Source organism: Pyrus communis, chromosome 3 (assembly GCF_041283825.1).
Source record: "Pyrus communis isolate YQ-2024b chromosome 3, ASM4128382v1, whole genome shotgun sequence".
Taxonomy (NCBI): domain Eukaryota; kingdom Viridiplantae; phylum Streptophyta; class Magnoliopsida; order Rosales; family Rosaceae; genus Pyrus; species Pyrus communis.
In genome coordinates, this window is record NC_142567.1 from 3,200,320 (window position 1) to 3,344,498 (window position 144,179).

Sequence of the window (144,179 nt, forward strand, 5' to 3'; positions counted from 1 at the left end):
CAGAAAATAATTTACACTTCTATATTAACCCAACTTATGATTTTTGCATATGCATTGGTGCATCCATTGGTTGCATATACATTGCTACTGCTAACTCAACCACTATGTATAAGCATTGTAGTACACTCATGCTACCTCAGAATTAAAACTAATGCTACATCAGAATTAAAACATAGATCAAGAGTTCGTTTCTTTTTAATATTCAGGCTTAGGGTTCGACCTACGTTTCTAAATAATAAAGGAGCAGATAAGTATGGTGGTTGACTAGAGAACAACTTTGAAGAGAGAACCCTAACTACCAATAAAACAGAACCCTAACTACCAATAAAAATTGTTTAGGGTTCTGTTTTTCCCAAGCTTTGTTTCTAAAAAAACGTCAGCTGCAATGTCGCAAATGCAAGGGGCTTGACCACAATAAGAAGACATGTAAAGATTCTAGCATTGTTTTAGGAACTTTGTTAAATTAGGGTGCTTGAGCTTTCAAGCTCTGTATATTTTTGACAACTTTTGTTCACTACTAGAATTATGCTCATTACACACCATTTTTTGCCCACCCTTTGCAATTGGTGGCCATAGATATAAAGTTGCTACTCTTACTATTTTTTGGTGGCTTTACAGTGGGATGCCACTAATATCAGTGGCCTAAAAAAATCAGCCACCAATATTGATGTCTATTAACTAACTTTATTTCTTAAAAATACTTTTTTTGTGCATTTGTGATTAACTGGGCACCAATACAATTTATTGAACACCAATAAAACAAATAAAAAAACCATTAAAACTTCTCTCCCCTTCACAAAAGTCCAACTCCTCCCCTTCATTCCCTCCGCTCGCTTCACCTTTCATTCTCCCTCTCCTCCCTCCCGTATACTCTTCTCTTTCATGCAGCAGAGGCTCCGTCCTCCGGTCACCAACAAGCGTCAAACTATACCTTCAGAATCTTCTTCCCTTCCTCTTTCCAACCCTCAATTTAGTTTCTCCAAATTTGTAGCCGAATTTTCTCAATTTCAGATCTAAGAAACGGTGACCATGGGTATTCTGGCCAATTTCCGACGAAGTCTCCCTGAATTGGACCTCAACCAAGAGGTAAAAATGATCCTCTCCTCATGGATGTTCCCTAGTGTAAGTGATTTCTCAAAATAAAAACTTTCAGTTTTTGGATCGATTCTAGATTTCAAATTTTAATTCCATTTTCTGTATGCATGTCGAAGATTGGGGACAAGGAAGGTGAATCAAGGTTGTTTCCAACCTGGGCCGAGAAGAATGGAAGCCTTGGAAGATTGTGGGTGAAACGAAGGTGAAGAGGGTTCTTCTAAAAAAAATTAAGGTGAACAAGGTGATTTTCTCCTTAACCACAACTATCACATTTTATTTCTTGCTTGGAATTTTTTTTTTAAATTCCCAGGATCTGCAGTTGCAATACTTTTGATGGACAAATTAAAAAAGAAGCAACTGCTTTTATAAAGCTTTTGTAGTCTCAAGCACGGTAAATATATTAGCACTAGAAAGTGAGGAAATCCACTTTCTTTGGTCAAGTTGGATTCTCTGCTATGACTACCATTTTTATCTCTAAACAAAATTTTAATGGTATGTATGATATAAAAGGGTAAATTTAACTATTTTGGTTTCTTTTTTCTCACACTTTGGTGCCTCGAGTTTTAATTTTTCATAGCTGTGTTGAGTCTTTTTCCAGTTACAATTCGGGAGCCATTGGCAACTTCTAGGGGGCCAAAATTGTTTTCAAGTCAAAATACAGGAACCAAATCGTAACTAGACTAGGAAGATTACATTACCAAAGTAGGAAAGTTCTGTCTTGATTCATAGTTTGGCAACATAATATGTATGTAGGATGTTGTTTTAGAACCACTTGGTAAGTGTTAAATACATCCTATAACATGACTGACTAACAAGCATGGTCGTTCAGATATACATGCAATTGAGATCACTGACTAAATCAGATTTCTTTTATTTGAAGCAAATCTTGCCTATTGGGTGTTTGTGAAAATTCCCCAGAAAGTTAGAAACAAGGATATGATGCAAATCTAAATGTAGGCTGTTTTGGTATGTGTGTGTACGTATAAGGGTGTTATATTGATATGACATGTTGCCTAATTTATCTATTTTTGGATTGCTAGATCAAAGAAGGAAGTTCAATTTATCAAGGATCAAGGTTTGGACTGCTAGACAGCACGTTGCCTTCGGTTTAAGGTATGGAAATCTCGTGCTTACAATATGGCCGCTTACGTGTTTAAATTTCTGGTTTATCAATATGCTCAAGATTTGGTTAGTAGGTAGTTATGCTAACAAACTAAAGTATTGTTAAGCATATGGTTGGTAGTCTTGGTGCCCTCCAGATTTGTGTAAAAATCTAGAGTCATCTGCATGGTCCTATGCTAATGAGCTGCAAGTAAAACTTCAGTAACAATGTGTTTTTGTATTTCTTTCTAGCGATCAGCTCTTTGTGCTCGAAATTTGGCGATCAGGAGAGTTTTGCATCGATTTGTTCATCTTCTTCCAGATTTCTGTTCCTTTTTTTTTTTATATTGTTTTGGGATATGTGAACGTAATTTTTTGGGTATTTCTTTGCTTCAATTCTCTCTAATTTTTTGCTATTTAATTTGAACTCCCATCGCAGCATCAACATCTACTCTTATTGCTGTTGCCTTTGACAGGTACTTCCCTATTTGTTGCCCAAACAACAGTCCTCTCAGGTACTACTTGCTCTCAGATACTACTTGCTTGGAGTACCATATACCTATATAGTAATTTGAAAGCTGACCTGGTTTGAAGAAACCTAACTCAAACATCCCACCTGGAGAGACAATGGTTTGATCGCCAAAGAAAGATTGGCATGACATGATTAAGCTCTTTGGAAACAGAGTGTTCAAACACTTTTCAAAGTTTGAGTCCCAACATTTGTTCAAAATTGTATTAAAGATCAGTTATGCAAATTTGTAGTATATTCTTATATCAAAGATCTTACAATTTGTTTCCTCACCAAAACAAAAAACAAAAAAAAAAAAAAAAAAAAAGGAATATTCCAATTCAAATCTGGGTGCCCACTCAGGCCATCCTTTTTTTTTAATATTATTTTGCAACTTTGCCACCGATGTGAATAAGGGTGGCACTACAGGAAAGGCACCAATGCAATATTGGTAGCCATTGTTACAATAGAGTCCTCTACATAGGCCACACTCTCTAGTTTAGTGGGTGCTTGGTGGCCATAGAGGTTTGCCACCAATGTGAGTGGCAACACTTGACAATAGCACCAAATGACAAGGGTGGCTTACAACCAAATTTCTATTAGTGGTTGGTAGTTTAGGGTTCTGTTTTTCCCAAGTTTTGATTATTTTTGCTTTGTCAAAATCAAACATGCAATGCCGTTGATAGTTGATCACATATATTCATATCTAAATCCCCACAATTCATTGTATATTTATTCTTGAAAATTTAAATTGGATTGATGCATCACTGCTCCCTGCTTCTCATAATTTCTATATATGTTGGATCAAACCAAAAACAGAAACGGCACCCAATTCCTAAACTAATTGCAGACCAAGCTAACCCTTAATGGAGAATTGACATACAAATATTTTGTTATAGAACACAGCATTGAAATACAAAGTCCAGCATAAACTCAGTAATTAATTACAAAAATCAAAGCAAATTAGAACCCTAATTCCTCAAATGACTAATTTCCAAAAGTTTCTAGAACCCTAATTCCTAAAATGAAAAATTCCTAAAATTTTTAAGAACCCTAATTCCTAACTTTACTAGAGTTAAGTAAATTGTGCATATACCTCAAAGAGACGGGTGTCGGAGGTGGAAGAGAGAGTGCGAGGGGGTGAAAGGCCGAGAGGGTGAGAGGGTGACAGAGATTTAGTGAGAGAGAGGGCTGTCAAAGGGAGAGAGGAGAGAGCATTCCCGTGAGAGAGAGAGAGTTTACAGAAAGGAAAAGCTGAGATGAAAGTATGCGATTTTAGTTAAATCCGAGGTTCTTGCGCGATGAATAGAAAGCTATTCATCGTGCAAAAAATTCAAATTTTCACGAAATTATTTTCGTGCCATCCCAAAATGTCAAATTTTCAGCTCCTATCGCAATGAAAAGGAATGTAGTCGTCGCGCAATGATCTGAAAATTTGACTTATCTGGTCAATTTTTTTTTAATTTATATTTATTCAAATAAAAAAAAAATATTTATAATATAAGATAAATAAATTACAAAAAAATATCATTTAATATGTTTTACAGAGCAAGTCACAAATAAATTGCATTATTCATCATCTGAATTATAATAACTTTCACTATCGTCGGTATCATCATTTTTAGTCTCCCATTCCTCTATCTCGATTGGTACGCCACCGTTGTCGTTCAGGCTCACTGCAACATCATATCGCAAAAGATTACTGAGGTCAATTGTAATTGACTGAATCAGTATTTCGATTGAAGCCACTCTTTATATCTGAAATGATTCTTGGATACGATTTGTATCTCGAAGTGTTTCCGCATCATTTTCTATTGAAGATTCTAAATGTTGGTCAGCGACGTTATCGACATCGTTATCAGTAGGGGTCTTGTTCTGGTATAGCATACACATTCCTCTTATCCATCTTCTGAATAACTTTCCAACCTCTCCTGGTTTTAGGGTCATCTAGATACATAATCTATTTTGCCATGTTTGCCAAAATGTAAGGATTGTCATCATACCAAGTTATGTCAGTGTTCACAGATAGTAAGCCATGGTCGATTTTAACACTTCCCTGCCTATTTGGGTTTGTATCAAACCATCCACACTTAAACATGATCACTTGACATCAGTCTTTGTAAAGCAAGTGCACGACACTTGTTAGTTTGCCATAGAAATCAATGTATGTACTTTCGCCTCCACCTAGGACATGGACACCGTTGTTTTGCGTACATAACTTGTCATCTCGTGTAGCCCCCAAAGACTGGACGCCGTTAACATGGCAACCCGAGAACAATTTAGCACGAATCGGTCCGAACGCCAAGTTATATAACCCTTCACTGTAAGTGGGGGAATTTGATGCTTTCAATTGATTCACTAACATTATACAAAAACCTAGACCTGTTAGTTTGAGAAAATTACATAGTACAATATATATGTCAAATACAAAACACTTATAACTTACATGTTCAAGAAACCAATATGGAAACAATTCACGGTGTTTCTTGGCATGCAAATGCGATGGATGTTCTCGCTTCATCATCTCTTCGTGCTCATCTAGGTATGCCATTGTCTAGTCACAATTGTTCAGTATGAACAAATGCGCTACCTCCATGTTATTTTTGGAAAACGACTCAACTCGTACAGGATCTCCAAAGGGTCATGCGCTTTGGGCAAAAACAAAAAGTTTATCCTTTCTCACACCCCTGTCATTATTGTGCTAAGGACAATTGAAAGTGATCTCCACATCTTTTAAATACATTCTACAAAATGTAAGCAACTCATATTGAACCCAAGCCTCTATAATTGATCATTCGGGCTTCGTCCTGTTGTGCACACTTTTATTTCAACCCCTCGAGAAGCCTGCCAAAATAAAACGATATGATACAAATTAGTAAGCGTTAGTTAATGATGAATAAACAAATTAGTAATCATTCGAGCTTCGTCCGGCAAGTGAACTATCACGTGTATCATATTGTGAAGAAAGTTGGAGGAAATATCATCTCCAACTTGCATAGGACTTGGACAATGTCATGGCGTAGCTGATTAACGTCCGTCTTTCGCAATGTTCTTGACATCAGCTAGGAAAAAAAAATATGGACAACAACATGATTGGCTTCACTACATCTTCTGGCATTATTCATCGCATAAGTCTACATTTTTATTTTATTTTTTTGTTTGCTTTATAATTTATTAATGTAAACAAGTTGCATGACGAATACTATTTTGGTCGCGCAACATGCATATTTAAAAAAAAAAAATTCAGTTTTTTCCGTTTTCTTTTTAACTAATGTACATTTTTATTTTAATCTAAATAAAAAACTCAAACCTAATTAAACATTACCGAAATAATTAATAAAACTAATTTATTATCCCAAATACATATTATAACAAATGTAAATTAATATTAATAGTCATCAATCTAACATAAATTTATTAATTAAAGTCAAATATAACATCCTAAAAATCTTATTTCATAAAAAGACTGATGGATAAGAGAATTGACTAAGCTGGCCTAAAAAGCGCTTGGGCATTAATAAAAACAAATAAACTTCAATCCTCCTCTTCAAGGGCATCAGCACCTCGCTCCGCATCCCGCAACACTTCTAACTTCCACTGCTACAAATACATCTTGAAAAGGTCATCCAGATACTTCCATTGCTTCTCATCAGTTTCATCAACATCCCAATGAACCTATATTAATGCCAATAACAATAAATTAGTAATTTAAAAAATACTACTTTTTAACAAAAAAAATTATACATTCTTTAATACAAACTTACCGATAACTCTCCGACTTCTTCAACTCCTCAGACACCATTTTCCAAGATTCCAACTCGGTAGAATTAACATTGGCTCCACACCAAACCCCCAATATCAAACCTAAGTTCGGCGTACGCATCAGCCATATTTTTGTCTTCATAGTAGGGCACTTGCTTACAATGGTACCTCTCTATTTGCAACACACTTTTCCTCATATCTTTTTCTACCACAAAATTTTATAAGTAATAAATAATTTCAACCATATCGAACATTAAAACAACTAATTAATTCAACAATAAATTTCTTTTTTACCCTTCCCTTCAAGCGAGCCTTCTCCCACACAACTTTTTGTTGAATTAGGAACCAAATCGGCCATTGCTTTTGAAACAAAACCTTTTGAAAACTAGGGTTCTGAAATTCTGTTTATATATAACCCGTAACACTTTCCTTCGTGGCACAAAATGCCTTATAAATACACACTAAATGGAAGCGGTTGAAGGGTATTTAACCGTTTCAATGAAACTTTGAGTGATGAATATGTGGAAATTTTCGTCGCGCAAACATTTGGCGGCAAAATTTTTTGTCCCGCTTTTTCTTGCACAACAACTACACGTGTTCATCGCCCAAGGTTTTATAACACGACGAATATTTTCGTTGCATAAAGTTTTTTTTTCTATCCTGCCATTTTTGCGCAACCAATCTAATTTTTCGTAGCGCAAGTGCCACTTAGGCGACAAAATTTGTTTCGTCGCACAAGCTATTTTTTCTACTAGTGATTTTTACTATGATTCATTGCTACCTCTTAAACATCTCAACCGTTGATAACAGCCATAAAAATGCCATGTTCTCTCGTTCAAGAGAAATTTGGAACAACATAATAACGTTCAAAAGCATTTACCCAAGCACCTTTGTAAACTTCAACTTTTAAATGCCTCCGGAAATCATATATCAAAAAATCCTCTATGTGGCTGCTTACGGATTAATTGGATAGACATTTAATTTTTTTAATTTTTGTGGTCAACGGCATTTAATTTGTTTAAGTTTTTTTTCTTTGTTTGGAAATTCCTAAATTTAAATTCTTATTATTCATGTGTGTGTATATAGCTAATTGTTATAAGTATTCCAAAGATTTTGTCCACCTTAAATCTACTATATTAAAAAAAAAAAAAAAGACTCCTATAAAGACTGCACAATTAAAACCGCAAAAGAAATTAAAAATTACTACAAATACTAGCAGATTATGCACATCCTATTTGGGTGTTGGATAATTACATGCATACTTGAAGGCTGTCATACTAAAAGAGATTTTACAACTCCAACTATATTGGGAACATACAGAAAAACAATCACACTGACAAATACACAGCTCATATAAATATATTATCTGGTAACACAGTCGATTTGTTTCATAAATTTGAATGACAAAACGATTTTTTATTGTACCACTTCGGTGATTATTCAAGGGATAAAAACAAATCAAATTCTTGCTAATTGCGTCCAAATCGATGTATCAGTCAATAGGTCATGATTTATTCGTTTTGAGAAACCTCCTAATTTCATTGTTCTTCGTTGGTTTCACTTAAAAAGTGGAGGCTTGTAGCCTTGTAAGTAGCAATTGATTTTTAAGAGTACGAATCTATCCTTCCTCTTTTTCTCTCTCTTCTTTTTTTTTTTTTTTTTTTTTTTTTAATTAAACTATCCTTCCTTCTTGCTTCTCTTGTAGCCAAAACAATATTTATTCACCAAAAAGGGCTAGAGCTCGATCTTCAGGAAAAGGATTCTCGCCGAATCCTTTTTCTGGGAATCTTGGAAATCTCGTGATCGTGACCGTTCATTGTATATTGTGCGGTCAATTTTCATTAGGTACTATTTATATTTAATTTTAAATTTTAAATGATTTCTGATCGCACGACACGATGTACAATGAACGATTAATATCATGAGATCTCCGGAATCCCAGGAAAGGGATCTGGCGAGGATCCTTTTCCTAATCTTCAAAGGCCCGCTCAAGTCATTTAAAGCTCAAAATATGATTTTTGATGTCTCAATTTTTTTATTACAAGCGAAAATGTGTAGTCTAAACTTTATTTTCAAAAAAAAAAAAAAAAAAAAAAAAAAAAATTGAACTCAAACTCAATAAATTTAAAAATAGTTCCCTAATTACCAGTAAAATTTACCACTTGCTTCCGTATTGCAATTCTAACTTTGAAAAATATAGCAAAACCTCTAAATGTGATCGACACTTGTACAATAAGTTGTAAAAATTTGAATATCGTTTATAATCGTATTATTTCTTTCTGAGAACTTGTCCAATCTCCATTCTTTCGGCACTCCACAAGAGTAAAAGAATTTGGGGCTCGTTTTGTAAGCTAAATGAGATTGGCCCTTAGAGATAAGATTGGTAACAATTGGTTAAGCTTTGAATCCTAATCCATTGTTTCGAGAAACACTAAGCTGGATGAGACTTAATTGGACTTAAATCCAATCCATTGTTGGTAGATGACTGGATTGGACATAAAAAATTCATTTATATTTTTCTATTTTAATTTATTAAATGACACATATAATTAATCCAAACAAATAGAAGAACCACATATTGATAATAAAAAAGTCTTGCTACTTAATTTGGTGCGTGACGCTCTTTTTTCTCTTCGACCATGTTGAAATCTAGGCAAGATTTTTATCGAGACCCATTGTTAGCACCCTATCCCCTTTCCTTGTATCTGTTCTACTTGATTAATGAATATCGTACTTATTCTCAAAAGAAACTCACCTATCTTAGATAGGGGTAGGCAAACAGGTCTAGGACCCGCGAGGCAGACCGGCTACAGTCGGTTCGGGATGGGTATGGGGCGGGTCCGATTTTAGTAGAGAATGAACGGGGCGGGGTGGGGCGGGTCATGGATATTTACGAGGAGGGGTGGTTTCAAAACTCTAGTTTCATTGGTCCCCGGACTACTCATTTATAGCATACCAGAACAACACACAGCCTCCACCATTTCTCTCAATTTTTTGAAAGTCTTTCTGTCCTTCAAACATTCTCACATGCCACAGAATCTCACACTCATTGCCCTCAAATTTCTCTTGGACCCGACACCCCAAAGGTAAATTTTAGTCTCATCCTTCTTCGATTTCATTTCCAATGTTTAGATTAAGGAAAAATTGAAGAACAATGTCTCATGCAAGTTGTTATCTGTGTAAGGATCTTGCAATCGAAGGGTATAAATCCAGATCCCTTTATTGATTTTGAAAATGAACTGGAGACAGAGGGTAACTCGACCAGTGACAAGCGGAACTACACTACTACAATATTAGTTTTAGGTTATATCCGACACAAAGTCCTGACGGATATTTAGAAAAATCATATCGGTTATATCCGACACAAAGTCCTGACGGATATTTAGTGGCGGATTCTGGCTTAATTGTGGCGGTTATAACCGACAAAAATTGACTATTTTATTATTTTACTTTCTGGCGGTTATTATTTTAGTATTCTAGCGGTAATAACCGACAGAAATTGACTATTTTATTATTTTACTTTTTGGCGGTTATAACCGACAGAAATGAAAATTTTATTATTTTAAAATGTTATATTGATTAAAAATAAATAAATAAACACATATTTTAATTTTTTTTTTTTTTTTTTTTACTCATGACCCTAAAGTCTAATGAACCCAATTCCCACGAGCTATAAATTTTCTGAGAGAATAATAACAACAAACTACAATATGAAGCTCTATCATTTTTGTAATAAGGATTATGCTCCCTCATAGGCAAGCAACAAGATACAAAGAAATTCAAACAATTTTTTTCAATGCGTCACAAAGCACATTGTCTGACACATAAACACACATGAACATCTAGTGTACTCTATCATGTCTAATTTTATTATGTTAAAATGTTATATTGATTAAAAATAAATAAATACACACATGTTTTTAATATTTTTTTTTTTTCACTTATGGCTCGGTTGGATATAACCGACATGCACAAAGCAAAATTTTGGACGGCCGCCAGAATAATCTTTGAAAGTTTTTTTTTTTTTTTTTTTTTTTTTTTTTTTGCGATTTTTTACACATGCTATCTCGGAGTATATACAAACATATTTAACGGTTGGATCGTTGAAACTAGTTTCGTAGAATGCATATCCTATCAAATTGATAGATTTAAGAGTTAATGTTATACTTCCATTAAGTATAAAATAAGATTTATCCACTAGTGTAAATATTTTAAATTGAAGATCGAATTCATTCATTGCATTCTTATAGGATCGAGGAGTGTAGCTTCAAAAAAATCATCAAAATTGGAGCTATGTTTATAACCATCGAAAACTTTTGTTCCGTTACCTAATCTCTGAATGTTTGCTTCTTGCGATTTTTTACGTATGCAATCTTGGAGTGTGTACAAACAAGTTTGACAGTTGGATCGTTGAAATTTTTTTCATAGAATGCGTATCGCATCAAAACAATAGATTAAACCAACACTTAGAGTTAATGTTATACTTCCCCATCACGTTTAAAATAAGATTTTGTGGTATCCACTAGTCTAAATATTTTAAATTGAAGATCGAATTCATTCAGTGCATTCTTATAGGGTCGAGGAGTGTAGCTGTAAAAAATCATCAAAATCGGAGCTAAAATAACCGTTAAATTGTGATTTTTCGTTTATAACCGTCGAAAACTTTTGTTCCGTTACATAATCTGTGGATGTTTTTTTTTTTACGATTTTTTAAGTATGCAATATTGGAGTGTGTACAAATAAGTTTGACGGTTGGATCGTTGAAAAAAGTTTCATAGAATGCATATTACATCAAAATGGTAGATTAAATAAACACTTAAGAGTTCATATTACACTTTTATTAAGTATAAAATAAGATTTTGTGATATCTACTAGTGTAAATATTTTAAATTAAAGATCAAATTTAAACATTCTTATAAGGTTGAGGAGTGTCGCTGTAAAAAAATTATCAAAATTGGAGCTAAAATAACCGTTAAATTGAGATTTTTCATTTATAACCGTTGAAAACTTTTGTTCCATTACATAATCTTTGAATGTTTGTTTTTTACGATTTTTTAAGTATGCAATCTCGGAGTGTGTACAAATAAGTTTGACGGTTGGATCGTTGAAAAATGTTTCGTAGAATGCATATTGCATCAAAACGGTATATTAAACAAACACTTGAGTTAATATTATACTTCTATTAAGTATAAAATAAGATTTTGTGAATTTTAAATTAAAGATCAAATTTATTCATTACATTCTTATAAGGTCAAGGAGTGTAGCTGTAAAAAAATCATCAAAATCGGAGCTAAAATAATCGTTAAATTGTGATTTTTAGTTTATAACTGTCAAAAACTTTTTTTCCGTTATGTAATCTCTGAATGTTTGTTTTTATTATTTTTTACGTATGCAATCTTGGAGTGTGTACAAATAAGTTTGACGGTTGGATCGTTGAAAAAAGTTTCATAGAATGCATATTGCGTCAAAACGGCAGATTAAACAAACACTTAATTTTAATATTATACTTCTATTAAGTATTGGTTAGACATTATTTAGTTTGTGTGATGACATTTTCATTGTACAATTATCTTTTTGTTTCTTTATCGCATATTTTACATGGGTTATTATCTATTAAATCAAACAATTATTTATTTACTTTTTAAAAACGTATTCTATTTAAATACATATTATTTATTTATTTATTAAACCAAACAATTATTATTTATTTTTTAAAATCGTAACAAAATTTTTTTTGGGAGGGGGGGAAATTTAAAAATTTAATTAGGAGGGAATTTAGAATTTTGGGAGGGAATTTTGGTGGTATTTTTTAGGCTATTTTTTTTTCTGTCGATTATAACCGACAACAATGAAAATTTTCTATTGTTTTTTATTTTAACCGACAAGAATGAAAATTTTCTAAAATAAAACCTATGAAGTAGCAAAAAAAAGAAATGGAAGCTGAGCTATCCAGAAGAAGACCGAGAGCCCCAAACCGTCTTTCTAATTGCACCAACACTATTTCCTCCACCACCGCCCTAGCCACTGCCGCCTCTTCACAGTCCTCGTCCTCCTACACCGTCAAGCTCAAACGCCAGAATCCTAAGTTTGCCTCCGTCACCAATAACCTCCTCTCCACTTTAGACCCTAAGCCATCAGTAGTTCCACCTCCGATACCCTCCACTCATCCTCACCCTCATCCCGTCTCATCCTCATTTCTGGTAATTTCTTTGCTCCGTTTCTCACCTTGGGTTCGGGGTGATTTCTGCTTTGTTCTGCTTTTAATTTCAATTTGAGAATCTAGGGTTTCTGGATTTTTCTAAAAGAACATGAAGTCGCTTGGAATTTGTCCGTTTCAATCCTGAATCATACCTTAAATCTATTGATATTACTTGAAATGTGTTGCTCTGTGTTTACATTTGAGTGCATATTTTGAATGCTTTGTTTGAATACTTGAATTGAACTTGATGTTATGCTTCAATAGTGGGAACTTTAACGAAGTACTGTTCTATTTCATCAGATGGTTAGTTCATGGTGGTCGTGGAACCTGCAGATTTTGTGCATATATATATATATATATATATATATATATATATATATATATATATAGCACAAAGGTAGATTACAAAGTGCGGCGAGAGATTGATTTCTTTGGGGAGATATCCGGTGTATCAATGAGTCCCGATGACAAGTTTCTGTATATAGGAATCTGGGACCGAACCATCTGGAGAGAAAAACCTGCAAGATGAGGAAGTAATCTTAACTCTTGGTTTCGCCTATTTTAGGGTTGATTTTCGTTTCTGTTTTCCTTTGTTTTTGTCCATTGTATGAAAGGTTTTGTTTTCTAGTGGATGGATTGTTGTGTTTTGTGTTTGGGAAGAAGGTTGGTGGAGTTGGGTTTTGGATCTTTTGAATTCGAGCTTCAAATTCCATCGTGCATGGGGGTTCAAGCATGTTTTTCTGGTTGTATATTAGCTGCAGATTTTGATTTTGAGCAGAATGGGAGAAGAATACTCAACGAGAAGAAGGGAGAATGCTCTCTTATCCTTTTTATTTTTTTTATTATTAATATATTTGATGTCGGATTTATCCGACAGAGAATGCTTTACTTATTCATTATTAATATTTCTTGTCGGTTATAGCCGACACAATTTCTGTCAGTTATATGTATTTTTTGTCGGTTTTATCCGACAGAAAATGCTCTTATTTATTCATTATTAGTATATTTTCTGTCGGTTATATCCGACACAAGTTCTGTGGGTTTTAGAGTATTTTCTGTCGGAAAATTTATTTCCTGACGCTAGCATATTTGTCATTTATTATATCTGCCACTGCATCCATTTTCTATCGAATTTTGCATAATATTCGACAGTAATATATGTTTCTTGTTGGTTTTTGGACCGCCAGTAATAGAAAATTTTGTAGTAGTGCTATGCGGCAGTACCCGTTGATTTTGAGTCTAAAATTGGAAAGGTATAAACCCAAATCCATTTGTTGATTTTGAATCATTGATGCCATGATGTTGAATCAATGATGCCATGATTTATGTGTATGAATAATTTTGGTCTCTAGAAATTTGTTGTCTATGGAAGCCTATAATAAACATTATGTGTATTGAAAACATTGGCAGAGGCAGGTTGAGTTTTGGAAGTCAGAACTTGCCTAAGAATTATGGTTAGCACCATCACTCTTTAGCTGTTGTCTTACCATTTTGGCCCACAACTTGCATTTGTTTGCAGTCTCGCCGTTTAATTCTTATCAAACTTGTTACTAAACCATTCGGTTCATCGAATAAGAAAACTAGTCCATAACTCTCTATATATATTGATATGCCTCACAGGAACGATGAGTTCGTCGTGGTAGTGGAGAGAGGGAGGTCGAGAAAGTTTTGAGTTTTGCCTTCTTTTTGTGTTTCCAAATAATTTGTTAAAAAAAAGAAAAAAAAAAGTAATTGGACTCGTGGACCCACCCCAAACCGGCCCGTTTGAAACGGGCCAGGTTAGGTCTAGTTCCAAAACTCAAAATCTTTGTACCCGCCTTGGCTCGTCCCTTTGCAATTTAAATGGGTTAGGTCCGGTTCCTCCAAATTTGGACTTGGCCCGGCCCGTGCCCACCCTTAATCTTAGCTAACTCACCAAACTGGCCATTGTGTACAAGAATCTAATTGATTTATAACTCGTTTGGATGTGCTTTTAAGGAATTATGTTGACATAACTCTGATTGGGTTTTGATGTGATAAGATTTCTATCCTAGTTTAGCCTTCTTGTATTGCTATATATTCTATAAGCCAACCACAACATACCGAAGTCCTAAAGTTTACCCTATTTTTCTGTGCGCACCAGAAAAGAAAAGATGAAGAATAATTCGTACTCTCCTTCAACAAAAGCACTGAGATTTCTCATTCAAATTGTTTGTCTAGTTGTCTTTCTTCCAACTAGCCACTAAAACAGGCTGACGGTCTTCTTTCCAATGGATGCCAATCTGATTGCACAAACATGCAACCAAACACCATATCCCGATCTTTGCATCCCTACACTTCAATCAGACCCTCGAAGCGCCAAAGCAGATGTCAAAGGCTTGGGCATCATAATGGTTGATGCAGTTAAGGCTAAGGCCCGCGAAGCTAATCTCCGAATCCAGGAGCTGGTCGATAAAGAGCCGGGAAATTTACCCGCACAAGACTGCAGAGTTAACTACTACGATATTTTCCGACTTGATATTCCTCAAGCCGTTGAAGCTTTCCCTAAAGGTGACTATAAGTCAGCAGAGCTAGGCATGACTAATGTCGTCGCAAACGCAGATTCATGCGCAAGACGTTTTTCCGGCGGCATTCCTTTCAAAAACGAAAGCCAAGCTCTCCATGATGTTGCTTATGTGGCTGCAGCCATTGCCAAAGTTTTGCGCTCTTGATGTATTCTTCTCTTGTCATAAGAGAATAATAAATTTGATATAACAATCAAGGATTGCATTTATTGTTAACTACTTCTAATTTGATGGCGTCAATATTTGATCTATGTCGTCATTTCAATAATTGAAAATTTTAAAATCCCTTTACAATTTGGAATATAATGCCGTATAGGATAAAAAGATATCAATAAATTTAGGTTGTCTACAAAATCACACCACCAAGTCCCTGACATACCTGTTGCCTATTATTTGGGTAGACATTTAATTTGTTTATTTTCTTTGCTAATTGGCATTTAATTTGTTTAAGTAGTTTTTTTAGGAGCCTTACATATGGAGACAAAAATATATAAATATTTCAACTCTCCTAGTTTTTAAACATTTCTAAGAGGGACAAAAACAATAACCTAAAATATGGAAACAATTTTTTAAAATATCAATCATACCCTAAACAATTATGTTTATTATTGTAGCTCAGCCCATACAACTTTAAAGAAATTAGTGTGTGTCATCAACTCAAATCCTCATCGACCATTTTTGTAGGATCACTTTCGAAATTATATATAAAATAAGTTTGTATCCTTTATTTCTAGAATCCATCCAACCTGTCATCGATCATTTTTCACATAATTAGTTTCAAATACACGCATAATCAATTTTGTATACTTTTCAATCAAATTGGTTTTTCATATTTTTAACAAAACTACATACATTTTTATGACAAAAGAATTTCTGATTATACCCCCTTGGCGATTATTCAAGGGATAACACAAATCAAAATCTTGCTAATTGCCTCCGAAATCGATATCAGTCAATAAATTATGATTTATTCGTTTGGAGAAACCTCCTAATTTCGTTGTTCTTTGTTGATTTCATTTAGAGTGGAGGCTTGTACCCTTGTACGTGGCTATTGATTTTTAAAATGGTAATGCTAGAGAGACTAAATTTACAAACTAAATGATGTGTCACCAATAGGAATGAGCACATTTATCAATGTTTAAGTAATAAATCAATCATCAACTTCCATGTCCTTTAGTTTCTAAAATTTAGTCTATAAATTTAGCCTTCCTAACATTACCCTTTTAATTAGTACAAATGTTCCCTTCCTTTTAGCTTCATGATAGGATTTTTAGTACCTACAAAAAGAAGGTTAAAATCACACAAAATACTTACAAGAGTACAAGGATACTGTAGTATAGATGTTTATGCAAGGTCGTTCTCCACAAGGACCATTTAAATAATTTATGTAAAAATAATTCCTAATTAACTACTTAAAATTAAAAATTGAGAAAGGAGATTTTGAATTTGGGTAATATTAAAAACGAATTTTAAGTAAAAACAAATAGTAAATTTGCCCAAAATTAATACGATAAAAGAAAAGGGTTTTAAATACCAATTTGTAAAAGCACTAAGGTTCCGCCATCACCTAGCAATCCTATGTATTTTTACCAATTACTTATGATCTACACATGCCACTTTGAAGGTTAGGTTTTCCTAATATATATTCTACTTGGAACCTCCAAAATAGAACGTATATCTAACATGCAATCCGTCCAGACGTTCGGATCAAATATGAACATGAGACATTCATTATGTTTTGTGAAACCCTTTGAAAAACCATGCAACCCTTTGATAGGATTAAAAGTACACCACAAAGTAGCACACAAATGTCCTATTGATTTTCCTTAATAACACTAAGATTTGTCAATTGTAGCATATGAAAATAAGGGTCTTTCCCGCAGAATATTGTTTTATCTAACTACTTAAAATGTCACAAAAACTGGGCTGTTGTCCCTACTGATCAGTCACTGCAAAATAATTATTAGACTGACTTACACTTATCCAAAGTCTACGAAATTTTATATACAGATACTAGACATACAGAGCTACACTCATACAAATTTTTGAGATTTTTGAAGTTGATTTGGTATTTAAATTAAATCGAACAAAAACAGGACAGAAACAGATTTTAAGTAGTTCACAAATTAAGAAAAACGAGTTAGGGGAATTGCTATCCACCACCAAATAATCAAGAAAACATATTATGTTTCTTTCAAATTCCTTCTATTTCTGGATGAAGATGCTCAAGTTGGCTCAATGTTAGAACTCAACTTATTACTCTTTCTTATGTAGTATGTTAAGAGAATGGCGTTTTCAACTTAATTTAGTCCCTAACATGCAATCTAGAATGGCGAGTTCATAGATTTAACAAGTAGGAATCATTAAGAACGAAAAGAGTTTGAGTCATCACAAGGCATCGTAAGTACTGGCGTTGTCTTACTTATCCTAGAAATTGGTTCACATGTTAATCGCAATTAACAAGTACTACTCTAGAACATATGTAGGTCCTCATTCAACAAGGGCAGCACACACATATTCATAGCATTAGAATCCTAGATATGCTTACTAAGTATGCATCCGTAGAAAACACATAAAGAATTCATCAATGAGACGAGTAGTGAACCAATTTTCATCCATTCATAAAAGTAATTCAAACGAAATGTCATAACAAACTTGCAGTCATATTCGAGGCTTCAAAACAGCCCCTAACTACTAAAAATTTAGTTACACATAATCCTTAAATAAAACCAAAAGAAAGACATGAGTTTGAGAAGATAAAACCAAAAGAAGAGAATGCCAAGATTTCCTCCTTCCTTTTCTTCCTTCCCCGACGCAGCATCCTTGCTTTTTTTCCTTCCTTTCCTTCCTTTTTTTCTTTCTTTTTTTTCTCCTTTTTCTTCCCTCTTTGCCGCTGCAACCTATAGCCTTTTTCTTCTTGCTTGCTGCCCCAATTTTTTTTTTCCATAACTCACCCCACTAACAGCCATTTAGTGATGACAATAAGTGAGAGGAAATGGTAAAACAATTGTAACTCTTTAGGTAGCCTTTATGCCCATTACTCCCACTTAATTTTCCATTTCCTCTTATATTTGAATAGGTGTCAGCTGGCTTGTTCTTGGCTGCATCAGTTTTGGCTGCTAGAGTTATTGGATTTATTGCTTTCAATGCTTTCTTGTCAGTTGCAAACTGATCAGCCTCTTGGGAACATTTTAATGTTAAAACGACCATAACTTCTTCTAGAAAAATGATATTAACAATCTGCGAAATACTCCAGAAAATAGACATCCGTAGCTTTCCAAGAATATAAGGGTCATTCTCTAATTCATTCTGAGCTGTCCGAAACTTGCTTCCAAAGTCAGCTGATCTGCACAGGCAGTTTTGACAAATTTGTTACTTAAAATCCCACTTGTGCTACTTTTCTTTTCTTTGATTGACAAATCCTACAAAACACAAAAACAAAGTAAATAGCTCAAAAATATAAGGAACTAACCAAGAAAAGACAAGTGAATTTGATATAAAATATATATAGATATTAGCTTATCACCCTTAAGATGTGGTATTCATCTGAAGTGAAATTACAATTATCAACCACAAGAAGCTAGCATCAATTTTAGGGAAACTTTCGACCAAAATTGCATCAAATTACTTTTCTAATTAAAGATCCTCATGGTGATCCAGCATTAAGACAATTAGATAGTTTAAGCACAGTGATCAATAATTTAAAGCATGTATGCAATCAATCGTAAGCAATCAAATAAAAATTACATATTCATGCTAAGGCTCAAGGTTTTGCCCTAAGAAAACGGATTAGTTACACACATTCATAATTAAAATCATAGAAAATATTATTATGAAGAAAAAGAATGAAAACACCTTAAAATAAAAGTCTTAAATTCTTCAAGAATCCTAGCCAATTTCATATCTCCAAAGTCCAATAAAAGAGAAGGTAGAAAAGCTAGGGCCGGCCAAAGCCTTATATCCTCTACATAAGCTATCGCATAATCCCTAAATAAAAGTCTTTTGTTCCAACTAGGAAACCAAATAATAATAAAAATATACTAGAAAATAATGTCCTAATTTAGCTAGGCGAATCTGCAAGGGAACTGTTCAGCCACGTTTTAGCCTTAAATATCCTCCAAATCTGGCCCATTATAGCTTGTTTTAAATATTGGAACGTTCTAAACACACCTCTAGAAGGGGCCAAAACCAAAATAGGCCATCTTGGGCTCCAAAACTCGCAATTAAGCCCAAAACGTCATTTTTTCAGCACAACGCAATGTTCATTTATTCTATTGCTAGAAAATAACCGCTTCGTGGAAAAAATTGATATTTTGAAATGATCAAGCTAAGTTACTCACAAACGTCCTCGAACTGAAATGACTCCAAAATCCATCCATATGGTCACGTTTTGCTCCAGAGGAAATCGAAAGTCCTATATTGAAAATACAATTCAAAGTATCAAAATTCTTCCAAAATAATAGCCAAAATATACTAGGAATATGATTAAATATATAATATAAAATCTACTCATCACTTTGCTTGTAGCCAAAACAATATTTTATTCACCACAAACGGGTATAGCTCGACCTTCAAAGGATCCATTTGGGTCATTTAAGCATAAAATATGATTTTTCATATTTTAATTTTTTTTATTACAAGTGAACCTAAAAGGGTAAGGTTTTTACCTATCCTACTACTATAAATAAAGACACAATGGGGTGATACAACACACACCTCAACAATTAAATCACTCTCTTTTCTCTCATTACCGCCGGCCCCCCTCTCTATTCCCTTAGAATAGTTCCATCACCTACAACACGTTATCAGCATGCTCTTACCAGAAGCTAAGGAGCTGAAGGATTGTAGGAGGAGGCTATCTTCTACAAAAATTCAAAGGCTTTTATTTGTTTTCTGCTAATCATATACGCTTAAAATAAAGGAAGATATTTGAAACGTCCACGAAGCATGAAAACATTCTCCATGATGCATGAACCCCTCTATATTTATATTTTCCTTCTAATATATATATATATATATATATATATATATAGATATATATAGTATATGTTTTATATATTTGTCAATATATATATATATGTTTCATGCATTACGCAATTATTTTGCTAAGTCAAAGCATATAAATAAATTCGAAGCAATCCTAGGGTTTTTCAAACCCTAATTCTGTCAAAAAAAATAAAAAAATTGGGCACGGTGCAGCATAGCTGTTGCACCATCACCGTGGCACCACCATGACAGCAGCCCTATGGGCCTTGCTGCAACCACATGGACAGCCCTAGACCTTCGGCCTGGTTGACCTGCATAGGCCCGAAGCCCAGCCTGCTCCCAAAGGAAGCCCGCAGCCTTCATGGACTTGTCCTTGTGAACCCGATCCACATTGCCAGCAGCATTAAGCTGCTGGGCCTTGCCCTGTGCCCCGGGCCGTTTCTCGCATCTTAGTCTATTGGGCTTAGCTCACCCCAACCCAGACCAAGCCTCGGCTGGGCTTTCCACGCCACCCTAAGGCTAGCATTCCACTGGGCATGACCCGGGCCCCCATCCTCATTCGACCCAAAGGCCGATAGCTGCTGTTGCTAGGCTCACCTGTCTCAGCCCATGGCTTGTAGCCACTTATGGGCTGCTATTGCAACCACACCCAAGCCCAAACCCTTTTTGGGCTATGCTTTTTAGACCCAATGCCATTATTTAGCATTCTAAATAATTTTAACCTGAATGTTATTATTATTTTTGCTTCCACGATCATCCTCGTCTGGTCCCGATCTATTGAATTAATTAAAAGTGACCTGCAATCCATTAATCTGATAATGAATCCAGAATTATTGACATGAAGATCACTTTTGGTAATCAACGATTCAATAATTTATTTTGATTCTTTAAACCATTGACATTCTTTCGTAGTCCCGAAGCACTCACACTTGAGTTCCCGAAGAAACTCTTAATAAGTAATCAACTCCTAATAGGAATATAAGAGATATTCCTAGATCTATTAGGATTTACACAATCACATTCCTATTCTAAATATGACTGCAACAGGGATTTTGTTTTATGTTATTTTATTAAAATTTAGGTTTCTTCGTTTTAACTTTTAAGGAAATATGTTGACATATCTGATTGGGTTTTGATGTGATAAGATTTGTATCCTAGTTTAGCCTTCTTGTTTTGCTATATATATGTGCACCATACTATAAGCCAACCACAAAATATCGAAACCCTGAATTAGTTTACCCCGTGCAATCTATGGGGATGAATAATGAATGATTCGAACTCTCCACCAACAGAAGCACTAATATATTGTTAGTCTAGTTGTCTTTCTTCCAACGAGCCAATGCAGCAGGCCGGTGGTCTTCTACCCAATGGATGCCAATCTGATCCAACAAACATGCAACAAAACACCATATCACAACTTTAATCTCTACTCTTCAATCAGACCCTCGAAGCGCCACAACAGATGTCAAAGGCTTAGGCATCATAATGGTTGATGTAGATAGAGCTAAGGTACACGAAATTATGGACCGAATCGACCTGCTGATCGACGACGAACCGGAAAATATCCCCGCAGTAGATTGCAGAAATAACTACTTCCATGTTATCCAAATTGGTATTCTTCAAGCTAGGGAAGCTTTCCCTAAAGGTGACTATAAGATGCGAAAGAGGTATTTCCGTTGGCAGTCCATTCAAAGATGAAAGCAAGGCTGTCCATGATCTTGCTTATGCAACTGCAGCAATTGTCAAAGTATTGCGCTCTTGATGTATTCTTCTTTTGTCATAATAAAATAGTAAATTTAATATAATAATCCAGAATTGCAATTCTAAATTTTAATTTATGCACAAAATCATACCGCCAAATCTCCTATACAGCTGATTACGGATGTTTTGGGTGAACATTTTTTTTTTTTTTTTTTTTATGTTGATCAATGGCATTTAATTTGGTTAAGTAATTTTTCTTTGTTTGAAAATTACTAAATTCAAATCCTAATTATTTATGTGTCTGTATATATAGGTAATTGTTATTGGCACTCTAAAAGGGAATTTTTTTAAAATGTCATATGAACTTGTACCCATTTTTCAATTTGTTATATAAACTAAAATTTTAAGCAATTTGTCATACCAACTTTCTGAATTCATCAATTTGTCATCTCACCCAAACTCCGTTAAATTTTCCATCCAAAATAAATCATGTGCCTCGCACATGACTTGTGTTCAGGAATATTTCTGTGCCTTTTAACACCCCACTTCCTTTTATTAAGTTGCATTCAATCAAAATAATTCTAGGGTGTTCAGTTTAGCATGTCATGAAATCAAATTTAATATGGGCTTTGTAATTTGAGAAACAAGTTGAGGTTTGGTGCTAGAAATGGACTTGTAGATGCATTTACGCTGCTCGAACACAACGATTCGCATGAATACCCTCGAACACAAAATTTAAGGGTTTAACTAAAGAAATGTAAAGAACTTGTAAAAAGTCTTAGATGACATAAATAACCTTGAACACAAGTCATTTACCTCACACATGACTTATTTTGGATGGAAAACTTAGCAGAGTTAGGATGAGATAACAAATTGATGATTTCGGAAAATTTGTATGACAAATTGCTTAAAATTTTAGTTTATATGACAAATTGGAAAAGGTGTACAAGTTCATATGATATTTCAAAAATTATCCCCACTCTAAAAATTTAATTGTCTATTTTATATTTAAAAGAAAACATACAGAAAAACAACTAGACTGATAAAATTTTGGTGCAAGTAATAATCAGTGTTAAAAATAGTATAGTCTCTTCAACCCACTACTTTCATACCCATCCCATGATCCCATCCCCTTAGTCCTGCTTAGTGCAATATTGTCGCTTGTTTTAAAACTATAGTACTAATTTTATTTGTTTTAAATCTCGGTAAATTTATAATTGGTCTGTGATGGCTTCTACATCCACCATCTGTGAGAGAAAATTTGTGTAGGGGTTGTCTTACCACTGGACTTTGCTAAGTGATATTACAATATACTCAAAACTCACCATGTGATAAGTCTTAAATATAATTTTTTATCATTATTCTATTTTATAATTTTTATAATTATCTTTTCTACTAATTAATATACACCATCAAATCTATCTAACAGTTTGTAATTTTTTTTTCCTTCTTTCTCATTCCTCTCCTTTTTCTTCCCTCCCTGCTATTGCAGTCTTCTTCTCACTGTTTCTTCTTTTCTTCATAAGAATATTAATTGTAAACAAAAAGCATCTACATTTATAATAGTTTATAAATCTATATATATAAGGGAAGCACCCAACATACCACACATTGCCCTTAAAAAACTCCAAAATTTACAATTAAATGAAATTAAAATTCTAATTCAAGACATTTTAATTTAAATAAATTTAAAAATTAAAAATTTAGAAACAAATATATAAGATCCCACATCGTCCAGGGAAGTGGATCATGTAAGCCTTACATCTCTAACTAGCACGAGGCCTTTTGGGAGCTCACTGGTTTCGGGTTCCGTAGGAACCCCGAAGTTAAGCGAGTAGTGAGTGAGAGCAATCCCAGGATGGGTGACCCACTGGGAAGTTCCTAGAAACAAAACCGTGAAGGCGTGGTCGGGGCCCAAAGCGGACAATATCGTGCTACGATGGAGCCAAGCCCAGGTTGTGGTAGGGGCCCTGGCCGGGATGTGACAATCTGGTATCAGAGCCAATCCTTAGACGGATGTGCGCCGACGAGGACGTCGGGCCCCTAAGTGGATTGTAAGATCTCACATCGCCCAGAGAAGTGGATCATGTAAGCCTTATATGTATATTGTCATCTCTACCTAGCACGAGGTCTTTTGGGAGCTCACTGGCTTTGAGTTCCGTAGGAACTCCGAAGTTAAGCAAGTAGCGCACGAGAGCAATCCCAAGATGGGTGATCCATTGGGAAGTTCTTGTGTGAGTTCCCAGAAACAAAACCATGAGGGCGTGGTCAGGGCCCAAAGCAGACAATATCGTGCTATAGTGGAGTCGAGTTCAGGATGTGGTGGGGGCCCGGGCCGGGATGTGACAAATATATATATATATATATATATATATATATATATAAAGTGAGAAGGTGAAAGGTGAAACATTCAAAATGCCAAGAAATGCCCCTCCCTAATTAAAATTTTTAAAACAATAGGATTTAATTAACAAGGGTAAAATGATAAAAACCATATAATTTTGAAAATTTTCAAACAAAGTACCCACTACGTGGGTAACTACTTGATAAAATTAATATTAATCTCTACTAATTAATAAAACACTAATTGTTAATCAAAATCCTATGAAATTACCAGTTTAACCCCCTAATTAAAATAGAACATGAATAAGAATTATAGGGCAGAAATGTAATTTCACACAACCAAATTTTGTTGTTTTTATTTATTAAAAAAAATTCTATCACTCTCTTCCTCTCTCCTTCTATTTCCAAAAAAAATAATAATAATCTCACACACTTTGTGTGTGCCCATATGCTAGTATATTTTAAAAAAAAATACTAATACATAAACATAATAAATAAAAAAGCTAATTAGCACACGCGTAGCTAAGGAGCTAGTATATATAAAAGAAGCACCAAAATGTTGAACATTCAAAATACCACAAATTGCCCTTATAACTCCAAAAACTTACAATTAAATGAAATTAAAATAGTAATTCAAGACATTTTAATTTAAATAATTTAAAAATTAAAAATTTAGAAACAAAATAACAAAAACAAAACTCTCACATTAGTGGGTGGTTTTGGTTGACTTCTAAAAAAAAAAATTTAAATCATAAAAATAAAAAATAAAAACTCAATCAAACATACAAAGGTCAATTGTCACACACGTAAGCATGTGGCAAGAGGTTAGTAAATATGAATTGTAGCATTCTACCTTGAATATCATAAAAATATATTAAATAATCTGTAAGTTTTGTTTTCCTTTTTCCTTCTATTTTGACGAGTAGTAGCCTAGAATTTAGATCGTGGTGAAATTTATCAATCAAGACACGGTCGAGGATTGGGAATTTTAACTATGGTTCTGAAACTGGATTTTTTTTCCTTTTCTTTTCATGATAGTTGAAGAAGATTGCAAGTCTACAACGGCAGAGAAGGAAGGAAAAGGAGATGGAGGATGGAGAGGCAAAAATATGAACTGTTTGATGAATTTCATGGTGTATATTAATTGGTAGAAAAGATAATTATCAAAGTTTTAAAATAGGGGAATGATAGACAATGATAAAATATTCTATTTAAAATTTATTGGGACGACTCATTCCTAATTTTCCAGGTAGTTTCCTTCTCGAGTGTGTAAAATGACAAATATGCCCTTTTTGGCAAAGTGGAATCCAACGTGGACGTTTATTGCTCAACATTTAATTTGTTTTTCCTATTATCATAATTAATTGGTACTGATTTTTACGAATGTGTGAGCGCGAAATAGACCCGAATCAAATTTGCAACGAATAAATTATGCTCATTTAATGTTTGTTAACAACTAGTAAAAGTGTACACATGTATGTGTTATCTAGTGTCGATGGACACTATATTAGATAAGGTAAGGTAGATTTTTGTACTTCTAGAATTGTCCAATTTTGAACACTTTCCCTTTATGAATCTGGTTACTTTATGGCAACCATAGTTACCAACCAATAAATCTCATTCCCTCTCTCTCTCTCTCTCTCTCTCTCTCTCTCTCTCTCTCTCTCATCCAATCAGATTCACACTCTCGCTCTTCTTCTCTCCCTCACTCTGCATCTCTCTTTTCTCTGCAACCTTCATCAACACCACAAAAAGTTGTAGATCGACACCCAAACCACCATCATCGTACTTCTCTCACCACCCCGAGTTCATCCATATGCTCCAATTAAAAAACAACCAAGTTTTGAGTTCCCAACTCGAAGCTCCGACTCGGGTCGAGTTTCTCCGGCAAATTTCCGTCAGAGTTGTGGCGTTTTGGAAGAGTTTGAAACCACTACACAACTCCCCAAGGTCCCTAGCCTAAGTTTGAAGCCAAGCCAATGTGAAAACACGTGGTTTTGAGACGGCGTAAAAATGGCCGAGCCTTTCGAGCCATTTTCAGTCCATCTCCATCCATTTTTTGGACTCCCAAAAAAGTATAACTTTATTCTCCTCCTTCCAAGCTTCATTTAAATGAAGAAGTTTTAAAGTTTTTTAAAAAATCTGGCTTATTTTTCCAGTCTTCGGTGAACCAGACTACGGCGGCGAACGACACGATGGCGACCGGAAAATTGAGGAAGTAGGAGAATATTCCATTATAATTGAAAAAATATTCTCACGCCATTAAGCTATATTTTGAATCTTCCATTATAGATAACAGAATATTTCGTTAGTTTGACGAAATGTAATAACACGTCCTAGAATTTACGGAACAAAAGGGCATTTTTATAATTTCATTAAGATTAGGATATTTATTTTGAAATTATATTTTTGGTCTTAGTTTGTGTGCCCAAGGGGGGGCCCACCCTTTGTGTGCCCAAGGGGGGCCCACCCTCTGGTTTTGTCCCCGGCCCAATCCCATTTTCCCACTCTCTCTCCCCCTTATGCTTCCTCACTTTCTCTCTTTCTCTCAACTCCCCCGAGTTCTTTCTTAGCTTTTACCCCTCTCGGTGCACCGTTGCACCACCACCACTACCCATCTCACTGGCAAGCCACACCACCATCACACCAGTTCATCATGCCTCTTTCCTCAAGACCTGAACTAGAACTAACCTTCGGACGTTTCTCGCACGCTCTCTCTGTGTCGAGCCGATTTCCGGCTAGCTCCAGCCACTACTAAGGAAACCAAACGTATAATATTAATCTACACTTGGTTGTCTTCAATTTGGTGGGTAGATCGTACATTAGGGTTAAGATTGGAGGTTGATCAAAGCTTGGGAAGCGCCGATTTCTTTTTTTTGTGAGAACCGGTTTGAAAACCAGGTCGACCCGACCTGGTAGCCCTAAGCTAAGTTCCACAACCCTAGTCCGGCCTAAAGATTTGGGCCATGAAACACGGCCCATTTGGCCAACCCAAACCCAATAACCCTGAAACCCAACCCCATAACCCAGTAACAAACCCGGCCCAAAACCCTTGGGTCATACAACCCAAGCCCAACTTTGTAGCCCAAAACCTTCAGCCCAAACCCAGTCGGATCCTAGAACCCAAGCCGCGAGTGGGTCCGCACGTCAGCCTGCGTGTGGGCACCTGTGAGCGTAGGTCTTAGCCGGCGCGTGGACAACACGCTCCTCTACCAGAGGTACTATACTCCATCACCGTCCACAGCGGCAGCACCGATGATTTTTCCGGCCAACTTTTTGGCGACCCAAATCGGTGCGTGCGGCGGCGTGTGGCTGTCTAGGCCGCTGCCCTATTGTGGCACGTGCAACGGCGCATAAAGGTACCCAAGGTCCCCCTTTATGTTTTTCGACATCCTAAATCCGTTTATGATGTCCGTTTCCCGAAATTCAATCGTTGTAGTATAATTTTATTAATTGGACCCTTTATGTGCTTAGGTGCTTTTGTTAGTGGCGTCTCCGTCCACCCTTGTTTGCACGGTTATTCGCCAATGGTGTAAGGTGAGTGGACCCCTTCTAAAATGCATATTTTACTATTAGAAATGCATATATGAAAAGCATGATTTTTATGACTATGTTTATGAGTAAATTGGATGTACACTTTATGATATATTATGCTTTATCGACTTTACGTTCCTTGTGCTATATATGATTGATAACTATATACATACTTGTGAACGTGGTTTTACGATATGACGTTTTAGCTACTGAGCTCCATTTGAGATAGATAGATAGATAGATAGATAGATAGATAGATAGATAGATAGATAGATATATATATATATATATATATATATATATGTATGTATATATTAGAAATATTATGTTAATATTTTTATGTACTTACTTATTGGTTATTCATATGAACTACCTACAAGCGAATGATACTGCCTACTGGCGAATGGTCCTACCTACGAGCGAATGATACCTATATATGGCTTTAGCCGAGCATTTGGTTGATGGCTTCGGCCAAAAGATCCTTATATTGGCTTCGACCTGGCGTTTGGTTGGTGGCTTCAGCCGAGAGATATTTATATATGGCTTCGGTCAAGCGTGTGTAGGTGGCTTTGATCGGAAGAGTTCTATATGCCTTCAGGCAGGAAAGGATACCACTACTAAGCACACTATATATGTTATATGTTTAATGAAAGTTTTATGGCATGCTAGGGTTTTCCAAAAAACCTATTACATATTATGCTATACGAGTTTTCTAAACCGGGGGGGTTAGTACGTTAAAGATTAACTGTTTTAGTATTACTTATTTATCAACTTGGTCCACTCATGTTTTGTTTTGCACCCCCTCAGGACTTAGATTCAAGGCGTACAATCTCGGCGTCAAGGCACTCCCGCATTGGCATCTTCGAGTCATCTCGATGTAGGACCCATCCTTTTGTTCATTCAATTTTATATTATTCCTTTTTAGTGTCTCGGATTAGTTGCATGCTCTGAACATGTTCCACAATTGCATATTCATTATAATTAAATTTACAAGTTTTATTTATGTCGGTTAATTGTTCTTAGTTTTCATGCATTCTAATATGGCTTCGTCACCTTCGGGTGTCGGCCAGCACGTGCCTACCTTGGTTTTTGGTGAATATCAGGGTCTGGCGTGTCACAAAATATTCCCTAGTTCTCTGCCAGCGCGAGTCCTGTGTGTGTGGCCACATGCAGAAGGCGCGTGAAGGCGAGTGTGGACTCCTACCACATCATGGCGGCGCGTGGCCGACATGTGAGGATCTGTGACATCACGTATAATATTTTCGTATATTTAACCCTCCATTTGAGCAAACTAAACAGGAAATTTCTATCCTTTTTCGTGTATGCTTTAATTAAATAATTATTATAAATGTTTCGCATATAAGGGAAAATTATCCCGAGGAGCTTCGAGGTCAAGCAAGGCTAGGAGGTTACAATCCGACTACGTATCAGTGAGTGGGCATTTGTTTTTAATTATATTATATATATAGTTTTATGGTTTCCACAAATGCATTTGGATTTAATATTATGCCTATCATGCCATGTTTTTATTTCATTTTAAAAGTGCTATCATATTGTTGTGATTTATAAATTGTCATGGCATGTTCATACATACATACATACATATATATATATATATATATATATATATATATTATCTGCTCATCATGCATGCTTGCACCGATGTACTACTCGTCCGGGCCAAAACCAAGCTTCACATGTATGTTCATATCGCACCAACATGCTCACTTTGGATCCATTATAGGTGCCAATCCTGTCCTAGGTTACATTAGGCAACTAGGACTCGTATGTGATGCGCTTACCGCCAGCCTTCACGTGATTATAGTACTAGAGCATATATTATGATTACACCTAGTCCTGTTCATGTCAGAATTTGTCTGCATGAACTCGTGTGTTAACATATATTGATGAGCACCTGCTTTTCATATGCCACGGTTGAGATATTGTGATTTGTTGTCTTTCTTGAATTATTGACAAATTACATTTGATTTCATACTCATACGTAGTATGATTTTCTGCAAACTATATTTGTTTTACGCTAAGGGGTTAGTATGTTATGAAAATAAATGTATTTCTCAAACCTTTGTTTTTGCCCACTCACCCTTTCTATTTTTTACCCCTCCAAGACTTAGTTAGCTAAATCTTCTGTGGCGAACGAGGGATTACTGGTGATTCTGACATTCACCCAAGTAAACGTAGGAGTTTATTCTTGTTGTGAAATAATTGTCTAGGTTGTTCTACTTATGTCGCACTATCATCTATGCTCTGATTACTTGTGTAATTTGGGTTCTTCCCACTACAGTGCACTCTCTTTATTAGCTTAAATAAATTCTAGCTTCGGTTTAAATTTATTCATATTTCTACGCCTGCGCATTTTCACGACGCCCAATCCCTCCTCTCTATCCCAATTTCCAAATCGTAAACTGTAATTAATGGTCATCCTCTTTCTTTTCGTCTTCAGTTGCTTCATTTGGGCATAGAGAAGACTCAAGTTTTAATTTCCCCTTCTCAATTTTTGCTTTCTCCTTTCAAATAACGGATTTTTTTTTTTTTTTTTTTTTACCTTGTCTCTAAAAGCTCGACAGCTTCCATTTAAAAGCTCCTAATTTCTTTTCACCGACTTGGGTTTTTTCCTATTCGAATTTGAACTGAAACCCCTAATCTCGAGCTCAAATTTTCTAGATTGGCATTTAATTTGTTTGAGGTCCATTTTGCAGTCGTCTATTGCCTTTTATACTACAGAGGTTGAATATATGGTAGTTGTTGAAGCTATAAAGGAGGCCATTTGAATACATGGACTTATTAGAGATTTGGGGGTTGATCAGAAGCAGATGGAGGTGCATTGTGATAGTCATACTGCTGTTAATTTGGCTAAATATCAAGTTGATCATAAGACGACTAAGCACATAGATGTGCGTGAAGTTGTCGGTGAATGGGAGATCATTCTCTAGAAAATTCCAAGCAAAGACAACCTCGCTAATATGTTAACTAAGATTTTTGGTGTAGTCAAATTTGTTCATTGCTTAAACTTGAATCACACTTCGCCTATATAAGGAAGGTGTTGAGCAATAGGACTTTTGGAGCATTTGGCTCTATCATGCCCCAATTCCGAGCTATGTCCAGGATCGACTCGTGACATCACAATGTACCTGTTCATCTATCATGCCTTGCCTTCAAGACATGACCAAAAGCAAAACAACAATTCAACAACATTTTTGTTAGACTGCCTGTATACCCTAAGTAGGGATCCAGCCATTCGTAGGTCAACCATTCTGATAAGCTTAGAAATCTCTCAAGGCATTCATTGGCAAGAAACGATAAGCTTCATAATCACTCAATGGAGCCCAATGAGCATGGATCACTAATTTCTGTATAATGAATGTCAACCAATTAACAACCAAGGTTTTCATTCATCTTTCATGTATATCGCAATGTTTTCTAACAACAATTACACAATCACAATAAGTAATCGAATCAATGAAACTAAGATGCATAATATTAGCATTTAATTTAGTTAACCAACATTAAAATCCTTGTTCACTTCGCTAAGCTTAATAAAGCTAACTTTTGTAAGGTTTGCCGTATTTCCTTACTTGAAATCCAAAGAAATAGCATTGTAACTTTGACTTACAACAACAACACAAACCTAAGCAACTTCTATGTTTCCTCATTCTAGACCAACTCAGTGGAATATGAACATAATACGGTTTCCGGACCACTCAACATAACTTCACTCAAGAATGTGTATGGTTCCCCGATGTGGGTTAACCAGGCAGAACCATAGGCATCCATCCGATAGCGTGGTCCCCCAATGCAGATTAACCAGGCAGGACCACCTATGGTTATCATGTGATAAAGTAGGCAATGCCACCCAATGCGGATTAATCAGGCCGAGTCATCCCTAGAATGTGGATTTGTGGTGATATGATTTGCATATTTCTTCTCAGGGTTTAGTAAAGGCCGTTGCGCCTTGCAATGAGACGATGTTGAGCCGCTTTTGAATGCCAGAGCCTTCAAAGAAGATCTTCTTTTGTTAGGCCTTAGTCCATCATGTATCCTGGTTCTTGCTCATAGGGAAGATCTGGCTCAAAAAAGGTGTACACATCTTCATCATCCTGTAGTGAAAATGAAACAAACGCTTGAATAACATGTTCTCCATTTTCCACTGTTTGAAGTAAAAGCATATAAGCACTTTTTCCCATACCAGAAAAATATCATAAATCGACCAAAAAAAAAAAAAAAAAAAGAAAGAAAAAGGGTTCGACCGTTCGAGTCTTGAAATGACTCAAATAATTGGGGTTCAGAGACGAGAAAATTCATGACGTGTGGAACAAGAAATTTACCTTCCCAAGAAAATGTCCAATACACAGCACATAATCAATGGGGGGATGTCATGGATTTACTGTGAACAATCTCTCCCAATATACGGTCAATTGCTGCACCCTGAACCGAAACAGATCATTTTCAGACACGAATAAAAAGACCAAAAAAATCATCTGTTGTATGAAAAATATATGCAGCAGGCAAAAAAGCATTCATATATGGACAAGGATTGTCTGCTGTTCCACTTTCGGTGCCCTCATGTGCCCTCCTACTTGTGTGGTCACGATTAAACCACGTCAACATTTTATATTATTTTTCTTATACAGATAATAATACAACAATGAATAGTAATATAAAATGCTGATGTGACTTAACCGTAACCACATAAACAGAAGAGCACAAGAGGGCACCGGGAGGGCAGACAATCCTTGTCCTTCATATATTCACCTTTGTCAGACCAACTGCTTGAACCTCAACAGACCGGCTACCTTCAACAACATCAACGGAGGCATTAGAAATCGGGCCAGTCCAGAGATGCTGCAGCATATCCCTGGCTTGAAGTCTTCCAAAATCAACATCTACAATATGATAAGGTGAAAAAGAAACAGAAAAAAGTAGGCATTAGATTGACAAAAATTTCAATTGTTTTTCCGGTTAGATGGTTGGAAAAGAAACTAGTACCTGCATATTTATAATTCCACACAAGGGAAGTTTCACGGTTCAAAATGTGATCGCGGGGTTTTTTCTGTGAAATACACAAAAACTTGCCGAAATAATAACATCCGTATTGTAAGTATGAAGGAACGATGAAACAACTAAAAGGAATATAACTTGAATTCAAGACTCAAATGCACCTTCACACTGCCGACCCATTCCATATTCAAATGTTCAGGCATTGTTGTCATCGATTCTCCCTTTCACCGACGGAGCCACACTAAGGGATACCCTGGGCTACAGCCCAGGGTAGCTTTCGGTAGAAAATAAAATTTTGCTTGTAGTTTTTACTGATTTTCGAATGTAGCCCACCATATATTTAGTTACTGATTCGAATTCTCTCGGTTTAATTATATAATAGAGTTTACAAACCAGTGACAATTTTCTTAAGCTAGCTGATACTGTGAAAACTTTTCGTTGTTTATAAAGATTTAAATCTTGAAGCTAGCCCACCCGGTAAAAATTTCTAGTTCCGCCATTGCTCCCTTTGTAAGGCGTAAAAACATCCTGTTTTCAGCTGCCAACCACATATCAAGCTCCCCAAAGTTCTGTAAAAACACCCTAATTAGAAAAGGAATAAAGTAAGGGTACTAAAGAATTTAGATCTGGAAATGGGTGAATTACATCATCTAAGACATATCTGTCACTCCCACTGAGGACGACAGTAGTTGTTGTTGGATCACTGTGGAGTGCTGATAAGGTTTCTTTCAAGTCAGGGTGCAGTTTAAGTTCCATTTCTTTTATTTGATCACCTCGTCTCTCAGGTTTGTCCACTGGTTCAGTTAATGCTGCATTGAATCCCTGAGTTCCAATCACCAGAAAGATCAGGATGAAAGAAAATGCCAACCAGATGGTAATTAAAACCATAAAATCTTTTAAATATAACGTGTACACAATCTGGAAAAGTTGTGCTGCTTAAGAAGAGAATTCAGCTCTTTATGGTCATCGAAGAATCGAAAAAAGAAGTATAATAATCAATGAGATAGCTGACAACTTCATGATTCATGTTATCAACATTGGTGAGAGTCTAGATAATGTCAAACACTTCCGCTAACTGACCGAAACCATTTATATGGGGAGTGAGATTTGATGTGTACGTATACATTTGATTACCAATAAGACTTTTCTGCGAAACTTAATCATTATGTGTATCAGGCTTCCAATAATTGACCAAGAATACATGAAAAATCCATCAAATTTTGAATACCATGCAGATACGATATTTAAAGAAAAATTCCATAGAGGTACATGAACATTACTTCTTAACTGCGACATGCCCATAACATACAAGTATGAGCAATCAATTATTTGCTTGCAAATAACTTTGAATTGTGTCCTTGTTTAGAAGTGGTGGTGGCGGCACCTGTCTGATCCGTGATTGCGCCTCTACAACAGTATCGTTTAGTTCACTTAAAAATAGTAATATGAATGTCAAGTTTCAGTACATATTCCATCCACTACCGTTTACAATACAAGCATTCCATTTAGGATTCTTGGAAGGGTCAACGTATCGAAAACTACAATATGTTTCCAACTTCCAACCCAAAAAACATATCCAAATCAATTAATATGATCCTGAAAATAAATGGTATAAATCAATATCGTTATTCTGTTACAATTTTGTTAGTGTGTTGACATGGCACATTGTGAACCTCACACTCTAATATATAACGTCATGTGGATTACAAAAAGTTTATTTTTAATTAAAAAAAGAAAAGAAATTTGTTTAAAAATAAATAAATAAACAACAAAAACAAAAAATAAACTAATCATCGTCGTCGTCTTCGTCTTCGCACTCTACAACCAAACAGATTGATGAATTCCCCAAACCCATATTCTGTCTCCTTGACTTCAGCCGGCAGTTTTTGGTCCCAATCAGTGATTTGCTGCTTTGCTTCATCACCTCCATAACCTTTTCAAAAACTAGATTGGCCGACCGCGGAGGGGATACGGCACAAACAATCAAATCAGGCAATAAAATTAGGGAAGTCGAGGGAAGAAGAAAAGAAGCAAAGCAGCGGCTCCGCCGCCCAAGAAGCCGGAGCTACGCAATTGCTGCGGCAAGTGATGCTTCCGGTGTGTGTGGAATGTGTATTCTGATAAGGAGGAAGTGCAGGAAATTAACATAAAGTAAAGGGAGGAAATTAACATAGAGGGAAAGGGGGGATTGCATGAAATTAAAGAGTAAGGGAAAGAGGCAACTACGTTCATTCATTCATTCACAGGGCTGCTGCTTACACGCCATATTCAACAAAGTAATGTTCGCGATTACTTAACGTGTGTCTGAATTTTACTTTACAAACTTGTTAACGAACGATAAAATGGCGAGTTAGTATCAAACAGCAGATTTTGACTCAAGGAACTATTTAATTGGTATTGTATGAGTTAAATTTCAGATTTTTTCCTGTGTACTTCTTGGTTGGTATTGGTCCTATTGGATGAAACTCTCATTCTTTCTAGAATCAGGAGTTTTTTCCTATATTTTCTTACACATGGATGCAGTGCAATTTTCACTTGACAGAAGATGTATTGACTATTGAGTAATGAACTTGGCTTGGAGACGGTTAGGAATGTCGGTACTACAAGATAGAGAATACACAAAGTAAAGTAGAAAATGGACATCAAAAATTTACGTAGTTCGGCGATTTATGCCTACGTCCACAAAACAATGATCAATCTTCATTATATGAAAAAGATGAGTACAACAAGAGTAGTCTTACCAAGCCAAAGACAAGGCTTGGTGGATACAAGAAAGTATAACACACAATTTCTATCACTTTAAACTTCACTCATAATTTGTAGTGGAGCACTCTCACTCTCACTTTTGGAGTGGAACTCTAGCTTTGGACTTGATCCTTTGCTACTCACACTTAGTTCTCGATTGGTTACACCACTACAACATCACATCCATATTTATAGGTGAGGGCTTGACATTCTACTGGTTTCTAGTTCCTTCTACAAACTAGAACTAGTTTCTAGTTTCTAGTATATTCTACAAACCTCTAGCTTAGATAATTCTAAACTAGCCACATAATTGTAGCTTCTAGATGTTTCCATTTGCAACCAAGGAAGCTAGTACTTTCTAGCTTCTTCCACTGACTTAATAACTTGCTAGAATTGTCTAGCATGCACCAGCCACCTCACTTGCTTACGAAAATAATCTAGATCATTCATCATGGGCTGAACCATATACCAACAGGGACAACTAAGTCAATGTCTAAAATTATGTCGAGAATAATTCTCCATGCATCACCGCTTTGCTTGACAACAGAATTCTCCAGAACAACATCCAAGGTCCATTCACCCTTTTGATCTTTATTTGGGCTTCTCATCCAACTTACTGTATCTGAAGAAATCCAAAATTATATTTGCTAAGGAAATCCGATGATCACCTGTCCATTTTAGAGACATTAAGACTTTACTAGTAGAAAAGTTAGAAGAGTTATAAAAATAGTTTCCAGAATTGCTTATGAAATTTCTCGACTAATTCCTCCTGACTTTGGATGGAGTTGGGCAGGATGTTGATGTACTATGCGAACGCTGAGCCAGTTAACAAGAAATTGAACAGTCTTAGTTTATGAAAATCAGTGTTAACATCTCCACATTGAGCAGTGAATCGAGCCATGTGTTCTAACGAGGACAATGATGATTCTCCAGTGAAAAGGCTAAAGTCTGGAATCTTGAATCCCTTAGGATATTCAAACCTTTCTACAAAGGCTGGATATGGGTGAATGAATTTTGAGAACTTTAGCCCATTTTTCAAGGCCGAATCAATCATTCTCTGGACCTCGACCATGCTAACAGGCGCCGTTTCTGCTCCTCAATCAATTCTGACCAAGTTACTGCTTGGTTCACCAATCTTTTCTATGTCAATCTTTTTTAGCCGAGCAGATCCTGTCTCGGCCTGTATCGTTGGCAAAGGATTATTCTTTAGAAGAAGAAGCTGCCTAGTTCGATCGGCTAGTCCGATATCATGGACTTTATTAACCAAAACTTCGAGCAATCTGTTGTGTACAACGCTATTATCATGCATCTCTTCAAGTATGCTTTTTACCTCTTGGCTGAACATTTGCTCAAACTGCCAAGATTGTTCTTCTAATCGTTGTCGGGGAAAAGATCTAGATGGTGGATCAGTAGCCTCATCATCGTCGCCGTCACAATCCTCCACTAGTCATTTGATAAAAACCCATTTTGTCGTTTTGGTAGGGATTTCTGCATCATGAGTCTGACTGCCAAGATTAACTCTATTTTCTTGGCATGTTGTATTTGTGGCTTCAGGTGATACAACAGCAAGAAGATTCTGTGCCTGTGACAAACCATCTTGTCATGGGCTCTAGACTGTAGGTAGAAGATTAGTCGTTAACTTACCCATGACTGTTTTCTTTTTTATTGACCGTGTTTCAATGGTCATGAACTTGGTAGCTTTAGCACGGGTCCCACTAGGCGTGCCAAAATGTTAACCCTAAAAACTACCAAGCCTACGTGACATGCAAGCCGAGTAACTAATAAGCTAACTACGTTATTAGATTATGTACGGGGTGTGCCAACTCGTTTGCCGAGGTTGGCCAGGGAGTAAAATATATTGATGTGGCGTTGGGTGCGCTGCTGACTTCTTAAGCTTGCGATTACGACCAAGGAAAGAACATGTCTCGGCCTTCGGATTCTAGAGCTTGAAAACAAGGCTGCTAGCTCTGTGAAGTTCAATTTCAAATTCGGCTTTTAATGTGCTGAATGTAGTAACCTGGTAGCACATCACTTCGCCGAGAAGGCTGATGAGATGATCTCTACCAACGAGGACTCGGAAATCCTTGTTGATCGAGACTTGGGTAAATAACCAATGGGTCTCAAAGCAATGTTGTCTATCCAAACTGAAGGTGCTCCTCGATTGGCTGATTCTACAGCTCCAGTGCTGTTTATCCAAACTGAAGATGTCACCGGTTACCTTCACAGTGCTATTTATCCAAACTGAAGATGTGTTGGCGAGAAAAAAAGAGAAGAAGAAAAAATCTCAAGGTTGTTGAGAAGTTTTGCGCAGGGCAATTTGTGTGTTGATTTAAAGGGGGCTTGAATGATGCACTCCCCTCTCTATTTATAGCAACGAACCCCCTCATAGCTGAACTAGAAATTTACTAGGATTTGAACTCCTCAACCCAATCTGATCAGGTTTTGGCTAATTCTAATCTCTATAGGAATTTGAACCAAGCTCCTTAACGAACCATATTCATCCCATAATCCTAAGCATCCTTAGCTTCAAGAATCTTTGTTGCATTAGGGTTTGACTACCTCACCCTTATCTAAACCAATTGTCTTCGTAATATGATTCAGCTAACCTTGACTGGACGACCCATTGACAAGATTCCAAATGAATATTACTGGACCAATAACGACTTTAAGCTTGGCCCAAAATATTATTTTGGGCCCAAACAATATGTCATGATTTATTCGTTTTGAGAACCTCCTAATTTCATTGTTCTTAGTTGGTTTCACTTAAAGTGGAGGCTTGTAGCCTTATACGTATCAATTGAATTTTAAGAAGGACAAGGATCATCTCCATATCCTTTTTTGTGGGGATCCGGAGATCAATTAACCGTGTCTGTTCATAGTATATCGTGCGATTAGAAATCATTTTAAATTTCAAATTTTAAATTGAATATAAATAGTACCTAACGAAAACTGATCACACGATATACGATGAACATATACGATTGATTGATCACCCAAATCCCCACAAAGAGGATTTGAAGAGGATCTTATTCTCAACAAGCATGTCTTTCCTTGTCCTTCCTGGTAGCTAGTCTTTTTGGGGTGTTACGAGGGGACGTTGGCACTTAGTGCGACGTCGATGTTACTCTGTCCCTATGGCCCCCTGTTGTTGTTTATTGTTGATTATGTTTTCGTTTGTCTTGGTGTCAGCTTTCTATGTACTCAATTGGCTTTTGATGAATTTCCAATTATTTTTTTTAAACAATATTTATTCACCAAAAAGGGCTAGAGCTCAATCTTCAAAGTCTCGCTCAAGTTATTTAAGCTCAAAATATGATTTTTCATATCGTAATTTTTTTTTTTTTTGAAGAGAAATGATAGCATTTTATTGAGAAATCATAAATCAAGCAACATCAGAAAGGGCCTCCACAGTCAAGTCCAGAGGCTCCTCATACCAACAAAAGTCAATAGAAGAAGAAACAGTCAACTTAGCCATACCATGTGCTGCAACATTAGCAGTGCTGCACACATAACAAACCTACAAATTCACAAAGTCCCGCAAAAGAACATGAATATCATTCACCAGAAGATCCATAAGTGAAGACCTCTAGACTCTATTACCAATAGCTTGAACCACTTGTAGTGAATCACTTTCCGCAATAATTCAAGCCAAATTTTGATTTGCTGCCTAACGAACACCCTCACGAACAGCAAGCATTTCCATCATAGTAGGGTTTGATGCAGGGGATATTTTACGAACAAAACCTCCAGCATAGCTTCCAACTTCGTCGCAAAATACCGCACTTACACCTTCCATATTGGATCCAGTATGAAAAGAACCGTCATCTTTACTCTACCTGGAATAGTCGATCTCCATATTGCTTTCTACACCGAAGCTCCCCTCAAGTTTGATTGTGATGATGAAGCCTTAAAGCGACGATTAAACGCAACTTTATAAGCACTATTTACAGAGAACAAGCCTTTCGCATCATAATGCCATATTAATTTATCAGACGAGAGTCTACAGCTTAACGGAGTAGCAAGAATCATTGCAGCCTCATTAAGAAGAAATAATTCATTAACCAAGTTGATGTTCCACGACGCTGTTTCCGGAACAATCAAATTAGCCACATACTCCACAAAGATGAGGACGATCAAGCCACCGATCCTACCATATCCTAATCGAGCTGCCATTCCCTACCCGCTAGCGGGACCCATTTTCCAGAAATGATCGTGCTTCCAAGATGCCCCACCAACACACTGACGGGGAAGATCCAAGTGATGCCTGCCAGAAAGTATTATAAGGAAAGTATTTGGCCTTTAATAGCCGAGACGCCAAGGAATTAGGATTTTGAACCAACCGCCACCCTTGCTTGGCAAGAAGCGCAAGATTGAAGTCATACAACGTCACAATTTTTTTTATTACAAGTGAAAATGTCTAATCTAAACTTTATTAAAAAAAAAAAAGAATTGGAACTCGAATGTAATAAATTGAAAAATAATGCCCTAATTACGAGTGGAATTTGCCACTTGCTTCCATATTGTTAGAATTCAAAAAAAAAAAAAAAAATTGAACTCGAATGTAATAAATTGAAAAATAATGCCCTAATTACGAGTAGAATTTACCACTTGCTTCCATATTGCAATTCTAACTAAGAAAAATACGGCAAAACCTCTAAAAGTGAGCCACGCATGCAAAAAGTTGTAAAAATTTGAATATCATTTAAAATCATATTATTTCTTTCTAAGAACTTGTCCAATCTCCATCCTTTCGACACTCCACATGAGTAAAAGAACTTGGGGCTCGTTGTATAAGCTAGATAAGATTGGCCCTTAGATAGGGTTGATAGGGATTGGTTATGCTTTGAATCCCAATTCATTGCTTGGGAAACACTTAGTTGGGTGAGGCTGAATTGGACTTAAATCCAGTCCATTGTCAGTAGATGACTGGATTGGACTTAAAAAATTCATTTATGTTTTTCAATTTTCATTTATTCAATGCCACATATAATTAATCCAAACAAATAAAAGAACCACATATTTGATAATAAAATGTCATCCATAAAAGTACGATTTTTGGATTATAACAAATTAAGTCGAAATTAAAAGAGAATCACTTATCCTAGCCACCTCACCAAACTGGTCCTTCCTGTACAAAAATCCAATTGATATCGATGAAGATCTCATACCGGGCTCTTGTATATTAATCCGGTCCGAAAATAAAAAAGGAAAATATTTTATTTATTTAGGGTTTTTGTTTTATGTTATTTTATTCAAAATTTAGGTTTCCCTGCTTCAACTTTTAAGGAATTATGTTGACATATCTGATTGGGTTTTGATGTGATAAGATTTCTATCCTAGTTTAGCCTTACTGTATTGCTATTTATACCCCACATTCTATAACGCAACCACAAAATACCGAAATCACCTATCCTAGCTAGCTCATCAAATTGAGAAAAACTTGTGTGGGGTTTGGCTTGCTACTAGATTTCGTTGAGTGGCACTACAATCTACTCAAAACTCGCCATGTGGCAAGTCTTAAATATAATCTTTTATCATTCTTTTATTTTTTTTAACTAATTAATATATTATATTATATATATTAATGTTATGTTTCCATTTTTATTTCTTTCCCCCTGTTTTTTTTCTTCCCAAATCCCCCCCCCCCACCCCGGACAACTTTGTTTTGCAGTAGGTTTAAGGTTTTAGTACTCTCTCCCCTTTCTTTCTTTCCCAGTTTGTTTCTTTCTTTCTTTTTACAAAAAAAAAGTTCTACACCCACTCCAATTTTATCATGGAAAGCAATCAAGAATATGTAAGTTTCTTTTCTTTTTTTATACAATAGTTGCTTTGATCATGTGACATGAATAACCCACTAGGGTTATTTTCTTTTCTTTTAATTGGGGGTTTTTGGGTTCGGGTGAGGGTTTTTGGTTTTTTTATATTTATAATATGAATTAGGGTGTCTGCTATGGTTGCTACCTTCTTTATTATGAGTCTTTAATTAATATATTAGTCTAATCTTTGATTTTTTATTCTTTTCAATTAATAGGTTGTTGCTAAGGCAATGGAGTTTGAAGAAGATCTGAAAATCGGAATGGTGGTGTATTCAGACGCTGAAGCTTTTCAGGTATGCAATGCTTATGCTTTGAGGAAGGGGTTCAGTCTTCGTAAAGGGCATATTCGAAGAGATAAATCAAATAATGTTACGCAACGAGATTTTTTGTGTTCCAAGGAAGGGTTTCCACTATTTAAAGACTTAGGCAATGACAACATGGTTGATAAACTAACTACACGAACAGGTTGCTAGGCTTTAATCAGATTTTCAGTAAATCAAGGTGTATGGAAGATTTCACACGTTAATTCAATTCATAATCATGAGCTTGCCAAGCCTGAAGAAAGACAATTTCTAAGATCAGGTAGAAAAATACACGATGCTCATGCTGGGGTCATTAGTTCTATGGTGGATGCAGGTATAAAGCCCTCACAGTCATATTGTTACTTAGCAGAAGAAGTTGGAGGGGCTGAAAATGTTGGATTCACAAAGAAAGATTGTCAAAATTTTTTGTATAGGAAGAAGTTTGAAACGATGGAAGGAAGAGATGCACAAAGTTTGTTTAATCATTTCAAGGAAAGGCAAGCTAAGGATTCCAAAATTTTCTATTCAATACAAGTGGACCAACTGAATCGGATGACAAATTTTTTTTGGAGAGATGACAGATCAAGGTTAGACTATGATTGCTTTGGAGATGCTTTATGCTTTGATACTACATTTCGAACTAACAAGTACAATTTGATTTGCGCTGTATTTGTTGGAGTTAATCATCATTGGAAGAATGTGCTACTTGGTTGTGCTTTTTTGTTAGACGAAAGCACCGAATCATTTGTTTGGTTATTTAAGACATTCTTAGAGTCGATGGGTGATGAGTATATTTTATATTATATATTTAACCCTATTCTTAGTATATTTTGGTTAATAATTTGGAAGAATTTTGATACTTTGAATTATATTTCCAATATAGGATTTTCGACTTCCTCTGGAGCAAAACATGGTCAAATGGACGAATTTTGGAGTAATTCCAATTGGAGGACGTTCGTGAGTCACTTAGCTTGATCGTGTCAAAATATCAGATTTTTCTACCAAGCGAATATTTTCTGGTAATAAAATAAAGGAGCAATGTGCAGTGCTGGAATAGTGACGTTTCGGGCTTGAATTGCATTTTTGGAGCCCAAGATGACCTCGGATGGGTTTGTGGCCTTCTGGAGATGTGTTCAGAATGTTCTTATCTTTAAAACAAGCTATCTTGGGCCGGATTTGGAGGAGATTTGAGGCTAAAACGTGGCTGAACAGTTTATGTGCAGTTTTTCCTAGGTTAATTAGGGATTTATTTTCTATTTTATGTTATTATTATTTAGTCTCTTAGTGGAAATAAAATACTGGAGGGTTAGGGTTTGTGTTTTAGCTTTTAGGGAGATATTAAAAGAACTTGGCCGTTCTCATTGGAGGAGGCTTTCTTTTATGCAATTTTGGGGATACAGAGAACTTGACTAGGGTTCTTGGAGATTTTCTACTTTAAGGTGTTTTCATTCCTTTTATTCTTAATAATATGTTCTATGATTTCAATTATGAATATGCGTAACTAATTCCTTTTGCTAGGGTGAAGCCGTAAGCCTTAGCATGAATATGTGATTTTTATTTAATTGCTTATGATTGATTGCATGCATACTTTGAATTATTGATCACCGTGATTAAAACTATCTAATTGTCTTAATGTCTGATCACCATTAGGATCTTTAGAAAAGTAATTTGATGCAATTTTGGTCGGAAGGTTCCCTGAAATTGATGTTGGCTTCTTGTGATTAATAATTGTAATTTCACTTAAGATGAACACCACATCTTAAGGATTGCATGGTTTTTCAAAGGGTTTTCATAAAACATAATGAGTCTCTCAAGTTCAGATTTGATCCGAACGTCCGGACGGGTTGCATGTTAGATATACGTTCTATGTTGGAGGTTCCAAGTAGAATATAAATTAGGAAAACCTAACCTTCAAAGTGGTATGTGTAGATCATAAGTAGTTGATAAAAATACATAGGATTGCAAGGTGATGGTGGAACTCTAGTGTTTTCTTAATTTGATTTTTCCAAAACAGTTTTATTTTCCTTTCATCTTTAATATTGCATATTAGACTATGATTGCTTTGGAGATGCTTTATGCTTTGATACTACATTTCGAACTAACAAGTACAATTTGATTTGCGCTGTATTTGTTGGAGTTAATCATCATTGGAAGAATGTGCTACTTGGTTGTGCTTTTTTGTTAGACGAAAGCACCGAATCATTTGTTTGGTTATTTAAGACATTCTTAGAGTCGATGGGCAATAAACAACCAAAGACTATTTTCACTGATGAAGATCAAGCAATGGCAAATGCTATTGAGCAAGTGTTTACGGGGACACGTCATCGGTTGTGTACTTGGCACATCGCACATAATGCTACAAAAAATATTTCTAGCCTTTATGCCAATCCTGAGTTCAGAACACATTTCAACAAGGTGTTTGGTGGTTGTCAAAGTGTACCAGAATTTGAAGTTGCATGGGATTCCATGACGAGTAAGTTCAACCTTCAAACTCATCCATGGCTTAATAAGCTATATAACCTTCGTAATAAGTGGTGTCCTGCTTTTAGCTTAGATACTTTCTCTGTAAATATGAAATCCACTCAAAGAGTTGAGAGTACAAATAATGTTTTCCATCAAATGTGTACAAAGACAACAAATATTATTGAGTTTGTGCTTCACTATGAGAAAAAGCTAGAAGACATGCGTTTGACAGAGTTACAAGAAGATTTTCGCTGCAAACAAGGTATGCCTCGTCTCAAAGTAATTAGTGGAATTTTATGTCATGCAGCTGAGGTGTACACCAATAAAATATTCAAGTTCTTTGAAATTGAGTACATGAGTTGTTTGACAATAAGGTTAAGTGAAGTTAGTAATGAAGAAGGTGTTACTATCTATGAATCAACCGAAGAAGGTCATAAAAGAGTGAACACAATTGAGTTTATCTCTCATACTTCCATGGTTTCCTTCTCATGTAAAATGTATGAAGCTAAGGGCATATTGTGTCGTCATGCTTTAAGGGTGTTTGATTCGAAATATCTTACTAGTATACCGACCCAATATGTATTAAAGAGATGGACCAAAACAGTCAAAGAAGGGATGCTTTTGAGTAGTGATTTAGATGATTCATCACCACAAGGAAATCTGAAGTCTGCTCAATCATTACGTCTCAGTCAATTGATGCATAAAGGAAATAGTCTTTTTAGCTTAGCGTCAATGAGTGATTGGGGTGCTCACATTGTTAGTGAAAAATTATCAGAGGCAATGAAGTTGGTTGAAAAGGACATAAAAGCAAAGAAAGCCTCAGATAAGGTTAAAAAGAAAAATAGCCTATCTACTTCCGGTGTTCAAGATGATGATCAACATATATTGGATCCTCCAACCGTGAGAGCTAAAGGGGTAACCAATAAGAGATTGAAGAGTGCTTTGGAAAAATCGAAGAAAGTGGCAAAAGTTAGATATACCTCGAAAATGTCACCACCTAATACTGTAGTTTCTGGTAATACTCATTCAATATGGTACTTTATACTTTTTATTGTGAATATACTATATTATTATGTAATGAATATATGTACACTTGCAGAGCAACATAATCAAGAGTATATCAATGCTCCATCAAATATGACAACCTTGTATCCATCATTTCATGACTTTTATAATCAGGTTTGTATTGAAACTTATATTTGGAGTTATAAGTCACAATTTGTGTTATCATTCTAACATTTTGTTTATTGATTTAGGTTAATGGCAGTAGACATCTTGGATAACATAACTTTAGCTCTTCAACTTCAAGAATTCTTAGAAAAATGCGCAGATGCTGGAAACATAGAGCTCATGGATTGAAGATGGATGAATTGAAGAGACTGGTTGCTTGACATTTAGTCAAAATAACTTTTACATTCACCTGGGATATCAAGTTTTTTAATAGCTAATGTTTTGATCAAAGTTTTATTTCAAATAGTATTATCTATGGTTCTTAATTATATTTGGTAGAGAAGTACTTTCTTGAAAATAGAAAGTTACTACGATCAAAACAAAGTGAAAGATAACAAATATGAAAAAATTGACTCGATAATCTGGAGTGTGCCCAGCAACTATTGTATAAAGAAAGAAAAGAAACTTATGGTTGCTTTCCATGATAAACTTGGAGTGGGTGCATAACCCTTTTTTTTTTTTTTTTTTTTTTTTAAAAAAAAAAAGAAACAAACAAACAAAACTGGGAAAGAAAGAAAGGGGAGGGAGTCGGCAAAACAAAGTGTGGTGGGGGGATTTGGGAAGAAAATAAATAGGGGGAAAGAAATAAAAAAGGAAACATAACATTAATATATATAATATATTAATTAGTTAAAAAAATAATTATAAAAATTTTAAATATAAAAGAATGACAAAAGAATATATTTAAGACTTGCCACGTGGCGAGTTTTAAGTGGATTGTAGTGTCATTTAGCGAAATCCAGTGGCAAGTCAAGCCCCATACAAGTTTTTCTCCATCAAATTGGCCCTAGTGTGCAAAATTCCGATTGATTTACTCTCTATATAAAGTGATTGTGACACCACCAATTAATATTGATTAAGATCTCATACTGGAGAAATTTTTAGGTGTACCGGGTACACCAAAAAAATTTGGTGTACCCTCACTCATAAATCCTCACTTATCCCTCACTTATTTTTCAATAAATAAATAAAATCAAATTCTAATGAGTGAGGGTACACCAAATTTTTTTGGTGTACCCGGTACACCTAAAAATTTCTCCTCATACTGGGCTCTTGTAGATTAATCCGGTCCGAAAATAAAAAAGGAAAATATTTTATTTCTTTAGGGATTTTGTTTTATGTCATTTTATTAAAATTTAGGTTTCTTTGTTTTAACTTTTAAGGAATTATGTTGACATAACTCTGATTGGGCTTTGATGTGATAAGATTTCTATCGTAGTTTAGCCTTCCTGTATTGCTATATATACCCCTCATATTCTATAAGCCAACCACAAAAAACCTTAGTCCTAAAGTTTACCCTATTTTTCTGTGCGCACAAGAAAAGAAAAGATGAAGAATAATTCGAACTCTCCTTCAACAAAAGCACTGATATTTCTCGTTCAAATTGTTTGTCTAGTTGTCTTTCTTCCAACTAGCCACTGCAACAGGATGACGGTCTTCTTTCCAATGGATGCCAATCTGATCGCACAAACATGCAACCAAACACCATATCCCGATCTTTGTATCTCTACACTTCAATCAGACCCTCGAAGCGCCAAAGCAGATGTCAAAGGCTTAGGTATCATAATGGTCGATGCAGTTAAGGCTAAGGCACACGAAGTTAATCTCCGACTCGAGGAGCTGGTGAATAGAGAGCCGGGAAATATACCCGCACAAGACTGCAGATTTAACTACTCCGATATTTTCCAACTTGATATTCCTCAAACCGTTGAAGCTTTCCCTAAAGGTGACTATAAGTCAGCAGAGCTAGGCATGACTAATGTCGTTGCAAACGCAGATTCATGCGAAAGACGCTTTTCCGGCGGCAGTCCTTTCAAAGACGGAAGCCAAGCTCTCCATGATGTTGCTTATGTAGCTGCAGCAATTGCCAAAGTATTACGCTCTTGATGTATTCTTCTCTTGTCATAAGAGAATAATAAATTTGATATAATAATCAAGGATTGCATTTGATATAATATCTGATGGCGTCAATATTTGATCTATGTGGTCATTTCAATAATTGAACATTTTAAAATCCCTTTACAATTTGGAATATAATGCCGTATAAGATAAAAAAGATATCAATAAATTTAGGTTGTTCGCAAAATCACGCCCCAAGTCCCAGATACACCTGTTGCGTATTATTTGGTTAGACATTTAGTTTGTTTATTTTCTTTGGTAAACGGCATTTAATTTGTTTGAGTAATTTTTTTGGAAGCCTTACATATGGAGACAAAAATATATAAATATTTCAACTCTCTTAGTTTTTTAACATTTCTAGGAGAGACAAAAACAATAACCTAAAATATGGAAACAATTTTTTAAAATATCAGTCATACCCTAAACAATTATGTATATTATTGTAGCCCAGCGCATACAACTTTAAAGAATTTAGTGTGTGTCATCAGCTCAAATCCTAATCGACCATTTTGTAGGATCACTTTCAAAATTATATATACAATCAGTTTGTATCCTTTATTTCTAGAATCCGTCCAACCTGCCATCGACTATTTTTACAGAATTAGTTTCAAATACACGCAGAATCAGTTTTGTATACTTTTTAGTCAAATCAATTTTTTATATTTTTAACAAAACTACATACATTTTGATGAAAAATAATTTCTGATTATACACCCCTTGGCGATTATTCAAGGGATAACACAAATCAGAATCTTGCTAATTGCCCCCAAATTCGATATCAGTCAATAAATTATGATTTATTCATTTGGAGAAACCTCTTAATTTCGTTGTTCTTTGTTGGTTCCATTTAAAGCGGAGGCTTATACCCTTGTACGTAGCTATTGATTTTTAAAAGGGTAATGCTAAAGAGACTAAATTTGGAAACTAAATGATGTGTCACTAATATGAATGAGCATGTTTATCAACGGTTAAGTAATAAATCAATCATCAACTTCCATGTCCTTAAGTTTTCAAAATTTAATTTACAAATTTAGTCTCTCTAGCATTACCTTTTTTAATAGTGCGAATCTTCCCTTCCTTTTAGCTTCGTGGTAGGATTTTTAGTACCTACAAAAAGAAGGTTAAATCACACAAAATACTTGCAAGAGTACAATGATGTTGTAGTATAGATGCTTATGCAAGGTCGTTCTTCACAAGGACTATTTAAATAATTTATGTAAAAACAATTCCTAATTAAGTACTGAAAATTAAAAATTGAGAAAGGAGATTTTGAATTTGGGTAATATTAAAAACGAATTTTAATTAAAAACAAATAGTAAATTCGCCCAAAATTAATACAATAAAAGAAAAGAGTTTTAAATACCAATTTATAAAAGCACTAGGGTTCCGCCATCACCTAACAATCCTATGTATTTTTACCAATTACTTATGATCTACACATGCCACTTTGAAGGTTAAGTTTTCATAATATATATTCTATTTGGAACCTCCAAAATAGAACGTATATCTAACATATAATTTGTCCGGACGTTCAGATCAAATGAACATGAGAGACTCATTATGTTTTGTGAAATTACAATTATCAACCATAAGAAGCCAGCGTCAATTCCAGGGAACCTTCCGACCAAAATTGTATCAAATTACATTTTTAAAGATCCTAATGGTGATCCAGTATTAAGACAATTAGATAGTTTAAGCAAAATGATCAATAATTCAAAGCATGCATGCAATCAATCATAAGCAATCAAATAAAAATTACATATTCATGCTAAGGCTCAAGGCTTTACCCTAACAAAACGGATTACTTACGCACATTCATGATTAAAATCATAAAATATTATTAAGAAGAAAAAAATGAAAACACCTTAAAATAAAAGTCTGAAATTCTTTAAGAACCCTAACCAATTTCCTATCTCCAAAGTCCAATAAAAGAGAAAGTAGAAAAGCTAGGGCCGGCCAAAGCCTTATATCCTCCACATAAGCTATCGCATAATCCCTAAATAAAAGTCTTTTGTTCCAATTAGGAAACTAAATAATAATAAAATATACTAGAAAATAAAATCCTAATTAAGTTAGGAGAATCTACAAGGGAACTGTCCAACCACGTTTTAGCTTCAAATATCCTCCAAATCCAGCCCATGATATCTTGTTCTAAAGATTGGAATGCTCTGAACACATCTCTAGAAGGGGCCAAAACCAAAATAGGCTATCTTGGGCTCCAAAACTCGCAATGAAGCCCAAAACGTCACTTTTCAGCACAGTGCACTGCTCATTTATTTTATTGCCAGAAAATAACTGCTTGGTGGAAAAATCTGATATTTTGACACGATCAGTCTAAGTGATTCACGAACCTCCTACAACTAGAATTACTCCAAAATTCATCTATTTGATCACGTTTTACTCCAGAGAAAATCGAAAGTCCTATATTGAAAATACAATTCAAAGTATCAAAATTCTTCTAAAATAATAGCCAAAATATACTAAGAATATAGTTAAATATATAATATAAAATCTACTTATAAAAATTCCCCCAAACTTAACTTTTTTGCTTATCCTCAAGCAAAACAAGACTCAAACAAAAATAAAAACTTAACAAACTAGACACCTAGCTAAAACTTAACAAAGACAAAACTTCCACCTTCAAGTTGCAATCCATAGCAAATATTGAAAACTAGAACATCTTTTCAAAAGTTCCAACAAATCCCACCACAGAGTCTAAGCCATTTAAAGCTACTTAGAAAAGAATTCATAAACTTCTTTCGGTGTAAAGTTAACCAACAACGTTAAGGAGACTAGATTTGTGAAATACCGTCCCCAGAATTTCACTATTCATTATGTATCTCGTAATTTAAATTCGTATTACATGTTTACATTATCTTTATTATTTAGTTTTAATTCCGTTAATTTTAGTAATTAAATCGAATAGTTGAATGTTAATTTTTTTTAATCAAGTGAATTCCCACCTTGTGGGAATAAAGCCCAATTAGATTTTAGTTTAAGGACCAATTAGAGGGAGAGTATCAACCAATGAAGAGAAGGAAAAAAAAAACATAAAAGAAAAAGATTAGACCTGCCAAATGGCAGCTAAAGAAGAGGAAAAAAAAAAAAAAAAAAAAAAAAAAAGGAGGCGGTGGGAGGGAAAAAAAAATAGAGGAGGAGGAGGACCAAATGGGGAAGGAGGAGAAGAAGGGAAATGAGGGAAAGGAAGGGAGGGTGAGGACGAATCAGGAAAGGAAGAAAGGAGGGAAAGGAGGGAAGAAGAAAAGGAGGAAAAAACAAAAAATACGAGTCTTCTCCTTGACCCATGCAACCCAACCCGTTTCTCCATATTTTTTATGGTTTTCCATTGGATTTCCAACGAATTGGACTGATCTACCATGCCCAATTATCATCTCACCACTTTCTCTTCCATTTCCACCCAAAATTAGAAGAATTTTGGTTGTAAATTGGTGAAGAACCGTCGATGGGTGTGACGGGTTCGTGTGAAGATTCCTCAAATCGTGAAGCTAACTCAACCAATTACCACCACCAATAGGCTCCCCTCAACCTCATGAACAAAATACAAGCAGTGGTGGAGGCGTCAGAGTGAGTTTGAAGGTCAAATTGAAGCACACCCAATTTAAGGGTTCCGGCGGTTCATGGGCGATTTCAGGCGTATCCTAGCTGAATTGGATTTCAGCCCAAGTATGAAAATTGTTCCCCTCTACTTGCCTGCAAAACTTAGTAATTTTTTGAAATAGTTAAATTTTCCGACAAAAAGGGGTGGCCGGCCGCCACGTGTGGCGATGCGTGGGCCGAGACCCCACTTACATTTTCTAGATTAATTTGGATACCCTGATTCCATATGTGATGTTCGATTAACGAAATCTCGTCGTATGACTATAGTTTTGATAGAGACGTCCACTTGAACATTATATGAATTAACGATTCGACCGTTGGATCGACGCCAAACTTAAATACGTAATAGTAGATAATATTTGAGGATATTAGGAACTGACAAATCGGGAATCTGATGTACAGATCTTCCCGGATTGGTTTCCTAATTTTGTAAAATTAAACGTCGGTCACCACATAATTTTATCGATTGGCAGAGATCTGATTGTTAGATCGTTCCGAAACTTTAGGATGTTGTTCTAGAAGCTTAATGGAACTCTTGGGAAGTTATGGATTGGAGATTCGGTGGGTGGATCTTCCAGACTGAGTTAGGTAGTATTGTCAATCCTACGAGTGACCATGTCGACTGAGGGTTGACTTTCGGATAAAATGTTCCGAATCGTTTGTAAATGATGAGTTTAGCATGACTAGAGCCCCGATAGAGCCTAGTGGGCCTATCATGGTTAGTGAGCTATTCCAGTTAATGCTTGCCTCTGTTTAAGTGATTGGAACGCCATATTGTGACATGCATTTGTATATTTAAATTCTTGATAATATGAATGATGTGTATGATTATTTTTAAGACGATGTGAACCTAGAATCTTATTAGAAGCATTATGTAGAACTTTTATGCTTGTATGACAAGATAGTTAGTAGTCATGAGAAGTTAATAGTGCAGGTGCCTATGTTGGAAATCATAGGGATTGAGGTAGTGGTAGATTGTGTGCTGGCGGTGGTACTTAGATTACGTATTTCAGAGGTAATCATGCTTGGAATATCTGCGATGGGTGATCACTGCCTACACGAATAGACCATGCTTATGGTTCTGCTTGGTATATCCACGATGGGGGACCATATGCATCCTAGGCATGATCATGCTTGACATATCCACGATGGGTGATCACTACCTAGAGCTATAGGATACAATCCTGCTTAGTATATCCGTAATGGGGGACTGTTAAGGGTGATCATGCTTGGTATATCCGCGATAAGTGATCACTGCTTACGTTATTAGACTATGCTTATGGTTCTGCTTAGTTTATCTGCGATGGGGGACCATACGCATTCTAGAAGTGATCATGCTTGGTATATTCATGATGGGTGATCACTACCTAGAGTTAGGATGGGGTCCTGCTTGGTATATCCGCGATGGGGGACTATACATATTCAAGGGTGATCATGCTTGGTATATCCGTGATGGGTAATCACCGTTTGCACGATGATATTATGCCTATAGTTTTGCTTGGTATATCCGCGATGGAGGACCATATGCATACCAGGGGTGATGAGGATTAGTGGTACTTGGGACATTTCAGTAGGTGCCATATTTTAGTTGGATTCCGTGGAGTGGTCCGGAATCCTCTTTGGTGTCTTGGTTCCGTTGGTTGGTCCAAAACCCGATGTTGATGATTTCGTTGAGTGGTCCGAAATCGCATCATTTGACTTGTTGGTTCCTTGGTTTTGATCGCATTCTTCGGAGATGTAGGCTTTGAGCCGAATTGTGTCACTCTAGCCCTGCATTTAAGTGTTTTGTATGTGTTATTGTCGGTGTGATTATTGAATGATATTGGATTTAGTTGTTATGATTATGATTAGACTCATTGACCAATGTCGTTGGAGAATATTGTTGAGCTTGGTCGAACGTTCCTCATGATGTTACATGCCTGTAGTGTGGTTCTATATTGAGACATAGTGAATTATGTGATGATTGTTCGAGTATAGTGAAGGTGAACTACAAATGGCTTGATCCTTATTTAGGGTACGTAGACAGTCTAACGAGGAGGTTAGATGCAGCCATAAAGTATACGAAAAATTACTATGCAAATCGATTCTTAAGTTGTGATTTGCCATATCCCGGAGGCGGGGTATGTTTGAGATACGGATACTTGGTGGCATCATGTGTTGATCTTGGACGTATGTCGAGATCAGGGCGTGACAACTTTTAGTGGTATCAAAGCTTAGATTTTAGGTCTAAGTACCTTTACATGTGGATGTAATAATTGTGTAGTGGAATTGGTACTATCTTTGATGACATGGCTATGTTTGTAATTATTTTTGGTGTGGTGAATTGAAGTTCAAAACTTGCGAACTTCAGGTTAACATAATTTCATAATTATTGCAATGTTGAGTAAGTGGGAATGACAATGGAAATTTCGAGGACAAAATTTTTTTAAGGGGGGAAGGATGTGAAATCCAGTCCTCGAAATTTCACTATTCATTACGTATCTCATAATTTAAATTCGTATTACACGTTTACGCTATCTTTATTAGTTAGTTTTAATTCCGTTAATTTTAGGAATTAAATCGAATAGTTAAACGTTAATTTTTTTTAATCAAGTGAATTCTCACCTTGTGGGAATGAAGCCCAATTAGATTTTGGTTTAGGGACCAATTAGAGGGAGAGTACCAACCAATGAAGAGAAGGAAAAAATAAAATAAAATAAAAGAAAGAGATTAGAGCTGCCAGATGGCAGCTAAAGAAGAGGAGGAAAAAAAAAACAGAGGAGGAAAAGGAACCAATGTTTACGTTATCTTTATTAGTTAGTTTTAATTCTATTAATTTTAGGAATTAAATCGAATAGTTAAACGTTAATATTTTTAATCAAGTGAATTCCCACCTTGTGGGAATGAAGCCCAATTAGATTTTGGTTTAAGGACCAATTAGAGGGAGAGTATCAACCAATGAAGAGAAGGAAAAAAAAATTAAAGAAAGAGATTAGAGCTACCATATGGCAGCTAAAGAAGAGGAAGAAATAAATAAATAAAAAAGCGGAGGTGGCGGGAGGAAAGAAAGAAAGAAAAAAAAACAGAGGAGGAAAAGGAACCAATGAGGAAGGAGGAGAAGAGGGGAAATGAGGGGAAGGAGGAGAAGAAGGGAAATGAGGGAAAGAAGGGGAGGGTGAGGGCAAATCAGGAAAGGAAGTTAATATTGTTCATGGTTTGTTCGATATTCATTTGTGTATACTATGTACTTATTGTGTGCATGTGCTTTTGATAATGGGTTGTGCATATTGTGTACATATTTGTACGTGGGCTTTTGATATTGGGCTGAGCAAATTCTAGGCAAGTCGAAGGGTTTATTTTTAATTAATAATATACATAAGGGTGTGTACATTAATGTACCTGTACAACTACTAAACTTATCCTTACCACAAACTGACACACTCACCAAATGAAATAATTAAAAGAACCGAAGCATGCAAACACACCATCAGTCATTATTGCCGACCAAAGCTTAGCATTGGGTTTGGTAAAATCTGGACAACCCAATGGATGCACATTATATGCAGGTCATGCGCATGTCATATATGGGCAATTTCTTCAAAATTTACTAATTAATTATCTTAATTAGGGCTATTAAATTGAAGTAAGTAAATTCTTGATATTCTATTATGTTATTTTAAGCATAACTGAAAGAATACAATGGATAGTGGCGGATCCATAATTTGAACCTTAGGGGGTCCCAGTGTTAAATACAAGGACTAGAATGTTAGACGATCCCAGTGTTAAATACGAGGATTTTAGATAGGAATAGAACGCGAAGCGTGCAAAAAAAAAAATCAACTTATTCACTTGGTAGGCTTGTTGTGTACACGTCAACAAATATCAGTATAAGCCGAAGCAATCTGATGAGTGATGTAGAGAGAATTTATCGAGTATTGTCGACATAACATATCGAGATATGCCTAACATGCATTATATCAAACATATAAAAGGCACAGACGGGACCCTACCAAACACCCGGAGGGTTCTCGGAAGACTTTACATGTATATTTTCCGGACTTGGGTGGACGTTGGACCACCTTGGTCCCTATTTCCATATGCCCCTGACAGTGGGTGTTTGAGCGTGCATTTGTGGAGTGAGTAGTGTCAAAGGTGTGATTTTAATATGTGAACTAATGCATGAGTGCCTAGGTGGCCAAAATGACATGAGTGGGAAAAAGGCAGTAAAAAAGACATGAGTAGGACCATGTGATGTGGGCCTAGGGATTCTCTTAAGCACTTGCCACCAAAATGACTCCATAAGACTTAGTGATAAGATAAGGCAGATATAGGGTTTAGTGATAAGACAAGGTAGATATAGGCTCTTCATAGTTTGATTTGCACACTTCCATAGTAATGATGACACCTTAGGTGCCGTCTATTACTACAATTAATTGATGGTTTGTTTTGCAATTACGGCTAGTTTTTTAGGCTTCTTGAAAGTTTTTGCAAAAAGGGAAAAAAGAAATGTCATATAATTAGGAAGAAAAAAGTATATGAGAAAAGTAAAGAAAAAGAAATAGTTGTGCTGGAATTTAAACGCTACTATTACAAGAAAATTAAACGAAAAGAAACAAATTTAGTCTACCTATCTTTACCACATAATATATCACAAAATATATTTACTGCTTGATGCCATATGCAAGAATTACAGGTACTGAATTTTTCATGGTCAAAGAAATCTTAATGTGATTAAAGTGTGAAAGGACCCTGTGGATTTCCATAGTCATTGCATGCTTTCACAGCATCATTGTCATCATGAAATTTTAGAATTCTAGCTACTTCCCTATCCACCCAAAGAGCCGAAAAACACCACTGAACCATCTCTACATTCCATTACACCCAATCGTCCCGATTTGTGACGGTTAAGAGAATACAGAGGCTTGAGGGTTTCATGCTTTGAATCCCTCCCTCGCGTGTAGCACACCAAGATCACACCATACACATACGTTGCTACTTCATGACCCTTTGATATTGCCATCTTCAGAAACTCAATTCCGGCTTTTGTCTTATTGTCTTGGAAGAAGTATTTCATCCCTAGCATATCTATTCCATGTACTAAGTGAGTTGAAGCTTTCAAATTTCCTAATTTTGATATGTTCGAATATGTGATCATCTTTATTGAAAATAGGTCCTTAAAAGATTGGGAAGCAACATTTGTGAGTTTTTGAACAATAAGTTTGTCCAGAAGAGATTGTATGGGCGATGAAGTGGTTCTAGCTTTTTCTATCTTGTTTACTTGTGGTTTTAAAGTAAAATACAAACCCTTAACAAGACAACTTAAACAGATGGTTTATATCTTGGACAAGAAGGGGAAGAGATTGTTTGAACCTGATGATGTGTTAACACTTCCTTTAAACAATGTAGATAGTAAATGCAAACTCATGGATAATAACAAATACATTTAAAGATGGGAGTGGGACTATTGATTAAAATTCATGTACAATACATGAATTATAAGGTCATCACTAATTCTAGAATAATGGCTAATTGTTAGTTATATGCTATAGATTACAAATTCATGTACAAATACATTAATTATAAGGTCACTAATTCTAGAATAATGGTCTACTTTTAGTTATATGCTATTGATTACAAATCCATGTACAAATCCATGGATCACTAGTTTCTGTATTATGAATGTCAACCATTCAACAACCAGGGTTTTCATTCATCTTTCATGTATATCACAATGTTTTCTAACAAAAATTCCACAATCACAATAAGTAATCGAGTCAATGAATCTAAGATGCATAATATTACCATTTAATTTAGTTAACCAACATTAAAATCCTTCTTCACTTCGCTAAGCTAAATAAAGCTAACTTTTGTAAGGTGTACCGTACTTCCTTACCTAAAATCCAAAGCAATATCATTGTAACTTTGAGTTAAAACAACATAAACTTAAGCAACTTATATGTTTCCTCATTCTAGACCAACTCAGTGGAATATGAACAAAATACGGTTTCGGACCACTCAACAGAACTTCACTGAAGAATGTGTATGGTTCCCCAATGTGGATTAATCAGCAGAACCATAAGCATCCATCCGATAGCGTGGTCCCCCAATGCAGATTAACCAAGCAGAACCACCAATAGTTATCATGTGACCAAGTAGGCAATGCCGCTTAATGCGGATTAACCAAGCCGAGCCATTCCTAGAATGTGGATTTGTGGTGATATGATTTGCATTTTTCTTCTTAGGGTTTGGTAAAGGTCGTTGCGGTTTGCCATGAGACGATGTTGAGCTGCTTTTGAATGCCAGAGCCTTCAAAGAAGATCTTCTCTCGTTAGGCTTTAGTCCATCAGGTATCTTGGTTCTAGGAAGACCAATATGCTCAGAAGATCTGGCTCGAAAAAGGTGTACACATCTTCATTCTGTAGTGAAAATGAAACAAACGCTTGAATAAAACGTTCTCCATTATCCACAGTTCGAAGTTAAAGCATATAAGCACTTTTTCCCATACCAGAAAAATATCATAAATCGACAAAAAAAAAAAAAGAAAAAAAAAGAGGGTTGGACCGTTCCAGTCTTGGAATGACTCAAATAATTGGGGTTCAGAGACGAGAAAATGCATGACTTGTGGAACAAGAAAGTATACACAGCACATAATCAATGGGGGGATGTCATGGATTTAATGTGAACTATATCTCCCAATATACGGTCAATTGCTGCACCCTGAACCGAAACAGATCATTTTCAGAAACGAAAACAAAAAAAAAAACAAACAAATCATCTGTTGTACGAAAAATATATGCAACCGGCAAAAAAGCATTCATATATTCACCTTTGTCGGACCAACTGCTTGAACCTCCACAGACCGGCTACCTTCAACAGCATCAACGGAGGCATTAGAAATCGGGCCAGTCCAGAGATGCTGCAGCATATGCTTGAAGTCTTCCAAAACCAACATCTTCAATATGATAAGGTGAAAAAAGAAACAGAAAAATGTAGGCATTAGATTAACAAAAATATTTCACTTGTTTTTCTGGTTAGATGGTTAGAAAATAAACTAGTACCTGCATATTTATAATTCCACATAAGGGAAGTTTCACGTTGTTTAAAATGTGATCGCAGGGTTCTTTCTGTGAAATACACAAAAATTTGCTGAAACAATTGTTGGTATTCTAAAGAGTTTGCTAACTCAATACCAAAATATGTGGGTGATAAGTTTACAAACTCTATCACACCTCTCACTTTCACTCTCAATAAAATTGGACAAGGAAAGAAATAGAGAAATAGAGAAATAGAGAAAGGAGGGAAGCAACAAGCTTTGGTAAAACACTTGCACTTAGATATATGAAAAGAGAGTTTACAAACTCAATAGCTTACAAGCTGAAATTAAATGAATGGGAAATGGGATTCGGATGGGATGCTCTAAAGCTTAGCAAGATGGCCTATTTATACAAAACAGAAATTAATAAACAATGCAACAACACATGCAATGAATGGGGTGTTTAACATCTTTACACCCTTTAAAACACATGCAGGAACTTTGGACAGTCTAGCACACATATGCAGCTATCTTTCCAGCTTGCAATTGCAATCAACACTCTTTCGGTTAATACATCACATGGCAGCACACTGCTGTCTTGTAATCAGCTTTCGGCTAACAGATGGAGGGAGCAATGATCTTTGTAGTTGCTGGAAACAACCTGGAAAGAAACTAACAGCTTGCTTTAACCATTAACAACCTGTTTTGATTTGATTTTCCAACAACAATAACATCCTTATTGTAAGTATGAAGGGACGATGAAACAACTAAAAGGAATATAACTTGAATTCAAGACTCAAATGCACCTTCACACTGCCGACCCATTCCATATTCAAATGATCAGGCACTTTTGTCATCGACTCTCCCTTTGTAAGGCATAAAAACATCCTGTTTTCAGCTGCCAACCACATATCGAGCTCCCAAAGTTCTGTAAAAACACCCTAATTAGAAAAGGGATAAGGTAAGGGTACTAAAGAATTTAGATCTGGAAATGGGTGAATTACTTTATCAAAGACATTTCTGTCACTCCCACTAAGGACGACAGTAGTTGTTGTTGGATCATTGTGGAGTGCTGACAAGGTTTCTTTGAAGTCAGGGTGCAGTTTAAGTTCCATTTCTTTTATTTGATCACCTCGTCTCTCAGGTTTGTCCACTGGTTCAGTTAATGTTGCATTGAATCCCTGAGTTCCAATCCCCAGAAAGATCAGAAGGATGAAAGAAAATGCCAACCAGATGGTAAAACCATAAAATCTTTTAAATATAACGTGTACACGATCTGGAAAAGTTGTGCTGCTTAAGAAGAGAATTCAGCTCTTTATGGTCATCGAACAATCGAAAAAAGAAGTATAAAAATCAATGAGATAGCTGACAACTTCATGATTCATGTTATCAACATTGGTGAGAGTCTTGATAATGTGAAACACTTCCGCTAACTAACCGAAACCATTTATATGGGAAGTGAGATTTGATGTGTACGTATATATTTGATTACCAATAAGACTTTTCTGCGAAACCTAACCATTATGTGTATCAGGCTTCCAATAATTGACCAAGAATACATGAAAAATCCATCAAATTTTGAATCCATGCAGATACGATATTTAAAGGAAAATTCCATAGAGGTACATGGACATTACTTCTTAACTGCGACATTCCCATAACATACAAGTATGAGCAATCAATTATTTGCTTGCAAATAACTTTGAATTGCGTCCTTGTTTAGAAGTGGTGGTGGCGGCACTTGTCTGGTCCGTGATTGCGCCTCTACAACAGTATCGTTTAGTTCACTTAAAAATAGTAAGGTGAATGTCAAGTTTCAGTAAATATTCCATCCACTACCTTTTGCAATACAAGCATGCCATTTAGGATTCTTGGAAGGGTCAAGGTATCGAAAACTACAATATGTTTCCAACTTCCAATCCAAAAAACATATCCAAATCAATTAATATGATCCCTGAAAATGAATGGTATAAATCAATATCGTCATTCCGTTAAAAATCTGTTAGTGTGCTGACATAGCACATTGTGAACCTCACACTCTAATATATAACGTCATGTGAATTACAAAAAGTTTATTTTTAATTAAAAAAAGAAAAGAAATGTGTTTAAAAATAAATAAATAAACAACAAAAACAAAAAATAAACTAATCATCGTCGTCGTCTTCGTCTTCGCACTCTACAACCAAACAGATTGATGAATTCCCCAAACCCATATTCTGTCTCCTTGACTTCAGCCGGCAGTTTTTGGTACCAATCAGTGATTTGCTGCTTTGCTTCATCACCTCCATAACCTTTTCAAAAACTAGATTGGCCGACCGCGGAGGGGATACGGCACCAACAATCAAATCAGCCAATAAAATTAGCGAAGTCGAGAGAAGAGGAAGAAGAAGCAAAGCAGCGGCTCCGCCTCCCAAGAAGCCGGAGCTACGCGATTGCTGCGGCAAGGGATGCTTCCGGTGTGTGTGGAATGTGTATTCTGATAAGGAGGAAGTGCAGGAAATTAACATAAAGTAAAGGGACAATTGCAGGAAATTAACATAGAGGGAAAGGGGATTGCAGGAAATTAAAGAGTAAGGGAAAGAAGCAACTATGTTCATTCATTCATCCACAGGGCTGCTGCTTACATGCTTATATTCAACTTAAAAGGAAATCCATCTTGAATTGTGTAGCATCCCTTTGCGACGCTGGAGAGATTGAAATTCGTGTGCTCTAGCTTTCCGGCGACTCTTGATGGCCCCGGTGAGAAAGGATGGATGGAGTTGAGTTTTTTCTTTTTCTTCATTTTATTTAAATTAAAAATTAAATTTTAATCCACATGTCATCAAAATATTGGAGCGGGAGGCACAGGTGCCACATCAGCACACTAACAGAAGGACGACATTTATTTGCACTACTTATTTTCGGCCATTCTTGTGCAGTGTGGGTTGTCACGTGTAAAAATCATGCTTATGTCGCTTCTCCCTTTCTTCGGAGGCCATATTCAATACTTGAGCAATTGAATTGGAAACTTCTGTGATGTTCTACGGGTTCAATAGAACTGCTCCAGCACCTAAAGGCTCGGGGGCACCTGGAAGCACAGCAGGAACAGGAAGTGTTAAAGCAAGAAAAAGGACGAGGTAAGAGGATTACCCTCGAGTTTACATTCTAGCAAATTTATGACACTGACTTCCACTCGAGTTTACAGTTCTAAAGACCAAATATTAGATTGTTATTAATGATGATTCTATATGCTTTTTTGAAATTAGGAAAACTTTTCGTGTATCAGATCCAGCATGATATCTATAAAAATAGAAGATAAGTTCATCAAATTGTTTGAAATGAGACGTTGAATGAAGATAAAGCATAACAAAGCATCAATCTATTAAAAGGCACAGGTGTAGGCGAGGCGTTCCATGCATAACTCCGCCTAAGCGTAAAGCAAAGCCTTACAGAACTTTAAATAATAAGGGACTATATTGAGTTATTGAGAAAAATAGGAGAAACAGACCAGGGGATTCTTGTGGGTTTTAAAAATAAAAGAAAAATAGACTTAGCCAAAACAAGGTTGTTTTGGGTCAAGTCATTAAAAAATTAAAAACTTAGCCAAAACGACGTTGTTTTGGACTGTCATTAAAAAAAATAAAAAATTGAAAAGAATGGGCAAAAGCAACCATGATACACAAATGAGACCGAAACCCGCAAAGAGGTGCCAAAACCCAACCGGTCTCTCATAAATAGCCCAAACCTCCCAAATTTGTCTCTAAACTTGGAGCCCCAAGAGCGGCAAAGCCAACTATGTTATACGATGACGTTTTGGGAGGGACTTCGGTCTCAGACTAAGGCTCAACCAGCGTTTTGACAGATGAATATGAAACATCATCATCGCACTAGATGTGATTATGATACTTCAAATGTTAAAAGCAGTATTTTCGACTGTGAGGGAGCATTTTGTCAGGAAATTTCCTGGATTTAAACGGATTCTCACTTCAGCCAAGAGATCTAAGAGTCAAAAACTCATTCTTCCTTTAGAAAATTGAAAAATTGAAGAGTATCATATACTTTGATAATTTGATCAGTCTATTCCTAACTGTTAAGAAATAATATAAAAAGAAACCTAACCCAGATTGATGCATTATTCTTCGGATAGAGTGCATAACAGCTTCAATATTAGAATGAACATCGTCGTGCTCCTCCCTAGTGAACATATCCAATCTTTGTCTTGTTGCAGTATAGATTCCAACCACACTAGAATTCTTATTCGCCATACCAGATGGTTTAGCAGGACGTTTCTTATTCTTCCACTCCCCGGGCCTAGAAACCCAACTTTTTCAACCTTCAATGACTTTTCTTGTTCTGTCCCCATTGGAGTTTTCTTTCACCAGTATTACCATCTCCACTAGATGAATCCACCCAGGCAAGCTTGAAGGTTGACCTTCTGTCTCAGGAGGAATTTTCTGACCCCAAGGACACTGGTCGAAAATTTCAGAAGACATTTTCTGTTGCCCACTAGATCATTCCCTGTTTCTGTTTCCCCAGAAGAAACAGCACCCCATCCATTGTCCTTTTCATCTATGGATTTTGTTGTCGGTGGGAGGTCTATTGGCGCAACTTATTCTGCCCCTCTACCACTTCAATCATTTTCACTTGCCTTATCTGTCCCTTAGGTAGATGTGGCATCTTCTCTGGATTGTCCTCGATGCAGAAGTAGTATCTTCTGCTGTCTTATCTATCCCCAAGTAGAAGCGGTAGGTTTTCTAGCTGGAGTTTTCCCCCAAGATGGTGTATCATTTTCACTTGCCTTATCTGTTCCCCAGGCAGAAGCGGTATTTTCTCTGGTTTTTGGCATCTTCTCTGGCAATACTTGTCCTCCGTGCAGGAGTGCTACCTTCTGCTGCCTTATCTATCCCCGAAGTGGATCCGGTAGTTTCTTTAGCTGAAGTTTTCCCCCAAGATGATGTATAATTTCACTTGCCTTACTTGTCTCCCGGGCAAATGTGGCATCTTCTCTGGCAGTGTTAATCCCCCATGCAGGAGTGGTATTTTCCGATGCCTTGACTATCCCCCATGTAGATGCAGCGGGTTCTTTAGTTGGAGTTTTATCCCGTTATGATGTGTCATTTTCACTTGCCTCATATGCCCCCCCCACCACACCTCTCGGCCCACCCGTAGAAGCGGTATACTCTTTTTCCCCAGGCAGATGTGGCATCTTCTCTAGCAGTATTTGTTCCCCATGCAGGAGAAGTATATCTTCTGCTGCCTTAACTATCCCCCAAGTAGATGCAGCAGCTTCTCTAGCTGGAGTTCCCCCCAAGATGATGTGGCATCTTCTCTTGTAGTATTTGTCCCGCACACAGAAGAATCCTTTTCCCAACTTGATTTTCCAGAAAGAGTTTCTGATTTGTCCTCAAATTCAATTATATCTTCAAAGACAGGCCTATCTAAACCAGAGTAAGAGTTCTGGCGACAAGCATGATTATGCTAATTCATCTACCACCATAAGATCATCAACTTCTGCCACCAGTGCTCCCGTAGTTGCTTCTTCTCCATTTGTTGTGCTCACCATATGCAGAAAGTTGAAAACATCGAGCGGCAGATTAAACTACTCCATACAACCGAGAAAAGCCACAAGTTAAAAATCAAATTTACCTCTCTAGTGTCCCACAGGATATCAAACCTGGATCCACTACCAACAGCAACATGTTTACCTCATGAACAGGATGCAACTATGCTTGACAAAGAATCCATGTCCATGTGGCACTTTTCAGCTGCTCTCTCAAAGCACCTTTCATGGTGTAATGAAACTACAATTAGTTGTGATTGTAGTTAATCTAACCACGAACTAAAGGTACATGCCATTCACAGAATTAGGCAAAAGAATTCAATTACTCAAAAAAAGTGTTGCTTCTGTAAATGCTACTTAAATATTCAATGCTCGAGATAGTGCTTTACATCCACTAGAATTGAAGCCGACAAAATTTCCAGCACGTCATACTATTTGCCAGGAGGATAAGCTGCTCCTTCAGAACACATTTTGCAAAAAAGTATTCTTAAAACGAAAGTAGGATAAGTATCTCATATCACCCAGAGTTGGTATACTATGATCCAATTTTTCTTGAAATTTTAAAAAGTTAAATTACATAAGATGCACAATACAGGCCTAAACATGAAGGGCTGATCCATAATTAGGGGTTAAATAATATAGTATAGAAAATAAATCATTGTATAATAAAGTATACATACAAATATGCACACTTACTGATGTGATAAAGCATACCCGCTAGAAAATAAATAAATAAATAAATAAATACGGAAGCAAAGAGTTAATTGCTATGAAGAAGAACAGAAGTCTGGCAAGTCAAACACTCCAAGGGGAAAGAAGCTTATTACTCACAGAAGCTACTGGACAGTAAAGGTGATAATTTCCTAGCAATGCAGCTGCAAAATATGATCCACCAAACACAATATTATCGCGATTACTTAACGTGTGTCTGAATTTTACTTTACAAACTTGTTAACGAACCATAAAAAGGGCGAGTTAGTATCAAACATCAGATTTGGACACAAGGAACTATTTAATTGGTATTGTATGAGTTAAATTTCAGATTTTTTCCTGTGTACTTCTAGATTGGTATTGGTCCTATTGGATAACTTTCATTCTTTCTAGAATCAAGAGTTTTTTCCTATATTTTCTTACACATGGATGCCGTGCAATTTTCACTTGCCAGAAGATGTATTGACTATTGAGTAATGAACTTGGATTGGAGACAACTAAGTCAATGTCTAAAATTACGAGTTTCAAGCTGTGCCAAAACATAAAATGACTAACAAAGTTTTGAGTTAGTGTCAATACATACGGCTTGGAATAAATTATTCAGGTTATCTTGCCTAATGCTAAATGACACCAATAAACAACATACACAGCATGACTACAACCCATAATATAAACAATTAACCACAAAAGCTAGCATGGCTTCTGAATCCTGATACAGATGATTCGCACTACAAAGAAGGAAAACTGTGAACCTCCGATTTACCTGAACTGCTTGACCAAAAGCACAAGACACTCCCAATAGTTCTTGAATCTGTTTGTTGGCACACGGGATGGAACGCCTAGTGCCAATTAGGTGAAGCACAGAGAGGCAAGAATCGAGAATAATTCTCCATGCATCACCACTTTGCTTGACAACAGATTTCTCCAGAACAACATCCGAAGCCCATTCACCCTTTTGAGCTTTATTTGGGCTTCTAATCCAAGTTGTTGTATCTGGATAAATTCAAGATTATATTTGCTGAGGAAATCCGATGGTCACCTGTCCATGTTAGAGACATTAAGACTTTACTAGTAGAAGAGTGATAAAAATAGTTTCCAGCAGTTAACCGTCATCTAGTAAAAAAAAAACAAATAAAAGTAGGACTGCATTCACGCAAATTGCACATAATCACTGACATTTCTGTTTCAGATGTGAGTTGGCAAAACAAATCAAAAGACCAATATTCATTGGAAAACAAGGACATCAAATAATAAATTAGTATTTCACTCTTTAGAGGATCGCTCTAGCAGCTACCTTTTATTAGTGTTTCTAAAAGCACAGGGCAAATCAAGTCAGCATAGTATTTCGAATTGGTGTCCAACTCTTCAGTAGCTTGAAGGAAGAACATCAAGCACGGGGATTCAGATCTTTTGTCTGCACAGGAATGATGAAAAGAGCAATGCTCAGTGCAAACAATGAAGCATTTATCAATAAGTAGTTTTAATGCGGAGACACAAGTAACCTTATGAGGAACACAATACGGGAAGGGGATATCATACAAGTACAAACATTGTATATGATTATGACATTAGCAACGGCCACATGCACATGATTTTTGAAATACGAATCTTCTTTTGACATGAAAATTTCAGTATCTCTCGGGCTCTTAGAAACACACACACACGTTTTATTGTAACAAGAATGATCTGCCCATATTACTATGGTGGACTTTGTCCTGGTGGTGTTTCTCTTATCAAGCTATTGTGTGTCAACTCCCTTTCCTTTCAGAACTTTTCCTTCCTTTATCTTAGTGAAGCATAAGGATGCAAGTTCCTAGTTATTACCCTCACTCAGAATAAGGACCCCTCTCTTTGCATCATGGCATGCCACATACTCATAACTGACAAGATTCATTCCGTCCCTCAGGGATGTGACAAGTGCTACATCTGGACAAATTGAAAACCGAATAAGGAGAAAAAAAAAAAAAAAAAAGGAAAACAGACAGAAGGAGATATTACTAACTGAAATTATTCATACATTTTCCTAGATACTATTACTAGGTGAAAAGTTATGTCAGACTTATTTGCACGAAAAAAATTATGGGTCAAAAGAAACAGGGAACCAGAACCAGAGTATGTAGAATAGTACCGGTTACAGCATATAGTGCACACAATGCATGAAGGTTGAGTGAACGATCCTGTAGACAATGAAAGGTTATTTAGGAAGTATTACAACCAAATCAAATGTAATAGGTTTTGAAACTTGAAATAGATGAAAAACAACTACTGCTAACGATCATAATGGCTATTAAACTACTACACTCTATCGAATAATGCTAAGCAGGAGAGATATAATTCCATGAGAGAGGAACTATAACCAACTATTGAGCCTTGTGCCACGAGTCTAGCATTTCAAATTCAAATTATGCCTGTGAATGTGCTATCATCATACAGAAAGTTAATAAGGACACACCAATGGCATCATACATAAGCAGCACATCAACATCCTGCGTATTAAACTCCACTAAGTACCAAATATGGCCTTTCAATATCATGGAATAGTTACTTAGAAAAATCAAGGGCATACCAGGTGATGCATTGGGACAGCGGTCAAAGTTCCAAATCTGCCATTAACTCTCCCAACAATTTCATGAACCTAGCTTGTAAGTTTTTGATCTGCGGAATGCAAAATATGTAGTTTATACCTCATAATCAAGATAAAACAAAGAAACAAAACGAATAAATAGATCCTAGCCAATCCTACACGCAACTAAGAGTACAAAAACCACTTGACAGAGCACCTTAAGGAGGGGGCATACACTCTGGAACATCTGTTCTTGTTGGCACCATTATCTTTTCAAATGATTCCTCTTCATATCAAATCACACGATGCAGTTAACCCTCATTGTCACTGGATTGAAGCCAACACGGAGCACCATTGAAGAAAGCTTATTTATATCTTACCAGTAATACCAGCTGCAGGTCTAAAGTCTGCGGGAATAACAACAGCGCTGATACTCTTCCAATAGCCGCCGGCTAATGATCAAACCTCAATACTTCTCCCCTGAGTTATAATATAGGATATTGCTTTGTAAAAATAAAAAATTTAAAAAAAAATAAAAAAAAATGCGAAGTTCAGCATACATGGTTTCTAACAGCAAGACAGTTGAAGTTATTAGCCATCAATAGATAAACATTGAGGACTTCATATTGAAAGAATAATCTAAAATATATTGATTGAGAATTCGAGATGAAGGTTTTGTGCATAACTATAAATATATAGATTAGTGATTGAGCAATCCACATTTTGTTACTTTATCGAAATCTTGAGTTGCCTGCGCGAAAATCAAAGATACACCTTTCCATGACGAAAGAGGTCCCTCTAATTTATGTACAGATGTGGGAATCTAGTTGACATCCTAAACTATACAATTAAGCTTGACAAGGAACTAAAGGCATTAACAAGTCTCATGTGATGTATTGACATGGAGATATAGATAAGGTTCACAGATCAGACCAGCTTTAGGTGTGTCAGCATCATTTTAACAGCACCGGATAGGCCAAGAGTTGATCCATCAACCTTGCATAACAAGTTACACCACAAGTCCGTACTTTGCCATGTTGGTTTTGCAGAATAGATATGGAATAAAGCAGGAAACGTAGCAGAAACATACCTTTGGAAAATTAACTGTAATCAACAAGAATCGGGTTGGCTGAAGGGATTGGTCTAGCACAATGGCTTGACAATGAGTTGCATCTAATAGAAAAGAGAAGTAATTATTGCAATAAGATAACAGCTAAGTATGTCATAACGAAAGACAAACATTAAACTCAAAATGCAATTCACATGCCTTTTAATTCCACCCGCAACCAATCTTGTGTGCATACCAAAGCCTCTCAAATGTCAGGATTCAGTGAGCCTTGACATTCATCAAGCACTCTACCACCAGCGTTGAATGCCGATTCTGGCGCAACATTTGACATAGGAGTTCCCAGAACGTCACGTGCCATCGTGGACAAAATAGGGTATCTTGGCGTGTGGACCTTCCACCAATTTAATTTCTTAAAATCACAACTGCCAAAGCCAAACTGCACATGCTGGAGTACTTATCAAACTTAGCTTTCATCTTTTGTGCCATAGAACTAAGAAATTTGTCTGGGCTCTTGCACCATTCAGTTAATTGGATGTGAACATGACCAATCTAAGGAAAATATATGCTTGCAGTTGGACATTTATTGCCAGAAAAAACATTAGTGATTCCAAAAGTTTCAGATAAACAGTAAAAAACCTCGTACCCATTCTGTGTCAGTTAAAGCTGATGTGTATGAAGGGTCATGCTCTTGCAGGAGAGAAAATGCAACCCTGTACTCTAGGCTGTTTCAAGCATTAGACACGTTGAATTCCATCGAACTGGGAAATCAAGAATTAATGAATGAATGAGCTTTCAAGATCAGGTAATTTGATTGCAAACTACTAAATTAATTGAAAAACAGGAATCTGCAGAAAGCAAAAAAATTACCTTTACTGACAGAAAATTACCCAGAAACAGACGCTTTAGAGCTCACAATTTGTTTGAAAATCGTCACAAAAAATGCTTTAATGACCAAATATCTGGAAAGTTTCTGCAGCTTTTCTATGGTTATTTTTCACCTTTTGAGCTTCTAAACCCCTCAATTCTCAATCTAGGTCAATTCCATCCCCCAAACCTATTTAAAAACATTATATTCAACAATTTAAACACGTTCGCATCATCAAATTGTCGGGAAAAAAATCCAAAATTAGTCTAGGCAGTTAGATTGATTGACTGGAATATGAACTTAACTTGCATTTATATTCTTTCTTTGGCCAACAATAAACCACCCCAAACACATATGCAATGACTAAATAAGCACCTGGAAATTTCCTGTAGGATTGCTCCAGGGAAGTAGTAGTTAGATAAATGTGTAACAATCAGGAGTTCATATTGTAAGAATCGAAAAACTAAATTGATTGAGAACTTTGGATGAAGGCTTTGTACACACATAAAAATGTATAGATTATTGATTGAGCATCCAACATTTTGTCAAATTCAGCTTCTATTCAATCTAAACCATAAAGAACCACATCTTACAAAGGAAGAATAGAATGCTCAAAAATCAAAGATACACCTTTCAATGACGAAAGAGGTCCCTCTAATTTACGTACAGGTATGGGAATCTAGTTGATATCCTAAATCAACAACTAAGCTTGACAAGGAACTACCAGCAATTAATGAGTCTCATGTGATGTATTGACATGGAGATATAGATAATGTTCACTGCCCTGACCAGCTTTAGGTGTGTCGACATCATTTAGACAGCACAGGATAGGCCAATAGCTGATCCATCAACCTTGCAGCAAATGTAGCAGATTCATACCATTAGAAATTTAACTCTACTCAACAAGAATTGGTCTGGCTGAAGGAATTGGTGTAGCAGAATGGCTTGACAATGAATTGGCATCTGATAGAAAAGAGAAATAAGTAATTATTGCAATAAGATCACTGCTAAGTATGCATTATAACTAAAGACAAATGTAAAACTCAAGCTGTAATTCACATGCCTTTTAATTCCACCTGCAACCAATCTTGTATGCACACCAAAGCCTCTCGAGTGTCAGGATTCAGTGAGCCTTGACATTCATCAAGCACTCTACCACCAATGTTGAATGCTGGTTCTGGTGCAACAGTTGACATAGGAGTTCCCTGAAAGTCACTTGCCATCATGGACAAAATAGGGTACCTTGACGTGTGGACCTTCCACCAATTTAATATTTTAATATCACAGCAGTGCAGAAAGACTGGTTCCTCTAGATACTTGTCCATGTCCGATATCATGTTTTGGCTCTGAGAGGTTTGTCAAATCCCTTCAATCGATCCCTACTATCAGTGCTGGTACTGGGTAAGCTGCTGCCACGCAAAGCTGAACCTTGTTCAACCATTACTGAGCAAATTGAATAAGCATAAAAAAGGTTCTTGAGGCCCTTGGAAACTTCCTTAATCCTGTCCAGAGCAGTACCACCGTATATTTGAGAGCAGTAGTACTCCATCAACTTCATTTTGGATCGGCGAATCAAGACCGCTGCCATTGCCAAAGCCAAACTGCACTTGCTCCAGTACGCTGCCATTGCCAATGCCAAACTGCACTTGCTCCAGTACTCGTCAAACTTAGCTTTCATCTTTAGTGCCATAGAACTAAGAAATTTGTATGGGATTTTGCACCATTTAATTAATTGGATGTGAACATCACACACAGGAAAATATATATACTTGCAGTTGGACATTTGTTGCCGGAGAAGACAGTAGTGATTTCAAATTTTCAAATCCCTAAAAACTGTGCCATTTTTTGCCTTTTCTATCGTCTTGGCGACCTGAATGAGGATTGAATGGATGGATATCATCAAGAGCTGCAAATGAATCATTTGATGGCCCTTCAACTGACCCAGCTCCCCCTCTCAAGCAGAATTGGAAAAGTTTCTTCACTGTTGGGTCCATCTCATCACTTGTCGAGGGATTGGGGTCCAAGACAAACTCTTCAACAGCAGCCTTACCTTCAAGCATACTCACAACTGCAGACATAGTGGGCCTAAGCTTCGAAGTGTAATTGCAGCAGTGGAGAGCCACATTGATTGTAGCCATTAGCTCTTCATTATTGAATTCTGAGCTCAACTGTGGATCCACTAAGTTCATCAAATTCCCTTCCGATTTGAGAACATGCGCCTAGAAACATGAAAAGAACAAAAGCAAAATAACTTATGTATCTTAAAAAATAATGTGAACTTTCAACAAAGAAGATATAATAAAAAGCCTTCTATAGTAGTAAACAACTTAAACAAAATCAAAATTAAAGTTCAATTACAAAGTTACCCAATCAAGAATATAAAATCCTTCTGCATTTGTCTGCTGAGTTGAGTTCTTCTTCCCACTGATAATCTCCAGTACAACAATTCCAAAGCTGTAGACATCTGCTTTGTCTGTGAGATGACCCCGAAGTGCATATTCTGGTGCCATGTATCCACTGCAAAATCATGAAATCATGACATCAATTCAATGGTTATAGACATATGCCGTAATATAACTATATTGGAAGGAGAAATATAAGAAGAGAATTTAAAAAAGGGACTCACAAAGTTCCAACCGCACGGGTGCTTATATGCGTTTTATCCTCTTCGGCAAGTTTGGCCAACCCAAAGTCCGATATCTTCGGGTTAAGATGTCTATCAAGCAACACGTTCGTGGCCTTGATATCTCTATGGATAACCTTCAAGCTTGATTCCTCGTGAAGGTAAGCCAAACCTTTTGCTATGCCAACACATATATTATGCCTCATTGGCCAATCCAACTTCAAATGACTTTCTTCTGCCCCTTCATTTTGTCAAGTTAATAAAAAATTAGTCATAATTTTGTGCATACAATCTTTTATACCATGTGCATGGACCAAAGGAAATATAGGTGTACAAAAGTGATACTTACCAAACAAAGCATGAGAAACGCTATTGTTTTCCATGTACTCGTAGACAAGGTATAGTTGATTTCCATCAATACAACATCCGTATAGGTTTACAAGGTGAGGATGTTGCAAAGCGGAAATCATGCCTATTTCATTCACAAATTCTCGATTTCCTTGCTTTGACTTGGAAGAAAGCTGCTTAACAGCAATCAGGGTTCCATCTACAAGAATGCCCTATATTTGACTAAGATAGTTAATACAAATCTCTTCACGCGAGAAATTAATCATAATTAGGATGGCAATTATTAATCAAATTGGAAAATAAATTATTTGTTTCAAAGATTACCTTATAAACAGTACCAAAACCACCTTCACCAATCTTATTGGCTTGGTCAAAGTTGGTTGTGGCATCTTTGAGTTGCGTAAAGGTAAATTTGCGAGTTTGTAGTTCCACACCTTTCAAATCTGCGTGAAAAGTAAAACTCATAAGAAATTGTTGTGTCTAAGACAAACTTAAGTACAATTTCATTGTTTTATCTTAAATCCCACTATTGTTTGAAGGCCTAGACCTTAACAACTACCTGGAACTATAGGCATGCATACTTTGCATCGTGAGTTTAAAAAATATAATGTACTCTAAGAGTATCAAGCTGTCGAAAAGTTCAATATCGAGACAATTATTATCTCGGAGTGTGCACTTAAATATGCATGAGAAGCCACAAAATAGGATAAATGTTCTTAGAAATGGAACAATGAAAACAAAAGGCAATATAACGGAGAAACAGAAAATACCATCCTCCAATGTTTTTTGTCGTCGTAGGAGGCCTCTCTTCCAAAGAATAACGAGCGCTAGTAATACGATAGCGATGATGACGACTGCTATTGCACATCCAATTCCTACCATTGTGCCTATAGGCACATGACTCCTAACACGCTCTACGTAGCTTACATTTTTTTTTGGAGGTTCAAAGTCTGCCAAAATAAAGCATAATTTTATTAGAATAAATGTTAATCTAATAGATGAGAAAGTACTTGCAAATATTCTACAACATACGTAAAACTTACTTGGCATCACACTAATGGCTGATATAAGAGGCCCGTAGACACCTGTATAAGGAATGGCAGTCGTCCCTTTTCCTGCCCAATATAGGTGGATCTCTAGTGTGCTACCAATAACAGTGACATTGTCAAACTCTCTGACAATGCCCTTACCAACACCTCTTGCTTCCTCCATAATGTTGAAGTCTTTCAAAACCAAATTCCCCTGCACATGATCAAAATTTCAATACAGCATTAATATACTTCTGCATTTCTTTTAGAACTTCGTATAAAATAACACCCACATAAAGCAGCTAAACGGCATATGATCTTCCAAACAAGTGTCGTGGTCTAGTAAATGCCAAAAGAAATATCATGAACAGTGTTAAGAGCATAAAGTGTGATCTATAATGGAATGCGCCAAACAAACTAAATATTGCCCATTGAACTTTCTGTAGTTTTTGAAAAAAAAAAAAAAAAAAAAAAAAGTTACATAAACTAGCAAAGAATCACAAATAATAAATTAAAGTTTATTTGTACTCACTTGAATTGAGATGTCAAACAAGCGTTTTCCGAGACTGCTAAATGTTTGGTCATCCGTAAACATGATCTCGGAAAAGAAGAGCCGTACTTTGTAGTTGCCTTTGAGCATGCAAAGGCCATAGTACTTAAGTGAAAGAGGGGCAATGCGCGCTGTTTGATATAAATCTGGCCCAGTAATGTTCAAAGATGTTGCAATGTAATTTGCATCGAGGTTGCTCATGTCCACGCCGGTACTGCTGTAGCCCCACTTTTGAGCTGACGAAACAAAGTCTGATGGTCCGAAAGAGCTCAAGTCCTCTTCATATGTATGACCATCAAACTTCGTCTTCCTCCCTCCACAATTGATAAATATAGAATGGTCTGCATTTGCAACAAGAATAGTATTAGAATTTTATACTTCACAATTCATATGTATGACACCTATAACAACCATAAAATCATAAGTTGTTGCATGTTAGTTAGACCCCATTGGAACCTTGACTCAGATTTCCCAAAAACTATGCCAAGAAAAGCAATAAAACAAAGAATAGAAAATTTACTAATTAATTAATTAAAAATGACGGGAAGCAGTCAGTTGAAGCATGTAGAAAGTGCAGCAGTTCCTCCCCTACTTTCCTCCAACGTGCAAAAAGGAGTTAGAAGGAAAATTACCCACTTTCTCCATACTTATCCACCCGCAACCTCCACAAATTCCAGTCTATAAAAAACTGCAAAGGAAACAGGATAAAGAGGAAGAGAAAAAAGAGGGGCATAGAGAGAACAAATGGGAAGAGGAGCAAAATACTGCAAAGGGACACAGAAAACGGGAGACAGAAAAAGAGGACAACATAGAGACGGCAGAACACAGCAGAGAAGACAGACGGCAGAGGAGAAAAGAAAAACAAAACAAAGAAAGAGCAGAGAAACACAGCAAAAGCAAGAGAAAAGCACAGAAACAAATACACGGCAAAGGAAGCAACAAGCATTCAAAGCACTCAAAGGTATAAACCGATGGAGACATTTGCAGCATCATCGTCAACATCAAACGGAAGCCCAAACGGACGCTGCAGTCATCGCCTGGAGAAAGAAGATTCAAAGTGGAAGACTCATGTTCGCTCTCCCCAAACCAGCGCCCTCCATCCATGCTCTCCGTTCATGCCTAGAAGGAAAGAAGCAGTCCTTGAAAGAAGCAGTCCATGCCACTTGCCGCCGTGGCATTGCTGTTAGAAGGTTCTGTCAGCCGTAACGAGGCCATTGAAGACCCGGTCCCTATAGAAAGGATACCGGGAAGAAGATCGTTGAGTCGTTGTCTGAGTTGCCTAATAGTGCAGGCCTTGTCCCGTAAAAAGCGACCAAGGAACAACCTCAAAATTCTGTGCACGACGTCGTAGAAGATAGTTCTCTACAAGCAACGAGGCAATGGAGCAGAAATGGTGTTTCCATCGTTTCGTTACTCCCACAAACATGTATGAACCTGCAGCGGATGAAGAGAAAAAAAGAAACTTGTCCCTGCTATGCGAGTCTGTCCGTCCTCGCACTTGCAGCAGCCCCTCAACTGATGCTTTCCAAAATCAGATCGTCACAGTCTCTCCCGGTGATTGCAGCAGCTCGGCGTGGAAGAACAAAAAAGTGGTCCCTGCCTATTAAAGAGATACCGAAGATATTTGGAGAGCCTGCATCAAATTCAATGAAGGAAGAAGGTCCAGCAGAAGCAAAGTAGAACATCTGCAAATCAAGGACTTGAAGCAAACCACAGGAACAGAAAACTTCCACTTGCGAGCCATTCACCTTTCGTCAAAGAAAGTAGCAATAAGCTTCAAGTGTGGAGGAATAAGGTTGCAGAGAAGAAAGACAACAACCAACCCATCTCCGTTGTTTGTGTCGCCTCACTTCACTTGCCACTGAAGCTCTACGAAGAAAAAGCTGCTGCCACTTTGGAAGGGAAGGCCGTGCTGCCCGCACAGTGCACCAAAAATGGTGCGGGCTGCTGTCTAAGTCGCTAGCGGAAAAGAAGACGGTGCAGTTGCTATCCGTGGCCGTGCTATAAAAGTATGAGTTACTAAAAAGAAGGAAAGTCAAAGTAGAACGTCAAAAACCTTTACAGCTGATTCTGGCCATGGGGTTGCTGTTTTCTTTCAGGTGGTTATATTATAACTCCTAGTTGAATTCATAGAAGACAAAGCATCCAGCAAAGAAAAGAAAGGATGAAGTTCTGCTACAGACAAATTACTCACCAGATAAAATAGGAATGTTGCTCCACATGGAGATAAATAAAAAGAGAAAAAAAATAGCTTTTCCATTTTTTATTCATGTAGGAGTTTATCACTTTTGGCTCTGTGAATAAGAATTGAGCCAAATAAGATGGCACTTAACATCATGGTAAAGGCACCGGTTTCAAACGGTTTAAAACAAGAAGTGTGGAGACCATGTCCACAGAAACCTCTCCTTCATTAAATCACCAACTATGCAAGAAACTTGTTGGCAAAAGTTGAACGCGGCTCAAAGAATTCGGCTCATTGCTGCTGCTCCATTCTTCAAAGAATGTTCCAGAAAAAGAGAAAGAAATAGTCTTGCTCATCACATGGGTGTCACAGAGCATGGCCCCCAGTGAGAAGTATTTGAGCCAAAGTACAGAGCACGTCAAAATGGCATGTTCCATGAATCCAAAACCACCAAAAGTAGCTTTCGGAAAGTTCAAGTGAAGGAAAGGCAAATTTAAGAAAAGCTTTGAAGCATTAACATCAAGCCTAAAGTGGTTGTGCTCCATGAAGAGAAACAACAAAGCGTAAAGAAAAGCGCCACGGAAATGCCCAAATTCCAAAATAGCAAAGTGAATTGGAAGAAAGCTTCATAAAGAAAGTCAATTGTTACTAGCAAGCCCCAGTGCAGTTTCTTCTTAATCAAAACAAAAGGACTAGATGACAAGCATGACTACATGCCCGATAAGAAGAGTTAGCAGCTTGCCACAAAATCGTTGCATCACGGCAAGTCTCAAATGGCACAAAGCCACTTCAAAATTCAAACGGCACAAAGCCGTCCCAAATCTCAAAAGGGATACAAAATCATTCAAATTCCCAAAACGGCACAAAGCCATACCAAAATCATAGCTTGAACTACGTCGATTTGATTCCATTAAAGGATACGTAAGCAATCTAATACCATATTCTAGGCTCAACCGCAAACACAAAAATACTAAATTGAATCCCTGGTTCACCTCAACCAAATTCACTACCAAATCAATCGACTCCCTGGTTCCATCAACCAAATTCACCCAAATAAACCAAACACCAAATCCTTTTTAGTGGGTCATTCACTCACTGAAAATCACAAATCCTTTTTAGTGAGTCAGTTACTCACTAAAAATCCCCAAACCATGAACTACGAGTGACTTAATCTCTTAAAAGGGCATGTAGGCAATCTAGGGCTCCACCTAGGTGCAATCACAAAATCAAACAAAACACCAATCCTCAAAATTCATATTTTTCATGTTAGAATCAAAGAGTATTCTTTTCCCAAAAGAACGGTTGTAATTAATAGGCGCGTAGTCTAGAATGGGTTGAACTCAAATTAATAACACCCTCTTCGGAAAAATGAACGAGGGTAAAATTGTGTCAAGTGAATTATTTGTTCTCGTGACAATTTTTGCTCAACACCATTAATTCGATAAACAACATGCAACATCTAACAAAAGTACCAAAAAAACCGCTAGACTATACAACCAACCAATTTACTAAGATAGATAAAAGAAAAAATTATATGAACTTAAACTCACATTTCGGTTCTGAGGAGCAAGGAAGGCCCTTCTTCAAGCACCACCTACGCATTGAAAGAATTAAGGTTTAGTCATAACTCATACATATATCTTATGATGTTTGATAAACATGAAATCACAAGTTTTTGTGAACTTACAAGTTTTCTGGCAAAGAATGACTGGAAACCAAATTCCTGTAATAATCAAGACAATTAGCAAATAATATTCGGCGGAGAAAGAACATATAATAAGTACATAACGAATTTAGCCAATAGCATTAGGTTTGGATATTGATAGACTTACACAGGCGAGTGTTGACAACTGACGGAAGGTGATCCCGTAAAATTGTTGTATGACAAATCCCTGCAACATATTTTGTGTGGCATTAATGACATATCTAAATTCAAATATGGAGAAACAAAAAAATGAAATTGAAATCGAAGTTGGCCAGCATTTTTCTTTAAAGATACAAACACAAATAAATTAAAACTTCACATATTAGTATTACACTATAGACTGACCGGTCACGTTTGCTCTGCAATATCCAAATTGGTACTTCCCCGGTCAGCATGTTGTTGCTCAAAGAACTGCACACGTAAAAATTAACGGTCAATGAAAATGTAAATATAGTTGACTTGAGAAATATTGAAAATATGTATTGTTTGCACCAATAAATGAATGCGTCATTTGACCGACTTACATGAAAGATATATGGCTAGCACGCTCAATCGTTTGTGGAATTTCTCCAGTCAACTTGTTAAAGCTTAAGTCTCTACATAGAGAGAAAAAAGACATCATACAACATACGTCAGATCTTTGTTTTGAATTTTTGAAGATTTATTGAATCCACAAGTAATAGAAAAGAGGAGAGAGCCCTCTAAAAGCCGTACTGGTGTTGTTTTTCAACTTGTTAAAGCTTAAGTCTCAAATTCTTATTTAGTTTGGCAATAGTAAATGTGTAGATCTATACAACTATATTGATTATAAAAGCACTCACAATGTTACAAGATTTGTCAGCTCGCCAAGGTAATTAGGGATTGTACCACTAATAGAGCAATTTCTCAGAATCCTGGATCATAGGAATGCGCAAAAATTAGAAAATGATTGCATTAGGGATTACACTGAAGTACAATTTCAATAGGCTATTGTAATATGAAACTCACAATATCTGTATGTCTTTCATATATCTCAGAGTAGGAAAAGGCATACTTGGTCCGTGCAAATCTGATATCATCCTGATACAAAAGACACATCAGAAATAATTATTTGTTTTATAGTTCAAGATTTGGAATATTGAATAATTACAAGATAGAAGAAAGTGGTCTTACAATTCCTTTACATATTTCAAGGAAGATATGGTGTAAGGAATAGGACCTTCCAAGGATGCACCTTGCAAATCACTGCAGTAGATTTAATCTAACTCGTCACCCAAAAACTGATAGGATACAAGACTATTGAAAGGAAGGAAATGCAGGAACAAAAATAAAATGCAGAGAAAGGGAACACGAACAAAGATATTCAATTCATTTAACCGATATCCTCTCCCTCATGGCTCAATGCCCTTATAAGACTGAGTCCAGATTTTCTGCACCCAAAACTCTCTATGGCCTCTCTGTGCATGTCACCAAAGTTAACTGCATCCAACTCTGTTACATAATATTATTTAAATTAGGATAAAAAACTTCAGAGAAGGAAGAAGCCGGTAGCCATGCCTCCGACAACCACTCAACCCCAAAACAACTTCAGCCTCCCTCTCCAATCGAGGCAAACCCCGCCGAACCCAATCCTTCCCATCTCCCGCCGCCTCCCTCCCCTTCATTAGTCCAACGACAGATATTAATATATATACACACATTATATATGCACCCAAGCCCCTCCTGCGTTGATTCCGACTTCCATTTTTTCTGGCATGAAGATAAAAACAAGGGCAGAGAAGGTGGAGAAGATGACCCTTTATTTTTTTTAATTTTTGTACTAAATTAACTCAGAGGCAGAGAAGATTGAGATTCTTATTTAATATCAATATTATTTAACAGAGTTAGATGTAGTTTACTTTGGGGCACGTGTCAAGCAATGATGTGAGGCACGGAGAAGATCTGGACTCTATAAGACTAGAAAGTAACTGAGAAGCCTCTTAGTACCCGATTAGCGGTAGCCTAACCCCTACATGATCCCTGTAACGACACTCACGATCTTCTCAATGAAAACAAAGTCATTGTATACACATATCTGATTGGAACGTCATGTGAAGGTGAATTTATTTCTAAAGTAGATGTATTTATACAATGACATTGGTTTTAAGTTAATTCAGTACAATATATTTAAGGAGGATCCTAAAAGAAACAGTCACGGGAAAAGACGGAAAATAAAGAGTAAACATGGGAGATGACTATAATGAAGAGCTACACTCCAGAGTTTTTCAAGTTTAAAGAGTAAAAATGGAAGATGACTATAATGAAGAGCAACACTCACAGTATTCGAAGTTCGCTCCAGTTTCCAATAAATTCAGGTATCTTCCTTGATAATTGGCTCCCACCTATCCTACTGAAAGCATTAAAAGAAGATGTGAAATTCTGTGTAAAAATTATGCACATTCGTATAATCAAACCATTTTGCATAACTTACAAAACAATTAAATTCTTCAGATTTCTGTACGACTCTGGTATCGTACCAGTAAAATTGTTTCCAGAAAGAACGCTGTTGAAACATACAAAAGAGTCATAAGATAATCCAGTGAATTTGTGAAACATTTACGGTACCATACAAGAGAAGTCATACAAAATAGCAAAAATTTCACGAAATTTGCATTTTTGAAAATGTTTGGCCAAAAGAAGAAATGAGAATGCAAACTTACATTCTTTCCAATTGAGTCAACCTCCCGAGGTTTTGTGGAAGAGGGCCTTCAAACTGATTGTCTTCCAACTCCCTGGAAAAAAAATGTAATTTGTCAATCAAGGTTATGCATATTCCATTTTTTTTAAATATAAATCAATAAATAAAATAATTACAAAACTTACAGCTCTCTAAGGAAAGTAAAGCCGTCAGTAGGAATTAAACCACTAAGTCGATTCCCCAAAAGATACCTACAACACACTAACAACAGTTACATGCCATGCCAAATAATAAATGCATCTGTGCGGCCATTATTTAAGGTCCTTAAGAAATCACTTACAGAAAATGGATGGGGGAGCGGGAAAGGCTGGCAGGGATTGATCCACTAATGTAGTTGCGAGTGAAATCACTGTTTAATGTGAAGCCTTAGAAATTCATATCCATAATCCGTAATGCAGTTAATGTGTATAACAAATTTAAACTAACAACGTAATCACTTACATTTTTTCCAACTGTGTAAGATTTCCGAGTTCCTCAGGTATAACTCCAGTTAAATTTAAACCCTTCATCTCACTGTAAAACCAACATTTAAAGCAAAACTAATCATTATAAGGGAATGATAGAATTCACAGAACAATAGAACTTTAGACCAATAAAGTCAAGTTAAGGCTTATTAATCAGTTGTACTTAAAACAATAAAACTTTAAGCTAATAAAGCCTTACATGATTGTGACATGGCAAGTATTGTTTGGAAAGGAACAGTTGCAAGTCACATTGCTGAAAATTTGATCAGCAAAGTATTTGAAGAAGCCTGCTCCACCATCTTGGCAAGAACTTTGGCTGATATTCTTCCAGTGAGGGTTTTGTAATTTTCTAGAAATTGTTTCCAAAGTTTTCACTGTTAAACAAAAACAGCTCTTGGTCAAAATCGCATGCAATGAAAAAGGCATGGTCAATCATACATGTTCACCCTATAAAGGCCTAACTGAATAAAAACAATGCTAAAATCCTTCACCTGTTACAACTCCGTTGCTCAGAAAAACATAAAAGTATATGTTTAAACCAATTAATGATGTAATAAGTAATTACCATATTATGCAATTATTGGTGCCTTGTGAGGCAATCAACATATACTACAAATCAAACAGATGAATCCTTTACTGCCAAACTATACAAGTTGCACTGGTATAAATTGTTTAAGAACCATTATGTCTATTGGTTTAGTAAATCAGGGTAAAGAAGTTGTTAAAACCCAATTCCTCTGCATTTAAAGAAATACAACGATGGAAAAGATTGTGGAAAATTTGAAACTTTTATACTAATCAGTAGCAATTTCCCAAATTCTCTTTTTGCTTGTATTTTTTTTTTTTTTATAAAAAAAAATCATGAAAAAATGTAAAAACAAAAGGAAATGATAGTGATGTAGAGAAGAATGAAATATTAGAGTATAAAATTATAAGAGCATCTCTAAAGAAACAACCAAACTCCCTCCAATTGATCTGTTATTTTCTTATGTTATGCCGTCACCATCCTGTGCCATAAATTTTGACGCGGAATGCTTAGGCGTTGTTTTATATTTGTTGTTTCATTATCACAAATTTAGTTGAGGAAACAATGGTAGCCATATCGACTAGAGCAAATGTATTCTCCCTCTTTTCACCAAGTTCAAAACTTCAAATCACCCAATTATTTTGGATAATTTAAAGTAAATATTCTTTGTTTAAAAAGAAGTGGTTCTGTGCCCAATTCCAATTTCCATGGACTAGCAAAAAAAGGAAAATAGAAAGTTAGCTAGCCCACCCCGTTGAATATATGGATTAACTGATGGATGGGCTGAAGAGAGGATTTAATCTCGACCGTTAGAGTGCAAGCCCAAAGTTTCTCTGACATTTTCATCTGGGTCCAAATCGGTAGGTCGGAGTTTTAGTCTACTCATGTCGTGCGTGTGTCGGAAATATTCTGATCGGTGGGAAGTCGCCGGCCTTAGGCGAATGAGATGCCGGCGAGAGACCTAAACCATAAACCCAACGCCCCAAAACCCTAATTAGTGTCAAACAAAATGTCCAGTCCATGTTTACATGGTATGATTTTTCAATGAAATCATATCAGGACAGAACCTCCATTTTCGTGGGTTCAGAAGAAGATTTGAGAGCTTCATGCTTTAACTTAGCAATGCCTGATGGCTATCTCCTAGGGTTTGAAATTTCTAAAAATAGAAACTGAAATAGAGAAGACACAGATGCGGAGTAACAAGTCCAAAAACAAACAATGAGGAAAATTCCATATTTCTTTGCTTTCCGAGAAGAATTTTCCCAGGAACCAAACAGAGCAGAAGCTTTTCTCACAACACAAAACCAACTGCAACCCTCCTCACAAAGCAACAAAAATCTTCACAAAACCAAAATTATTCAAGAACATCCATATTTGCAGTAAAAGTTGAGAAATTTAAAGCGAGAAGGAAAATGATGGTTTTATTTTGTGCTGACCTTCTTCCAGAGGCAGAAGCTGAGCACAACTCAAAGCCAGAAACCCGATCAGGAGACCAACAAAAATCACGGAACTCGACATTGTCGTGATCACGACGCAAAAACAAAAACAGAGAATGTGTTGGTAACTTTGTAAGAAAGAGTTTTGTCTGAATGTGATTTTTGGTTCTGAAAAGAAAGCTTCAAACAATGTCAATCAAAATTGCAAAAACTTTTTGGCTCTGTAATTTTACTTACTCCTCATGAGAGAGAAAGAGGGAGGAGAGAGAGAGAGAGAGAGAGAGAGAGAGAGGCACAGCTAGTTAATTAAATTAAGTTTCCCTTTCTGGTATTGGGGCAGAAATCTGAAGCTAGCTACTCTTACTCCAATTTTAGTATCAGAAAGTGACTTCTTCTGCCTTTGGGAAGAGGCTCAGAAAGTTCACAAGTTTATTTTTGTTTTATGAACTTAAAATGGTTTTGCCTTTGATGTGTCTTTTCTCTCAGTCTGAGGAAGGAATGAGTGTTGTCAACTCCTCTCATCTCCAGTCTGCACTCTCTCATTCAAACGTGTCTTCAAATTTAGGTTTTAAGTGAAAAATAGTATTTTTCTCAGTCAATAGTTTGAGTTAAAATTTTAGTCCAAAATTATTAAAAAAATAAATTTTAACTAGATTATGTTTTCGGTAAAATAAAATTTATGTAAAATATCATAATTTATTGTTATTAACATTTTAACAAAAAAAATATTTAAATCCCAATAAAAGTTGAAAATTTTAACTAGATTATTCGGCTCATTCTTTAAAAACATTTAATACTTGTTTATTATATTCTTTTTCTTTAAAAAAATGTAACATTTTATGTGTATTCTTTGTGAAATGTGTATAAAATGTGACCTACATTCATAATACAGAATAAGTACGTTGGAGTTAAAAAAAAAAAAAAAAAAAAAAGTGTAATTTATCACATTATTCATACGGAAAATTTTATATATTAAAAAAATATTAAAGTGTATAATACACATAGAATTAGTTGTAGAAAGTCATTCATGAATGATGTGGAAAATTACAAAGGGGTAAAGTGGCCTTCATGTTAATTATTATCAGATTAAAATTCAATCCAACCCCATTTTTAAGTTCTAATTTCGCCCCTATTGTATTTATGTGTTTATTTAGGGGTGCAAGTTGGAATGTTATTTCTGATTCCGCCAATAAAATTTCTGAATCGTAATCCAAAAATTTTGAATTCGAATATTTTTCTGAAAAATTAAAACGGAAATAGGAATGCATTCAGAGATTCCCAAAGAATTTCCAGGGCAAAGTTTTTGGAGTGTTATGAACTTATTCCGATTACACCAATAAAATTTCCGAATCCGAACCTAAAAATTCTGAATTCGAATATTTTCTAAAAAATTGAAACGGGAATAGGAATCCATTTAGAGATTCTAAAAATTTGGAATTTTCAATGTTCTGAACTTATTTCGATTTTGCCAATAAAATTTCTAAATTTGAACCTAAAAATTCTGAATCCTAATATTTTCTGAAAATTGAAACAGAAATAGGAGTGCATTTAGAGATTCCAAAAATTTAGAATTTCCAAGGCGAAGATTTTGGAGTGTTTGAACTTATTCCAATTCCATTAGTAAAAATTCTGAATTAGAACCTAAAAATTCTAAATTCAAATATTTTCTTAAAAATTGAAACGGAAATAGGAATGCGTTTAGAGATTCCAAAAATTTGGAATTTCAAAGACGAAGTTTTTGGAGTTTTCCGAACTTATTTCGATTCTACTAGTAAAATTTCTGAATCCGAACCTAAAAATTTTGAATTCGAATATTTTTTGAAAATTTGAAAAGGAAGTAGGAGTGCATTTAGAGATTCCAAAAATGTGGAACTTCCGAGGCGAAGATTTTGGAGTGTTTCGAACTTATTTTGATTCCACCAGAAAAATTTCCAAACCCGAACCTAAAAATTTTGAATCCAAATATTTTCTAAAAAATTGGAACGGAAATAGGAATGCATTAAGAGGTTCAAAAAATTTGGAATCTCAAAGGTGAAGTTTTAGGAGTGTTCCAAACTTATTACGATTTTGTAAATAAAAATTATGAATCCGAATATTTTCTGAAATTTTGAAATGGAAATAAGAATGCATTAAAGATTCCAAAAATTTAGAATTTCCAAGGCGAAGATTTTGGGGTGTTCCGAACTTATTCTGATTCCACCAATAAAAATTTTGAATCTGAAACCTAAAAATTCTGAATCTGAATATTTTCTAAAAATTTGAAACAAAAAGAGGAATGCATTTAGAGATCCAAAATTTTGGAATTTCCAAGGCAAAGTTTTATCGAGTGTTCCGAACTTATCCCAATTCTGCTAGTAAAATTTCTGAATCCAAACCTAAAAATTCTAGATCTAAATATTTTTCTAAAAATTTAAACGGAAATAGGAATGCATCTAAAGATTTCAAAATTTTGGAAATTCCAAGGCGAAGTTTTTGGAGTGTTCTGAACTTATTCTAATTCCACCAGTAAAATTTCCGAATTCAAACCTAAAAATTCTAAATCCAAATATTTTCTGAAAAAGCGAAACGAAAATAAGAATATATTTAGAAATTCCAAAATTTTGAAATTTCCAAGGCAAAATTTTTGAAGTTTTCCAAATTTATTCCGATAAAAAATACTTCTGAGATTTCCAAATTTTTAAAGTTAATGCCTCATATTATATATGTTTTAATCAACTTTTGTATTTCCCTTGTTTTGGTCGAATGGGTGAGATATTTAATACACTAATCTAGTTTACTTTTGACTTGTATTATTTTCCTTTTCCAGTGTTAGCATCCATTCCCATACATAACCTTTCCAGTTTTGGCTTCCACGCAAGTAGCCGCTGGCTCCCAAACTTTCCATCGTTCTCTCTCCCCATCTGATCACTCCTTTTCTCTTCTTCCCGTCGCATAAAACAAACCCTTAGGATCCCCATCGAGATTCTTCCCATCGCATCAAAATTTTCACTTTCTTTTTCTACCTTTCTCTCATTTTCTCAGCAACCAAACAACACAGAAATCATGAAGGGAATAAAACATAATTGTTAATAATGGGCGGACAAGACGAACACAACAGAAACAGGGGATTCTAAACGTCTTGAGGAATTGGAGGAGAAAAGAGGGGTTATCGGAGTTAATTAGAGATCGCTGGAGAATGGCGGAGAGAGGAATGAGCAGCTTCTTCCTCGACATTCTTGGAGCATACAGTCGGAAAGAACTCGGAGGATAAAGAATCAGAAGACGGAGAATCAGACGGAAGGGTGAGTGATGAGGGACGGAAAAAGTGAAGAATCTGAGGGACGGAGAAAATGAGGATCCGAAACTCAAACTTTCATCCGGATATGAGGATCCTAAAACAAAAAAATTGAGGATATTCTTAAAGGATTACTGTTGAAATTGTTCTTCTTAGCCCTAGCTAGCTAAAACATGTTTGTAATTTCTAATCCAGAAACAAGAAGAAACTTCTAATTTTCTTAAAGTCAATAAAAAAAAAAAACCAAATGCAATGTCCTAAAAAATGCTAAACCCAAATGCAGTTAAATCCAAAAATTTGAAGCAAATATAGACTACTGTCTGACCTTCTTCTAGAGGCAAAATTTGAGCATTCGATTCGAACCAAGTGAAGCAATTCAAAGCCAGAAACCCCAGCAGAAGAACGAAAACAATCTCAGAGCTCCAAAACTCGAATCCCATTTTCCTCCGCGACATCAAAAACTGCTTTTCCAGATGCTTAGAAGAAAACCAAATTCTAAGCTTGGTGATCTTAGTCTTACGTTAAAAAAAAATAAAAAAATAAAAAAATAAAAAAGAGACAACAAAAGGAGAGGGAAAGGGGCACAGAGGCGAGTGTTTTCCTAATTCATATAAGATGTAAGAAAGAAAGAGCGAAAGACAGAGGGGGGAGAGAGAGGGCTGCCGATAGGGAGTGAGTAAAATTACAGGTTTGGCATATTGCTTGTATTATTTCCGTTTCCGGTTTCGGCATCCCATTCCCACATATAACTCTCAAACCTAAACCTAGCTAGTTGTGAACTGCGTTACTAACATCATTTGATTAATTACTTGGAGACGAAAGCAAGATGAAACTAACTTCTTCATTGATCCATGTAAAGGAGGAATTTTCTATTCTATCACGGAGTACGGAACACTGCAACTGTTTTAACCATTACAATTTTTCGTTCATTTGATTATTTGGAGATGAAAGCTTAGCTGAACTAGTTACTAGTTCAAAGTAACTTCGTCATTGGATCATTTAAAGGGGACTAAAAGCTAGGACAATAAGAGAAATTTTTTAGTGTATCAAAAACGTGCGTACCAAAAGTAATATTGTGGGTGGGCTAGCTAAAACGTCTAATAACTTTTTCTTAAGCGTCTGTGTGAGTAATAATGCTATATTGTCTCTTGAGAATGAAGATGTGTAAACTTTTATAAGCAAAATTTATCCAGTTAGTTTATTTTCGAGCAAGACGAATACACATTAAAATAGAATACAAACCATAAGTTTTTTGAATTAAATAAAGGTATAAAGTTATACAAACATACAATGAGGTGCATTTGGATAACTAATTATTGTCATGATCCGTGTTTAAAGCATCCACAAAATTATCGGTATTTTTGTTAAAATATCCACAAAATTATTGGTATTTTTGTTAAAATATCCATGATGTGTACCATTTTGTGTTTTATATAAACATAAAAAATACCTCATCGATAAAAAGAGTTCTAATTTATGAAAAAACAATGGATGATGTTACTAGAGTTCATCGATAAAAAGAGCTGTAACTTATATTATAATACTTGCTATATGGTTTACTTACATTCATAATACAGAACAAGTACGTTGGAGTTTCAAGGGAACGTGTAATTTAACTCATTATTCATATGAAAAATTGAAGTATAATAAAAGTTGTGTGTAATACACATAGAATTACCACGTAGAAAGTCACCCATTTATCAAGGAAAAAAAATACAAAAGGGGTACCGTGACCATTATGTTTAACTATTATTAAACAAACAAATGTGAGAGGTCCTGGGTTCGATGTTCTGAGTTGGTGTGTTTGTTTGACTGCTACCACGGGTAAGATGAAATTCACCATAACCTCTCCGGGCCGAAAGGGGTGGATAACCATAGTTTGCCATCAATTGTCCCCCTTTTTAGAAATAAAAAATAAAAAAAATTCAGCAAGCCCCATTTTTAAATTCTAACCTCGTCCCTAGTGTATTTATGTGTTTACATTAGGGGTGCAAATTGGATTAGGGGTGCAAATTGGAATGTTATTTCTGATTCTGCTAGTAAATTTTTTTATTCTGCCAGTAAAACTCTAAAATCAAATATTTTCAGAAAAATTGAAACGGAAATGGGATGCTTTATAGATTCCAAAAATTTGGAATTTCTGATCTGAAGTTTTCGGAGCTTTCCAAACTTATTTCGATAAAAAAAACTTCTGGGATTTCTGATTTTTTTTTTTTTTAAAGTTAATTTCTCATATTATATATTTAGTAATTAATTTTTATACTTACCTTGTTTTGGTCGAATAGGTGAGTCAGACGATCACATGACTCATTACTCACGTTGAAGATGATCACTTTCAAAAAAAATTTGCTTAAATATTACCTGAACTTGTTGTAGGGGTGTAGATATTTAACATCTAATCTAAAAACAATTCATCATTAGTTAACAACTTAAACCTTACTTCGTGTTGTAATTTACCACCTACAGTCAGTTGACAATGGTTCATTTTTTAGATGATGTGTATATCACACGTTAATTGATGACAAGACATTATAAAAACACAACTCGTTTACCACATCAATTTTACAACTGACATTAATTGCCTGTTATAAAAAGTAACCATCTCCCACAAGTTTAGTCAGCATGTTATGAATATTTTACAATGGACAAGTATGGTCAGTTATAATAAAACAATTTACTAACACCGTCTTAATAGTTCAAGTGATATGACTAAAAGCAGCATTCTTATTTTTCATAGAATATCTTCACCATGCCATGAATGATCTTATCAACGCCATGGATGATTTCTTACTTGTACTTTCCATAAACTGATCAGAGAGCTTAATTACTTTGATTGATGATAAATTAATGCACTAATCTAGTTGACTGGCTAGCACGTGATAGCTTGTGATGAGGTGAATCATTAGCAGTAGCAGCATTGTGTGTGTAGGTACGTAAACAATTACTACTATCAACGTACTTGGCTTTTATTATTTCCCCTTCCAGTTTTGGCATCTCATTTTCATGTATAACTCTTAAACCTAAACCTAGCTAATTATAAAACTGTGTTAGTAACATCATTTGACTAATCACTTGGAAACGAAAGCGAGCTGATGAACTGGTTACTTATCGACTACGATTCATTTAAAAGAGACAAATTAAAAGCTATCGACAAAGAAGAATTTTTCAATATATTCAAAACACAAAGTATTTAACGACTACATGCCATCAAGGGTGGAGCCAAAAAAGTTTTGGTAGCCTTTGTGAGTAGCTTCTCATTGGGTGTCATAATATAATTAAATGAATTTTACCCTTTTTGTTTTGGTCAAATAGATGGATATTACCTTAAATAGAAAACTGCATTTTAATCCTTAAAAAAGATGAGTTTTAGACTATAATCTTGTGTAAGATTAAAATCCAATTTTACTCCCTAGTACATTTAATCATCTCATTTATTAGATATATTTTGATATTTTATTTATCTTTTTATTCCTATTTTAATGTATTAATTATATTTAAATTTAATTTATCATAATATATATTTTAATGTCTACATTTAGGCAACTAATTTTTATTTTTTTTATTTTTTTATAATATATAGTCCAATAACAATTTTGTATGTTCTTCATTTAGGAACATTAATATATTTGAATATTTCGGTATATCCATCGATACAAACATATAGGTACATTAAACATATACATGCATTTTGGTACATACATTTTGGTACACACATTTGAGTTTTTATTTTTATTAGTACAACGATATATTTTACACTAAGGCGAGGGGGTTCAGCTAAGCCATATAATGAACAACTTAATTTGGTATCGAATTCACCATCCACGAGATTCAAACATAATACCTCTCATTTGAGTATTGACTTTCAGGTACATTAATTCAATATACTATATTTCGGAACATACATTTCGGTACGTACATTTTGGTACATACATTTTGGTATTGACATTTAGGTACATTAATTCAATATAATACATTTCGGTACGTACATTTCGGTACATATATTTTGGTACGTACATTTTGGTATGTATATATTTCGGTACATACATTTTGGTATGTATATTTCGGTACATACATTTCGGTACATATATTTCGGTACGTACATTTTGGTACATACATTTCGGTATTGATATTTAGGTACATTAATTCAATATAATACATTTCGGTACATACATTTAAGTTCATTATAATATTTTTCGGTACAATCATGTATATACAAAAAAGTCAATTATATATATTTCGGCACATCACAATCATGTATTTATATATTTTGTAATTTATAATTAAAGAACTAAATATGTGCATATTAATAAAATTAAAATTTAATGTGGAGAGATTAAATAAAAATACACATTAAATAACAAAAATTGAATATAAATTTTGATAAAAGTACACTTCAAGGAATTAAATTGAATATGTAATCTAACACCAGAATTTTTTTTTTAATTTTTATCTTTTGCAAGGACTAATGTTCAAAAACCCTTACCTTAAAACATATTATATCAACATTATCATTTTCATATTTAATATCATAACATTTGATATACCATTTTGTGTTGGTATATAAACATATAAGTTTATCATCAACAAAAGAGTTGTAATTTATGGGACAACAGTGGATGACTTTTTCCATTGCACAGTTTTAGCTCATATCTGAGCCCCTCGTTTTGCGTAAATTTCCCACTTGACATGCCACTCTTGTCTCTTTGCACAAGAATGTATTCTCTAATTATTTTCATGAGAATTAAATTAATTCTTTAAGGTTTTGATGCGTCTTTTTTCTCAAATTGAGGAATGAGTGTTGTCAATTCCTGTGGATTCTGAATCCAAATTGTGGATATTATAGAGATCTTTACATCTTAGTCATTCATTGTATATCGTGTTGTAAAAAATTATTTAACTTTTTTTATTTAAAACTAAACACAAATAGTACATAAAAAAAGCTGACAGCATTATGTACGATGAATGGTTAAGGATGTGAGGATCCTTAAGATCCCCATAAAAAGGATCTGGAGATGATCCTAATCCAATTCCTATCATCTCCAGACTCTAGTCTTCCAAAATATACAATTGTGGAAAGAAGGTAAAAATGCAAAATATCAAAATGGGTCTTTCATATTCAAAGAGTGGTACTATAACGACCTATTTGACTCTATTTATTTTCTCAACCACCTTATAGTTGTATACTTGTATTTATCATGAATATTTACACTAATTAGTAGTTGAGTAGGCATAGCCTTACTCTATAAATTGGATAAAGTTGAAAATTATATAATTAGATCAAGACGGAAAAAGCATATACTATGTGAAAAATACATATGTGTATTATTCAGCAAATTCTTTAAAATAGTGAATACTTGTTTATTTTATTTTATTTCTTTAACAATTTGTTTTGAAATGTAAGCTTTATGTGTATAATTAAAAACTGGTGGGAACATAATGTGTATTAAACGTCACTACATCCATAACAAGTACGTTGAAGTTAAAAGAGGTACAATTTAATGCATTATTCATACGGAAAGTATATCTATTTAAAAAAAATACATTAATCTAGTTTACTTTTGACTTGTATTATTTCACTTTTCCAGTTTTAGCATCCATTCCCATAAATAACCCTTCCCAGTCACTAAATTGTTGTATCATTGAGTGGAAAGTAGGTTTTTCTTCATGAATCAAAAATTGAAAAATAAAGAGTTCTGTCATATTATTCTTAATTTGGACGTTCTTAGAATTTAAAATTTTTATTTTTATGGATTTATATATAGCTATATCAAATATATAAAAATTAATTTATTTGTCAAATATATAAAAATTAATTTATTTATTTTAGACACATCCCACATTCCAAATTAATTAATTTTAAGAAAAGGATAATATTTTTTAAAACGTGAACAAATTCTATGACCAGGAAAGAATTGCATGAACAACCCAATTATTTTATATAATAATTCGTGGGGTAGACGAGTACGTAGATCAATGTTATGTTTAAAACACATGAACAAATTGTGGCAGGGGAGAGGGGCCCCTGTGAATATATAAAGCGACTCTAGGCTTCCTCCCAATGATTTTCCCAAGGAATATAGTGTTTGGCTACATGGAAAAAGTCGATCGTGGCAGCCTTTCATGGCTGCGACGGTCTGTCCGATCGCACCTCAAACAAATTTGACCTTTTAATTTCCTGCTGGGACAATATTTGATATAAACTTTTGTTCCGGTTCTACCGAACAAGAAGCATGAAGTCAAAGTGACGCTAGACTGCAATGTGTATTTTGGAGATAAAAATTAAGGAAAGAGATTCTTATTTTATTAAAAAAGAATATTTGTTGTGGGATCTGTTTTATATCGAACTTTAACAATTCGAATTGTTTATTTTGTAAGTCTCGATTTATAGATCATATTTGCAAAAATTCAATTCAATTTGAAACCATTTGCAAATTTAACTATCACAATGAAATTTCAATGTTTTTGTATAACAAAGTGTTCGTTAATTTTTTTGAATTCAATTGGATGTCTCAAATATTTCTAATTTAGCTAGTATTTTGCACGGATAATTTGTGAGGTACAACTTGAAAAACAAACGGTTCAAATCGTTAAACTTCAATGTGGTGTAAATCCCACAACTAATCCCTAATTTTATGAAAATTGAGAATGCCTTCTCTTAAATCCTCCTCTAGTAGATATTGTGGAAGGAGATGGTGTGGAAGGGTGAAAGGATTGGGACTCGGGAGGGTCTTGAAGCTTGATTTGATTGGGGGAGGCAAGTTAGAAGGACGTTGACATGCTCATCTTCAATATGTGGCATTGGTAGAATCGTAGAGGGAAATGAATCATCTCTGGATCCCTTCCACCAAGTCTACCAAGATCACAAATTCGAATCTTTGAAATTTGATCCAGCGGCTACAAGTAAGGGTCCACTTTAAAAGTTATACTAACTTTAGCCGCTGGATCAAATTTCAAAGGCCCGGATTTGTGGACTTGGTGAACTTGGTGGAAGGGATCTGGAGATGACATTCTCAACCGTAAGCCTATAACTACTATAAATGTGAGGATGATTCTTTTAAAGTGAGATTTTTTATAAATTTTTTGTCGTCTCACAATTTAATGTTAATTTTTGTATTAATATTATAAAATATTGTGTAAAAAAAATATGAGATAGTGAGTTTGTGTTGAAGTAGGAGGCCAGATAAGCAATGACATTGACTGCATGTTTGCTTTTTAGAAGGGACCTGGATTGTCTGCCCTCCCCATCCCATACCCTACCCATCCCCTCCTATTTCTGTGGTCACAGTTAAGCCACGTCAACATTTTATATTGATTATTTTTTCTTATAGAAATAATAAGACTAAAAGCAATAGGAATATAAAATGTTGATGTAACTTAACCGTGATTACAAAAATAGAAGAGGATGTGAAGGGTATAGGATGGGGGAGGGCACACAATCCAGGTTCTTTTAGAAGGCACTCATTACTTAGGGCTGGTTATGGGTAACATTGATCCACCGAAATCTAGGGTTCTTCTAGGGAATAATTTCTCCCTCTCATTACAAGTAACTTTCATATCTAATATAAATAATGTATGATAATAATCAAAACAAAATTGTTATTAGCACTTAAGAAATTTATTTTACACTCGCAAGACTCTTTGTAATGCAATTTATCTATTATATTCCTATTAAAGAGGAGTTGCCCAATGATTGGAGCGAATTCCAAATTTTTATTCCACATGACACATCCTGAGTTTGATCTCCGACTGAAATGTCTATGTGAGTCTTTCGACTTTCAGGAGAGCGAATTGTCGTGGCTTCATCACCAGCTTGTCTTGTAAAAAAAAAGTGTACTTAGAAACTTTTTAAAGTGTCAATAGAAACTGTATTAATTAAAATTCAACTTTTTAGGCCACTCAACACTACAGTATGATAGTATTAATTAAAATTCAACTTTTTAGGCCACTCAACACTACAGTATGATAGTATTTCTCTTCGCTTAAAAGTGAAAGGTCTTACGTTCGAATCTCGTGGATGGACAATTCGATACTAAATTAGGCTGCCCATTGTGTAGCTTAGCCGAACTCTCCATCAGTGTGAAAATATCGATATGCTAAAAAAATTCAATTTTTTAGTATTAGCTTGAACTTTTTTTTATTAGATGTCGTTGTCATTGGTTGTCAATCGTGAATATATAAAATATAAAATAATTAACATAGAGTGCATAAACTAATAATCGTCCAAATACATGTGAAAACCGTTGTCATTATAATTTTTGAATCATTTCTTGTGGAGAACTGTCATGAGGTTTATTCCAGTGACATCAATCAAATTAGTAGTCTCTTAATTTTGATTGTAGTGGCAGTGAATGGCAAGAACCAAGGGCATGAAGTTGTGTAGGGCAAAAGGTGCCTTTGCTTGGGTCGACCTATCCAGGAGGTTGCCACCAGCTCTGAGTGTGCTGAAGGATGTGTTAAGCACAATCAAAAAGCCAGTGACATTGCTGGATATAACAAACCTCTCACTCCTGCGTAAAGATGGACATCCTTCAATTTATGGGGTGGGAGGCCGCACCGGAATGGACCGTAGTCATTGCCTCATTGGATTTATGGGGTGGGAGGCCGCACTGGAATGGACTGTAGTCATTGCCTCATTGGTGTCTTTGTGTAGTCCCAGATACTCTGAATGAGATTATCTACAATTTTATTCTTTGGTATTGAAATAAGGGCATGTTGATAATGTTGGAAATATAGGCGATGTGGATGCTACTTCTCCTACAACAAAATACATAAATATTAGTAAATGATAATTTATGTTGACATGGTAAATCATCATATAAAATAATGAAACAATACGATACTTGTCTTTTGTAGGCAGAAACACTCTTTGTTGATGCTTGATCAGAACAAGATTTTAGGCTAAGGCGTGGAAACTCACCTTTCTTAAGAGTAGATTTTGCTCATCTGAGACAATGTCTTAGTGTAGCAGGTTATGGTGCCCTACTCTCTATGCAATCAAAAGCATAAGTTTTCTTAACTTTTAAGAATTTCATAACGAAAATTGTTACAATACTTTAACATTGTCAAGCAAAACTAACTATAAAATCCTATGATGTGTTGTGTCCGAAAGCGGGAAAGATACAGCAAGTGAATGGGGGAAAAAGATGCCAAGTTTATACCTTTTCTTTACTTCCAGCACTTCCGACAACGTAACAACCCAACAACTTTGCAAACTGTCCAACTACCTGACCAACTGCACCAGATGCCGCTGAAATGAAGACGTATTCTCCCTTCTTAGGAAAACAAACTTCGTTGAAGCCTGCATAGGCAGTCATACCAGGCATACCTACAGAAGAAGGAAAAAGGAAATGCACATAAATTACAGGGAGCATTGAGGGTACATGTCAAAGGACATGAGAAATCACACGAACTGTCCTAGTACATCTTCCAAACCATTAAAAAGATAAATGCAAGACTCTGCTTTTATAACTCATAAGTCCCAACTCAACTAAAGTTATCTAGGGGACTCAATTCGCTTATATCCAAAAGTCTTTTAAAACTTCTGTCGAAAATCTAAGATCATTAGCAGTCATCATCACAATTTCCAACGGTAAGCCAACTAATTTAAATGATTAAAGGCAACTCAAACACTTTCGAGTTCAAAAAAGAAAAACATCAAACACTACTTTCGGTTAAAAATATTTTGGGGCTAGTTTTCAGTGCGCAGCTTGAACTTTGACAAACTAGCCCCAAAAGTATGTTTATTTGACACACACACAGAGAGAAACTGTCAATCTATAGATGATAGTTTCCATTAGTTGAAACAGGCAGATACATAAATATGTTGAACCATCCTTTTCTTTTCAAAACTGAGTTCCCCACACACACACACACACACACAGAAACTGTCAATCTATAGATGACAGTTTCCATTAGTTGAAACAGGCAGATACATAAATATGTTGAACCATCTTTTCCTTAAAAAAGTGAGTTCGACCTAAACATCGTGGGTGACCAAACAACTTACCGAGAATGCCAGTGTAGTAGGAAAGGGGTACATCGGTGTGTTGGATCTTACGGAGGCTTTCCAGTGCGGTGATTACGATGTACTCTTCCCATTTGGTTGTACCTCAGACTAGGTCACCTTCCTTAAAGTTCGAATTTCTGGAATCGAAAACTTCAGCCACTCCATACCCACTCAAGGGCTGCAGTGGTTTCATCAAGAATTGTCAGCAGATACAGTCTACTCTCAGCACTCTATACAACAACCACATCAAATTTTAAAAGCATACATCCACACACACACACACACACACACATATATATATATGTATATGTATATGTATGTATAGTTCAACAATTTGACCTGTGGAAGAATTGAATGCCACACCAATGTGTTTGAAATGTTCAAGCAATTACATGTTCAAGTTCAAAGGCCACTAAATTTCCAAATTAAAAAAAAAAAAAGAGTAGAATAAAAAAGGGACTCAAAGTCTCGAAGGTTGTTAATTTGGACGAAATCTCTGCCTAAAAAGTCCTGAAATTAAAAATCGATTTGCTATATTATTGTTTATACACTAGACATATAATTTTCTGCTGAGAAATGAAAATCAAAGGAAAAGACAAATAAGTAATACGAGTGTTTACGTACAGAGCCAGTGGCATAGGGTGTAAAATAAGCTGAAGTTTCGTCTCATAAGGAGAGGTTCTCCAGGTTTTCTCATAAGGATGCGCATCACAGGATCACATGACAAGTAGAGGTTCTTCACCAACACGGCTTTCGAAGCTTCGTCTTCATCATCAGGGAGTTTCAACTTGATGGTGGCAGCATCGGTAAAATTCATGTCCAACTCTTTGGGAGACCCCTTCACATACTCCATGAATATCACCTGTTTGTTCTTCACTTCCGCCATGGCTTTCGATTTTGCTTTCTCTTTACCTGCACTGCGCTACCCCTGCATCTCTCTGTCACTCATTCTGGTTTGATCAATGGCGTAGCCACTGTAGCGCAGGGAGTTACACATCTTTTTTAATTGTCGGTTGTACGGATCAAATAAATTGAAGATGATCACTAACAAAATATTAATAAGGCTGTGTTGGAGGTAAAATGGGTTTTTGAATATATCTATTCTTTTTGTAAACTCATGCTTATACCCTACTCAATTTCAATGCAGATTATTATTTTGACCTATATTTAGTAGATGAGAGGTAGTGAATAATACGTTTTATGCTAAAAATTATAAATTAGTTCTATCTCTAGTCCCCTTTATTTACTTATTCTTGATTTAATTAGTATGTTAATTATTTATATGGCCCTTGAATTTATCGGTTAGGATTATGATTTTGAGAATATTTTATATTATATTGTTGTTCTTTTATATTGATTATTATATAATTTTATATAAGCAAAAAAGCAAACATATAATTTTACGGTACTATTTTCAGCTAGCCCACTAAAGAAAAAAATTCTAGCTCCGCCTTTGGGTTTGATGCAAAATTTGCGAAATTTTTCATAATCTAACATTTGACTAATTATAAAAATTGAGAGGATAATGCTAAAGTCAAAATTCGTACGAAAAATTAAAAGGATAATTTATTTTTCCTTCCAAAATTAATTAAAGGCCCCATTTGATGAATGTGTCATATTTAAGCCTTGTGGTCCAGCCCCAATATATCTATAGTTACAAAAATACTGATAATGCTATTTAGACATACTTTTTAATAAAGTAAGTTGGTTTTTTTTTATATTTACACTAAAAAAAAAGGAGAAAAAAATAGTTGCGAACTCGTTATTCATTTCTTTTTTTTTTTTAAATATATTAAAAATTTGTTAAAATTATATTTTTAAATAGAATTACTTTGAAAAAAAAATACATAAAGTTGTCTGAGTCTTTTACCCAAATTTAAAACTACAAATTTCCAAATAAACCAAATCCATAAAATTAATTGAAAATAAAAGCACATATAGACAATACATTTACTTTTAATTTATATTGCATTTATCACTTTCAAGTTACAACATTCCATAATACAAAGCCCCCAATGCAAAAGAGAATCTCTCCATGGAGTGGGTTTGGATGATGCAGGGCCAGGCTCTAAGGAAGCCCAATAGGCTGCCAACACCGCAGGCTCAAGCAAAATACATCTCAATACATCAACTACGTAGAGCTAGAGCTAGACCTACTACTCTAGAAATATTCTTTAATTCTTATATATATATATAGTTTATAGTATGACTAGTCCCTTCTTTTTTATCCCAACTAGTACTACGAGACTCCGAGTGAGGAGGAGTAGATGGAAAAAACTACAACTCGAGTTAGAAACAACTTGTCGGCTGAACCGTACCGGCAGTTGTTCCGCCTGCATGGATGCATGAAGCTTCAGCTGCTTGGTTATTGTAAGTGAGCTTCACATCTTGTAGTCTGATCCCGTTGCAAGGATACATGGAACTACAATCGAATTTCACCGCCACTTCCGTCGCCGATGTACCATGAATGCCTTGATACGTCACATCGCTGACCTTAACTCCAGAAGCTTGGCCGGGGCAACCTTTGTCATTAGGGCAGTAATTTTGATCAATAACGATTGGATTTTGAACGTTGGTCATCACAATATGTTGGAAAAGAATGCTCCTAGCAAATCCAGTGCTAGGTCTCCCCCAAGACTTAATTCTGACGCCGTTTTCAGTACCAGTGAATGTAACTGTTTTAACTGTAACATTTTGTACACCGGCTTCTTGTTGGTCCTTCCCTAAACTCCCAATGCTGCACAAGCAAATATTGTTAAAGTTAGAAGTGTATTATTATACATTAATCTAGCTAATAATTAGCTTAAATAATATGTATACAATCTTTTTTAATTTTTTTTGTAGCTAGATATGTACCTGATTCCGTGGCCGGGTCCACATGCGACGTTTTCAATCCACAAATTGGTAGTGCCGGGGCCAACTGAGACACAGTCGTCACCGGTTGAAATTTTGGAGTCGAGAATGGTGACTCCAGATGACATTTGGACATGGATGCCGTCGGTGTTGGGGCTGTTGCCGGCCGCGTTAACCTTGACACCTTGCATTTTCACATTTTGGCAGCCGTTGACGACAATGTGGAACATTTGGCTGTTTAGTGATATTAATCCACTCACCACAATGTTGTTGGAGTTGGAAAAGCTCAGTGTCTGCACATATGATTAATTTACACAAATTAACTTCCATATACAGATACATACTTGCGTATTAACTAAAGTACTAAGTCTAAATGGAATTTGGAACTTAATTATTAACTCATGATTCCCCTAGTGCAAGCAATTAAGTGGTTGACGTTTGAAATTATCGATATCAGTTATATAATATCATACAAGCACATGCATTTGTGGGGTTTTATCATCAATTTTTATGATATTGTTGCTTTGATCCGACAATTGGTGAAGGCATGAGGTTGAGTCAGAAATCGTGCGAGGGATGAACGGTAGAGAAAGCAAATTCACATGTGGATGCATTATGAATATCTAGAAACATGAATAGAGAAAGGATTTAGTGTCCCATGATGTCTCGGGACGCCTCTTTCGACATGAACATGACATTATGTTGCAACTCTTTGTACAAGAACTCAAGCTAGCTCTTTAGAAGTAAGAACACAATGAGACTAATGTTCTTTAATTAGGACCAGTTACCTGTCCATATTCCCATTTCCCAGAAAACCGAACGACCCATATATAGTTAAAAGTGGTTAATGGAAAAAACCGTCATTAGTACGTTACCGGTGGAAATTGACCAATTATTAATTTAATAATGTTCCACTAATTAATCACTTCCTTAAGTCACCACCTAATTAACTTAATTTTTACTTGAGACATAGCACGTAATCACAATAGTTAATATCTTGTATATGAATAAAAGGTACTGGGACACTGTTGAGACGACGTTACAACTTTTCTTTATAAAAAATTAATCATCCATGAAATAAGTGAAGAGGTTAAACTTACAGTTGCTCCGCTGGGGCAACTCTTGCCCGAGGACTTGCAATCCCACAATCCGGTGCCCTGACCGTCGAGAACTCCACCGGAAATGGTGACCCCATTGACATGCTGAAAGAGAAGCCAGTTACCGGCATTTCCAATGACCCGGTAATCAGACGGGGCGACGATAGTGCCGGCAATGCGGAAGGTGATGGCGTTGTTCTTGCATGGCCCAGAGAACACGGCATTGCCAAGCAAGAACCTCCCTGCGGGGACATAGATGACAGCAGGGTTGACGGAGGCACAAGCATTGGACCACGCAGAGAGGAAGGCCTTGGTGGAGTCAGTACTGCCATCTGCTTTGGCTCCTAAACTGCTCACACTGAAAGTGACGGCTGCAGCATCCACATTAGTAATGCTTATAGCCATCATCAACAACGCAAAAACTGCAGCTGCTGGATATGAGAGGCTTTTGGGGTTTGCCATTTGTGCTGGCTGGTTTTAGGATTTTCTGATTTGAAAAAGGAGTGAGATGGAGATGTAGGAGAAATAAAGAGGCTACTTGTCTTAATTACTTTAGAACGAGTAGTTGAAAGGGGAGGATGAGATGGGAAGTGTGGAAGTTGCAACGGTTTTGAGGGGTATTTATAGGTGTGAAATGAAGAAATGGATAATTAATAAATTGCAAATTTGTGGGCAAATCAATCAGGTAATAAAAATGAAATAGTAAGCAAGCAAGAGGCGCCGAAATTTACGTAGGTTTATTTCTTTATTTATTTATTTTTTTTACTTTATAAAAATGACCTTACGTATTGCGGCTTGGGGTACTGTAATCACGTATACTGTATAAACGCACCAGTGCACACCAAACACCCCACCTGGGCCACCTCCATTCTGAATCATCTTTCTTTACGGTTTACTAAATTAGTATGCTGATGTTATACGTAGCTTGGTTGGCTGCTTGAAGCGCAAGTTCAATGCCTTCGATCACTTCACGTCTCTCTTCATTTCATTCTCTGCGATCACTTGACATATTTGATATATCTATTGAAAAAGAAGATAATTTAGCATTTGTATTCAATTTGCCACATCAATCATCAAATATAATTTTAACATATTATTTTTTACATCTCATTTGAAGATGTTAGACATTTATGCAACAGTAATAACGGAATACGTGCATACAATAGCACTGCGGCACTCCTCGTATACATGTGAATGTAATTCAACATTTTGCCTTGTTAGGTTGGGTAGGGTTGCAATTTGAAGGAGGCTAGAGGGTACGTACGTAATTTACATAGGAGGGGGAAAAGCATTGGTAACATGAGTTACGACTACGGGCAGAGACCGTGATAAATGCAAGCGAATGGAGTAGAAAACGGAGAAACAAGCGGCGGCGTGTCATTTCCAACTAACACAACACGACTCCCTTACCTTCTGTTGATTTTGTTGGTTAATTATTGGACTTTATGTAATGTAATATTCATCTCAATTCAGGTAAATTGGCAATATGCATGCATGGACCCCTCTCTCCAAACATCCCTCCCTGTCCTTCCATTCCATGAAGAGATTTTTCATTGTAACGGTAACACGTGATACATTTTCTGTATTCCCGTCACAATGTATTTTTTTTTTTCAATGTCTATGTGTTACTCTAAATGTTATTATACAAGTAGTTAAGAAATACTTGAAAAAAAAAATTTATTCCACTTGTGTAATAACATAGCACATCACCCCATATTTCAAGTACATTTAACAATCTCTCGATTCCATGCATCATGTTTGACTGTTTTCATTACTTTCTTTACTTTTTTTTAAAAGAAAACTAATGAAAAAAGTTTGAAAACTTTCAGTTTTAACGGTAAGAACAAAATAAAGGGTAAAATGAATAGTACCAGGATTGATTTTTTAGTATAAAAATGTGGTTTTTCGTTAAAGTGAACAGTACCGTAGACTTTTTTTTAAAATTTTTTTTTTTTAATAACTTTAATTTGCTGTTTGTGTTTGGACATGGTTCCTTCCTGATCAGGCTAATCTATATATCCTAATCAATCATTTCATACATACTGTCTCAAACCTAAAAATTGTTATAAACTGCCTAACTGTATAAAATAGCTGCTATAACTCTATTATAGTTTTTTAGACGAAACGATAAGAGTTTTATTATATTTCTCATATATGTAGTTATTATATATGTTCACCGTGCATTTTTATCTTCTTTCCAGCACTCTTAAATCTCTTTTTGCAAATTTAAAAGGAGATTGTTATCTTACATTAGTGTTCGATTTTATCCCTTGTTTGGTACACTTAAGCTCTCAGTTGAAAAAAAAAAACATATATAATTTCTAAGTGTAAATAAACCTTATTGGACATTATGCTCTATATCAGCATAAATTACGACTCATCGAATGATCAGATATAGCTACTATGGAGCCAAAAATAATCAAGACACACCAGGTTTCCTACATGCAAGCAGTGGAGAATCATCCATCAACCGAGTCAAGAGTGCCCAAAATAGGTAACAAGTTCAAATTTATCTCATCCATCTTTACTCCATATCCTCTACAAGGAAATCATTCCATAACCTTCAAAACCTTCCTTATAAATTAAATTAATTAGGCTAATTAATGGATTAATTCCTAATTAATTCATTAACAACCCAATTATATAATCACCCATTATACCAATTATCACCCATTACACACCAAAAATACCCCAAAGGGCCGGCCACCTTTTCTCCAAAGGGGATCGGCCATGCTCTATATATTGAACCCCATTTTTTTTCCTCTAAAAAACTAGTTCCACACTCTTGCAAAACTCCCAAAAACTCTTCAAACACTATTCTCTCTAAATTCTAACCTTGGCATCGGAGGTTCTTTGGCCAAGCCCCCCCCCCCCCCAAAAAAATTCATTGTGGGCGCGTGGGGCTCTTGGCCTTGAACTGAGGTGTTAATTCTTTTGTTGGTGCAACTTTGTCAAAGAAGAAGAAGGATGAAATTTGCATCCACAAATAGGTGCTTACATTGAGAGTTGAAATTCACACTCGTAGAAAACTCTTGCATAAAAAGGTTTTTTCTCTATTTTCTAGTCCACTTGTATTTTTTCATACGTTCTTATTATTAGAATTTTTTATTTACGAAGATTCTTTGATGAAATGAAAAAGAGAAATACAATGGCTAGAAATTTAGAAAACTCCATGAGTGAAAATTCCAATATTTAAGAAATGGGACCGCGGTGATCCACGAGACTAAATGTGATCTTAGGGGGAGTGGCACCACCACCACAAGGTTCCACCATAGAAACCACCGCGGTGGCCACCCGCTGCAAGGTCCATGGCACCACTACCACGACCCGAGCCGTGCCACCAAAGCAAGCCCAAGCTGTGCCATCCAAGGCTCATAGCACCAAGGCCACGACCCAAGCCATGTCATTCTAAGCCCAATGCAAGCCCAACACGTTGCCAAGTCGAGCCCTAGCCTCGCACCCACGTGTGCCACACGCTGAGCAGCCCACTTCCATGGCCCAACCTGCTTTCATCGAGCAGTCTGCTCTCGTGGCCCAACCTGTTCTCGTGGTCCAACCTGCTCCCGTGGCCTAGCCTACTCCCACACAGCCCAGTCTGCTCCCGTGGCCTTCCAAGCAGCCCAAATTGGTCCAAGATTAGTTCAACCGTCCCGACTCCAAATTTTCAAACCGATGATCAAACCGGGAGCATTTTCACCATATTTTTCTACGGATTTGACATTTCCCAGCTCAAATCTCACTCTCGGAGTCTACCACACTTCCACTGCTCAAGGAGAAACATTCCTTCCAATTTCTTCCAATCCAAATGGTGAACAACACTTGTCTCGCCAAGTCATAGAGTTAACGAGCGCCCTAGTACAGTAGACGACCTTGGTGAACCAGCTTTTGTAGCGCATGAAGATGCAACGTGCTCCAAACGAGGTGTCATGAAGAAAGACAAGGGCAGACGAAAAACCTCTTCAGCAGCATCCCGACAGGCAACCACTCAACGTGCCACGAATTGAGCGTTTGGGCAGAGTACACTCTCGATTGGGCCCCGAGATAGCGTATACTCCCGTCTTAGCACCTGGAGTAGCGTGCACTCTCGACTAGGCCCACGGATGAGCATACACTCATGATTGGGGCCACACTCCGATAATTAACATGAGCAATCTTCCAAGCGAAGTGTTCATTCGCGGTTAGGCCCACAAGGAGCATCATTCATATCACATCAGGGTAGGCAGCATGACGGGTGGAGAGAAGCAGTCACTCAATCCGGCTCAAGTTCAAGCAGCAGCCTACGAAATCCCTCGCCTGTTAGGAATCCACCACATGCACTGCTGTCGCGGCATAAACGTGCCGAGCACGTAGAAGAGCAGCTTAGACCAGCAGGTCAAGACAGGGGCAGCCAAGAGCTCTACCACTCCCAACATCGACAAATTCAGGAAGAAGTAGAAAGGCTCCAGACCGAGCGATTGTGCAATTTCCCGAGCAACGAAGCTATTGATAAGGTGTTCCAATAAGACATGACCAACATGAGCGAGTCATCTTTCAATGACAAGATCGAGGAGACGGGACTACCCTATATAGATTGCTAGATATAAAGACTACTTCTATTCCGACAAATGAGCACTTCAGCCTAATTGCATGTTGGGGGCATGCGAGTACCAAAAGGACATACCAAGCCCAATTACCAAGAACCGGGGGCATGCTAAGGATTATTTCGATTGTCCTAGCAGTCCAACTTTCCTCATCTGTACTCACGACAATGATTTCCATGCTCTCCAGTGCGAGATGGTAAACCAATTCCCTGACACCCAAAAGGGTATGCTCTCCAGTGCGAGAGGATAAACTAATTGCTCTCTAGTGCGATAGGGTAAACCAATTCCCCGACACCCATATGGGTATGCTCTCCAGTGCGAGAGGATAAACTAATTGCTCTCCAGTGCGAGAGAGTAAACTAAATCCCTGACACCCATCTGGGTAAGCTCTCAAGTGCGAGAATGCCACATAGCTCAAAAGATCGAATGCTTGAAGATCAACTAGGTAAATAGTTAGGGGGCAATAGCCACTTTTGCACTTAACAGTTCACTCATCTGACACTTCATCTTCAGCAACTCCGATCTTGGCAGCTTTATCCTTGATTGCTTCATCTACGGCAGCTGAGAAATCAAACTCAAGCAGTTTCCTTATTTTTGGCAAGCAGCTCAGACATGGCAGCCCAAACCATTGCCCATGCCACGCCACTTCCTTGGCCTATGTTGAGCCAATCTTTGGCTTCAATCAAACTGAGCAGCACAAGTAATGGCCCCTGCCACACCACCTCCTTGGCCTATGATAAGCCGACTCCTGGCCCCTGCCAGCCGACATGCCACACCACCCTAATGGTGGCCCCGTGGCAGCACCTCCCAAGAAGAAGACAAGGAGAATTAAGTTTTCCTTACATCGGTGCGGGGCGGAGAAGACAAAGAAAGCAACGAAAGACGGTACTTTGCACGGGCAAGTGTAGAAGATTGCTAGGGGAGGGGGAACAAATATCCTCTAAGCTTTCTCTCTCTTGTAGGGTAGAATAAATTGCTCTCCAAAGTTGATTTAACAACCCACTTAAGGTGGACTTAAATAGGTTTTGAGAGAAATTTATTTCCCTTTCCTAGAAGGATCTAATTTCATATTAAATAGGGAATCTACATCAAAATAGGAAGCAGTCCTAGGGCAAGAAGATCTTTACACCTGTTGCCCTTTCCTACGAGTAGCGTAGTAGGTGTGGGGGCATTTGTGGATCGAAAAATAATCAAGAGGCGACACATGAATTTTTAGGTGAAGAGGACAAAATTACCCTCGAGACACACCGGGTTTCCTACATGTAAGCAGTGGAGAATCATCCATAAATCGAGTCAAGAGTGCCCAAAATAGGTAACAAGTTCAAATTTATCTCATCCATCTTTTATTCCATATCCTCTACAAGGAAATCATTCAATAACCTTCAAAACCTTCCTTATAAATTAAATTAATTAGGCTAATTAATGGATTAATTCCTAACTAATCCATTAATCACTCAATTAATCACCCATTATACCAATTAATCACCCATTACACACCAAAAATACCCCAAAGGGCCGGCCACCTTTTCTCCAAAGGGGACTGGCCATGCTCTATATATTGAACCCCATTTTTTCTCTAAAAAGCTAGTTCCACACTCTTGCAAAACTCCCAAAAACTCTCCAAACACTTTTCTCTCTAAATTCTAACTTTGGCATCGGAGGTTCTTCGGCCAAAGCCCCCCCATTCATCGTGGGTGTGTGGGGCTCTTACCCTTGACCTAATGTGTTAATTGTTTTGTAGGTGCAATTTTGTCCAAGAAGAAGAAGACGAAAATTTGCATCCACAACTACAAGAATTGAAAATTTGGCAAATGGTTAACACAAACAAATTATCATCCGGCCTCCATCGATCTACAAACAAATTAAATATATAATTATAAAGCATTTTAGAAACCCTGGAAGGCTGGAACATCAAAAGGGCTTCTTGCCTTTTCCTTGCGAGGTCATGTTTAATTAGAGCTAGCAGAATCTTATATATATATATATATATATATGTGTGTGTGTGTGTGTGTGTGTGGATCCATGCGACTACATTGCATGTGAAGCCTCCAATCCCCATTGAATGTAACACAAGATAAAATTATATATTTCTAGGCTTCTATCTAGCAACAATAGAAATTCCTGGTATTATTAATGTTTTAATTTTCCTTCTTCACCAGAAATAGAAAATAGGATTTCATCAACTTTACTTCCCGGTCTTAGTGTTTTGCTTGCTTCCATGAGTTAGGGCATGATTTGGGGTTTCGATCTCAAGCCCTCCAATCATTTAATCAGATAAGTAAGCCATGTCGTGAGCCCAAGCCATCGGCAAACAGCCCCATGTTAATGTTGTGAATAATATTATATGCATAAATAAGTTTTGAATATATACTCATATTGGTCAACATGTTTTATGGTGATGTTAACTAAAATTATTTTTGGATATTATTATCGATCTCATATCATCTTAATTAAACTTAGTTTTGGATATATATTTTCAAATTTCTTTTCATGTTTGTTGAGGACCCAAGTTTGAATCACTATTTAACAGTAAAATTAATTATATATCAATCTATTTCCGTGAATCTTAACTTTTAGCAAGGATATCAATAGCGGAATAAACTGTAGCACAACAAATATATACAAGTGAATATATGTGGCATGAAAGATCATCTTCTTGGAAGTAAAATATGTGTCTAAATTAATGAGTTAGATGGAAAGCAAATGGCGGTTTACTGTTTACCTAAGTGGTGGAAAGCAATAATGAATGTCCATTCTGCTGGTATGACTGTCAATCTTCATTGACATCGCCATCCCCACCCCCCCCCCCCCTCCTCCTTTAACCGACTAACACTATTGTTTGTAACAAAAGAAAACAGAGGATAAAAGAAGATTAGACAAGCTAGGGTTGTCATGTGAACAAAGAATTATAAAACTTGTAAATGTATCCCACGAAAATAGCATGCATGTGCAAATCCGTTGAGTTGATAACTAATTATTGGCGTGACCATGAAGAGATAATATATGCCATAGCTATAGTCATTGTTGAGGAATGTATGAAATGTACGGGAACTAATTATTTCCCATTAATAAACGCTATAATGTACGTTATAATATAATTATTTTTTCTTCTTTTTTTATTCCAGTTAATCCAATGATTGCTTGGTCGCATTATAATTAAAAAAATAAGAAAAATAAAAAAAAAGGAAGGAATATTGATATAATGTTATAACAATTGCTCCTTTAACGTTGCTCTCACATGCATGCATGACGATGGTTAATTTCGTATACACCAAGTAATGTGGATTAATAATTAACACGAATTCCTGGCTCTGGCCATTCACCAAAATTAAGCTTGGCCAGTCCACGCTTGTCAGATCAGATCACAATCACAATCACAATCACAAGGAGCCAGTGATGGTCTCTGATTAAAACTTTCCCGGAATGTTTTGTCTGGGGAGTCGTGCTTGTTTCAGGGATTCCCTGTTTCAGGAAACTTTTGTTTGTGTGGAGCTCTAGCCCTCGCCATGTGATTGGTGTTGACCTTTATGCTCATACAGATACATCAACACATATCTCACCGTGTGGTTAGGCTTATGTTACGCTATGCGCGAAATGTATTCATAATTCAACTAAAAGTCTAAAACTAGAAAATAAATATATGAAAAACTAAATGGGAACCACGCCTATTTTAATCTTTACTACAATATGAAACAATTTGATGTTCTATTACTGAATCAAATTGACATTAATATAGGAAATATCTTATAAGAATATGCAAAGTTTCCGATGTGAGATTCACACTCTTAACATACGCTCTCTCACATGTGTGTGCTGTGATGTTAGAACCGAAGAAAATACTGTGCATTGTCCTACTCCTTTTCCTAACTATTCTGTGAAGAGAAGATGGCATCGAGTGTTGGAAAAATTAGGGTCTAATTGCAATATTAAATCACATAAAAATTTAAGAAATAATTCATGCAATTATATATCAAAATTAATACATGCACATGAGTAACCAATGTTAAATGAACACTATATAATGGATTACAAAAACCTAGAAAATACGGTCAAGGCAAGTGTTGGACACTTTGTCCTTAAGACAAGCTTACACCCCACTACGGTGTTCATGGTTGATCGGCGCATGTCTCCCAAGATACAATGACCACGTCCTTGTAAAAGTAGCACTCCAAATCACAAGGCTCCATGAACCACGATTGTGTTGCAAACTCTCTCACAGAATACAACAACCTATGATCTTTGTAAGGGTACACTTGCAATACTTGGATTGGTTGAACAACTCGATTTTTACATTGGTATGGAGGAGGTGAAGAATATAATGAAGCTTTCACGAATGATGAATCAAATAGATAGAACAAGAAAGAAGAGGAAATGATTGTAATCTTCAACTTTTTTCATAGAGATTAGCAAAAAACAATACGTGAAAGAAGGGAAGAAAAGAGAATGAGAATAAGAGGTAAGAGAATCCCCCTCCAATAATAAATTGCAAGAGTAATCACCATAATAAGAATGGTTGATTGAGGCCACCAACTGTAACGGCTAGAATTGGATCTTGATTGGATCTTTGATTGGATCTTGATTGGAGTCATCTTTAAGAGAGAATTAAGCCATAATAAATATATAGACGTCAGACGACTAGTAGTATTCTGAAGTACCCAAATAAAATTTCCAACATATAAAACTTTACACGTTTACACGTCTTTATTTCTTGGGAATTTTAATGAAATATCTTCGGTATTGTTCACTTTTAACGTTAAGGACATTTTTACCTTGAAAAGTCACTCTTGGTATTATTCACTTACACCTTTATTTTGTCATTTTCGTTAAAAACTAAAGTTTTTGAGGACTTTTCGTTAGTTTTCCTTTATTTCTTTAGTATGAAACGCTACGTAATGACGTATATGTGCCTTGTTTTAACATAAAAGAAATGAAACGTTAGTTGACATTAAGGTATGAACTATTGAACAAGAAAGCATCAAAGGCTGCTACACGCGTCCATTTGGAACTCGGTGAGTTATAAACCCATAGACAGGGGAAATATTTTCAAGTGTCATTCCACTTGTATAATGACATAAAAAATATGTATATGTGTTCCAGCACACTAAAAAAGTTCTTATTTTTTCAAAGTAATATCACTTCACTGTAAAATAATGAATGAGAACTGTTCGTTCTCTTAATCATCATTTAAATATCACCTCTAAAAAAATTCGTTCAATTTGGGCGCAATTTAATAATCTATATGCGCCTACAAATCAATGCTTGCGGTAACAAGTAGCACATCCTTATGATAAACTGTCAATTTCTTTGATTGATATGAATGACAAAATAGTCTCCAACTCAAATAAAAAGTTTTTAGAGATAATTTTTAGATGATGATAAAGAAAAATAATTCTGATCATAATATTTGTACAGCTTTGTTGCTTATCCCAATTCCAAATAATACAAAATTTAAATTTAAAAACAAAATAACTATGCAAATAATTTGTAATTCAAGTTGTTGAGAATATTTACTTTTACACTCAACATTCTAAATTCAAATCCGCCTCCATTAATATCGTTTGTATTAAAAATAAAAAAATAAAAGCTCTGATTAGCTGTGTGAAACCTTCCAAAAGCAACACGATGGCCTTTGTACAACGTCTCATGACACCCTAACGAAACACTCCACTGCAGGATCGGTACTTCCCTTCGCGTGTAATCTTGGCTCCTTTTTCTTGTCATGAATTTGGAACAATTACTTAACCATACTTCCACCAAGAAAATCAGAAAATGCATTCTTAATATGTTTTTAACCAAAACTAACGACTCTCGAACATGTTGTCGATAATTTTTTGCCGCCAACATGTTGTCCATACTTTTTTGACAATATCGATACTCATCTGTCATGCAGAGAGTTTTTCTGCTGAAACGTGTTGCGACGTTGATTGCAAATTTTTGTTCAATTACATAAGAGCAAATGAAACCTACGAAAACTTCCGGCCAGATTCCAATACCAGACGGGAAGCAAACAACCATCCAAGACTGATGTAGAAAATGGACATCTACATTCAAATATATAAACATGAAAAAAGCCGGGTTCTAACAACCAAAGTACCGTAGAGTTCAGCTTCAAATCTATTTTTGTATCTGTATTCTTTTGTCCCTTATCGGCAGCTCCACTGGCATCTGGGCTTCATGGGGATGATCTGGCCCCTTGTACACCTTTAGGTGGTTGAAAAGCGCTCTCCCAAGCTGCACGACAGAGTTTGATTCAGAAGAAACTATTCAAGACAGATGATGTAGAACAGTTGGGTAGTGAAAAACAATGCTAAAGCCGAGCACAACAGTCATGCGGAGAGAATCACTTGCATATACTTTTTCGCTGTGAATGAGTTTCGTAGTTTCAAGTTCCATCTATTTAAACTCTATGTTTAACATTTCAATCATACAAAACCAAAATGAAATATCTAGCTTTATTTGTGTATGCGTATGTATGTAGGAGAGTAACTTTGAGTAAAAGAACTCACCCTCCCCTTTGGAAGCATACCACGAACAGCATGTTCAATAATCCTCTCTGGGATCCTCTGCTGTAACTGGTCAAACGTTTCCACTGTCATACCACCTGGTCGTCCAGAATGCCTCCTGAAGAGTTTTTGGTTCCTTTTCTTGCCAGATACGGCAACCTTTTCAGCATTTACCTATAAATTTCGACACAATCATCCACCATAGCATAGAAGTATTTGCAAGCCAAAATAAGAGAAAAATGAAAAGAAGTAGAAGTTAAGCAAATTCCAGAACCTTGAAAACCAGAGAGAACAGCAATATAACACTCGGAAAAAAAACACTGATCTGCTAGAAACCCAAAGCTTGAGTAAAGCATTTTCGGGCCAGCCCACAGTAAAGCATACACAACTGAGAATACAAAAATGATTTAAAGCTAATTTTTCAAAACCGAAAGGTTTTAAGACTCTTTCAGTCTACATTCAGGGTAGATACTTAATATTTGTTAAGATTTGTGCATTTCTTCTTTGCTCAATCCCTGGTTGCCTTCTTTTCCTTTCCAACTTGTGTGTGACTGAGAGAAATTCTTTTGATATTTGTCAAGACAAAATATTAACAAACACCAAGGGGATGGTAGACAAAGTATAAAAAAAGTCGAAACGTAAAGATAACTCAAAACCACTAATGGTGGAAAAGGAATGAAGGTATATTTGGAGAACAGTTAAAAGCCTACGCAGTAACCGGCACTTCAAAAAGACTTCCTTTCCTCTAGCAAACAGAAAGGACATATTGAAAGAAATGGGTAGTGGAGTCCACTCGAAATACAACCTAAATAACCAGAATCTCAACAGCATAACAAATAAACACATCAGCCATTTTTCAACCAAAGAATAACAACAAGCAGAGAAGAAAACAATGAACAATAAAGGAAAAGGCGGTTCTCACTAGAAAGCTATTTCTTAGCCTAGTGACATTCTATACAAACCTAGACCATAAGCAGTTTTAAAAATTTAATATACTAAATGGCATCTGTGGTTGAGTCTTTATCAGTTTTATCATCACATTGTATAGTTGAAACTATAAAAGTAGACTCAATCAGCAATTATATAAGTAGACCAGGAAACACTGATAGTGCCTCATTTTGTGGATTTTGTACCTATTTCGCTCCTTAACACTATCAATATCAGTAACGAAAGCCATTTCTCAGAAGTCGCATATAAAAATCTCACTTGGCAGTTGGCATCTAAAGAAAGATTGTAATATAGTCTGCATCTAGAGCAATTATAATGAAGAAAATGCTTGTGCATGACTAGAAACTCCACATACCACAATGACAAATGCCCCCATGTCCACACTGGGGGTGTAGGTCGCCAAATTTTTCCCGCGGATGTAAATGGCAATCGTGGATGCCATTCGTCCAAGAATCTTGTCTGTGGCATCAACGATAAACCACGGTTTGTCAGTATTCACGTGGTCTGCAGCTTTTGGATACCATGTATTATTCCAAATGTCCTGGAGAAAGAGTGGAAAACCAGAATACGGACCTAAGTAAATTTTGATATTGCCCTCGAAGAAAAGTATATATCGACATCAATAACTTCTAGGAGAGCATATTTAAACAACATGTAATAAAAATGCATGTTATAATATTATAAACAGGCCGAAAACATTTACTCAATAACGGTGTTCGAAGAAATTAGTAGAAGTTTCTGACATTCAAAATCTACCAAGTATCCTTTAGAAAACTATCCATTGGTCTCAATATTTCACATGGAAGACTAAATAAGTTACAGTTTATACTAAACAGGCTTACGAAATTGGAGATTACATAGGAATTAAGCATGAAGCACAGCACACCTACCATTAAAATTCAGATCATTTTTCTGCTTTGCTTTCTGGGTCCACATTTCTAACTCAAAATTTTCAGAAAAAAAATTGAAAAAGTACCTTCCTTTATGTATGTATGTATGGAGAGAGAAAGTGAGTGTGAGTACATACAGGGCCGTCGACTTCGTAGTCTTCAAACATCCATCGCTGATCCAAAGGGACCCGAACGAAGTCCTCAGTCTTGCTGCTGAAGATCTCGAAGCTCCGCCGTGTGTTTCCTTCATTGTTGAAGCTCAGGTCGGTGGTGGAGGGAAACCAGAGCTTTTGCGGTGGCGCCACCGAGAACCCGACAAATGGGGTTTTAAGGGCGGGTTTTGCAGAGGAGGAGAATGGGGGTTTTGGGGAAGAAGAGCAAGTGGAGGAGGATGAGAGCAAGGAAGAAGAAGATGAAGCTGCGAGCGAGAGTACGGACATCTTTGTGTCTCAGCTCTCTCACTCAGTCCACTGTTTCTGTGTTGGGTTTTTGGGGGTTGGGTTTCCGAGCGTTCGTTGATAAAATAGGATGAGATGGTCGACTTGCAGATGAACATGGATCAAAACGCAACGCATCGGTCGAATTATGTTAATTATTTTTTACAAACATTTCAAACTCAAAGTTAGTTTTACAACAATTTTCGGCTTTAGTTTTTAACTTTTTATTCGTGTTGAAAACATTTAAAACTTATATAAGACAAATACAGGCTTTAAATTAATAGGGGGAGATTTATCTAAATTACAGAAGAATAATTCGAACTTGGATGCATCAAAAGAGGTATACTCCTCTAACCAACATAGCTTAGCTTCAGTTTTTAACTACTTGAAATGCCGAATATTTTTGTCCAGATCAACAATATGGGGTGATTCAAATTTAAAGCAATTTGAAATTAAAAAGAGAAATATGTTTAGACCGGAATTTTAATTGATTAATGTTTAGTATTGTGTTTCTCAAAACTTTTTTTTTTTTACTCAATAAATTGGATTTTGTTGTTGGGATGTTTCTCATATAAATTGTGACATCCCACATCGCCCAGGGGAGTGATCCTTAAATGTATATTCTCATCCCTACCTAGCACGAGGCCTTTTGGGAGCTCACTGACTTCGGTTTTCGTAGGAACTCCGAAGTTAAGCGAGAAGGGGACTAGAGCAATCCCATGATGGGTGACCCACTGGGAAGTTGCTCGTGAGTTCCCAAAAACAAAACCGTGAGGGAATGGTAAGCCCAAAGCGGACAATATCATGCTACGGTGGTGGAGCGGGCCCGGAAAGTGGTCCCGTCCGGGCTCGGATGTGACATAAATGTTGAAAGATGTTTTAAATTTAAATTCTTTCGTCACTTTTATTTAAAAAAAAAAAAAGAAAATTCCCTCATTACTCATTATTAAATAAAAAAAAAGAAAAATCAAGTATCTAAATAAAAATATCTTAATTATTGCAAATGACTCTTTAACGTGCAGTTGTGAAAAAATAATCATATTTATACATTTTAACACTGATTTAATCTCACTAATTTATCTTGCAAATAACAATTAATTATTTAACTTATCAACGTTATCGATTTACCAAGCAAACATCTTAATGACACCTCATATGGACTTTTCCCAAATAATACTTTTTCTTCACAGACACTCAAACTCACATTCAAATTACACAAATGAAATGACATAGTCAACTCACCTCCACACCAAACACCCTCCAATTCCTTCCTAATTCCAGTCTCAATCCCACCGCTCCTCCTCCTCCATCCCCATCCTCCCCATAAAATTCCTGATCCCAACCCACCCTCACCCCCACAATCGCTCCAAACAAACAATGAACAGGCCTCCCGCAGCCATTGTGCAGAGTGCTGTGTCCCAGGCAATGAGCTTGATCCAATCGTCGCCTCCGACCTGGCAGTCCGCCGTCCTCAGCAACATCCTCATCTTTCTGCTGGGTTCTCCAATCCTGGTCTCCGGACTCTCTGCCTCTGGCATTGGAGCTGCTTTCTTGCTCGGTACTCTCACTTGGCGCGCTTTTGGGTCTTCTGGGTTTCTCCTGGTGGCCACGTACTTCGTCATCGTGAGTAAAATTTCTCTTGCTTTTATGTGCCTGAGCGTTTGTTGGATATTAACTTTATCTGGGTTTTTATTTTGTACTGTTTCCTGGATATAAATTGGTTATTCTATTAATTTCATATAGCTTTTTGGTAATTGGATTCAAACTCGCCATCAAGGGAATACCTAAGAGAGGAATACCACTAGACCTTAATACTAAGCGAAGATAATTGGTATATGGTATTCCTTCTCTATCAAACGAAATTGCGCCTTAAAGTTCTGTTCTTTTATAATATTTGTTAAATTTTTTGTTTTTCTTTTCTTCGAAATTTGAGTGAGGGATGCAAAAGTTAAGGTGCTGAACTTTCATAGTGACAGTGGATACTCAGGTCTAAGGGGATTTGCATGAAATCTGTAACTTCGTAAACTTAACAATTTCACGCTATTAGGCTCATTAATGAATCTAATTTCTGAGCGGTATTGATCTCTGATGTTTTGTAATGCGGTTTTGTCAAAATCTTCAGGGGACGGCAGTGACAAAGGTGAGAATGAAACAGAAGGAGGCTGAGGGGGTAGCCGAGAAGAGGAAAGGACGGAGAGGCCCTGGCAGTGTCATTGGATCCAGTGCTGCTGGCTGTGTTTGTGCTTTCCTCACAATACTTGGAGCAGGAGGAAGCGGATATTCTCGGCTTTGGCAACTAGGGTTTGTTGCCAGCTTCTGCACTAAGTTAAGTGATACTGTCTCGAGTGAGATGGGAAAGGCATATGGCAAAACCACGTAAGTTTCTCTGTTTGGTTGAATTAAGCTCTTCATGTTCATGTTATTAGAACTGATGTTATGGGTCTAATATCGGTATTCCATGCTTAATAACGTCATATTTGGTTATGAGTTCCTTTTTTTGGCATTACATGATTAGCAACCCCAGAACGGCTTCTGATAGTCTATTCTTTGAAATTGTCATAGTTCATCTGTCTCTTCGTCTTTGCTTATTAGATTTTATACATAGTTCAGCTTTACATGCTCTGGTGATTTTCTACGTAGTGTTTAGGTTTAATCCTGTTAGGATGCCAAGCGGCTGGTGGCATCACTTAGTTAGCCCTGGTGTCTCAATTGTTGAGTTGGAGATCTTGAGCCTGCACCCAGATTTTTAAGCTCAGATATGTGCAGATGCAAAGGGTGAATGAATATTTGATTGTATTAGTGTCTGTCATTGGTATTGAGCCAGTCTTGATCCTTAAATCCCTTCTATGTTGCCGTATGACTTGTACGTTGACGAAGAAAGCAATGGAATCTCAGAACCATCTTGCTGCGATTAACAACACTCTCAATGTGCTAATCCAGCGATTTGACGCCATGGAAGCTCACCAAGATTTTTCTGATGTTCAATTCGAGAAATTGTACCGTGATTTTGTGGACAAATGTGATATGGGTTTTCCCGGTGAAACGTCAGATGCAACCCATTCGGATCCCAATTCGCATCCGCTGTTCATCAAAATGGCATCTCATATGTCAGTTGTGAAATTGAATCAAGTCATTCTCAAGCTTCAATCCTTCCATGAGGAAAAATTCAAGCCCGAGAGAGAGTGAATCAGTTATTCTCTCAATTTCGTCGAAGATACAAGCCCAAGACTCATCCTTGTTTACTCGACAAGAAAGTTGAAGATTCTGTGATAGTTTCTCCAGTTCTTGATTCTGATTGCATGAAATCCAAGGTTGCGTTCTGGGTTTTGCATTCCCTAACGGCTTGGCTACTGCTTTTGGAGATAAATTGAATCAGTTCAGAACGATGCCTTAGTCTATTCGTGAATTTAACTGCAAGAATGACCTGGCCCAAGATTTCATTTTTAAAATTCATGTTTCTGAAGATGTGTTCATGGAAATTGATTCACCTGCACTTCAGGTGTTTGATGAAAAGTCGCACTCAACAAATGATTGTGATCTTCAATTAGGCTATCATACGACGATTTCTAACACCGGAGTTCACTTATTTGTGGGCTCTTTAATTTGAATGTTCCAACCAAAGATGCTCACAGTTCTAAATTTCTTGTTTTTAGTGGTGAATTCATGAAAAATGGTATTATTGTGCATTTGAAGCTTGGCTTCCATGAGTTGATACATGACAAAGGAGGAACATCTAGTCCAGGCCTCTTTAATTTGAAGTCTACTGGGAACAAACATTTAGAGACAGCAAAGCCTCTACTGCAGACAATTTTTTGGTGACAGCAAAGCCCTTTGGGTTGCCTGATGAGATGACTTTTTTGGCCTTCAATCCGTCTGATTAAATGTGGTACTCAGGTTGCTGTGTTGTTCGATCGTGACATGTGCTATTGCGAGGGCATTTGGGATAAGGGTGGAGGCTCCAAATTCAGGTATACGGTTGCTCCAAAAAAAAAATTCCTTGTATGAATGAATTTGGAAATTCTACTGAATATAGACAAAGAATAGATATGATGTTGGTCTCCTTAGGTGGAGAAATTTGGGGACGAATTATTTCAGTCACAGTGTCCACAGATACTAGATTCTTGCCCTCAGCTGAAGTAGTTCATTCAATGATCAAGACATATTCTAATTGCTTAGTTGTGAGAGAAGTATTGAACAAAGCAGGGAGGGTATTGCTTTTGGGCATTACAAGCAGGCCCAAGTAAAAACAAGAGCAAGACGACAATTTTGTGTTGTATGCTATTGAGAATAGATGTACGGGTCAGGCTGTTCAAGTGGAGATTGAGATACATGGCTATGTGTTGTGTGTAGCTGCCCTGGGTATCCTTATCCGTGCTAGAAATTCTGATTGTGGCGGAAGCACACGCCTATGGTTTCATTAGTTCAGTACATATGTTGTTGCTCATTTACAAGGGAAAAATATATATGTCTTTTGTCCTGCTTGTGGAAGCATATTGCTGCAGCAAGTTGCTATGAATGCTGCTGCTATATACTACTGGCTTACGTTGATCATTGTCTCAAGATCAACCTTGAGTAGTTGGATCCATTGCCAAATCATAATCAAAAGAACGCTACTGGAATTTTCAAGGTTAAACCTTGAGGACAAGATTGATTTCTAGGGGAGGGGTAATGTTAGGTTTCCAAGTCGCATCACTTAGTTAGCCCAGGTGTCTCAATTATTGTGTTGGAGATCTTTAGCCTGCAACCAGATATATAAGTTGAGATATGTGCAGATGCAAAGGGTGAATGAAAATTTGGTTGTATTAGTGTTCTTGTTAATATCTCTTATAGCAATCTTGGGTCAAGTTTGATTTAGGTTCTATCAAATCTTGTACGCTGAATCTTGTGTTGGCTTGTAGGATTCTTTTTAGATGATTAAGTTATTTGGGAACGGGCCTGCAAAACTTTGACACATAATGAGAAGATGGTTCTAGTAGTTTTCTCATTCAGCGTGGTCCTGTCCATCAGTAAAAGAATGGACGACCATTACTGAAGCTATATTTTGTTATATTAAGTTAGCCAATAGAATTGCGTAAACTATATTTTGTTAGATTTAGTTAGCCAAAATGTAAGGGCTGATACTATAAAAATGCCTTAATCATGGTCTGGTTGTAGAGGTTAACCTTTCATTGACGGTGTAATACTCTCATAAAGTGAAAATAACATAAAATGCATAATGCTTGAGCATTCACATACAAAATCATTTAGTCTACTGTGCGGTTTCTAGTGCAGGATGATTGCAGCATAGTGAAATTTGAAGCTTTAAGAATTAGATTCTCGTGACTTAGGTCGTCACTTGAATCAACAACAAAACTGATGTTTTTCCTTCATGAAGAATCTTAGGGCTTACATTTGAATTCTGCTTTCTAACGGAATTAGAAGAAGCTAGGAACTAAAAGTGTCAACCTGAGAATTAGATTGTCATGAAATTATGTTGAGTGACTTGCGTCAACAACTAAACTGATGTGTTGTCATTCATTAAGAATCTTAAGGCTTACTATCAAAGTCTCTTTTCTAATCCAATTAGATGTTTTCTTTAGGATTCACCTTGTAAAGTTGTGCAACTGTCCCTTCATAGGTCAATTTTCGCATTGGGAAAGAAATCCAACTAGTGTTGTGCTAATTTTTCTGCTAACTGGATAAACGTGTTTCTTTTTTCTTTCGGACTAAAGATCAACAAAGATTTCTTTGATCTGATCACAAATTTAGTATTTTCTGTTACCCCAGATCAATTTAAAATTCCAATAACATAAATTTTGCTTCTTGACCAGGTACTTAGTTACAACATTGAAGGTAGTTCCAAGGGGAACAGAGGGGGCTATGAGTGTTGAGGGAACCTTTTCTGGACTTTTGGCTGCTATCGTTCTTGCATTTGTTGGTTGCGCCATGGGTGAGGTGCTGTTTACGATATATACCCTTCGATGTTTGTATTTATTATTTGTCTGTCACTTAACTTTTATGTTTATAACATTCCTTGTACTTTTGGTCAAACAGATAAGTGCACCTGAAGCAATGATATGCGTAATAGCTTCCCAAATAGCTAATCTTGGTGAGAGCATTATAGGTGCTGCTCTTCAAGAGAAGGAAGGATTTCGATGGGTAAGCAACGATTCCCACGTTTGATTTTTTCATTCAAATTTTTGGTTCCTTTATTTTATGTATTCTGTTCATTCTCTAATAGAATCAGTTAAGGAGCACCAATAGCCATCCCATTTCATGGGGCTCCTGAGTATATTTGAGCTTGATTCATGGGTTTACTGAGCATGTTGGTGAAATAATGATGAATATGGGGAAGTATGGGGGTCTTTTATCCTATTGAGGACCTGGTGATAGAATTAATGGGCAATATGGGTAGCACAGGGAGGTTTCTTGAATAATAACAATTTCATGATACCGTACCACTCTGACCCCCCAAATCGTGAGGAAATTTTTTTAAAATGCATAATTTTCTTTGTGCTTCAATTGCACTAATTCCCCTTCAAAAGCATGGACATGGAGAGGGCCCTAGAGGTTATAGCTCCATAATATACATTTTTCCTTGTAGTTTGTTGTCGGTTTCAGCAGTCTGCAACATATTTCCCTCTGTCCTTACCCTCTGTCCACGCTCTATTTTACAGCTCAACAACGATGCTGTGAATGTCATAAACATATCGATGGGCAGCATTTTGGCAGTCTTGATGCAGCAGGTTTTACTCCAGAACTGGAGTATGTGAATTGCCAAATTCATGAAGGTAGAAGATGCTTCTCCGACGTGCCAACCAGCTATGCTAACAAAATCGAACATGATGCGTATACTTTACACTGGTGACTGAAAAGACCGTTGCACTCTACGCGGGAGACAGATTACAAGCATGTTGCCTTACTCAGATGGCGGTATTAACAATTTAGCGAGACTCTGTTCATACGAAGTTATTCAGAAAATTTTTTGGGAGAAAACTCTGGTTCGACGCTCCCGTTCCCCAAAAAGAAAAAAAATTACCCACGAAACGTTTTGGTGAACTATTTGTCGTCGAAATGTATATACAATGGAAATTATTCTTGAAGTAGTCAGAAACAGGATTATTTTGCTATGTTCCATCAAGAACATTTTTTTCTTATTGAAATGTAATTTTTTTTCTTTTAAAAATGGAGGGACAGCTGGTGGCAAGCCACGGTTATTCATCTCTTCCGGAGGCTGAGAAGACTCGCAGAGGCATTTCAGCCTCTTTATGGTCACCAGTCTGGCTTTCACACCTTGCCAAAATCCCCCTAAACTTGCACCACTAACTCTTGAATACCAATTCTTAAAAAAAATTCGGCTAAAATACTACGGTTTTAGTTTAAGGTATCAATGGAAAAGTAAACAAAAATGATTTTATAAATACTATTCAATACAATTACATGATTGCCACTCAATGCTAACACTTTTTTTCGGCCGGCCAATATTTCTTGCAACTAGTTCATCAGATTTTCTAGCGACCAGGCGATATAATTTTTCAGTCTCAAGGTCACTGTTCAACAGTGACGTGCAATGAAACATGTTAAGTAATGAATCTTATCATAAGTTCTCTAATTGTGTTGTGTATATATGTAAAAATTAATAGTCGCACAACAAATAAAATTGAAGATGAAAAATTACACATTTGAAATTTCCAGCAATCGAAAAAAAATCCGGCCCCTATGACGGTGGTCGACAACATGGCACTAGCACAGGTGCCATGTGTGTCATATGCAATTGGGAACAAAAATATAAATGTTTCTATACATAAAAGTGTATTTGCCGCCAATTTATGGCTTAATCCAAATAAAAAGGGAATTAATTAGTAGTTTTCTTTATGGTTGATAAATCTTTTTCCTAAAATCATTATCTTAAAATTAATCTTGTATTTAAATTGTAATCATTACTCACTCACTTTCTCTCTTTCAAACGAAAACTTCATTCTTTTAATAACTTCCGTCACATGCATAGCATGTCTAGAATATCCAATAACTTTATTAACCTTCTAAATGAGACCTAATTTCTAGAGTCAAGTCAAAATGAATTGAAGACGGGTACTAGTCGGACTAATTTCTGTAACCGTCATATTGTCACATAGTGCTACCAATCAAGAAATCCGGTTGGAATCTCATCATTTCATAGCGGACTTTCATGCAACCATATAAACCAAAACAAGAACTCAGACCAAACCATCCAATTTCCTCTAACAAAATCAGAAGCAGCCAAATTTTGATGATAAGCACCTTGTTTTGAACGCCCCCCAAAGAACAACCACCTGAAGTTCCTCTCTCTAAACATGCCCTCCTCGTTTTGCCACCTCCCTTAAACCCCCACTATTCCATGCCTTATATTGTCTCTTAGCCTACCTGAAAAACATGTCCTCTTCTTCCCATGAAATTGTCCTCACCAGCTCCCCTGACGGCCCGATTATCGCCTATGATGCTTCCTCGGGCACTGCTCTAGCACAGTTCACAGGCAGCAGGTCCCCGCGTCGAGGTATCACCATTGTTGGGAGGCCTTACATTGCTGCCTCACACGTATCTCCCACCACTGGTTCTGGTTCAATCCACCTTTACAACTGGTGTTCTTCATCTGCCTTGCATAACTTGCAAGTTCCGGAACCCGTTGCCCCCCTCGCCGCCATGTCTGACGGGGCGTACCTCTTCGCCGGCGGCCTGTCAGGGAGTGTTCATACATTGTCCATTCCGTCTGGGGATGTGCTCAAGTCATTGGCTGTGCATAACAAACCCGTGTCCTGCCTCGGGATCAGCGACGACGAGTCGCTCCTGATTTCTGGCAGTGATGATGGAAGCATTGTGGTTGTTCCCATCTTCCAGCTTGTGGCGGCCTCAGGATATGTATTATACGATAATGTGGAAGACCTGGTGTTGCATAGGTTTTCTGCTCATTCGGATTCGGTGACTGCCGTTGTTTCTGGCGTGGGATTACACACCTCCCAAGTTATTTCGTGCTCATTGGATGGCACATGTAAATTCTGGAGCCTCTTGCGCGCGGCGCTCCTGCGCACGGTTGTGTTTCCGTGCGCTATTTTCGGTATCACATTAAACCCAAGAGAACCCGAGTTCTATGCTGCAGGATCAGATGGTTCAGTATACAAAGGATTATGGAGAAGTGGAAGGAGGCAGCTTGTAATGCAAGGCAAGGACTTGATCACCTGGAGTCCGAAGCACGACGGGGGAGTTGTATCTGTGGTGATGGTGAATGAGGGAAGGAATTTGTTATCAGCTTCGGAAGACGGGAGTGTCTGGGTTTGGCAAGTTGATGCAGGACAGGTGGTTATGGTTCTCGCTAACGAGATGGGGAGCATTAGTGATCTGGTGGCAGCCACGGGCACAAACTACAGCAAAGGGCATGATTTCAGCGCAAGCAACAGGGGTTATCGAAATGGGAGTTGCGAATTTGGGTTAACTGGAAAAGAACTGACTAGTATGCCGATAAAGATGTTAAAAATGGACGAGATGTTGAAGGTGGCAGCAAGGGATAGAAGCAGAGCGATTGATATGCTCGAATCTGCTATCGGAATGTATGAGAGGCTCTTGGAACTCATCCTCAAGGAAGCCAAGAAAAGTAGCAGCAACAACAAACAACGGTGATGAAAAGGATAAAAACATCATACACAATTTCTATATGCAAAAATGTGTTATTCAGACAAATGTACATCTCTATATAATACACACAGTGGTAAACATTAGTTCTATTTTCTCTTCGCCTTTCGCGTCCGCCTTCCTCAAGAAAAAATAAAACAGATGCAGCGTTTTAGTGTTTGTTCAAACGGGCACTAACACAGAATTGCTAATGTTACATTCATCATATAGCGTTCATTAGAAGGGAAATTCATCAGATGCAGAAACATAATAGTAAAGGGTGCGGTTTAAAACCGCCCTAACCATTCAAATCGTCCAAAACCAAATCAATCCGACCAGTTCAGTTCGAATTTTACACTATAACAACATAATCGTCAGCCTAAATGAACCAAACCGCGTCTACCCCGTTAAACAGACAATACAAGAAACCTAATGAAGGGATATTTCCTCCATTGCATTTCTTTTTTTCTGGCTGGTACTTGTAGGCCAACCATTGAAGTATAAATTCAAACATTTAACAGATGCGCTCTTGTCCTATTTTCGACAGGTTGTTCATAATTCAAATTCCAGATGCAATTTGATTTGAAACATTCCTAACAGTCAAAGACATGTGGCAAATTAACCCCAAATGCAAAACAAAAACAGAAAGCATGATTTGACAATATAAAAGTTCATAAAGTAGTGGTCGGCATGGGGCTGGGTCTAGGAATATCATGCACAGTGAACTAGCACAGAACGTTCTAGTAGACATATCTGATATCAGTCATAGGAAAATTGTAGGCTGCGGATTTAACTTCCGTCAACAATTACGATACAGGATGATGGTATTTCAAATCAATCATGATACCGCTAACTTAGCATTCCAGTTGTATAAGAAACTGAGATCATAATGCATCACAGTTTTAACAAAGTCAAATGAAAGAACAAGCTAGGAGGTCCAGCCCTTATGAGCCTCTGTGCAATTGCATGTGAAAGAGAGAAGCTACGCACATGGCATGAGAGGCATGGAGTCACGGGCAGGTCATCAGTTGTTTAGATTGTCTAAGTTAAGATGTCACATCAGCCCGACTGAGATATTTTTGATAGCATAAAAGTATCAAAGGATCAAGAAATAAGCATAGATTCAACGTTTCTTAGACATTGACGAAGAACTAATCTCTCTATTTTCATCCAAACGAAAAAAGTGCTTACAGACATTTGAAAAAGATGAGTATTTTAACATGTCACGAGGTAATGGAATATACGACAGTCTTACATAAACACGAGATTTTCTTCATTGAATTTCTTGAGCATGGTAATAACTCTTGACTTTTTTTCTATCCAACAAAGAACCTTAATAAATCTAAATGGGTAAAAATCAAATCGAATATATATGCAGTAACCAAATACAAGTCATACATTTTTGTATTATCGCAGATTGATGTTTGCAAACACTACAAGGATGATGGGAAGTGGTAAGTAAGACAAATCTACTTTCAACAGATACCATTTGAAGATTGCTTACACTTATTCTACCCTAGAGGAGAAAGAACGGTACAACAGATACTATATTATAAGCACAACAAACAAACCCAGCATACGGTAATTTTTGTAGCAGGGACTAGAACTGCCTACGACGTTTTGAGACAGTACCATTATGTTGGGAACAAAAAGGGTTTTCCATTTGTGAGTGGCAGATGTCTGGAACAAACATTGTAGAAGAATCCGACGGATTCTGAAGACTTTTTGGCCAGTATAGTCCCGATGCTGTAGGTGGGGAAGGTATCTGTGGTACCATCCATGAGGCCTCCGGCACCTCACCTATGCACTCATAATCGTCCAGTTCCTCCTCAGACGATCTTAAAACTGGTGAGCCATATTCCCCAAGTTTACCGCAGTCAGCCTGACATCACAAGAAAGAAGCAACATTATGCACTTGTATAACCATAAAGCCTAGAGAAGCAGGCCATCACTCATCAGTCATAGAATATTCAAGAATTTTGTCGACGGCCTAACTTTAGCCAGTTCTTCCATAATCACAGGACCTTTGCAACACAACAGCGGTAAAAGCACTTCATGATGACCTAGAGTACAAGCTTATAGGACATCTCCTATTTGCAAACATAAGGTGCAATCCTCCGAATCTCTATATACTTGTCCATTAAGAGTTTTGAGACCCAATATCCAGTACTTCGCATTCGAATTTTCATGAAACCGAAAAATTGGCACCACAATTTCGAAAGGTTTCTCCAAAATCAATTGTTTAGTGCAATCAAAATAAAGAATGCAATTTGCAATAGGATAATGATGGTTAAATAAATCAATAATTATAAGATTAGCATTGGGTGCAAAGAGCGCACGCACCTTTGAAGATCCATTATCAATGTAGCCAAAGCTGTGATCAAGATCAGAGAGTCCAAGAAACTCATCTATATAACATTGTGGAACCGTCCCAGCTGAAGAGCCCCCAGTAAACGACATCCCCCCGGCAACTCCGGGCAGCGCCGCCTTGCACTCCACCGGCAACGAGTCTTGCGTTTCACATCTAGACACTGAGCCAAAACCAGACCCAGGACGTGACTTCATAGTAGAAGAAGACGCACCAACCCCATCACCGTCGCCGAAATCCGGCTGAGCCGGCTCAGGCCCAACCTTGATTCCGGTAAGCAAAAACCTCCGGTGAGCTGACACGAAGCTATTAGCCGTGTGAACGGCAACATCACATTTTCTACATAGCAAAGCTCGATCTTCTAAGCAGAAAAAGTACCCAACTGCCTCCTGCAAAACATTATCTCAAAAATTCAAGCAAACCCCAATTCGAATTCCACGTTTTTACAACAAAATTTCTCAACTTTTTTTATGTGGGATTTGAAATCATTGAAGTTTACCTGGCAGATATCGCATTTGGGCAAGTGGGAGGAGGCAAGACGAACCCTCTGGTGCTTGCTCGCGAGCTTGTTCGCTTTGTGAACCTTCTCGTCGCACGCCCAGCAGAGAGCCGCCTCGTCGGCGCAGCAGAGGACGTTCGCCTCCGCTGCCTCGCAGACGTTGCACTGTATCTTCATCTCTCTCTAAACCCTTCCAAAATCTCTGCTTTTGTGAGTTTGTTGGTGATTCTCTCTCTAGTCTCTACAGTTGAAGGATGAGGAGTGAGAGTTGAAAATGAGTGAATTTTTATGAGGACAGCGAACAATTCAAGGTGACACGTGGACGGTTTTAACAAGTGTCGTGGCTTAGGAGGCCGCCGTTGCTTTGCAACTGTAACTTGGACGATATTTCTGTTTGAGTAATGATATTTATTATTATATTTTCATACCATTTTAGATGGTATTTGATATAGACAGTTACATCATTTGAATTAATTATATTTTTAAATTTAGTTCATTATTTAATAACTAATAATTAATTATTGTGGTATACGAATAGTCTTTCTTCTTCATTTCCTTGGGTTTTGTAAAAAATTTTAAATGATGTAGCTGTCTAAATCAGATGTCACCTAAGATAATACAGAAATATAATATAAAAATATGATATGAATAACATTGCATTTTGTGTTTACAAATATCTTTTGAGCTCAACACTGCGGTCTGACAAACAAAAATCGATACTTCGTTAGAGTCGGGTTTGATTGGCTCGTATCTGTCTATAGAGTTTAAAAGTGGAATTAGCAAACGTCGGCTCATCCTATACGTTAAAATTTTTATTTTATTTTATTTGAATGAGTTTAATAAAAATTATCTATTGGTCGTAAAAAAAAAAAATAAAACAAGTAGTATTAGCGAAGTTGTATGATTAATGCCGACATGAAAATGAAAAAATTTCCAGTGTCTAGATTGGAAGGGCAACTTAGAAAAAGTGAGAACACCACCACTCTGACGTCTTAATTTAATAATCAATTACTTTTTTTAATTATTTTCAGATTAGTTTTAAACGGTTTGTTTGTGAATTTAGATAACTTGTCCCACAACAGAAATACCATCCGAACCCGCAAAACCCCAACGGTCTAGTTTAGAATGGACACCGGCCGGAGCAACTAGGCAACATATGGAGGGTACCAAAATTAATGAGAGGTCACATTCAAGGAACGGCATTGTTTGTTATGGGATGGTACACCTCTCTTGTTGAGTTTTTGAACTTTATGAGATGTGATGTAGGAACTAATGAAGGGTAGGTATCCCTTAGTTGAAGGATTATTGAGGCTATAAAGGCTTATTAAAGCTGCCTTAAATATCACCAAGTATCAACTTGTGTGGTTGTAAATAATTTAATCTTATCTGTTATTTGTACAATCATATAATGTAATGGAACTAGCAATTTAAATAAATAATTAGCTCTCTAGGCGTCATGCCCGTTAAATCACATGATTCAAATCCTAGACAGGCGATAAAAACTATCAAGCTGAAGTACAATAGAGGCATAATTCAGTCTTCTTCCCATTACTTAGACGTCTGGTGGACAACTTACATGAAATATGTATATTGTTCTGTATTATTTTGTCTAATAATACAATATTATATGAAAAGAAACTTAACTATGCTTTTCATTAATGAACATGAACCCTACATGACGACACACATATTTTATATAAGCCATTCTTGCATGATAAGGTGACTTGTTGCCTTCTTCCAAGGGTTTTAGGACATTCTTCCAAGGGTTTTAGGACATTTGTTGAGCTCCTTGTATATGGGTTGTTTAAGACTTATATGTCACATCCCGGCCTGGGCGGGACCACTTTCCGGGCCCGCTCCACCACCGTAGCACGATATTGTCCACTTTGAGCTTACCATTCTTTCACGGTTTTGTTTTTGGGAACTCACGAGCAACTTCCCAGTGGGTCACCCATCATGGGATTGCTCAAGACCTCTTCTCGCTTAACTTCAGAGTTCCTACTGAACCTGAAGCCAGTGAGCTCCCAAAAGGCCTCGTGCTAGGTAAGGATGGGAATATACATATAAGCATCACTCTCCTGGATGATATGAGATGTCACATATAAGTCATGGTGCATTCAAAAAGGTTGATTTGAAATTTTGAACTTATAGTTGGGAAATGTTCACTTACTTGAAATGAAAGGAAAAAAAATGTAGAAAACTTCATTTTAATCCTTAAAAAAGATGAGTTTTAGACTATAACCTTGTGTAAGATTAGAATCCAAATTTATTCCCTAGTACCTTTAATCATCTCATTTATTAGTTATATTTTGATGTTTTATTTATCGTTTTATTCCTATTTAATGTATTAATTACACTGAAATTTAATTTTCATTTCATTTATCATAATATTTTAATGTCTACATTTAGGCAACTAATTTTTTTTTAATAATATATAGTCCAATAACAATTTTGTATGTTCTTCATTTAGATACATTAATATATTTGAATATTTCTGTCACATCCCGGCCCAAGGCAGATCACTTCCCGGGCCCGTTCCACCATTGTACCACGATATTGTCCACTTTGGACTTACCATTCTCTCACGGTTTTGTTTTTGGGAACTCACGAGCAACTTCCCGGTGGGTCACTCATCATGGGATTGCTCTATCCCCCTTTTCGCTTAACTTCGGAGTTCCAACGAAACCTGAAGCCAGTGAGCTCCCAAAAGGCCTCGTGCTAGGTAGGGATGAGAATATACATATAAGGATTACTCTCATGGGCGATGTGGGATGTCACAATCCACCCCCCTTAGGGGCCCGACGTCCTCGTCGGCACACCACGGCTATGGTTAGGCTCTGATACCAAATTGTCACATCTCGCCCCCGGATCGATCACTTCCCGGGCCCGCTCCACCACCGTAGCACGATATTGTCCGCTTTGGGCTTACCATTCCCTCACGGTTTTATTTTTGGGAACTCACGAGCAACTTCTCAGTGGGTCACCCATCATGGGATTGCTCTAGCCCCCTCCTCGCTTAACTTCGGAGTTCCTACGGAACCCGAAGCCAGTGAGCTCCCAAAAGGCCTCGTGCTAGGTAGCGATGGGAATAAACATATAAGGATCACTCCCCTGGGCGATGTAGGATGTCACAATTTCGGTATATTCATTGATACAAACATATATGGACATTAATTCATCAATACAAACATATATATGCATTTCGGTACATACATTTTGGTACACATATTTAAGTTTTTTTTTTATTTTTTAATTTTTTTTATTTTTTATATACAACGATATATTTTACACTAAGACGAAGGGGGTTCGGCTAAGCCACACAATAGACAACTTAATTTGGTATCGAATTCACTATTCACGATATTCGAACCTAATACCTCTCATTTGAGTATTGACTTTTAGGTACATTAAATCAATATACTATATTTCGATACATACGTTTTGGTACATACATTTCGGTATTGACATTTTGTTACATTAATCGGTACATACATTTCAGTACATATATTTCGGTACGTACATTTCGGTACATACATTTCGGTATTGACATTTTGTTACATTAATCGGTACATACATTTCAGTACATATATTTCGGTACGTACATTTCGGTACTATATTTCAGTACATACATTTCGGTATTGATATTTAGGTACATTAATTCAATATAATAGATTTCAGTATATATATTTAGGTTCATTATAATATATTTCGGTACAATCATGTAGGTACAAAAAAGTCAATTATATATATTTCGGCATAGTACAATCATGTATTTATATATTTTGTAACACAAATTTCTTTTAATATTTTCTCATTTATGTTCATTTATAATTAAAGAACTAAATATGTGCATATTAATAAAATTAAAATTTAATATGGAGAGATTAAACAAAAATGCACATTAAATAACAAAAATTGAATATAAACTTTGATAAAAGTACACTTCAAGGGATTAAATTGAATATGTAATCTAGTACCGGTTTTTTTTTTTTTAATTTTAATCTTTTGGAAGGACTAATGTTCAAAAACCCCAAAAAAATGAGGCTCAGATTTAATACCTTTGAAATTTAGTTGTGCCTAATTATCATATTGCTACATCTTAAGTGTGAAATATTCTTACGTTTAACTATACAAATTAAAAATTAAAAACAAAATACCAAACAACTCTTTAGTTTTTATTGAAATTTGAAGAAGTAAACTAATTAATGAGTGATGGAACGGAATCAAATCGTGATCATGCAACTCAGTTAGTTCTATGATGCGGGTAGAGGCTACAACACGATCATGATCCATCGTCTTGGCAGGAATTTAATTCTAAACGGTGAGGGATATATTTGGTTGGGTATGCGGAATCAAATCGTCACGCCGTTAAATCACAAGGTTCAAATCCTGGACAGGCAGTGAATACTATCAAGCTGGAGTACAGTAGAGGCATAGTTCGGTCTTCTTCCCATTACTTAGACGTCTGATGGACAACTTACATGAAATATGTATATTGTTATGTGTTATTTTGTATAATAATGCAATATTATATGAAAAGAAACTTAAATATGCTTTTCATTAATGAACATGAACCCTACATGATGACACACATATTTTATATAAGTCATTCTCGCATAATAAGGTGACTTGTTGCCTTCTTCCAAGGGTTTTAGGACATTTGTTGAGCTCCTCGTATATGGGTTGTTTAAGACTTATAAGTCATGGTGCATTCAAAAAGGTTGATTTGAAATTTTGAACTTATCGTTGGGAAATGTTCACTTACTTGAAATGAAAGTAAAAAAAATGAGGCTCAGATTTAATACCTTTGAAATTTAGCTGTGTCTAAATATCATATTGGTACGCCTTAAATGTGAAATGTTTTTATGTTTGACTATACAAATTAAAAATTAAAAATTAAAAATGAAATACCAAACAACTCTTTAGTTTTTATCGAAATTTGAAGAAGTAAACTAATTAATGAGTGATTGAACGGAATCAAATCGTGATCATGCAACTCAGTTAGTTCTATGATGCGGGTAGAGGCTACAACACGATCATGATCCATCGTCTTGGCAGGAGTGAGGGATATATTCGGTTGGGTCTGCCGAACTAAAGTTCGGTGCTGGGCTTAGACAGTGTTCAGAGTTTGGGCTCGAGTCAGCCCATCGTTGCACATTCATATTAACCCGACCCGAATCTCATATCTCGACGGTTCCTTTTCTTTTTTTTTTTTTTTTTTTGGAATTTAAATTCAGAGAGCGTCTCGTTTTCACAAAGAAAGCTCAGCGGAGCACATTGTCCCCGCCATTTCTAATTCGAATCAGAAGCCGTACGCGCACCAGTCTTCCCAGCAGCAAGAACATTTCCCGCCAAATCCGTTCCCAAACCGCTAGGGTTTCTCTTCACTTCTCTCCCGCGTCCTTTTCGAATAGCTGTAACTTCGTCTTTCCGATTGGTAGAGACAAAAAAGAACAAAGAAATTTTCAACTTTTGCGGTAAATCTCTGTAAAGTATTACAACTCGTATTTCGGATTGCATCGCATATCTATCATCTGTAATTCTCGATTTCGTTTTACTTTTTGGCGTTTTAAGAAGATTTCGTACGAATCGGATAGACGGCCGAGTTGGACGAGCGGAAGATCACAGTCGGACGGTCTGTAGTTTGATAGCTGAAGGTTTTGTTCTGAAGTCAACGGAATCAAAGCTTTGGAGCAGAATTTGCGTTAACGTTCAGGTATGATTCTCTGTGGAAGTAAAAGTTTAACAACTCTCTTTTCACTGTTTGGTTGCTGAGAAAATGTTAAAAATCAAAGGAATTTGCGTTGGTTATTTATTGATGAGGAAATCGAAATCATATTGTCAGTGAACATGAAGTTATTTCCTTTGCCGTTTCGATGAATAAAAAGATGTAATTTATGTGAAAATATGTCAGTTGGACAGATTATTAATTAAAATGATATCACTAAGTGATTTGAGTATAGGAGCACAATACCCTAACTAGAGCAACATAGAAACCAAGGGTGTTTTCAAGTGCACAAGACGAGGCACAGAACATATCCGTAAGCTCTTTTTATCCTAGACACTTAAATAGGATAGTATATAGTGCACGAGAATAAGTATGGAATTCATAGTTGTGGAAAGAACTGATCATGTAATTTGTTAAATACATGCTTAGTTGGAACAAGTTACAGGTAAAATTTTCTTTGCTCGAATTCTGATAAGTCGTGTCATCTGAGTTTAGAACCAATTTTGTCCGTCGTTAAACTATAATAATCAAAGTATGAGATGTCCTGCAAAAGAAAATTTCCTCTTACTTGTTTGATCTTCAAAGTTATCTAGTTAAGATTTCAAAACTTATTGCTGCATTGTTGGAAAGATTGTCTTACGCTAAATTGATTTTGAATTCCCAGTTGCGAGTTGTAAAAACTGTCTCTGAATTTTGAAACCATCATGCGGCCTTTATGTCAATTATGAATAGGCCGGTATCTTATTTTTACAAAGTTGCTTTCATGTCAAATCACTTGCAGGATGGTGTTTTGTGAGTATTTCCAAGTCACAGCATGTTTTCAATGCATTCTTGTCTCTCCCTTAAATTGGAAATTTTTTATCCTTCCTGGTTTTTCATTTGAATTGAAACCCATGACAGAAAGCATATAAACCGGTCAAGATAAGCGTTGTTGATTACCATGTTTTATATGCCCCAGATATGCCAGTGCATTAGAGATTGTCTTCAAAGGTTGAAATGAGATGCAATGCATGTTGGCGAGAACTGGAAGGGCGAGCCGTTTCTACCACATGTGGCCACCTTTTGTGTATCCTGTTGAGAGGAAAATTTTTCCTCGACATTTGTATAAATTTAACTTTCTTGTGGAAATAGGGTTGGTATATATTAAACTATGAATTTCCTTGACAGTGTGAAAAGGCACAGAGGATGCGGGCAAGATCCTTGGCAGTGACGGAGCGTGTCCAGTTTGTGATCAAGTGCTCTCTAAGAGGTAAGAAACTCTATTGATCTTAGAATGTTAGCATTTTCTGGGAATCTGTATTCTTCAAGCCTTTCAGTTAAGTGTGCTGGTACACTGAGCATACATGAACATAAATGAGAGGGTGTCATCCCTTCTCTTTTAATAAGTAATATGAGAGTGTAACTATATGCACTGTACCAGTATGGAATAACTGCCGAAAACGAAATTTAGTCTGTTTCTGGTATCAATGGTTGCTGCAGAATCATTTTTCATGCAGCAACTAGTTTGAACAATTCTTGACAGAACCGAAAATTCAAGCTATAATATGACAATTCCTGCCACCAATTAAACATAGCGTTTGGAATAGAAACACTGTGGCAAACTATTTCCCATGTACATATAGCAGTTGCCTTATTTTCATTTTGCCCATCTCATTTATGCTTTCCTCTTCGCAGTCATATGAAGGCTTTTGATATCAATCCAAATGACGAATGGATAAGTGTAAGCAAGCAATCACTGACTAGACCTAGCTAGCCTTCATACCTTATATTACTTTTCCTTTTGTGTTTGTAGCTTCTGTATCCTTTTGATAATGCTCGCGACATATTCTGACAGATGGCCATGATTGGAGTGTCTCCACAGATATGTATCCTTTTCTATTTTTTCTGCAATCGAATAATCTGATAGGGTCATTGGTGCATTTCTTATGGGAATGATGGAACTTGATTAGGTTTTTATCGTATTGTATTCAATGTTTTGTAAAGGGACAACGGACAGGACATCTTTCCCTTGACAGTATTCCTAGTAATGAAGAGTGCACACAAAAGTGTCATGTTCTACATTGGCCAAAGGGAATTGGAAATGCAGTGCAAGATGAACAGAATACAAGCTCAGTATCGGCAGAAATTTGAAGCAATGCAAGAGAAGTTTGGTGAGAAAATGGAACAGCTGCATGCCGCATACCAGAAAATGGCAAAGAGGTGCCAAATGATGGAACAAGAAATTGAGAGCTTGTCCAAGGATAAGCAGGAGCTGCAGGAAAAGTTTTCAGAGAAATCCAGGTCTTGTTTCCATACCTACTGATACTAATTTCTGAAGCATATAGTCCCGTGATTGGGGCCCTCGTATAATGACTTTGTCTATTCATGTACCAGACAGAAGAGGAATTTAGATGAAATGTATGATCAATTGAGGAGTGAGTACGAGTCAGTTAAACGATCTGCCATCCAACCTTCGACCAATTTCTTTTCAAGAAACGAACCTGATATTTTCTCAAACCAAGCTAACATTATGATGGATAACAGAGAAGCTGTTAGAAAAGGTAACTCTTTTCCTTTTAAGCTGCAGAAATACTGTATGCATCAACTAATTGACTCTACACAGCGATAGTTTCTATGAAATACCAGAAATAAATTATAGAGCAGTAAATAAAATCCATGTTAACTTTAATAATGCTCCTAAATTCTGGACGTTTGATGCTATAACATGACTGATCTGAACATGACAACTTCATTTTTTTTTTTTTTAAATTTTGGCTCAAATATTTCCAAAACCAGTTGACTTATTTGTAGCAGATTGGCCGGTTCTCACTCCTGAAACTCCAGGGCCGAAGGAGGATATATGGCCAGCGAGACAGAATAGTTCAAACTCCGGGGCACCTTTTGACATCACTCTTGAATCACCAGCAAAACAAGCTGCTATTCCAGTTGATGCTGGGAACAGAAGGGCTGGTGGTCACACTATGTTTGGAAACGGAGCGAGCAACCCCTCAATGACTCTAAGGAACATGATAATCTCCCCAATAAAGAGGCCTCAGTTCTCCCGCCGTCCCCAGATGTTCACGTAAGTTGTAATAAACATTCTGCCAAGTTTACGTAGCTATTCATTCCTGAATTTTCATGACCTGGTTTTTCAGGTTCTAGCCTCGAAGTTGAGTGCTCGCTGTTCGCTGAAAGTCATGCTGGCTATGTTTACAGCGACTGTAATTTTCTTTCCTTTCTTTCTCTGAGAAAAAGAGAAAATTCTTGCAGACCTTATTAAAAACCAATCATATGCTGTAACAGAAAAATGCATCAATTGTGACATCATTTACTGTAAATATTTTCGTTTTTGGGTGAAGCAGCTTCCAATGACATGGTTATAGGCATGGTCGTTACACCCCGGAAGCTGATTCGCCTCTAACGCTCCCCACCCCTTCTCTGCTTCTCTTAAGCAGATATAACTAGTCACGAGTGGCACGCTTATTTATTTGGAACGGAGAAAGTTTCGCGTGCTAGTAAACGCAGGGGTGTCGGGATTCCGAATATTTCCAAAATTCCAAATACCATTTCAACTAAAATGTGTCGTGTGATGCAAGCATAACAAAGGTGCCAAGTAATGCTAGGGAGATTACATATGTAGACTAAATTTTGTAAATTAAATGACATGGAAGTTGATGATTGAATTTTTACTTAAACGTTGATAAACTTGCTCATTTCTTATTGGTGACACATCATTTAGTTTGCAAAATTAGTCTACATATTTAGTCTACCTAGCAGTACTCCGAATATGCCATATGATTCAATGTTTTTTTTAATTTCGTTTTCTGCTTTTCCGTGATTACAACGAACATAGAATTATTATTAATTGGTAGGTGCAGACATACAAGAGATCGGCAATCATAGACCTTTTTCTTAGTAGATTTCTACGGGAAATCAAAGAATCAAAACCCTACAACCGGAACACATGTTTCCATAAGTTCCGGTGATATGCACAGCTCGTATCTACAAAAAATTATTTCTATCTCGACATCCCTCCTCAGCGTTCCGGACTTCTTGACTTCTTGAGTTCATTGGTATCGCTTAATAATAAAATCCAAATTCTGTTTCCAAGTTTCTTGGCATTTCGAACCAAATTTATTAACTTTGGCATTTTAACAAACAGCTTGAACGCTAAAGCTGAAAATTGCAAGCGACCCAGTAAAACAAGCATTGGCAAGCAGTTCGAATATGAGGGTCCACGAGAAGGATCATGTTCTAGCGGATACTGAATCTGTGAATCAGAAAGGATCAGAAGCGGCATAGTAGTACCTAAGGGTCGGTGATGCGAGATAGACAGTCTGACTGGGCGACTGGGTAAACGTCGAACGGTTTTAACAGCAGCAACAGTCTCCTCCTCGCCATTTCTCTCTCTCTGTATCTGTGAAGGGTGCGACGGTTGTCCGGCCAAAGCTCCGTTTAGACTTGTATGTGGCTGAACTGTAACAGGCCTCACCGAACAATTTGTTAGAGCTTTTTTTTCCGGTATGTTTTTGGTCGAGCGAACGTTATTTCATTTCCGACTGAAAATGCTAAATATAATCTCGTTTAGAATGATAGTTTTACAAAATTACTTTTTAATAAATAATGTTAGGTCATACTCATGTAGCATCTTCAATCAAATAGCTAAGCATGATTCCTCTCAATAATTTATTTATTTTAAATTTATATTTTAAATTTATTGGTAATTTAGTTAAACTATCATTGAATTTTTTTCAAATATAGTCGTTGAAATTGAATCAATTAGTGCAACTAAAGAACTGAGTTCTAAAAAATAACTAATAGGAGGCTACATTTGGTCAGCATGATGACTCTTTGGCCAAATAATGGTCTAATGGACTTCACCATCAATTGTAGATAAGTTTTTTTGACATATTAAGTCATTTTTTGGTTTTTAGACCTTTGGTCCTCTCCATTGAAGATGACCATAGCGTCTAGTGGGCAATTTTTAGGGTCTATTTAGTATGTAATTGTTCCGTTTTTAATTTCTTTTTGTTGCCATCTTTTACCTGGAAAACTATGTAACTATTTGGTCTTTTTCAGTTCAATTTTTAATGTATTAATTTTATATGAAAAACTTTAAATTTACAGTTTATGATAAATAAAAAAAAAGGTAAATAAAAATGGTTTGTATCTCCCTCTGCGTTGAGTTGTTTTCTTTTCATTATTTTACTAATTTGCAAGGTTCTAAAAAACGTTAGGCGCTAGTTGGGCGTCAGGCTGGTGCTTAGCGCCTAAGCGGCTAGGTGGGGTATAGGTGGGCGCCTAGGTGGATTTAGATAAATTTCTTGTATATCTTGTAAATAAGTGCATATTGACACTTATAAAAAATTATACTTGTATAAAATCCATAGATAAGATAATAAAAGAATGATAAAATCAATGTTCTAAAAGACATTAAGCGCTAGTCGGACGGCGAGCTGGGCGTAGCGCCTAGACGGATTTATGTAAATTTAATATAAATTAATTAAATTTACTATATAATATATAAATTTTATGTCTTTTCTTTTAAAATAATATATGTGATGTTAGGATTTAAATACATTCTAATGTAAATTGTCTTAAAAGAAAAAAAGAATAATAAAACAATAGACGTTTACCACTTTATGTAAATGATCTTAAAAGAAATAAAAGAATAAAAAATTGGTAAAGAGAGTAATTGGACTAGAAATAAAAGAATAAAAAATTGGTAAAGAGAGTAATTGGACCAGGACCGTGCAATCAAAATTCAAATGAGAGAAGATGGTGGGACCATAAAGAAGTAACCGCACCCGTCCGTTTAAATTGAAAGCTAATATGATGGTCCCCACCCCTTCACCTTTTTCCTCTCGACCTGCAACATCATTTTTGCAGAAACATTTTCAAATCTCGACGTCTTCTCATACGCCCACCTAGGCCGACCTAGTTTCCGCCTAGCCCCGACTAGACCTGTGTAGCTTCGTCTAAACCCGTCTAATCCCACCTAGGCGTCCGCCTAATACATTTTCTGATTTTGTAACCAATTAACAGTTAATCAGAGCGATCGGTCACCGTCCAGCGCTTAGGCCGATTTTTAGAACACTGCTAATTTTTCTTTATTTAATTAAATTGTTATTTTTGAAAGTTGTAAGAATGGAGGGGTGTTTATGGTATTATCATGAATGTTTTCCTTCCTTATATTAGTAGTAAATTTTTTACTTTTGTTTTTAAAATTAAAGGAGAGAGGAAGAGAGTAAGAGAGAACGTGGAAGTCGTGAGAGAGGGTTTAAATTTTTATTTTAGAAAAAATGAAAGATGATAAAATCACTTGTAGGTAAGACTTAAACAAAAAAAAGTAAGATTTGTTTTGTAAAATTATGTTTTTAAATTTTTTGTTGTGATAGAAAATAAAATTATATTTTCATCCTCTTTTAATTGACAAAAAAAACTTCATTAATATGTAATTTAGATACTAGCTAACTGGTACACGCAACGCGAGTGTGAAAGCCCTTTGTGGCCTCACGGTGGGAAGCCTTCTTGCCTATTTCTATCAAATCTACTGCCATTCTCATATTTTTTTAAGCTTGATGTGTGTGTGCCAATTTTTTATTTTTGTCACTCAATTCACTGGATTATGAGTATCTATTTATTCTTTAATTAAAAAAATTCTAATAAGCTTAAAAAAAAAAAAAAAAAAGCCCCATCCTTCCACCCCCATCACCTCCGTCAAACGATGCCTAGTGAAGCACATCTAAGGGTGGCCTCATCCAACACTCATCGCACACGCACACCCCTCCACCACCTACCTAGCCCACCCCATGCGACCTAACCTCAGCAATTCGATCCACCACCCCCTCCTTCGAACCACTCATGATCTTGTTCCCGCACGCCCCGTCCTCTGAGACCCATCTCACCCAAGCCCGACCCCGACCTGTGACGTCGACAATGGAAAAAGAAAATAGAGAGATAGAATGAGAGAGAAGAGAGGAATGTGGCCAGGATTGAATTTCCAACGAGGGTTGTTATCATTACATGACTATGAGGTTCATGTTAAAAACAGTAAAATTAGTGTTCATGTAATTATTAAATTGCTTATAGTTTTTATTTCAATTCAATTTTAATTAGAGGGTTGTATTAGTAATTTCATACAATTTTGATTAACCACTAAAATTTTATTAATATATAATTAAGATAAACGAAATTTTTTTAAAAATTAGTTTTTTGTCTCATCCTCATTCCTCAACTATTCTTCTTCCTTCTTGTTGTCTTAGGTCTTTCTTTTTAACCTCTAACATGACTGATAAAGAAAATCTTGAATGTAGATGAAAAACAAAATAAACGTTCAAACAAGCCAAACAAAACTAAGTCGGATGGTTCGGCTCGAGCTTTGCATTAACAAAAACTGTAATTTTGGAACAAACCACAAGCTACACTTGTTATTCGAGTAATCTAATTATTCTAATCTAAATTGCTGCTCCAAGCAGTATTCTGCCTCTTTATAAACGACTTGAGCTAATTGTCCATTCTAATTACTTTTTGATACATGGAATTTGCTTATTGCTTGTTAGCATTTGTTATTCCATTCCACACATGGAATGATGCTTGTTTCAACCAAACTCACAGGTGAAAATTATGGCACTTGGTGTTGTTCCATGTCAATTGCACTCCGTGCGAAGAACAAATTAGGGTTTGTTGATGGAAGTGTCAAAAAATCATCCCACAGAATCTGTTATTTGGCAACGTTGCAACAACATGATCCTCATGTGGATTCTCAATACGCTTTCAGGCAACCTGGCCACCAGTGTGGTGTACATGAAGATAGCCAAAATCGTTTGGGATGATCTTTGAGAACGTTTTTCTCAACAAAACATGTCTAGTCTCTTTAAAATCCAGCATGATCTGGCAAGTCTTGCACAGAATCAACAACCTATAAACATGTATTTCACCAAGCTTAAAGGTTTGTGGGATGAGATGGATTCCTACCAAACTTTTACGCCATATTCTTGCAGGGCTGTTCAATCCAACAATGAACAAGTGGTGGGAACCAAAGCGTTGTAGATTTTAATGGGCTTAGACGATTTGTATTCTGCAATTCGTGGGCAGATTTTGCTTATTCAGCCATTGCTTTCGATTTGATTCATTTATTCCATGTTGACGCAAGAAGAGAAACAAAGAGGCATGGCCATGGTTGTGCAAACAAGGCATGGACACAACAGCAAATGCGGGAAAGGGAGATCCTTCGAGAGGAAACCGTTGCACTGTTCCTGCTGTGATGAGGATCATCACGTTATTGAAACATGTTGGAGGCTTCATGGGAATCTGTCGGGTCACCGTCTTCACGGCAAATCCAGTGGTTCAAGCAGTTTTGGTGGGCGTGATAACAAACTGAACGGAAAACCAGCGATCAACAATGTGGCATTCTCCCCTCACAACAGAACAATTCCAGCAACTTTTGTCAATGTTGAGCCAAAAATTAGGCCTTGACTCTGTAATACCCTGAATAATTTAAAATATGTGATTATGTGGAATTTTTTTATTGATTAATTGAAGTGACGAAAATGCCACTAGGTGGCTAAATGTAATTTTACTGGGACATATTTTATCCTCATTTATTATGTCAAGTTTCTTGACATATTTGGATAGAGTTCGATCCTACAAACGCGTAGGAGAAAACCGTTCGTGAAACGGAGTTATAACGAATACGTTATTAACGATAGAGGTTGAGGGCGAAATAGTGATTTTGCATTAAATTGAATGGCTCCAGATTTTCTGGAGAAATGGGAATGCCACATAGGTGGCTGAGATGAAGCGGCAAGGAGAGAAAGGAGAGTGGAGAGGGATTGGAGGGACCAATCAAAAACCAAGGAAGGGAGGGAAATGAAAGAAGATGGGGAAGGGAAAAAACGAGTCTCTTGACCCGTGCGACCCAATCAGCAGCACCATGGAAATCCGGTAGTCTCTCGGCCAATTTTCGACGAGTTGAAGCCCCTCACCACTTGGAAATCATTTCCCATCATTCCCTCTACCTATTCTACCCCAAATTCGATACAAATTAACCTTGAAATTGGGAAAACCACACTAGTGGTGTGCGGGTTCATAGAGGTCAATCCCCCAAATTTGAAACAAATTTCTTCGATTACCACCACCTATAGCATCCTCTTGAGGCTTGGAACAAGGCCCAAACAACTATAGGGCCGGTGGAGCACCGGAGGTGACAGATCGAAGCCAACAATTCTTAGGGTTTCGGGCAGGTTCGAGGGAAATTGGAGCTTTTCCCGGCCAAATTGAACTTGGCCATAGGTATAAGTTTGCTCTACTCTTTGAGATCTTCATTCCTGTAAATTTTGAGAATTTTTAGAAATAGCTAAAATTTTCCGACGAGGCCGGGCGGCCACCACCCACGGCAGTGCGTGCAGCAGCACGTGGCTAGAGGGTTGTAGATATCCTTTTAAGCCACCTTAGATGATTTGAGTCTAAATTTGATAATCGTATGGCATAGGTGGATTGGTTGAACCTAAGCTTCGCTACGATACAATGCTTTGATTAATTTAGGAATCAACGATCCGACCATTGGATCGTCACCAAAATTTGAGACATTATAATACGTAATATTTGAGGACCTTGGGAACTTACAGACCGGGAATCCGACATATGGATCTTCCCGAATTAGGTTTGTAAGTTCGTAAAATAAAACGTTGACCGCCAATTGAATTATTGATTGGCGGAGATCTGACCGTTGGATCATGATGAAATTTAGTATATTGTTCTAGAAGCAAAATAGTGAACTACGAATGGCTTGATCCCTTCATTTAGGGTACGTAGGCAGTCTAACCAGGATGTTAGATGCAGCCATAAATTAAACAAAATGATTATTTTTTTTAGTGTGGTTAGTTAGAATTATAATTAACCATTATTTTATTGTGGCCTACTTGTGTATTTGGCTTCTGGTGCGAGAATTATACGCGCACAAATTAAACCCTCTTTTTGACAATTGTAGTATAAGTATAAGTAGGGATCGTTCTGGACTGGGGATTAGGAGGGATTGTTAATCACTTGGATTTGACTCAAAAACGTAAAAACACAATATAAAACACTATACTAGACTCAAAGAATGCAAAACTAAACAACGTCAAATAAAGTTTAAAACATTAAACTAAATTCAAAGAATGCAAAACTAAACAAACGTAAAATACTAAAACAAATCAAATGACTAAGACTTAACAAAATATGGGGGGGGGGGGAAGTTTGATTTGACGAAATTAACTAAAATGCACAAATTGTAATTAAAGGCAAAACGTAAATATGAATGTGATGAAAATATGGATGATGGAATAGCCAAGGGGTTCTTCTCCACACATGTTACACTTGCATACAAGATTGATTCTCAGTTGGTCTTTCGATAAATTATGAAACTCAACACTCCGGGTTAATTAGGTCCGCTTAAATTAACCGTCAAGTTTTCCTTAAGTTAATGAATTGGATGGGTTTGCGCAACGCAATTCACAACATTCTCCAAAAGTCATTTACGTGAACAGCACAATAAAGATACAATCAAAGATCATTAAGCATTATGAAAACTATAAATGTTGACGAGGCATTCGTTACTATGATGAGCATGAAACTCGTGCCAAGAATTCATTTAACGCGATTGTTTATAAGCAACCTCCACTACTTGTGAATATAAGTTCGTAACGATTAGGTGAAACTCACTTATATTCTAGCGTCATATTCATGCATGAAAATTAAGCGCGCATTCTTAATAAACATACATAAATAAGTTATCAATCAAACGGTTAAACAAATTGAATCCACAACTTATGAAATTCCAACGAAAGTTAATCAATTCATATTGCAAATATAAACATAGTTTCGAATCACCCCCTAGCTAAAGGGGGTTTAGTTCGTCATAACTTTGAAATCAAAGAAACACCTAAACATTCCAACAACTCAAACTTGAATTGTATAAACGTTTAGGCACTCTTCTCTTCCATTCCTCATACGTACAAAACAAAGAGAATTGAAATTAAACATTGAAATCAAAGAAACACCTAAACATTCCAACAACTCAAAATTGAATTGTATGAACGTTTAGGCACTCTTCTCTTCCTCGTTGTTGTAGCACAAGGTTTAAGGATAGGTTGTGTGATGGTGTGAAGTGTTTTGGAGGGATGGGAAGTGGTTGGATAGTGGCTGCAATGGAGGATAAAAACTGCACAGAAATGGAAGGAGATGCACGGCAAGGGTTGGTGTTGGTGTTGTGTGTTGTGTTGTGAATAGAATGCAAGGGTTTTTATAGGAGGAGTGGAGGTGTATATGGCTGGTTAATGATGAAAAACAGCTAGGAAAGCATGTGAAAGCTGGAATTGTATAAGGGGTACACGGCAATGGGTGTTGTTGGTGCTGGAATTGCATGTTTGTGCATGTGAAGGCTGCCAAGATGCATGTGAAAGGAATGCTGGAAATGGGATGGGTAGCCACGGCATTTGAGTGTGGATGAGCTGGAAATGCATGTGAAGATGCTGGAATTGTAAGGGTTGTGCACGACATTGGCTTTGTTTGGGAATGATTGAATGCATGTGCAATGTTTTAAAGGATGGAATGCATGTGAATATGATGGAAATCTGATGGGAACTCACGGCAAGGATGATTTCTGGTGGTGAATGGGTGTATGTTTGAATGATTAAAGGGACATGTGGGTTGGAAATGATGAAGGAAATGCATGTGAGTGACAACTAGATATGTTGATGAATGCATGTGGAATGTTTGTGGTGAGTGAATGTGCACGGCAATGAGTGATTTCTAGTGGTGAATGGGTGATGCAATTGCATGTGGATTAGGTTGTGAAAGCATGTGAATTAGGTTGTGAAATGATGAAGGAAATGCATGTGCACGGCAAGGGAATTGTTTTGGTGAATGGCTGAAATATAGATGGAATGGATGGAATTAGGCACGACACAAAAGTGAAGTGAAATGATTGAATGTTTAATGGTTGCATGTGAATGAATTGTTTGTAGGGAAAGAATGGGATTGACACTAGGTTGAATGATGAGTGCATGTGAGTTGAAATGCATGTGGAATGAATGAAATGCATTGATATGCACGGCAAAGGAAGTGGATTTTCTGCTGAAAATGAATTAAAGGGTGCATGTGTTGATGATTTATGGTGCAATGATGAAGAGTTGCATGTGGAATAATGATTAAAGAGTGAGGGGATGCATGGCAAAGTGTTTGTTGTGATAAGTGATAAATGTATGGTTATGGTTATGATAAGGAGATGAATGAATGTGTGGTTATGATAAGGAGACAAGGCCCTTCCTTGCATGGCAAGGAAGGGAAACACCAAGGGACACACGGCAAGGGTAACAATGTTGGAAGGGACATTGTTTTGTGACCTAGAATAGGTAGGATTCCTTGATATTGCTCAAACAAAAAGGTCTTTAGGTCTTCAATTTCGTCCATTCCTTTTGCTCCAAGCATATGCTATCCATTCCAAGCCCAATTTTGCTCCAAAATGCATCTTTTTGCTTCCTTAGCCATATGAACCTAAAAACACACGAAAATGGCTTAAACTACTAAAACAACTATGAATTAACAATATAAATGCACGAAAACAAGCTAAGTAAGTCGCATGAATATGCTCCTATCAGCTTCCGAATTAGAAATTTCGGATCATTACAGAATCTAAGGCAAATATAGCAGGTTGGCCTTCTTTTTTCCAATGGGTTATAGATGGTGGTTCACTGATCATATATCTAGTCTCCCGTTGACTAATGCAACCACAAATCTGCCTTTACCACCAATGGCCTTACCTAATGGGACTCGGGTTCCCATAGATTCTATTAGTACCTACAGTTTTGGTTTCAAGGTATCACTTTATAATGTTCTTGGAATGGCTCATTTTTTATCAATTTAATTTTTGTTAGTCGGATAACTTGATCATTGGGATGCTCAGTAACTTTTTATCCTGATTTTATATTTTACAGGACCTGGAGACAAGGACGATGATTGGTTGGGGTCGACAACGTAATGAGATTTATTATTTAGTGGACTTCAAAGGACGAATATCACCTACAACTACCTCATCTCCCAAGGTATTTTCTGTCACGTGGCACCGTCGACTTGGTCATCCTTCACCCTTGAGACTACAAATGTTTAGCTAAAAAATTTCCTAAAATTTTCCATTCTACAAATAAACCTTGTTGGC

The 144,179-nt window shown here is 36.5% G+C and overlaps 8 protein-coding genes, 2 long non-coding RNA genes and 2 pseudogenes across 16 annotated transcripts; 6 read left to right on the forward strand and 6 right to left on the reverse strand.

The window, feature by feature from the left end:
• The first annotated feature begins 847 nt into the window (after positions 1-847).
• Positions 848-2,985, forward strand: LOC148697753 (uncharacterized). The gene is made up of 3 exons (XR_015960294.1): positions 848-1,336; positions 2,136-2,208; positions 2,673-2,985. It is a non-coding gene; the product is annotated as an uncharacterized LOC148697753 (long non-coding RNA).
• An 11,929-nt stretch (positions 2,986-14,914) lies between these two features.
• LOC137715052 (cell wall / vacuolar inhibitor of fructosidase 1-like) lies at positions 14,915-15,355 on the forward strand. The gene has a single exon (XM_068454270.2). The coding sequence runs from the start codon at positions 14,915-14,917 to the stop codon at positions 15,353-15,355; it is 441 nt and encodes a 146-aa protein (XP_068310371.2).
• A 16,457-nt stretch (positions 15,356-31,812) lies between these two features.
• LOC148697754 (alpha,alpha-trehalose-phosphate synthase [UDP-forming] 1-like) lies at positions 31,813-66,952 on the reverse strand (annotated as a pseudogene).
• Positions 41,580-45,473, forward strand: LOC148697755 (protein FAR1-RELATED SEQUENCE 5-like; annotated as a pseudogene).
• Positions 66,953-69,106: 2,154 nt separating the features above from the next.
• On the reverse strand, positions 69,107-85,912 carry LOC137715116 (putative LRR receptor-like serine/threonine-protein kinase At1g53430). Its single transcript, XM_088690633.1, has 26 exons — positions 85,798-85,912; positions 80,436-80,610; positions 80,214-80,285; positions 80,053-80,121; positions 79,898-79,963; positions 79,735-79,806; positions 79,506-79,577; positions 79,353-79,424; positions 78,209-78,280; positions 78,044-78,115; positions 77,878-77,949; positions 77,581-77,652; positions 77,402-77,467; positions 77,184-77,243; positions 77,039-77,074; positions 76,902-76,945; positions 73,152-73,510; positions 72,635-72,833; positions 72,362-72,541; positions 71,916-72,034; positions 71,593-71,803; positions 71,247-71,484; positions 70,987-71,137; positions 70,279-70,839; positions 69,684-70,240; positions 69,107-69,583 (listed from the first exon to the last, which is right to left on the reverse strand). The coding sequence occupies exons 1-24, from the start codon at positions 85,910-85,912 to the stop codon at positions 70,447-70,449; spliced, it is 3,057 nt and encodes a 1,018-aa protein (XP_088546759.1). The 3' UTR covers positions 69,107-69,583; positions 69,684-70,240; positions 70,279-70,446.
• Positions 85,913-93,682: 7,770 nt separating this feature from the next.
• Positions 93,683-95,666, reverse strand: LOC137714597 (uncharacterized). The gene is made up of 3 exons (XR_015960475.1): positions 95,479-95,666; positions 94,631-94,797; positions 93,683-94,226 (listed from the first exon to the last, which is right to left on the reverse strand). It is a non-coding gene; the product is annotated as an uncharacterized LOC137714597 (long non-coding RNA).
• A 1,761-nt stretch (positions 95,667-97,427) lies between these two features.
• LOC137715118 (polygalacturonase) lies at positions 97,428-100,139 on the reverse strand. Its single transcript, XM_068454345.2, has 3 exons — positions 99,432-100,139; positions 98,335-98,624; positions 97,428-98,215 (listed from the first exon to the last, which is right to left on the reverse strand). The coding sequence occupies exons 1-3, from the start codon at positions 99,888-99,890 to the stop codon at positions 97,768-97,770; spliced, it is 1,197 nt and encodes a 398-aa protein (XP_068310446.2). The 5' UTR covers positions 99,891-100,139; the 3' UTR covers positions 97,428-97,767.
• Positions 100,140-109,902: 9,763 nt separating this feature from the next.
• On the reverse strand, positions 109,903-112,871 carry LOC137715122 (large ribosomal subunit protein uL13c). The gene is made up of 4 exons (XM_068454350.2): positions 112,487-112,871; positions 111,815-112,000; positions 110,515-110,685; positions 109,903-110,239 (listed from the first exon to the last, which is right to left on the reverse strand). Exons 1-4 carry the CDS (start codon positions 112,787-112,789, stop codon positions 110,123-110,125), a joined length of 777 nt encoding a protein of 258 aa, XP_068310451.2. The 5' UTR covers positions 112,790-112,871; the 3' UTR covers positions 109,903-110,122.
• A 1,103-nt stretch (positions 112,872-113,974) lies between these two features.
• LOC137715120 (protein VTE6, chloroplastic) lies at positions 113,975-119,895 on the forward strand. Its single transcript, XM_068454347.2, has 5 exons — positions 113,975-114,409; positions 114,909-115,162; positions 118,597-118,720; positions 118,820-118,924; positions 119,443-119,895. Exons 1-5 carry the CDS (start codon positions 114,164-114,166, stop codon positions 119,536-119,538), a joined length of 825 nt encoding a protein of 274 aa, XP_068310448.1. The 5' UTR covers positions 113,975-114,163; the 3' UTR covers positions 119,539-119,895.
• Positions 119,896-120,909: 1,014 nt separating this feature from the next.
• On the forward strand, positions 120,910-122,890 carry LOC137715117 (protein ROOT INITIATION DEFECTIVE 3-like). The gene has a single exon (XM_068454344.2). It carries the CDS (start codon positions 121,178-121,180, stop codon positions 122,414-122,416), a length of 1,239 nt encoding a protein of 412 aa, XP_068310445.2. The 5' UTR covers positions 120,910-121,177; the 3' UTR covers positions 122,417-122,890.
• Positions 122,891-123,754: 864 nt separating this feature from the next.
• Positions 123,755-125,621, reverse strand: LOC137715119 (B-box zinc finger protein 22). Its single transcript, XM_068454346.2, has 3 exons — positions 125,275-125,621; positions 124,751-125,164; positions 123,755-124,289 (listed from the first exon to the last, which is right to left on the reverse strand). Exons 1-3 carry the CDS (start codon positions 125,449-125,451, stop codon positions 124,008-124,010), a joined length of 873 nt encoding a protein of 290 aa, XP_068310447.2. The 5' UTR covers positions 125,452-125,621; the 3' UTR covers positions 123,755-124,007.
• A 4,634-nt stretch (positions 125,622-130,255) lies between these two features.
• Positions 130,256-134,353, forward strand: LOC137715121 (E3 ubiquitin-protein ligase CCNB1IP1 homolog). 7 transcript variants are annotated; one of them, XM_088690643.1, is made up of 10 exons: positions 130,256-130,751; positions 130,849-130,990; positions 131,961-132,068; positions 132,179-132,251; positions 132,677-132,722; positions 132,837-132,867; positions 133,027-133,282; positions 133,376-133,542; positions 133,826-134,063; positions 134,137-134,353. In XM_088690643.1, the coding sequence occupies exons 3-10, from the start codon at positions 131,999-132,001 to the stop codon at positions 134,141-134,143; spliced, it is 888 nt and encodes a 295-aa protein (XP_088546769.1). In that variant the 5' UTR covers positions 130,256-130,751; positions 130,849-130,990; positions 131,961-131,998; the 3' UTR covers positions 134,144-134,353. The 7 variants fall into 7 exon arrangements, with proteins under 7 accessions (XP_088546769.1, XP_088546768.1, XP_088546770.1 ...); XM_088690642.1 differs by having other exon boundaries at positions 130,464-130,751; positions 133,796-134,063; XM_088690644.1 differs by having other exon boundaries at positions 130,464-130,751; positions 130,852-130,990.
• The last annotated feature ends 9,826 nt before the right edge of the window (positions 134,354-144,179 follow it).

Excerpts from the sequence above, each read along its gene's own strand:
- LOC137715052 (XM_068454270.2), top strand. The coding sequence starts at position 14,915 with ATGGATGCCAATCTGATTGCACAAACATGCAACCAAACACCATATCCC.
- LOC137715116 (XM_088690633.1), bottom strand. The coding sequence starts at position 85,912 with ATGGGATTCGAGTTTTGGAGCTCTGAGATTGTTTTCGTTCTTCTGCTG. Across the intron at positions 79,807-79,897 it reads TTTACTTTCCTTAGAGAGCT|GGAGTTGGAAGACAATCAGT; the intron begins GTAAGTTTTGTA and ends TTTTTTTTCCAG. Across the intron at positions 72,542-72,634 it reads AGCCATTAGTGTGATGCCAA|ACTTTGAACCTCCAAAAAAA; the intron begins GTAAGTTTTACG and ends TTATTTTGGCAG.
- LOC137715118 (XM_068454345.2), bottom strand. The coding sequence starts at position 99,890 with ATGGCAAACCCCAAAAGCCTCTCATATCCAGCAGCTGCAGTTTTTGCG. Across the intron at positions 98,625-99,431 it reads GTTGCCCCAGCGGAGCAACT|ACACTGAGCTTTTCCAACTC; the intron begins GTAAGTTTAACC and ends TCATATGTGCAG. Across the intron at positions 98,216-98,334 it reads GGACCCGGCCACGGAATCAG|CATTGGGAGTTTAGGGAAGG; the intron begins GTACATATCTAG and ends TTGCTTGTGCAG.
- LOC137715122 (XM_068454350.2), bottom strand. The coding sequence starts at position 112,789 with ATGTCCGTACTCTCGCTCGCAGCTTCATCTTCTTCTTCCTTGCTCTCA. Across the intron at positions 112,001-112,486 it reads ACTACGAAGTCGACGGCCCT|GACATTTGGAATAATACATG; the intron begins GTATGTACTCAC and ends CTCTTTCTCCAG. Across the intron at positions 110,686-111,814 it reads TGGGGGCATTTGTCATTGTG|GTAAATGCTGAAAAGGTTGC; the intron begins GTATGTGGAGTT and ends CGAAATTTATAG.
- LOC137715120 (XM_068454347.2), top strand. The coding sequence starts at position 114,164 with ATGAACAGGCCTCCCGCAGCCATTGTGCAGAGTGCTGTGTCCCAGGCA. Across the intron at positions 114,410-114,908 it reads TGGCCACGTACTTCGTCATC|GGGACGGCAGTGACAAAGGT; the intron begins GTGAGTAAAATT and ends CAAAATCTTCAG. Across the intron at positions 118,721-118,819 it reads TTGGTTGCGCCATGGGTGAG|ATAAGTGCACCTGAAGCAAT; the intron begins GTGCTGTTTACG and ends TTGGTCAAACAG.
- LOC137715117 (XM_068454344.2), top strand. The coding sequence starts at position 121,178 with ATGTCCTCTTCTTCCCATGAAATTGTCCTCACCAGCTCCCCTGACGGC.
- LOC137715119 (XM_068454346.2), bottom strand. The coding sequence starts at position 125,451 with ATGAAGATACAGTGCAACGTCTGCGAGGCAGCGGAGGCGAACGTCCTC. Across the intron at positions 125,165-125,274 it reads CCAAATGCGATATCTGCCAG|GAGGCAGTTGGGTACTTTTT; the intron begins GTAAACTTCAAT and ends AATGTTTTGCAG. Across the intron at positions 124,290-124,750 it reads TTGATAATGGATCTTCAAAG|GCTGACTGCGGTAAACTTGG; the intron begins GTGCGTGCGCTC and ends TTGTGATGTCAG.
- LOC137715121 (XM_088690639.1), top strand. The coding sequence starts at position 131,999 with ATGAGATGCAATGCATGTTGGCGAGAACTGGAAGGGCGAGCCGTTTCT. Across the intron at positions 132,723-132,836 it reads CAAATGACGAATGGATAAGT|ATGGCCATGATTGGAGTGTC; the intron begins GTAAGCAAGCAA and ends ATATTCTGACAG. Across the intron at positions 133,283-133,375 it reads AAGTTTTCAGAGAAATCCAG|ACAGAAGAGGAATTTAGATG; the intron begins GTCTTGTTTCCA and ends TTCATGTACCAG.